The sequence below is a fragment of the Lissotriton vulgaris genome, chromosome 9 (genome assembly GCF_964263255.1).
Source record: "Lissotriton vulgaris chromosome 9, aLisVul1.2, whole genome shotgun sequence".
NCBI lineage: Eukaryota > Metazoa > Chordata > Amphibia > Caudata > Salamandridae > Lissotriton > Lissotriton vulgaris.
In genome coordinates, this window is record NC_141697.1 from 589769618 (window position 1) to 589913796 (window position 144179).

The 144179-nt window shown below is 44.1% G+C and overlaps 2 protein-coding genes across 2 annotated transcripts; both read right to left on the reverse strand.

Moving 5' to 3' along the window:
* Positions 1–11483: 11483 nt before the first annotated feature.
* Positions 11484–104852, reverse strand: LOC147691898 (5'-3' exonuclease PLD3-like). The gene is made up of 14 exons (XM_086938171.1): positions 104675–104852; positions 85810–86052; positions 84574–84693; positions 83985–84086; positions 80727–80825; positions 79696–79871; positions 72237–72420; positions 65713–65824; positions 54495–54622; positions 53998–54198; positions 52071–52210; positions 50913–51078; positions 41299–41398; positions 11484–12241 (listed from the first exon to the last, which is right to left on the reverse strand). The coding sequence occupies exons 1-14, from the start codon at positions 104711–104713 to the stop codon at positions 12051–12053; spliced, it is 2001 nt and encodes a 666-aa protein (XP_086794297.1). The 5' UTR covers positions 104714–104852; the 3' UTR covers positions 11484–12050.
* Positions 104853–106560: 1708 nt separating this feature from the next.
* LOC147691899 (metastasis-associated protein MTA3-like) lies at positions 106561–108257 on the reverse strand. The gene has a single exon (XM_086938173.1). It carries the CDS (start codon positions 108162–108164, stop codon positions 106620–106622), a length of 1545 nt encoding a protein of 514 aa, XP_086794299.1. The 5' UTR covers positions 108165–108257; the 3' UTR covers positions 106561–106619.
* Positions 108258–144179: the final 35922 nt, after the last annotated feature.

The window sequence follows — 144179 nt, forward strand, 5'->3', positions numbered from 1 at the left end:
TTTTGTCGGTTTGATAGGCTTAGGTATCTTTTGTCTTTTTCGGGTCGAGGTTTGTTTTTGGATCGACCAGACTTAGGTCGGACCGGTTTTTTCTGAGGTTCGACCTTTTTTGGTTGTTTGTCCTTTGTCGAATCGATTGGTTTCTTCGGTTCGACTGGGTTTTTGGAGCAGTTGTGCTCGAGTCGATTGGCTTTGGCGCAACCTTCTTCGGTTGGACTGCTTTCGGTTTCGGTTCGACCGCCTTTTTCGGTGAGACGTTAGAGTCGACACCCCTTTTCGGCTCGATGGCCTTTGGTTGTATAGGCTTACGTGGTACGTCGAGCTTCAGCTCGGCAGCCTTTGGGTCTGCGACTTTCGGTACGATGACCTTCGGTCCGACAGTCTTCGGATCTACAACCTTTGGTTTTTTGAGAACGTGACTTGGGCCTGGTGTGTCAAAAGGCTTTTTCTTGGTATTCGTAGCGGAGCTTGAATGCGGGGCTATTGAATCAGTGTCTTGATCTTGGCTAAGGCCTGTTGGCACTGCCTCGACTGGAGCCTTTGTTCTCGGTAGAGTGGGTTTCAGGGGCAGTGTACTCACGGTTCGCCCCTGCGGGATCTGTTCGTCTTCCGAATCGTCCTAGACAGCCACGATCTCTAGATCCGAGTCTTCTACGTCGACGAGGTCTTGGTCATCGTCGAAAATGTTTTCCGGTTCTGGTGCTGGTCTCTGCATCTCTTGCCTAGCGGCCCGTCTATTCCGGATCGTCTTTTTGGAACGGAATTGGGCACAGACCAGGCAATCTTCTTCTTTATGGTCCGGTGACAAGCACTTGTTGCATACTGGATGTCTGTCAGTATGCGGGTAATTGACGATAGGCCCACGTGGCGTCGAAAGGCCCAACGGTCCGTGTCGACGACCGGAGAGAAGTAGGAAGTTTAACTGAGGTAATAGGCACCGAGCGAAAACAATACAGTCGAGTCCGAAGGCTTTTTGGCCTCTAAAAAAGTTTTGTTTCGATTCCGAACTTGGAGTGTAGGAAAAACATCCGAACACAATGGCGGAAAAAAACAATCTGAAGATGGAGAGGATGCCCATGCGCACTGTAGTCCAAGGGAGGAGCCACCTATCTTGTGATACTTCGAAGACTCTTCCAGGACAACAAGGTGCATCCGGACCCAACACTAGGCGGCGATCTATGCACAAATATGAATGTCAGCAGCCCATATGCCTCGAAAAGGAAGGTTCAGGGAGCCCCTAAATACTAAATTTGGGGGCGTTACAGGTAGGGCAAGGGCATGGACCAATGGGTTCCGGTCCTGGGGTGAGGACACCCCCTAGCCTGCTCCTCTCCTGTGGGAGGGGGGGGGAGGAGCCTAGCTGGGATTAGGCAGGGCTCCCTATCTACAAGGTGGCCGGAGCCCGGGGTCGTGCTTCACCTCGCCTCCTCCACCTGAGGGCTGGAGTTGGCATAGGTTGGCACACCCTCCTTCCTGACATAGTTTTTCCCGCCAGTCTTCCCGCCAGAGTGGGGGTAGAACGGGTGGGGGGCCAGTTGCTGGGTACAACAATTGGTCTGGAGAAGCTCTCAGAGGCGGTATGCCTTTGAAGCTTCCCCCTGTCCATGCTGGGGGAGGAGACATAGCACCTCGCCCAAGATGTGCATTGTTGCAGGCCCAGGAGAGCGGGGGACTCTCCACCCAGGGGTCCAGCAACATGTCTGCTGTGTGGCAGCTTCGCCAGCCACTCAGCCCAGACGTGGATTGTAGGTTCGGGTTTTGGAGGGCATCTCTAAGATGCCCTCTCGTGCATCTTACATTAAATCCCACACTGGCATCAGTGCGGGTTTAATGTGCTGAGAAGTTTGGTATCAAACTTGTCAGGCTTCAGTGTAGCCATTATGGTGCTGTGGAGTTCGTAATGACAACCTCCCAGCACCATATACTCTTAAATGGCATCACTGCACTTACAGTGCCCAGGAATGGCCCTGGGTACTGTAGGGACACAGGGCGCCTGCACCTGTGCCCTCAGCTCTGGCATAGGGCACCCAGCTAGAGGGGTGACTGAAGTATGTCAGGGCAGTGTGGTCTGTGGGCATGGCACACAGGGATGTGGGCCATGCCGACTCTTGTTTTAGTTCTGCACTTAGGCACTCAGCCTGCAAAGGCAGTGTGTGGGTGCCAGGGTACAGGGCCCCTGAGGATAGCACAATAAGTGCTGCAGCCCTCTGGGGTCTTCTCTGGTCACCATGCCCTGGGTACCTAGGGTACCATTTATTAGGGGCTGACAGGTGACCAAAGATGCCAATTGGGTATTTTGTTTCAGCATAGCTTTTCTTTTTAGGGAAGAAACACAGGCCTTGGGTACCTGATTGGCAGGGACCCAGGGCACACTCAGTCAAAGCACATCAGCAGTTCAGAAAAAAAGAGGGGGCATACCAAGGCAAGAAAGATGGCACTTTCCCAAAGTATATAAACGCATCTCCCTAAAAAAAATTCAGGGACATGTGTCATTAAAAAAATTGTGACTAACTCCAAAAAAGGTATATACAACAGGGGTCCAACTGACCAATGTGTTTCCCAAAAGGAAAAAAAACCTAGTAAGTCACCCACACGTAATAAGTTACACAATAACAAGGTTTTATTTGTCTTGAAGAATTTTATGGATGTATCCATGATTCACAATAGCAATGGTTGCTCCAATGTATGAAAATGAGTAACGTGTTCAAGGTAGTGCTCGTGAAGGAATGGGAATGTGTTATCCTGCACAAACTGACGGAGTGGCTGGAAGGCAGAGGGGTCTTGTCAAATGTCCAATATGGTTTTAGAGCAAAGAGGAGTACCCTTGCCAGTGTCTTAATTTACAACTTTTAATTAGTTAATACACCAAAACCGAAGAGGGGTCGTTGTATATGGGGTTCATGGACCTCTCCTCAGCTTTTGACCTGGTGAACAGGTCAAAGCTGTGGCAAATCTGATTAGACCTGGGCATTGACCCGTCCCTAGTCAATTTTTTAGCTGACATTCATTGTGGTCTTTTACCCTCAGTTAGGGTTACCCAGGAAGGGCGTTGCACAAGTCACTTTAGGTCAGAGAGGGGGGGTCAGGCAGGGGTGCATTATGGCCCCTCTTCTTTTCACACTATATATCAATGCATTAGAGCCAGCTCTAAGGGAGGCGTCCCCGGATGCACAGCGTATGGGAGAAGTGGTTATTCCAGTCCTCCTCTATGCCGTTCTTCTAGCTTGCTCGGGATTAGGTCTACAAAGGCTGCTGGATACCTTTGGCAGTTTTATGTAGACTCTGGATCTGAAAATAAACATTCAAAAATCCCAAGTCATGATTGTAGGGGAATGTAGCAGAAAGAAAAAAGTGAAAACGTTTTTTGTGTTGGAGAAGAAGTTAGAAGGGTGCCTACTTTTACTTACCTAGGGGTCCTCTTTGACGAAAGAGGGAACTGGGGACCGCAACTAAGTAACAGGAGTAATGTGTTTGCCAGATCTACCTCAGCACTCTTGGGATTTACAAAAAAGCTGGGGGCTAGACCAATGGAGGCAATATTGAAGGTTTATAAACCTAATGCTTGGCGATTACCACATATGGTTCCTCGATCTGGGGCTATACCCTCCCCCCCCCCCCCCAAGATAGCTTTCAGGTGACTGAAAATAAATTTCTAAGGTCGGTTTTAACAGTGCCACAGTCTACAGCCACTTATACTATTCACACAGAGCTAGGGGTAGGGTATGTAACAGATCTAATAAAAATTGCCCCCCTGACCTGCTGGTTGAAGACCTGGCTTAACCAGGAAATTTCTTTGAATCATATGATCCTCAAAGATTGCCTCTCATTGGATAAAGCCAGTAGGATCCCTTGGCTGGCGTACATTAAATCAAGCTTTTTTAAAATAGGGAGACCTGAGCTTTTTTCCTCTCCTGAGACTATAACAAGAGGATGTTACAGACAAAAAATGCCTTGCTGAATTTGTTGTCACTAGAGAGGGAAGAATAGGAAATGAGGAAACCCACTGTTAGAGCGAACTATGCTTTAGTCAGCTCCCCTAGACTTGAGCCCTATCTTATTATGGCACCTGTTAACCAGATTTCGATTTAATTTGATTCATCTGACATTAGGCTGTTTTTCTACCTGGGGCACTCCAGAAAATTCTTGCCCCTGCAAATGTGATAATTTCTCCGCACAAGACACTTTGCATTTTATTATGTTTTGCGAATTCTACTCGGACATCAGGAAGAAGTTTTTGCTGCCTATTCTGAGCGAGGCTGGTTTTTACAAGTCAGGCCAGCCCTCCTCTATTTACAATTGCTAAGTAGTCCCCTCACTATATTTTATGTTGCAAGTTTTTTAGTGGCTGGTGTGCGGATTAAGAACAAGAGTATATGTGCCCCATCTATTTCAGCCTGACTCAGATTGAACCCTTTTTAGATCAATGGTATTAACGTATTATCAAATTGAAACTGATATTTTGTTTTTATTATTTTTGATGAATTTTTAACAAAATGCTTAGGTTATTTTTAACATGTATAACTATTGTTGTTTATGTTATATGATTATAACTGTACCTGTGTCTTTTTATGATAATTTATCGAATAAAAGTGTTTTGACTGACTGACTGACTGAATGGGAATGTGAAGGTGAACGTAAAAATAATTGCAATATTTAAAATGATGACACTGATCTGTCCAACAATATTTTGAGTGACTAACTAAACAAACCCAAGTAGCGCGACGTTATGAATACGTATTATATTCTCCACTTCTGGGCATGAATAAAAGGTACAGGTCAAAGTTCAAAGAATGTCGACGTTTCGACCTCAGAAGGTGACGGAAGGCAATTAGTTCCTTACAGCAGGGTCTTCCTCAGGCGAGTGCAGAAAGCAACCAGCACAGTGGGTAAAATTCTCATCAATAATTACCAAAAATAAATTATAAGAGTGGGTTTATAAATAAAAAACGTGGCATCATGGCTCACCTCAGTATGTAACTGCCATGTCGACAGTGAAGCACTAGGAAATTGGGCTTGGAAGCTCCTGGTACAGAAAATGACACTACAAAGGCCTTGAAAAATGCTAAAAATGTTACTAGACCTGCAGGTCTAGTGACTTAAATAATCATCTCGACCTAATTATAATGCTCTTAACCCATAAACTGGTTTAAACTTATGTGATCCTGAGATGCCATTTTCTTCTTTATCACATATGAGAGCACCTTTAGATACTGGAGTTCAGCTCGTCTGCTGTACAGAAAACTATTTTGTTTGATTTAATAAATAAGGGAGAGGTGTAGGCCTAACGGCTAGGGCGGTCGACTTCAAATCTGGGGAACCGGGTTCGAGTCTCTGCAAGGACTCGCAACATCCTATGATTTTGGTCAAATCTATTAATATCCCCGTGCCAAACAAAAATGAATGTGTCCTCACGTAATGCAACTTGTGCTCGTGTAAAGGGCTCTGAAACATGATACCTTCAGGCCAAGTTCGCGCTATATAAAACTCAGTGAAAAAATAAATAACCATTAACTCCATACAGAATACAAATTTAGCCACATAAAGGATACACATGGCCACTGACTTGCTATTAGTTCATTAACTGCATTGTCATCAGGGCGGGGGCAGGAATTTTTCTCAAATCAGGTTTAAAAACGATCATTTTAATAAATACATAACTAAAGCATTAAGTAGCAGCACACTAATTTGCATTCAGCAGATTTTAAAATGAAATGGCCACAGAATCGGTAACTGACGTGGTCTTAAAACTATATAGTGTACAATGTTTGGAAATAAAGTGTCTGCAAATATTTGTCATGTGCACATCACCAAGTAAAGTATTCTGATTTACTTTGCTCTTATTTAAATCTTTGTATCACACTTCTGAATTGTGAAAACAAAGTGATTTCATAATTCCAGTTATATTTTGAAATACTTGTACTATTCATTTACAAGAAGTTTAAATGTTGTTGGAGGAAAGAAACTGACATTTTGAATCCTTTTGTTTCACAATTCTTGTCAGCTCACTTGACAAAAACCATTGTCCAGAAATAGAAAGGCAACAATTAGTAAAAAGTCAAACTGACATTTGACCTCTGTCCTTGAGCAGTCAGCAAATGTGTCAAGATAAAAACATGATTTGAAGGAGTCTTACTTGCTTGTACACTTTATGAATGAAAAGAACACCTGTTTCTTCCACCTTAAGTTTACTTGCCAGCAAGGTCGAGTAAATGCTAGAAATAACTTGACCTGATAAAATTTCACTTGAAAGTGCAAGTGGCAGAGTGGATTTTTCAAGGCCTGTCCATCTTTAACTCCCAAAAAAGGAGCCTCTCCGGGAAGGAGGAATAACTGAAATTCCCACCCTACCCCAACCTGTGGCAAGCACACAAAGCCCACCAGCGGCCCGTGAAGTAACAGCCTGCACCTCACTCCCCCATTCTCAGGATACTGTAAACTAAAACTTTATTTTCCATAGCCCACACATTTCAAGAAGAGACTGTCTGTAAAACAAGCAGCTTTTATTAAAAATAAAAAAGTTTGCAGTACAAAAATAGATTTATAAAAAACAACACAAGCAAAAAAGATCTTAAAACATAAAATCCATCATTTGAGAGAAAAAAACACCACAGGAAAATCCATTAAGCTTTTTGCGGAAGCCTGGTGGGGCATACAGCAGGTAGGTGCCCTGAGAGCAAAATAGCTATCACTCATCTGCGACACAAGCTTGAAGCTTGGGACAAAAGCGCACTCCTAGCCAGTAATAGAGGAAGACAGGTTCTTATGTCAGGAATGCACAAGCGCTTTACGTAAATAATAATGTTCTTGTGATTGCAGGAACTTGCATCAAGGAATGCACAGTGACACTCGCATACAGATAGGAGTGCAATTGGGTACACTTAGATGACCCTTTTCAAGTATTTATTTCTGATTTCCAGTATTCATCCATTCTTCGGTCTGGTGTTAGGCAAGGCTTTTTGATTTTCCTGAATCTGTATGTGTAATATACTTATAGGGGCTTTCAGAAAGCAAACTTTATCCACAGGTTTTTTACTGTATCAATCACATTTTTGGCCCTCCCACTACAGAATACAGCAGGAGGCAATGGGTCAGCATACTTCAGCCATTGGCTAACTTCTCTGTGATTGATAGCATTCTGCCTTTTTACAAGGAGAACGTCCGCACACAAAGTAGTTCTCTAAAGTGCCAGAGACAACTATGGCAATGTGCAATTTCTAAAACCCAAAAAATATCTTTACTTCCAGCCAATTTCTTTTTTTTCAGCTTGACAAGTGTCTATCAGACTCCCCAACAACGTTCTGCAAAAACCAAGAGCAGAGGCAACAAGCACTGAAAGCAATAAAAATGGCAGCGAACGCAAGACCCACTGGCTTTGCCGAGGTATGTTTTCTTATCATACTGTATCTAATTAGGTCTGGGCAAATGAGATCTCTGAAGATTGGCTTGAGGAGGTGTCCATTTGGCTGCAGTGTTCTCAAGACATCCAGAGGGTGTACACTTTGCAGTCTTTCACCGTTCTGATTACACCATGCTTTGTATGTAATATTTGCTACTTCTTTTTATTTATTTGTTTTCAGTTTGTAAAGCACTGCACACCATAAATAAAGGCACTACAGAGTGCTAAGGTGGAAGCGTAGAATAGCACGGTGATTCAAAACGCTGTTTTTAGCGAAGTTCACTGAAGTTGTAGATGATATGATGCCTCATGAAAAGAAAACCTGGTGTAACCCTATAAAACTTGTGCTGTTGCTGGGAAGAGCCAGGAACTGGCGGATGAACAGCAAAATGATGACATAAGTGCCTTATTGCTTTTAGTGAGTTGTGGTCTAGAAAAGGACAGTTCCCAGCCCTAGTACCAGAAGGCCAACCAGGGGGATGCATCCTCTGGATTTTTTTTAGGCCCGTCAAAGCTTAAATATGCATGGGGGATTCCAGAGCATACCTGCCAACCCTTCACTCGAAAAAGTGGGTGAACTCAGGCGTTTATGACTAATCACATTAAGGTGTATACAGAATGAACAATATTTGGAGTATAATAAGTTTGTGAAAGTGGGTGACCTCTTTAAACTCTTTGGCGGCATTTTGTTTGTCAAGCGGGTGAATAGAAGTGATTAAGGTAAAACCGTCCGAATGCGGGTAAGTCGACAGGTACGCCAAAGGGACTGGAAGCACCCAACTTGAAGCAATTGTTCTCAGTGGGCCCAAACTGCACTTATTGGAACTCACTTGCCACTATCCGGGAGACCTAATCTCTGACCCTCATTTAAACATGTCCCTGACTCAATGGCTTCCTGTCTCCTGTTAACTGCCTTAGTTGCGTGATAATTGGTAAAACGAGTTTCCTTCATTAAGGCCCCTTACGTCCACTGGTAATCCTGACGCCACTATCTGCAGCCTCTGCACCCATTCATTAGTGTGGTTGCTTCTCCGCAGGAATGGAGCCGGCCACTTATCTCACTCTTGTGCAATAGGTTTGCATGTCTGCAGAGTTTTCTCTGATGAGGAGATTCTGTGGTGTTCTTCTCAGTTTGGACTGAGTGATGGCCATTGCTGATAAAATGAGAAGGATGGGCCTTAACCAGGCAGCTGAAGCCCCTCTCTGTTCTTAAGCTGAATTGGGAGATGGCATACCAGATGCAGGTGTGTGCGCAAGCTTCAACTCCAGAGACATGCAGGGAAATAGGTAAGGTACCGTCTGCCTTACAGTTACAGAGATCCATCCAGCACTGGCAACCTTCCAAGAATGTCTTTTTAGAAGCTGGCACTGGTTTATTATTTTTTTCCTTACCAAGTTAGCATTGCGGACCGGAAACCTCATCTTCTGTATCTGTGCTGGGGGCGGTCAATACATTCTGGTTAGCTGATCTGTTTTCTTGCAGGAAGGAAATAATCCTGAAAGGCCTGAGGCAGGTGTTGTGGACAATGGCCACAGGCTGCTAAAGACATTACTTCTAGTCGTGAAATAAATTCTGTAAAGTGGTTTTTGATTTGTTAAGGAATGTTTGATATGTTCATGGCACAGGAGGCAGAGCTTGTGCATGATGGTACGTTCCTTGGTTCTTTGGAGTTTCAATATATCCTTTTTGGGGAGTTCGGTGTAATAGGCATTGACGTTCTCAATGCACGAAGTAATAATGTCAAGAACAGAGCTGATTTTGTATTTAAAATGTAGCGGAGCAGGGAGAGGACTCCACAAACTTTAGATAGATGATAGCAAGCAGTCTTGATTGATGGTAGTTTTGTTGTGGAGGATATAAGAGGAAGTATACTACTTGAAAATCAAGTTTTAAATCTCATTCTACAAAAAATATCGACAACCAAAATATTGCGATGGTAAGTATACACAGGCAAGCCTAGGATTATTATACTTAACTTCATACATATGCTATCTAGATGATTTATATATATCTTCACAGCACGCAAGAATATTACATCTATACTTGCATATATACTAACTTTCATAATATTTTGGTAGTCACCATTCTAGCTATGCATAAAGTTTTTGTGCTCAGTTTTCGGAGATACTACAGATGAAAGGATCACTGTTGAAGAGCTGGCCAATGTTGTACATCTTCTGCATGGCCATTTCATAACACTATATAAATAATAGGTATTAACTTCATCTATTCCGATGGCAATCAATTTACTGACCCTGAACATTTACAGAAAACAAAGGCTAAAATATGCCTTCCTGGGGTTTGAACCTATAAATGCAAGTTGCACACACCCTTTGCAGCAGTGGCTTAGCTAGATCTACTGCCACCCGGGGCGAACCCTAAATTCTCCACCCGGTGCAGGTAAGGGTGGGCTGGTGGCCAACTTGTTTACGGAGGGAGGGTGTTAATAGACAGACATGACTTACTACCCTCTGCCACCACCAAAAACAGGATCCCGCAGCTACGCCACTGCTCTGCAGTAAGTGCTTAACCCAGTTATCCTATGGGTCACCCTGAACCCTCAGTAGCTGGATGAATATGATACGAGGGATCACTGACCTGTTGAGCATTTCTACTGTCTGCCCAAACACAGGACTGTTCCTATTGGAGCAGGACCAAGACTGATTTGCATATGGCTGGGTCTAATCGGAGTTGGTATGTTAGGCAAAAGAACAATGGGTTGCAATCCGCGCAATTGTCAATAGTTCGACTTATTGCAGCATTCCTACCACCACTTTTTCTGTGTTCAAGCACAGAAACCTGCCTTTCACACACAAGGCAGACTAAATGTGAGCTGCACTCCTACGCCCTCTCCAAACTAACCTGTGTAAGAAAGAGCTCAGCAATATAATGCTACAAAGATAGCAATCTGGCGCACTGCTGTGATGTCAGCACAAAGTCATGGGAGGTTGGATCAACAACCTTTGATATATTTCCTGATTTTTTAGGCAATTCTAGATCTGATGCAGTGGAAGGGAGGATACAGCAGTCAGGTAAGCCCTCTTCCAAATTAAGCCTATTTCCAAAGACTAGATATGGATTCCTTTGTGAGACAGAGTGCTGCAAAGCTCTGATTGGAAAACTACCCCACCACTTTTTTTTTTTAAAGGTAAATAGTTGGGGTAGATAAACATAACATAAAATGACAGTCTCTAGAATTTGCCTGACTTTTGTACCATTTCCATTATTCACTTGGAATGCAGCCCTGCAGATTTCCCAGCAATCATAGGGTGATTATGTGTACACGTTTTAAACCCTGGGCCATATGCCTTCACATATCGGAGAATACAATTTTAAAAAGTTATTTAAGCGTAAATGTGGATTTTATAAGATGGCCCTACTGACTCAATCACTGCCTTGTTTACTGTCTGTATTCAAATGTTCAGATTTTCACAAGGCAGTGTAACATGAAATGTATCCATAACTTGGAACATGGCAAGTTAGTTTAGTACTGGAGGGAGCAGAGAGCTCTCAAGATTGTAAGTTAAGATGAGTCGGAGAAGTGTGTAAAAGAAGAGTACTCTGCTTGGAAGGACCTTTGGATGTATGATTTAACCCCTTCCATGCGGCCGCGATTTCCCTGGTGTGCTGTAAACAACACGAACAGGGGCGGGCCGTGACGAACCCCAGCCGTCATCAGCACACGAGCACCGTAGTGCATGACGGCTGGGGTTCATCATCAGCATGGAAGGGGTTAAAACGTATTATTGTGAGAGGACAGCCCTCTGCTGTGACAAAGCAGTGTGTGAAAGGAAAGCACACTTAGGCCATGATTTAGAATGTGGCAGAGAGGATACCTTGTCGCAAATGTGATAGAATACCCTCTCTGCCAAAGTGAATGTTTGCACGTCTGATTTATGGACGGGCGGACCTTCAGTAAGTCAGTGACGAAGAATCCTCTGTCTCCGTTGCTGACATACTCCTCCAATGGCCCAACGCAGCAAGGGCCATCGGAGGTTTGACCATTTGGGATTTAAAGTGGGCGGTCAAATGACCAGTTTTACTTTCACATGCCACAATCAAAAAGATGGCAGTAAGAAAAAAAACTTGAAATGACCATACCCCCTACCAGCATGGGAAAAAGGTCCCATGGTGAGGGCCATTAGTTAATTTTTGAAAAGAAAGTAATAAAATGTAAGAAAAACGTAATGGCACCATCACATTGACAAAGCTGTAAGGCATATTTTCAATACACTGATTGGAACTGGCTTGACAGCAGTTCCTGCCAATGCAAGAGATGTCTGCTAGGGTAGCGGACATCTCTAAATTTGGAGTATGGTTACTCTGTAAGGGTGACAAGAATATTTTACTCTGTTGCAATGACGGAGTAAAATTCGTACTCTGTAGTCTAAATCAGCCCCTTATAGCAAAGTTAGATGGGCATTGTCTTCAGTATGTGGGATAGTGCATTACTTCTCACCAGGAGCCTTTTCCAGTTTGAGAGTGCCATGTCATTCCCCAGTCCCCAACACCCTCTTGTATGGGTGAGATAAGGTATGCAACCATTCCCTACATCCTTGGAGTCCTGCCTTGTATGTCATAGTGCCCATTTATTCGCCAGGAGCTACCTCGCAAGTGTAGGGGATAGAGCATCCCGACAGTCCACCGACACCCTCATTCTCTGAATGAGCATTGCATTCCATGGCTCAAAGGTTGTGTGTGTTCGGAGTGCCAGTCCCGTTGGAAAACTGCCTTCAGCTGGCCCTGAGCTGTGATGGACCCAGCCACACCGGCCCCAGTCTGGTTTATGATCAGGCCAACCCCAGCAGTGTTGGAGAAGTAATCCTCAGACCAGTTGGATGTTCCTATGAATAAAAGAAGGTCAGAATTAACATTTCATTTACCTCTATCTCTTTTATACAGCTTCTGATCATCAACGTGCAATTGACAAAGAAAATGTTACTTAACTTTAGTAGCAATATTTCTGCTGGATACACAATCGTCCAGAATATTCCTAGCCTTATGAATCATCATTCCAGGCTTCATACTGATCCGAAATTTGTTTTCGCCAGCAATGACTCTCCAGCACCCCCAGGAGGGGCCACCCATCTCCAGTCATAATGCCACCGGAGTATATTACAACTGGTGTGCAGATATCAGTTCCTGAATTTTGTATTTGCTCATCAGTGAGGCATGCGGAGACAAACAGAGAGCCATGACTATGACAAATACTTTGCACATCATATTTGCATATCGTGGGATCTTATTAGTCATGGCTCTAGGTCACCTGAAAGGAGGGTGGGTGGGCAGGGATGAATCTGCAGGAAGATTATGTGTCAAGCAGAAATATTGCTACCAAAGGTAAGGAAAATGTTACTTACCCTTTAAGCGTCTGTTTGTGGCATGTAGTGCTATAGAATTACAAGCTGTGCATAACTCTGCCATTTAGTGTTGGGATTCGACATATGCAAGTTGGTTTTCTTCAAAGAAGTCTTTAGAGTCACAAGTTATAGTGACTCCACCCATTACTGGTAAGCTCATGGGCATTGGTTCTATTGTTCGATTGATTTTTCCGCTCGAAGGGTGAGGATGTAGATGGAGCATAGAGATTCAGGACAGAGGACCAAGCGAAAGAATAGTAAATGTAAAAGATAACAAGCATTTACAATGCAACGGTTTCGCCTTTGGAAACGTTAGAGCTATTGGCATTGTAAATGACAAAATTTGTATTTATGTGTTGGTTTTGAAAACAGATAAATAAATGGCATTGTCATTTACATTGCCAATAGCTTAATCTCTCGCAAATGTGAGTCCTATTGTACCCTACGGACGAGCTCAGCAGACCGCAATTACTACCACACACACACACCCAGATCCAGCCACACACACCCAGAGCCAGCCACACACACCCAGAGCCAGCCACACCCAGAGCCAGCCACACATAACCAGAGCCACACACACACCCCCCCAGAGCCCCCCCCCACACACACACACACACACACCCAGAGCAGTCACACACACACCCCCACTGGAGCAGTCACACACACACACACACACCCACTGGAGCAGTCACACACACACACACCCACTGGAGCAGTCACACACACACACACCCACTGGAGCAGTCACATACACACACACACTGGAGCAGTCACACACACACACACACACACACACACACACACACACACACACACACACACACACTGGAGCAGTCACATACACACACACACACTCTGGAGCAGTCACATACACACACACACACTCTGGAGCAGTCACATACACACACACCCTGGAGCAGTCACACACACACACACACACTCTGGAGCAGTCACATGCACACACACACTGGAGCAGTCATACACGCACACACTCTGGAGCAGTCACACACGCACACACTGGAGCAGTCGCACACACACTCGGGATCGGTCACATACACACACACACACACACACTGGAGCAGTCACACACGCACACATTCGTGGAGTAGTCACATACACACACACACACACATTGGGGCAGTCACACACACATACACACACACTGGAGCAGTCACACACACACACACACTCTGAGCAGTCACATACACACACTCACACATTGGGGCAGTCACACACACACTTTGGAGCAGTCACACACACACACTTGAGCAGTCACACACAAACACATACACTGGAACAGTCATGGTTTTCAGGTGTTTTAGTCTAATTAGTTCAATGGAAGCAAGACTACAATACCCATAATGCATTAGGTGATGACAAAGGATGAGGACTGGATACGATGCCCCTAATGACGGAAAGAAGGCAGTCCTACTATAGAGGTGTGGCACCAGCCTCTCTGTGGGGTTGTCCCGGGCCGACTGCATCGTTCACCCCCCCCCACACCCGAAAAGAAAACAATGAGTAATCCTGTTATCAGAGCAGTGCCCGGGTTCACTGGAAACAAAGCCGGACCCTGCCTCGCTCCTCCACACACTCAGGGGTGCATTAGGGGGGAAGCAAGGACCCCGCCCACTGCTTAACACACGCAAAGACTTAACCAATAAACATGCCGTCGGATGCGTTCCATTGACGGAAAACAGAGACAACAGCAACAAGAGACGGAAAGACGTAAAACAAACATGGAGATGGAGAGGACATGAGACGGGGTTAAAAAAAAATTACAAGCCGTAAAACAAACATGGACAAAACATAAGACGGGGTTAAAAGAAAATTACAAGGCGGGGCTAAAAGAAAATTTGCTTACCTGATCGCAAATACAAAGTACTTCCTGGCAACTTAAATTTCGCAGCCCACTCCAACAAAAGACACTTCGAAAAAGACAAAAACATGACCAGAAAAAAAAAAAAAACGCCTACCGCCGCATGACGTACAAAAAGGGGTGGGATGAGTAAAAATTGTGGGAACGCCAACGAATCTGCTCCGACAATGACGGACAGATCTGTCTTTCAATGGCTAGCCTCCATTTATGGAGCAAGCCAATGGAAGACAGAGGTGGGAGAAAGCTCCATACTTGTAAACAAAAGTTTTCGCCTGCGCAGTAAACGCCAGGCGAAAACCTAAAAAGCTATCTGCAATGTCTAATGGCCTCCGGGAAGGGTGCTGCAATCATGTGAATCTACAACACTACATGCCATGAATTGAAGCTTACCAAGTAATGAGCATTTTCTGTTAGTGCCATGTGTAGCTGTAGACACATGCTGTGCAGAGACCGCAAAGCAATCATTCTTTAACCCCTATGACGCTCATGACCAGCTCAGCTCGTCATGAGCCTCGGTTCTCGTGTGCTCATGACAAGCTGAGCTCGTCATGACCGTTAGAACGCTCAGGTGCGGGGCTAATTCACCTGCTGTGCTGGGTGTTCTAACGAACGGGCGTGGTCATGATGAGCTCAGCTCGTCATGAGCACACGAGAAACGTGGCTCATGACGAGCTGAGCTCGTCATGAGCACCGGGGCTCTGTGTGCGCCTCCCCCTCCCCCGAGCACAGCGGGGGAATCTGTCCCACATCCAAGGGGTAAAGCGATGGCTAGGTCAAGGATGTAGTAGAGTACTGGGACAGTGCAAGTCCTACAGCCTGGTCAACTCTAGCTTGTTGGCAGGCTAAAACATCCACACAGTAATATTTACTAAAAGTGTGGGGAGTAGAACAGTAGTTGCTTTACAGATGTCGGTTAAAGGAATATTACCCAGGAAAGCCATACAAGCTCCTTTATTGTTTACGGGTTGAGTGGGGTCTACTAAAAGAAACAGTCAAAGATCTTTTGGCTTTGTCATAAGTCTGTAGGCATTTAACCAACCAGTGTGCTATACCTACTTTGGAAAGAGCATAGCCTGCGAGTGGTTTAGGGAAGAAAAAAGCGCTTTTGTGTCCTTTGGAAGGGCTTAGTCCAGTCAATGTAAAACATAAGCGCTCTATTGACATCTAAGGTATAACAAGCTTGTTCTGCTACTGACTGGATATGGGAAGAATATTTTGAAAGGCTTGGTATGGTTTGCATGGGGAACTGTTTGCTGACAACACTTAAAACTGTTGAGCAGATTAAGGAGGGTTATCCTGTCTTGTCAGTGCATGAGGAGTTTGTATGAAAGCTGCATTTTCTGCGTGGGTATACCGGATTTTTCACATTGCTGGACCCTATATTGTTCCTGATTGTAAAACTGTGCACTTTAACCCTGCTAATCGGAGGTAAAGTGCCAGTGCTTCTCCTTTCAATATGATTAAATTGTTATACTCCTAATTGGTATATTTACCTTACCTATAAGTCCATAGTATATGCAGCGCCATTGGAATTATGCAGCAGGGGAGGGTCAAATTACGCGGCATGGTGGATTAAATTATGCAGCAAGGCAAGGCAAATTATACTGCATAATGCGTCACATTTTGTGATGGTATTACTTCACTATTTGGTCATTTCTAAACTTGTTAACACTGTCTGAGCATTGGTTGCACCTCATTAGTACCAGTTCCACACCCAAATATAGAAATAAGCATCAGAAAGTTGACCAGTCATCCTTACAAAGGGCCTTCTGCTGTAAGGCAACATGTGTTGCTGCGTTTTTGGTAACTTTTGACCGCTAGGAACAATTTGTTTTGTTAAAATCAGCAGATTAAGCGGCAGATGATGGGTTATATGGCAAATGCAGCAAATCTATAACTATGCGACAAAAGCAGTGGACGCACAATCACATACATCCAGTGGCCCTGGGTACAATATGTGCCCAGGGCTTTCAAGTTTAATGTCAGTCATGGAATGCAGCACCCATAGTGCCATCTACCACAGTGACAGTTAAGCACGACTGCAGGCCTATCATTTGTAGCCTGGCTGTGCAGTCAAACTGCAAATTCGACCTCTCAAAATAACCCCTTTAGATAGAACAAAACCTTAATTTTAAATATTTATAATTAAGTGACTTTCAGGGTTCACCATGAGAAAGGTTGTGATTTTTCCTTGAAGTGGGTAGTCTCCCTCTTCAAATAATCCAATTTGTTACAAAGTCGCTCTATTTTAGAACTCAGTGGAAGATGAGAAACACCTTGGTAGGATTCCTTAATGAGCCTAAGTACTTTACTCCACTCAAACTTGATTCAAACACAAGATCCAAGGCACATTATTTCTAGATTGTATAGTTAACTTGGTGGCCTATCCCTTTGTATGATAGCTGGACACGTCTGCAGTGGGAGAAGGATTTAGAATGCACCATCACTGATGAACGGTGGCTAAACTGCTGCTGCTTAATTGAAAGTGTCTCTCTCGCCCTCCTAGAGCCTGGATAACCTCGCAGGTTATTAGCAGTGCCCTACAAATCAGAGATTGATTGTTTGATTGAATAGAAGTATTAGGTTCTATAGTTCAAGTTCAAATAATGCTATTACTATACACTGGCAAGATTGCAGCAGTACATGCTGGTTACTAATTCTAGATGTTAAAGATATAGTTGGGAGGGAGTGGACCTCATGCACCTGGCCTAGGGGTGCCCAGATATACAAACTTATTGGCAGAATATTTTCACTGAATTAGGCAGAGTAACGCTTTAGACTACAGAAGTCACCTTTACACCCATTGTTGGAAAATGTTAAGGATGAGCTTGTTGCAACTAGAAAATATGCTACTCTTTCACTGCTATTAGCTAAGCATCATCTTGTGATGAGGTGGGGTAGAGGTCTGTTCGCCCTTATTCACAAATGGATTAAAGATCTTATCTACTGTTAAAATGCAGTAGACACACTTAGTATATTGCTACCAACTAAATCTAGATCCAAAGACAAATGGTCACCCTTTCATCAATATCTGGTACTGCAGGATAATAAACTTGATTCAGACCTTAATGATGATTAGTTGAGTACCAAACTCACGGTCCTTTTTACTGACTGTATTGGTATGGCAGGACTGTGCTGTGTCCCAGTTACTGAACTATGGCTACTGTGAAAGTATTCTACACATAAGTCAGCTTATAAGTAAACCAACTACTGTTTATACATTGACATAAGGTAATGTACACTGTGTTGCAACTCGTTATTTTATGTTTAATTTTGAAATACAAAATAGACAAAATAAAAATATATATTTTTTAAAGCTAAGGAAAACAGCAACTCAGCTCGTGAAAGTACCCATCACTGCATGCCTGAGATATGAGGCAGTAGTGCTTTCAAAGAGTATGCAAGGACAACCACATAACTAACCGACTGATGACAAGAACTGGAAAGTCTCTATAAAGAGCTGTCTAAGCAGCTATTTCCCTGCTGGAATGCACAAGAATGCCCTCTAAAGAGTCTTTCTGGGGCAAGGCATAGCAGATCTTGATATAAAGGATGACTCAATGTGAAATGGTACATTTGTCTGTCTTGCCTTTCCTGGCTCCAGTGCATCCCACAAAGAATTGAATGCCCACTCTGTCCTGTAGAGTGCAGTTCGTGTAGTGCGATTTCACACGCCTGGGTTCCAGTCAATGCAGCCATTCATGCTCCTTGGTCGCATGGCAGCAGGAAAGTATGTTGGAAGAGTGATAGACCTTGCCATATGAAAGGCCAAAGCCACCTTGGATGAGAAGGACGGGCAGATGCGAAGAACCCTCTGGCTGGGTAGAAAACTGTGAACAGCAAGCAAACAAAGAGGGACAGTGGTTCTCAAACCCGAGAGTTAAAGTAAGCAAAAGAACTGTTCTTAGAGTAAGAACCAGAACTGCGCACCTGTGCATAGGCTAAAAGGGAGATGCCATCAAGTAGGTCAAAATAGGGTTTGAATCCCATTGAGACAAACAGAAAGGAACAGGTAAAGCACCTTTCGGTAAATGTGCCATTTGTGACAACTTACACAAGGAGGCTTGACCTGGAGGACAGACATTGAAAGACCCTCTAGGTAGCCTTAGGCAATCGACAGGCCCCCTTTGCAAGGGACAACGCAAACCACAAGACATCGGACAGACAAGATTTAAAAGAAAATATGCCTTCGGAATCATAGTGCTGAACAACCTTGGTTTAGCAGCCTGAATAGATGGATTTGGTAGCAGCTTTTCCTAGCTGCTAAGGAGGTCTACAACCTCCTCAGGAAAAAAAGAAGAACTCTAGCTGACACCTCTCAATCGTGTAGCAGCAGTGTCTGCGGATTAGCAGGGGTCGTCTGATGATTCTGCAATGAGAGTGGGAAAGAGGTGGTTGAATGCGTATTGACAACTGATAGGTATACCAAATCCTTCTCACCCAGTCCCAAGCGAGAATTAGGAGCACCCAATCCTCCTGCACTTCGATCAGTACGTTGTAAATGAGCGGGATTGGTGGGGACGTTGACAGCCTGCCACAAGCCCAGCTGAGCCAGAAGGCATCTCCCAGGGAACCATCTTGTAGGGTGTGTACAGCAAGAAATTGAGGACACTGCCTGTTCTGGGTAAAGGCTAAGAAACCAAAACAAAAACCCAAGTCTGAAGTATACTTTTATCAGCTTGCTCTGCAGCTCCCATTCTTGGTCCTCCTGCAAGAAGCAACTGAGAGCATTCCCCCTCACAGTGGGGGAGCCTGCCAGGTGAGCTGTTACTGGAAAGACTCCATGGGCAAGTTACCTCCCTATATAGGGTTCATGATCACATCCAACTCGGTCTGCTGATCTAATGAATAGTGGTGGTGTTCTCGAACAAGTTACTTACCATTGGTAACACCTTTTCTGCTAGAGACTATATTGAAACACAGATTCCTTAGAATATTCCCTACGTGTCAGCCCGGATCCACTATATATTGAGCAGTGCCTCTGCTTGTTAGCAGGTGGCTTTTCGGGGGTGGGAAGCCTCAGCATCGATTTGGTCTGCGGTGCCTATATAGGCGTCACCCAGGCTTGCTGACATCCGTTTCTTTAGTGACTATTTCTGCACTAATAACCCAGAGTCATGGCTGAGAAATGTGTAACCAGTGTGCAGAATCTATCAAGGGCTTTTAGTGAAAAGTCCATTTTGCAGAACAGGGAGGACAGTTTCTACCAGAAAAAGCGTTACCGATGATAAGTAACTTGTTCTTCTGATACAGACTTCTAACCGTAGATTCCTCAACTTAGAATAGATACCCAAGAAATACCACCCCAGAGTTGGGTTTGTGAACGGGCTCAATCCAGGAAGTCCTGAAGGACTGAACTGGCAAAATGCGCATCTCAACGGATCTAACTGTCCAAGCAGCATTGCTTCATAAACGAGTGGATTGACGCCTATGTTGCAGAATGGTAGATGTTCAGGACATGTACCCCACGTGCTAACACAATAGTAGCAGCCTTGATCCTGGTAAAATGGGCCCGCAAGCCCTCAGGAGGCTGCTTCTTAGCTGGTGCATAGCAGATGTTAATGCAGAGTACAATCCATGGAGAGATGTTGGATTTTTGCAGCGCTTTGTCTTTTTTCACACCAGCGAGCTCAATAAAAAGCAAATCATTCATCCAGTGTTCTTTGGTATGGTTGATGTAAAAAGAGAGGGTTCTTTTTGGGTCCAAACAATGGAGTCTCTCCTCTTCCGAAGGAGGATGAAGAAAGATGAAAAATGTAGGTAGTGTGATGCTTTGCCTAACACTTTCGGTGGAAAGGAGGCCAGAGTCCAACAGACCAGTTTGCCAAGGTAGAAGCCTGGAGGTGTAACTGAAAGAGCTTTAAGCTCACTGACCGTCCTGGTCGATGTAATGACTATCAATAATACTTTCTTAGAGGTCAGAGAGCAGCGATGCAGGGGCTCAAACAGTTCATATAACTTCAGAACTAGGCTGAGGTCCCATTGGAGCATGACAAAAGGGTTAAGAGGAAAAAGTTTTGGAGGCCCTTAAAGAAATGTGTAACAGGTGACAAACAGTAAGGCCTGATACGGTAGCATCAAGAAAGTCGTGATGGGGGGAAATTAACGTTTAATGGCGCATGAGCAAGGGTCTTTCTGAGCTAACAGCAGCACCATCAACAGCACCTCTGTAGGGAGGCATAAGGTGGATCAACCTTACCTGAGGAACACAAAGCCACAAATGTATCCCAAAGGCAACTGTATAAAGTTTTTGTTGAGGGATGCCTGGCTGCCAGAAAGACATCACAGATCTCGGGAGGAAGATCAAAAGCATTCAGCTGTTCCTGCTCAATCTTCACGCATGAAGGTAGAGCATGCGCAGGTTCGGATGTAGAACCCTGCCCGGTTGCTGCGACTGGAGGTCCCCACGAAAAGGTAGCCTGGTCGGAGGACAGATGCTCATGCTCAGGAATTTGGGATACCAAACCCTCCATGCCCAGTCCAGAGCCACTAGGATCTCTTGGTTCCAGACGGCCCTGATCTTCTGGAGAACCTAGGACAGGAATGGTATCACCTGAAAGGCGTATAGGAGTCCCGGGCTCCAGTCCAAATGGAACTAGTCTCCAAGCGAGACCGCTTTGGGAACTCCAACGTGCAGAAGAGCTCACATTGTGCGTTCTCAGTGGTGGTAAATAGATCATTCACAAGATCAAGTAGGGAAGGATCACTTGTCCTGCATAACCTGGGTATGCAGGTCGCGTACCGATATGTCCCAAATAAAAAACCCTCATGCACGTGTCTGATTTGCATTAAAGCGGTATATCTTGATTCTCCGCTAGTTAGTCACGTGTTCGCATAATCATAGGGTTAGTGGTTGTGCATCCTCCAGCCGGAGGTTTTCCCCTTGTTAAAACAGTAGTGATCAGTGATGTATAGGATATATCAATTAAAAGTACTCGTACAGCCAGAAGTTTGTCTTTATTGGGTCTGGATTAGAGTTGGAATTAAAAAATTCTAACGTGTGTTGGAGAGTGATTAGGGCTCTCACACACTGCTGTCAGTGATTAAAAGAGGTAGACCTGTTTCAGCTCTGGGTTGCCTGGTGAGGTCAAGTGGGCTTACTTCAGGACTAAGTGAAAGGTGTAATGAGACCGAGGGCGTCTCAGTGAGAGCCATCTCCTATAAACAGGATTGTCTATTCATTTGGAGAAGTGGGGAGACGGATCAATTAATCCTTCTCCTGGTTAGGTCTCAAGGTACCTGTAATACAAAATTGACAGACATACAAGGGGCGGGGGTAATGAAGGTTTTTTTAGGACTCTTATCCAGAAGTTTCTGTGTTATGATTAAAATTCATTTGGTACAGCAACTGGAAAATGGCAATACTTCAGTAGGACACACACAACCATGGCAAAGAATCACTCACTCATTCCATGTTTGATTCACCCGTTGTACCTGGTGTTTACACGTCTATTCAATAAATCTGTGGCAAAAGTTCTCTATTCATTCTGTAGGCAATAAGCATACGTTCACTCTTAATTTTATCAAACGCAGTTTGATTATGTATCTCGTTCAAGTAGTTCTAGTGGCGGGGTATTGTGTGTCTATTCGCCGCTTAATCTCCATTTGTGCCGATTAATCTAATCTGTGTCGCCATCTCTCAAGTTTTAACTATCTCATTCAATGATGCCCCGGTGTTTCAGTATAGGCTTACGCTAGAGCAATGATCTAGTTAAGAAGGGTAAAGAATTTAGCAACATCGCGCTCATAGGCTTGCATGGCTATGCGAACGACAAAATTCCGCACATACCTTCAGTGGTTTTATTCTTGTGCCTCAACGGGGTCCCAGTGAGTCGAGGAGGCCTACTGAAATAATTACAGATATTCAGAACAAGGGAATTTTTCGATAATACATTACGGTTTTCGGCGGTTTAGACGTGCCCATCTGCTACCTGCGGTATCTCTCCGAACATGACTTGTGCTGACTCCACCACTCTGGGCCCGGGAGATGAGTATCTCTTCCGGGTGCAATTATATCGCTTTCGAAAGTTTTACAGCAAACGAAGAAAGACTAGTGATTTTGTGCGGAAGTCTGTTTTTCGATTATGTTTTAATGTTGTGCTTCTAATTGTGTGGAAATCAATTAATTCAGGTTTTGGCTACTAGTTAGTTATTCCTGAACTCAAATTCATAGCGTAAGGAGACGAATGGTCTCGGGGCAATAGTCTCATCACGAGGTTTCAGAAAATATTGCCTTTGTTTAAAAGAGGAGATTGATGCGTCAGGTGTGATTTCTATTTTACTGGTGGCACTGATCTTGCAGTCAATGTAATGGGAGCAGAAACACAGTATTTGGAGGTTTGAGATGGATTGGTAAATGTTTTCACACTGATAGGTAGGTTGCAGAAAATTAATTCTGTTGCAGCATAGAACTGTGGCACAGAAGATCTTTTGTCGATGTCTACTTATTTAGGCTCAGCCAAGGGATGTTATCATTCAGTCCCTGAGAATCCATTTTAAGTCTATGCACCCACCTTTGTTCTTACTCAAAGAGGATTTTCTCAGCATTGTGATTTTTGTTGTTACGGGTTTCTAGTACAATCCAATTTAAATCTTCAGTCGTGTGGCCTGCCTCAATGTAGTGAGTAGACATTTTGGTGGTGCTTTTTTTGCATTTCACATTACTGCGGTGTTCGAAAATGCGCTGTTTTGCCTTTCTGCATGTCATGCCAATGTAGCGCTGGTGAATAGATCATGCCATAGTTCTCCCCATTTGAGGAAGGGACCTTGTGCAACTTCCAAATGTAGATGCCATTTATATTCCAAAACACATTGATGGCTGAGTAAGACAGCACCTGGCGTTCAGAGAACCTGCCAGGCGCTGCACTTCCAGCATGTCCTGGAGCTCCAGCCAAGTCTAGAGGCACATAACCTCCTGATAAAGGGCCTACGAGCTCACTCCGTCCTGCTGCTTGCAGTACAACACAGCAGTGGTGTTGTCCGTGAACACCTGAACCAGCCTTCCCTTGATGGAAGGGAAGAAGGCCTTTAGCGCCAAGCAAATCGCTTGCAGCGAGCATCTTCTCCACCAAAGACCAGAGTTCTCGGATTTCCACCTCCCCAATGTAGCCACCCGACCCCAGTAGTGACGCATCGTCAGCACTGTCAGTTCTGAGTGGGGAAGGAAGAAGGGTTAATCCAATCTCAGTTCAGCAACCACAACTCGCAGTCTCCTCCAAAATCTGGGCCAGATTGGAAAAATTTCCCTGATGCTGTGCCCACTGGGACTTCAGATCCCACTACAGAGCCCAGATATGCCATCTGGCGTGCTTCACCAGCAGGATGTAGAAGGCCATTAATCCCAGGAGTCTGTCAGTCTCACTGAAATCCAGGACAGAGGCTGAAACATCAGGATTATAATTAGAATGCTCTGGACTCTACGCTCTAGAGCAGAGGTCTTTAAACTTTTTGATGCCGAGACCCCCTGTCAAAATATTGTAGGTGTAAGGACCCCCGCTTGACAAAATTTCTAGTGCCTGGTACTCCTCATCCTCAACAACTACAAACGTCCCTAATTCCAATGGAAAATCTATAATCATGCGAAAATTGCTGCAGTTGCACAATCTCATAATCCTAGTGGCCCTGGGTATAATGGCTGTAATGCATGGGCATTCGAGAAGAACCATAATGAATTTCATGGGATGCTGATGGCTTGGCTTTTACAGCTGCATGGACTGGAAGTTGCAACATTCTTCATAGTTAAAAACATACCATTTACAGTCTTTAATGATGAACTCTAAGATCTAAGTAGGATGCTTTCTTTAATTCCACGGTAGGAAGTGGTCTCTTAATCTTCTTTCCCACAGTTGTTCTAAAAAGGTTTTATTTTTAACATTATGAAAACAGACGCTTCTATTTTAGTTAAAACGGACTGGTTATATTAGTTTGCTGCTGTTGTTGACTTCAGTCATTTTTGGGGGGGCGGCTGGAGGTCTTTGAGAGTATGAGCGCTTGGGCGGGTCAAAGGTGTGGCTAAAAACTAAATATTCTGTACGTTTAGGTCCTTCGCTGTCAGGTAGGTACATATAAAATAAGGGTCAGCTTCAATTAAAAATGAATTTTAAAAAGTGCTACTCAGTGGGCAATGCAATATAGTACATTATTAAACCTCCAGTAGTTAATCCACTTTAAATGATCTGTGTGTAACTATAAAGCCACAGAATTAAATATTGGTGGGTACGGTGGAGAATAGCAATTATTGTATTTTTAGTACTACAAGGTCACGGCCTGTTACAGAAAGCACTTTGCATATGTAAGTCATTATTATACTTGCATTACACACAGTATAAGTTAAACTGCTATAAAATGCGCAAAACATTTTATGATAAAATGGTGCTTCTGAAATATAGATTTTAGTAATACCCAGACAATACGCAATGCAATTTCTGTACAGAACTGTCCCTTCAACGCCTCCTCAGGGATTGTAAGCGGTGTGCAAATATAATTGCAATTAAAAGCATTCACTTCAGACCTCAGTAGCCCATTCAGAAACACCTTTTCTAGTAAGGTCTTTCAGAACATTGATACTTTTTCAGAAAATGTATTTGAATACGAAACTGAAGTACCCCAACATTTTAACTTCTTGTCAGCTCCCATACAATGCATAAGGGCTACTGATCTACTAATAAGAAGTCAGGTACAGGAAAGGCAGAACAGAAATTTGCAATGTGCCTGTCAGGTAAGTGACAGTTTACAGCAGCAAGATGAAATGCAGATTACCAGGTGTTTGGGCACTTCTTTGGGTATAAAACACTCCCATTCTTCCAACACATTTCACCACAATTTCTTTTCTAGCGTGCCCGCCCTACCCCAGCTTTCCCTTTTTTCTTGCTCTTTACTGGCCTTCAACACCTCTTATGGGAGAGTATGCGCTATGTAAATTAATTACAATGAGAAGCACACACTTCAGCTCATCAAATCACTGGAAGCTTTATGATCAATGAAAGCCAGTACCGGTTACCAAGCACCCTTTACAGTTGCAAATTACTATTTACATTTTCAAAATAACTCATAGAGCCTATTTCCATTCCTTTCAGGCAAGCAGGCATCCTGGAAGGAAACCTTGTTTAGCCGTCTGATCAGCTCCGGTTTCATAGCACAAGAGAAATCTCCCTTAATGACACAGCTACTTGAAGTATTTTAACTTTTCACAATGAACCGTCCGGGGGCGGTTTTCTTTTTCCGAGATTCCAGGTAGAAGTGAGGCCGGGGAATGTGCGACCCCCTTCCTGTGACCCAAGGCCCCTTTGTGGGTCAAGCCCCACAGTTTGAAGACCTCTGCTCTAGAGGATAGGCGTGAAACCGCACCATGGCCAGAATAGCTCCAATGAAAGGGAGAGTCTGTGAAGGAGTGGGGCGTGACGTCAACATGTTGATCGTGAACCCCAGCGAATGCAAGAGGTCCACTGAATTCTGGAGGTTGGTGATGACTGCCTCTGGTGAACCTGCCTTCAGTAGCCAGTTGGCGAAGCAGGGGAAGGCTGGCACGCCGGCCCCTACAGATGGGCTGCAACCTCCACCATCACATTTGTGAACACCCAAGGGGCACTGGGAGGCCAAGAGGGAGCACAGTGAACTGAAAATGCTCCTGACCCCCTGTGAACCGTAGTTAACGCCTGTGGGTCTGCAGGACGGGAATATGAAGCACATATCTGAGAGTCCAATGCTACCATCCAATCTCGGGGGTCCAAGGTAGGGAGGACCTGAGCCAAAGAGAAAATCTTGAATTACTCATTTTGTAGAAAGGCGTTGAGATGGAGGCCTCTATCTTTTTTCGGCACTAGAAAGTAGCGAGAACAACCACTGCATCCTACTTATGGTGTTAGCATCCTCTTAATAGCGCCTTTGCCCAACAGAGCCTGCACATTAAGCAAGAAGAGATCCTCAGCTGTCCCGGGGATGGTGGAAAAGGTGGTGAGGTTTCCGGGAATGAAAGAGCATAACCCCTTTGCACAATTTGGGCCACCCACTTGTTGGAGGTCATTGTTTGCCACTGGGGCAGGTAGAGTCTGATCCTTCCGCCACAGGGATGGGTGGGCTACGTTGAGGAGACCCATTAAAAAGGTTTTGATGCGGCAGCAGTCAAAAGGGCAGGGGACTGGACAGTACACTGGGTGTGATGCCGCATCCTCTGTGGGATATGCATCTCTGGCAACAAAAGGACTGGGAGGCTTGCTGGCCTGTGGGGTAAGGTAGGTATTGTGGACGCCCCTGGAAGCCCCAGCAGTGGCCACTAAAGTGGGGAAATGACTCTTGCCAGGCACCGAAGGATAGACTCTGGCAGTAATCAGGCTCTCCTGAAAGCATTCGAGCCCCATGTCAGTCTTGTCAAATAGGTGGGAGCCATCAAAGGCCACGTTTATAAGAGACAAATGAACATCCCCTGAAAAAAAAGTGGACCACAACTGGGCGTGGCAGCGGAGTGCTAAAAGAGGCCATGGCCCTGCCTAGTGAGTCAGTGGTATCCAGTCCACACCGAATGGTGAACATTGCTAAACCCCATTAAACCCCATTAACCAATGCCTCGTTCAGAATGACTCTGCCCTTTTCAGGAGGTATGGACAGTAGCTGCGCAACAGAGTCCAGGGTGTGAGAGTGTCGGCCCAAAAGACATGCAGTGTTCAACTGAGATGCTAAGGTGGTGGAAGAGAAGTTTTGCTTCCCAAAAAGTATCCAGCTTCTTGGATTCCCTATTTGGTACGGTAGTAGGGATAGGGCACTCGGCAGGGCCTACCCCAGGTCGAAGCACCTCTGTCAAGACATTGCTCTTGACAGACAGAGAATAGCTGTAGGTCAAGCACCTTCGCTGCCCTGTGCCTCACCACTGCAAAATATGCGCTTTCGTCCATAGCAGGGCCTAGAGGAGAAATAAGGTCAGCGTCTGGAGAGGTGTCCAATCCAATGGCCAGATCCTCATACTAGTTTTTCCTCCTGGTAGGAGACTTCCTCCAGGAGGCCATTACCCTCTTCATTATCCCCTCCTTCTGGAAAAGAAGTCTGTCCAAGAGTGACAAGTCCAGGTTGGGTTGATGTGGTCCGTATGGCACCGGAGTGAACACTGAACAGCATCAAAGATATGCTGTTTCTGAGTCAGAGAGGAGGATAGGTTCCTGGTCGACCAGCCCTTATGGCACCAGGGACAGCGCCAGTTAGACTGGGACTAGGAATGGTGGAGACCCTGGTGTTGGCATCAATCTGGATATGGGTGCAGATCCAGAGGGCCCAAATGGCATTGCGGGCGAACCTGCCAATTGTAATCCAGCAGAGGCACCGCCTCTGCTCCATGGAGCCTGAAGGCACACCAGAGGAAGCCGTTGGCCCAAAGATGGCATGCATGGCACCATAGAACAACTTGAGCTGGGCAGGAGTCATTCTATTCCCCTGAAAACACAGGCTCTGTCTTAGCAGGTGGAGTGTTGGAACTGGGCCTAGAAGCACAGTGCTGATGAACTCTTCGACTGCTTTTTCTTTTGACATTTGCAGTCCAGAAGGTGGAACGAGACCAGTAGGCCAGTGGCGGCTGGTGACATTTGAAAGTGGTAGGGCGTAAAAAAATTGGGGGGGTTAATATAATTTATAAAGAACATATTGAAGACGTAACCTTCATATTCATTAAAATAAATCTTTCAGATAATCTGGTAATAGTTTATTGAATTCTGCATTAAGCTTTGCTACATAAATGCTTTTCTTTCTTCCTGACTGCTTCAGTATATGGGGCTAACTCTATTCTCAGCCAGGCAGATAATTGACACATTGCGAATTCTTTTTAGGCCACAGTTATATGCAATACTATGGAGCGGCTATAACAAGAATTCAGCAACTATTCACAGCCTGACGTAGACAGGATAAGCATAGTTTTCTAAACTGAGGAGCTTCCGTCCAAACACTTGTAATAGTAAGTACAATGGCAGTGATGTATCTGGGAGATGCTTAAGAGAACAACGATCCTTATTCTAAATCGGTGTCGTCCTTTGACAAACATATAGTTATTTATTTTACCATACAAAAGCTGTTCAATGTCATTCAGAAAACACATGAATTCAGTAGCTAAACAAAAGCATTTTATTTGTTGTGAGTTAAAGCTGTTATTTTAGCTGCATGCATGTGTCAAGTAGCACTATAGGAAACCCACAACAACCGTATTACAAATTAATTTAAACCATCTATACAGGCAGGCATAGTAGCTCCGTAAGTTAAATATTGGCTGCTAACATGTGAGTTTAATTAGCTGGTAACCTTTACGAATCCATGCAGGACAAACTCATTCTTCCGATATCATTAGTTTGAGTACGAATAGGAACGAAGGAATTGTAACTGTCACCTAGGCCATGCACGATTCCTGATAGTATTCCCTCAACACCTGTGTGTTTTGGTGCCCCCGAGGAAACACGAGTGGCAAAAATAGAGCAATCAGTGTACAATCAACCCTGGCGCCGCTGTGGGCGCTCCAGCGGACATGGAATGTGGTCTCTGCAGCTTGCATTGCATAGTCTTTTGTGCTGCTATCAAGCCGAAAATACAAACCGGGGTATTAAAAGGGACATTTCAGGCCCTGCTTGTTCACGGGGATTCGGCAGGTAAATAAGTGATCAGAACCCCCCCCCCCCCCGTTAAATTATTTGTAACTGAAACTTCCATTCCAAGTTATACAGTTTAAACATTATAGGCACTTCTTGTACATCTCGAGCCCCACACCTCCATCACCGGGAAGAAGTAAAGGCAATGTCACACAAAACGCAGGATTGTTTCTTCTTTTTATTTGCGCACTCCAAGACACAGTTGTTCTGTACAATCTACAAACAAACATCACATACAAAATCATGACTTTGTCAAACGGCCTGCATCGTGATAGTGGTCTGCCCGGAGGGACGGTAAAACGGAAACACACCTTTAATAACGCCCTCTGTAATTAACGAAACAAAATCTATAATTCAATTGTGCACAAAACACTTTACAAATTCTCTTGTACATATAAATCAAACAGGCCGAAACAGTACTGATTGCTACGGGACAGCCAATGCCAGCCTTTTCCACCGCGCGCCGCTCGACGTGCAGAGAAGCCTGAGTGAGGTTCCCAGGCCTGGCCTAAGTGTGATTAGCGCAGAGTGAGTCTAGACTTGTTAAATTAACCCTGCCTGGTCCTGGGCCATTTGTGCACCAACGTCGTGTTACTCTCTACACACTCCATGGGCTGAAACCTTTTTGTTGGCTATTTCGACGAAATAGCCAACAGAAAGGTTTCAGCCCATGGAGTGTGTAGAGAGTAACACGACGTTGGTGCACAAATGTAATTTTTCGACACCTCCTGAAGCAAGCAGTTGCGGCCGGCCAGCAAGACGGGCGGGTGAGAGCTGAGGGGGGACAGGAGTGTTGCGCAGGGGCAGGCAAGGGTAATAAAGAAAACTTACCTTCCTCGGGGCCTTCTCCACACCCCGGACCGAATCACGCGCCATACCGCCGCCTCAGATACTCGAGTGCAGTTGTTTGAAATGCACCAGGCTGAGCGGTGGAATCTCAGCCAATCCTGGCACTGCATTAGCTGCACCACTGCGCCAGGATTGGCTGAGAGCAGGGTTAGTGCCTGCCCATATGAGACCCCGGGGGTCCGGGTCCCTCGCAGTATGAGTCGCTGTTGGGAAGGGAGGGGAAGTGACTGTACCATGAACGCATGCGCGGGCAAGTCCAAAAAATGAGTCTCCATACATTGTCATGCGCAGCCTGCAGCTACGCTGTTTCTGCAGACTGCTACTCTGTGCTCTCATTGTCAATTACTGCCACAGCCCCGCCCCACACCTTCCGCGATGTCAGCCTTGTCCCGGTAATTGAGCTAGGGTTGCCTCAGAGAATTTAGTGAATGCATGCTCACGCAGTCACGCTCAGATTTAATTATAATGTGAATATGTACATTTTTAATACTGCCTCACCGTGACGGTCGTCCATGGCTTGTGGGGCAACGCCCCAACGCCCCTAATGGACGCACCTGATGATACTTGCTGGTTTGCTGGACACGAGTAGCTACTAGGTAAATGTAAGATTGGGAGAAAAGGGTGGAGTATTCCTATTGTATATTGAGCTGGTTCATGATCGGTACATTTCTTCAACTTTTATTTTTGTCAATGACCATAGATTGGGTGTGGATAATGGGAAACATCCTTTACAACGCAACTTTTACCACGCAGTACCTTTACAACGCAGGTTTTTCAAGGCAAGTCATTACAACGACTTGCGCTGGGGGCGCTCTAGGATAGGTAATAGTTTAATTTACTATCCAAGACCTTCCCTACTATCCACAGGGACTGGAGTTGAAATAGTAAATTAAACTATTCACTATCCAGCACACCCCCAAAGCAAGTCGTTGTAACGACTTGCGTTGAAAAACCTGCGTTGAAAAGGCATGTGTGGTAAAAGCATGCGTTGTAACAACGGACATCCGTGGATAATGAACTGAGGTGAAGACTGATTCCCCCACAGCCCTGACAAAATGGCCAAGAGTGTATGGCAACGAAACATGTTGGCCTTTTGCAGTTAAAAGTGGCCAGTGACATGTCTGCTTTTTAAACTGAGGACGCTCACAACTACTAATAAAGGACGTGCTGTATGTGAGAGGTACCTCTATTTTAAATTGAGAATCGTTTTCTCATTGCACAGTTGGGGTTGAGAGAACACAGAGAGCTACAGAATTTCAGTGTTGTCCGTCGCACACTTGTTTATGTTGTTTGACTTTCCACCTCTAATGAATTTTCACACACACACCTCTATTGCTTTACTTATTTTTTGTTGTGGCTGGAAAGCAACCGATGATGACAACATGGGCATACTGGCGAGTACCATCCAGCAGCCCTTTGTGTTTGCTTACGTGATTAGTTTTTTAGCCTTTTCACAATTTTTTTCTAAATTCTTTCATATTTTGAGTTGTGTATAAACATTAATTTCAACCAGGGTGGATGCGTATTTAATTTGGTTATTGACTAATCTTTTTAAAGCCGAGCAGTAAAGACTAATCAGTTCATGGATTGCTAACCGGAACTGTACTGGAAAGGGTTTTTTTGAAAATATTTATACCCACCAGGAGTCTTTAAAAAGTATGCCTTAATGCTCTCTGGGATCAGACCCAATATTGTTTAGAACAGTGTAGCCTCACAGGCTGTCATTATAAGGTTAAAATTAGGAACTGTGTCTTTAAGAACCATGAAACCACTAGTAACCCATCATGCTCAGCAGGTGGCAGTTGCTTTAGTTTTTTTTAAGGAGATGTATTAGAATAGAAGATTCCACGGATACCTCTGTCCATTCCACGGGGGAGGGAGGGTTGCTTAGGACTAAAAATTCCCATGCGAGAGAACAAGAGTAGCAGGTAAAAAACAATTCCTTCTTTTGTAGTGGATTTCCATTTATAGTCCTAAGCACTGAATTAATTAGAAAGCCCATCGCCACTAACAGCGGTGGAGAAGACAGTGGATCAACTAAGGTAGCCTTTCAGCAAATCAATTTCTGAGGGAAGCCAGCCCTACTTGAGCATCTTCTCTAGGATCAGACGCTAGTCAATAGTGTTTGGTGAATGTGTAAACCTATCTCCACGTGGCGCTTTTGAAAATATCGCTATAGGAATATTTTCCATTAAGGCAGCAGTAGCCTCTTTACCTCTAGTGGAGTATACTTTAGGTTTAGTTAGGAGTGTTTTGGTAGCTTTTTGATAGCACAACCGGATACAGGCAACTATCCATCCAAAAATATATTGTTTGGATGTGACTAAACCTGTATGAACTGGATCATAGTTGATAAACAGTTAATTTGATCTGCGGATGTCCTGTGTTTAAACACAATAGAATCTTATAACTCTCCTCACATCCAGGGAATGAAGAGTTATTTCCGCTGGAGTAGAGGGATTCTGAAAGAATGTATGTGATAAGATGGTCTGGTTGACATGGAGGTCAGAAATCACCTTGGGGAGGAATTTCAGGTGAGTCCTTATGACCGCTTTGTAGGAGTGGAAGACTGTGTATGGTTCGTGAGAAAATATTGCTTGGATCTCGCTAACCTTGTGAGCGCATGTTATTTCTACAAGGAAAGCAGTCTTCCAAGAAAGGTGTTGCGGAAAGGCTTTGTGAATAGGCTCAAAGGGATATTGCACAAGGTGTAAAAGCACAATGTTAAGTTCCCAGGGACGTAAGGGACGCCTAATGAGAGGGAAAACCTTCTTTAACCCTTCTAAAAATCCTTTATCACAGGGGTTTTGGAAAAAGAGGTTTGTGAAAGATGTTTTCTGTAGGCAGTAAACTCTGCCAGGTGAGTATTTATAGAAGAGAATTGCAAGCCAGATTTAGTCAAGTATAGAAAGTATGGAAGAACAACAACTTCTTGGCATATAGTAGGGTCGATGTTCTTAGAGGAACACCAAATGGAAAATCTCTTCCGCTTGAAGGCATATGCGGACACATGGAAGGCCGCTTAGCCTCTTTGAGAATCTGTCTTGTGACCAGTTCAAATGTCCGTATTGCACTAGCTCAGGAGCCATGCATCCAAATTCAAGGAGGAGAGATTGGGGTGAACTATCTGGCCTCCGAATTTCATTAGTAGGTCTGGTCTGCATGGACGTTTGAGATGTGGATGCTCGGAATGGTGAAGGAGGTAAGTGAACCACCACTGACATGGCCACTCTGGAGCTATGAGGGTCATCTTGGCTCTCGAGTGAGACAGCTTAATTAGGACGGCCGGGATCAGGGGAATCAAGGTGTAAATAAGTTGCCAGATCAGTCGATACACAGGGTATTACCCAGTGTCCGCGAATGGTAGTACCTGGAGGCGAAGCCACTGCATTTTCTGTTTTCTGCGGTGACAAACAAGTTGATGATTGTTGGGGTATACCACATTTGGAAGCTATTTTGTACAACCTAATCGTGCATGACCCATTCATGGTTTTCGTTGAGAACTCTGCTGAGCGCGTCTGCCTGAACATTTTGGACACCTGGGATATGATTTGCAGTGATTTCCAGGTTTGCGGGTAAGAGCCATCTCCAAATCGCCTGGACCTCTAGTGATAAGGCTTTGGATCTAGTTCCCCTTGCTTGTCGAGGTAGTACTTGGTGGTTATATTGTCCGTCTGAACAAGCAGGGTCATGGTTGTGAATGATGGGTGAAAGGCCGGCAGCTAGATGAACTGCGCGGAGCTCTAGGAGATTGATATGGTAAGTAATCTCTCTGTCCAACCATGTGCACTGAATATGGAGGCGATACAGGTGGGCTCCCCATCCTAGTAGTGATGCATATGTCACAATGGTCTGAGAGGTGACTCGTTGGTGAAACGGTAGGCCTTGCACAAGATTGGTTGGAGAGCACTACCATTTCAGGATTGTTTTGCAATATGGACGATTTGATCTTGTCTTCACAGTTACTCGTCAGTTGGTCCCACTGGTCCTCTAGACATTCTTGGAGAGACCGCATGGGGAGGCGAGAATTTGGGATGAGGAAGATGCATGAGAAAAGATGATATTAACCTCACCATAGAATAAAATACCTTCATGAGAGTATGACATTTCCGAAGTATTGATAAGCATTGTTCCTCCGAAGGACACGGTTGGCATGAAGCCCCAACTGTTGAAAGAGATAGCAGGTCAACTTGAAGTGAAGTTGGGCTTCCTGAGATGTTGACGCCTTTATGAGCCAATCGTCTAGGTATAGATAGACGAAGATTCAGTGCTTTCTCAGATGGGCTGCCACCACTGCCATGCACTTTGAAAATGTTCTGGGTGCTGACTTTAGGCCACATAGAAGTACTAAGTACTGATAATGGTCCTGTCCTACAACAAATCTTTAAAATGTTCAATGCTTTCTGGCGATTGGAATGTGAAAGTATGCACTGTGAAGCACTGGCGTATCTAGAGGAGGGCGGTCCGCCCCAGTCGGCACTAGTTTGAGGGCGGCGGCCGCGCGACACTGGTGGCCTCAGCGGCGGCCTTTACAATTTAGGACTATGATCGCCATGATGGCGAGAACGGTGGCACGTTGGAGAGTGCGACCTATTCCTCGGAGCTGGAGTGCCTCTAGAGTCACTGGAGGAGGTGGTGGTGGAAGAGCCGAAGATGGTTGTGCCGGTAGTGCCGTTGGTGGTAGAGGATTAGACAGAGTTGGAGCAGGTGACGTAGGATGAGGAGACCAAGATCATGGCACCAGAATAGGAGAAAGTAATATGCTCTTGAATGTTGAGAGTCTGGAGAAGAATATATTCTTCTCTTCTTTCTTATCTCATGTTGTCTCCTCGATGTCGAGAAATTCTACGACGTTGACATTTCACTACGATGTTAGAAGTTGTTTCACTCCTCAGCCTCAAGCCACTTTCCGACGACTATGCACCCCTTAACGTTGACTCAGCCTGCGAGTCGATGGTGTATGGCCTTTTAACTTCGACTGGGGTTGCCAAGACAACGAAGGACGTTGCTTTCTCGGTGACGATCCAGCTCTTGACGGCTAACAAGTAGGAGCTGTAACTTGCATTCACATCGATCCTCTCGACATAGACTATGACAAATTTATTTTTTGCCAGAAAAACTCTTTTCAGACCTTCCATCTCCTCTAGAGGTTGAGGAAAGAGCCCTGGTGGGGGACTGAACTTCCCATCGCTCTGAGGTCCCACCTTCAGGCTGTGTTTGGTGACACTGTCTCTCTTCAGTCCCATTAAAGTGAATCTTCTTCCTTTCAAATAAGGTGAATCACGAAAAATTCCTGCAATGATGGTATGCGTCAGGAACATGAGATGGTAGCAGACAGATGATACAGACATCATGAGGGTCTATTTTGGCCTTCTTCCTCCCACATCTTGGGCACTTGTCAAATAATGAAGGAATTTGTTTTGACAAAACACCTCACTTTTCAGTCAGAAAACGACAGAAAAAGGCAGGGAGAGATGAAAGACATAGAATAAAGCGTTGTTACCAATTTCTGTAGAGAATTTTGAGGGAAAAAAAACACACAAAAAGGCCAAGATCAATGCTTCAGGGTCCTGTCCGCAAGAGCAGGAATAAAGAGCTTAAGCAACTGCCACCTGCTGACCATGATGGGATACTGGTGGTCTCTGGGTTCTTAAAGGCACAGGCACTATTTTTAACCATATATTGATAGCCTATGAGGATCAGTGATGGCCGGTAAGTTTTGGGGGGAGGGGGGCAGGCGGGACACGCACACACGCTCACATACACATAATACTCACAACCAGGCACACACACACACACACACACACAAACACATTCATTCACAACACTCTTTCCCAAACATTCACACATGCATGCACGAACGCACCAAACAATGTAAAAAGAACTTAAATCTCACTTACCTTCAGCCAGCTCTGCTCTGTGTGGAGGTTCCAGGAGGCTTGGGACTGCTGCCTTCCCTCATTGGCTGACGTAAGGTCAGCCAATGAGGGAAGGCGGCAGTCCTATCGTCATCACAGAGTGGGATCGGGTCAGGGAGACTACTGACGCCACTCCACTCTGTGATGAAGTGTCACTGATTGACACTCGACCCTGGGCGCTTCAGAGCTTAAAACTGAAGCGCCCAGGTGCGAGGCAATCAGTGACGCTATCCCTCATCACTGAGGGGAGGGCCACAGCAACCTTTGCTGAGCTGAGAAAGTCACACCCAACGGAGCTGTGACTTTCTCAGCCCAGCAAAGTTTAGTTAGCCAGGAGCCAGCGCTAAATGCACATGTGTGTCTCCTGGCTGCTTAAACTGAAAGTGAATAGTGTCTGTCAGGCTGACTTTTGTTCAGCCTGACCGACACGGTTCCTACTGGGGAAAAAGGGGGCGGGGCAGGGCCCTTCGGCCCAAATGGACCAGCCACGCCTTATGAGGATACACTACCTTCTCTCGATCTCAGTCACAAAAAAAGGTTTGTGAAGGAGATTTATGCGGTTTGCCAAAACATCTTGAAATTATACACAAATACTTAGGCCTGTCCCTTTTTGACTTCATGATGAAGAATTCGGCCATTGTAGTTAACGAATATAGGCTGCATAATCTGTCTTTCTTAAGTATCTTTGGAGGCCTTCACAAAGAAAGGCAAAGGTCTACACTTAAGGAGATATATATTGAAGAAGTGGTCTGGGGTCCCTGCATGTAGGCTAGACTATTCAGTGCTTATGACTATACATGGAAATCTCCTACGAGAGAACCATACCCAACTTCAAGATATTTTGTTAGTCGATATTCCAACTACAGTATTTTGCAACACAACATTTTGGTGCTCAGTTTTCTGAAATACAACTGATGGAAATATCAACAAGGTTGCATACCTTATGTATATCCATTCAACAATACTATAAATAACAAGTTTTAACGTTAACCATGGTGATGACATTCAATTCGTTAAAAATGTCTAAATTTGCTATCCTTGAATTAGCACCTATGCCTGCAGTTACACACTGACCCACTACAGGAAAAGCTAAACCACTGAGCTATCTACTGGTATTCCTGAACCCTGGCAGTTGATGAATATGAGGGATCACTGCTGCGTTTGGCATTTCTACTGTCTGCTGAGCACCAAGAGCTCCCTTCAACCATGAGACAGACAGAATTGGAGCTGCACTCAGAAGGTGCTTGGTGCTGGTGAAGAGCCCCTTGCGTGGGAAAACCAGCCTTGGGTGGTTTATGTTCCAGGTCAGGGAGGACCAGGTATGGACTGTTGCTATTGGATTTGGGTCGAGACAGAATTGCATACAACTGGGTCCAAACGGAGCTGGCATGGTAGGATAAACAATGATGGATTGGAATACTACCCAGAGTCATTCACAGTGGTTGCCTTATTGCAAGCAATCCTCCCCATCATCTTTTGTGTTTCTACTGGTGGACTCTACATCAATAGTAACCCCTCTCTCAACTACCCATTTTTTGTGGTCCTATACTTTAGGGCTGGGTAATGTAATGCTACAAAGCTTTGTAGTGCACTGGCATGCTGCCAGATTAGAACGAGAGCTACTGTGCTGTAAAGTCAGTGGCAGTCATGGGAGGTTGGGTTAATAGCGTTCTTTGATAGGTTTTCTCATTTAAGGTAATTCTACATCTGATTCAGTGGCAGAGTGACCATACTGCTCACCTAATAAATTAATCCCAAAGCAGTACCTCAGTACCTCCCTTGGAGGTAGGACTGAGTACTGCCAGTTAACCAAGGAAAGCGTAAAACAAAGCTCAGACAAAGTACCTGTCAGCATGCGTGAGATGTGAAGTAGCGCTTTACACTAGAGATGCTACAACCACAGGATATTACCCCCCACCCCCTTGGCGTCTGGCTACTTGGAGAGTAGCCAAGAGGATTGCTGGTCGTCCTGAAAAGATCCAGCATTGCTAGCTAGAAGGCCTTAACTTGCGTTTGTCCAGCTGAAGGATCAGAAAACTCCAGCCTTGACGTCTTCTGTGCCAGGAGTTTGCCAGATATCAAGAAAGGGTTGTGCGTCTCCAAACAGCATGCTGATTCTGAATGTCCCCTGGAAAGAGACATTATCCTCAAGGAAGAAGATTTCTCCTTCTAATAGTGCTTTTAGCTGGGGTTTTTTTTGTGTGTGTGTGGGGGGGGGGGGGGGGGGGAGTTCTTGGCAAAAGATATCTGGTCCTCTCGCTCTTTGATGAAAGCCTGGTAGTGCAAGAATAACATGCCAAAACATTGAGCCCCAACCCCAGACATCTTGTGGGTTGAAACCCAAGGTCTTTTGAGGAAACATTTGACCCAGTTACTGCAAAAACCAGAGAAAACCAGAAACAGACGTCACAGCACAGGTTCTGGCATAATACACTATTGTAACATCACGTCCAGTGCGGAGTTGTAGCTGGATCAGCATGGGGGCAACTGGTGATGGTGGAGGGTCATTAGCTCATTACTAGGGAAGAAGTAGTTTGAAGTCTAGATGGAGTATTGATATGGTGAGAAATCTCTAGGGAAATTATTCACCAGAAAGACATTTCATACTGGAGTTTAAATATATATATATATATATATATACACACACACACATACACACACACAAACTTATGGCCTGGAAATGGTGTACGAGAGTGGGGAGAACTAATCAACATGACAATGGATACTTAGAGACGGGAGTAGTAAGAGTCAAGAGCAGTCAAGAGGCGAGGCCAAGACTTCAGGAATGACTATCCTCTCAAGAGAAATGCTCTTTACCGGAATGGTATCGTTGGTGGCTTCATGAGAAAAATCTAAATAGCTCTGATTCATATGTGTAGCCCTTACCCAGCTAGTGCACTCCAATTGCATCTGTACCTACCTCAAAGCAAACCTGTGGGTGTGCCAATTGTGTTTCTTTGCGTAGAGGGCACAACTTAATAGTTCAGGCTGCTCCGAGTCTATGTGAATAGGATTGTTCTTGTTCTGTAACGCACAGGGGAGCCTGTGATGATGGAATGGAATGTTCTTTAACGCAATTTCAATAGTGAGAGGCATAGAACACTACATTATTGTTATTCATCACTTTTGACGTCGGAGTGAGCCTCCCTAAGAGGAAGATCGATATTCCTGGACTTGAACCCGGTTCTCAATGTGCCCCAGAACCCAAGCTGCACATCACTGATGGAGAACATGAACTGTGCAGCTTGTAAATTGAGGACATGGTCTAGTAATTTGGGCCGGTCTTTTAGGGAGATGCCGCAAGTCATTCCATATGGTTGGTGCTCGTCTGTTGGTGCACAGTAAATCAAGCTAAAAGCAACTGAACAGAACACTAGTCAAAGATTTCCAAGTAGGAAGAATGTTTCCTCATACATTTGTACCCATCAAAGCTTTGCCCTGTAATCATGGCTCTGGCCCATTGAAAAATATTTGAATCATTGTCTTAAAAACAATATTGTTTAGAGAAACAGTATATTTTCATAAATTCATACAAGCCTGCTGATATGTAGGTGAATGGTTGGCTTACTGGTGGCATGGCCAAACAACAACGGGTAATAGGACAACAATACCCTCTGTGAAAACGTGGAAAAAACTGTATACATTGTCTACGTACAACTTCTAGTCTGTTAGAAATGAACTACTAATTAAAAATTGAGAGAGATCTGCTTAAGGATCTACTAGAACAGGCAGTGAAATGTTCCGAATGCCACAAAAAGAATCACCTTGCTCAAAAGAGAACAGTCTGGTGACAAAGACCTGCTTTCTAAAACTTTGATTTGTCCATTGTACGAATGCTTCACCAGCAAATCAGAATGACTCCCACAGTTTTTACTGCTGCTTCAGATCGCATTTTAGTATCAAACAAATTGCTTGCTGAGTGTACTAGACAACAGCAGGCAGGTTTTATTAGATTGTTTTAAATTGATCTTCCAAAGAGGTTTTTTAAATTCCTGTTGCTTCTGCTGAGCATTTTAGAACTCTATTAATGAATGTCCCAGTGGGCATTGGCATTCATAATTGCCTTTCACCCAGATTATATGCCCTTACCCTTGGCTTGTGGCCCATAGCATATTTATCTTGTGTCTATAAAAGGGTCGTTATTGTATCATATCCAAATTATTGTTCAGATTAGGATCAGAATGGAAATATGAAACAGTTGTTTTAATGCTAATGGGAACATATCTTGCTTGGCAGCAATCTCTAATTTCTCATCCTGAACACTACAGAAGCAGACGGAGAGAAGATCAAGATGGTCTTCATTTCTAAAATTTAGAGTTTGGCGGATGGGATACTCCGTCAAAACGTGACGATATCCTGGCCACATTTTACAAGTGCCCTATACACTTTTTCTGGTCACAACATCAGCAGTCCTTTGGCCTGGTCCTAGACCGACCAGGTGCGCATAACTACAGGACACACTTATCATTAGGGAAGTTAAGTTCAGTGGTACAGAGTCCAGGGGTGTGATGAACCCACTGCACTAAAATGCACTTGTAATACGGTGAAAAGGCCAACTCCCACGCTTGTGACAGTATATCCCGTCTGCCGAACTCTAAATAAGGCGCCACGGGCCAGATTTACAGTTTAGTGAGCAGCCTGCCGACCGTCAGGGTAGCAGAGGTCTTTCTCTGCCCACCCTATCACCGGACGTGGAGCGACTTTGGTGCCTTCAGAGTAACCGCCATCATGGTAGCTCCTCTGAAAGCACTGACTGAAACTTGGTGACTACTTACTAAACTGTCAGCCACTCTCAAAACTTTTTTGTTTTCCCAAAATTAAATCCCAAACATGGAGTCTTTTTTTGGTAATTTTTTTTTTTTTTAAAAAGACCCTGACTTTGAGGGTCTGGGGAGTGGGTCATGTTTCCCTGTTCGGGACTGCAGGGTTTCGCTGGCCTTCCCAAACTGAAACAAAATACATCAGATTGCTCACTCGAAATAGGGCTGATGGTATGATGTATTAACATCGAAGGCCCAAACTCCATCAGAAGCATAATAGTCCGCCTGACTCCAAACAGGATGGCAGACAGCGTACACCCCCACATTTGTGGCAGAATACCCTGCCCGCCAAACACTAGATTAGGCCCCAGGTTACCCAATCTACACAATCCACTTAGCATCTCTCTTATATGCGCTCCATCTAGGTTTAGAACCTCACTGAATCCTGGACTTCATTAATATTCTTATGGCCTCCGGTCCTCTCCCTTACAAGGCTATCTTGTCACACCCAAGCACATACCGATATACGCGATCCGGTCCGTCACCATGTACTTGTTGTGGTTGACACGGCTGAAGGGAAACGTCTTCTGCTTCTCAGTGGATGGAACGACGAACAATTTCTGAAAGACAGGTGGAAAGTCAGTCAGTTATATCTCGAGCGATCACTCAGACTTACAATGGTAGCTACTCATTTTTCTCTGGAACAAACTACCTGCAATTTGAGGGTCTGGAAACAACCAGTAAACACTAGCAAGTCTGAGAATGGAGATGTGATTCCACAGAATAACATGTTACAGGTTTACACACATCAATTTTTACATGTTTTGCTTTTACAGTGGTCTTTAGACCACGTTAACGGTCTAGTATTCAACTGCGTACAATTCTATATAAACAAATCGGATTATGGTCTCAGTAGCTGAAAATCGAGACGATAGTTAGTTGCTTTATGGTCCTCGCCCACTCTTAGACTTTCGGTTGAGATTGCCAGTAACAGTTCGCTCTATTTTGTACATTTTTCGCTGCGCTCTGCCTGTTTTCCATTTGTTCCTATTTCTGAGTTTATTAAATCTGAATCGAGTAAATCACAATTGCGCCAGGCCATTGAGTTCCTATGTTTTATTTTTCCTTTCTTTTTAGGTCGAGCATTTGAGAACTCTTGTATACTTTAGTATACTTATTTGTTGGCTAACAGGCTACCCACTGCTTTTCATTTGTTTGTTTCAGGGTTTTAAAAAAATATCCTTGCTTGCTGGTGGTCAGTCCTGCCTCCATGTTCTTCTTTTTTCCCTTGCATTTCTTCATACGGAGTAGGGCCCAAGTACGGTATCTTTAAGCTGTGGTTGTTTTTCTGTTATTTGGGGGACTACTTTTTAATTTATTTCCTGCTTGTGTTGTACTGTGGGTGTGTTCAGCTTCCACCCTTCCATCCCCTGTTGTTGCTGTCATCATTCCCTCACCTCCCGCTCAGTTTATTCCACCTCTTCCCCGGCCTCTCACCTGCCCTCTTTTCATGTCCCCCCCAGACCCCACCAACCGTTAATCAGTCGGAGTTGCCACCAGTCCAATGGCATTAATTGCATATTCTCTTGTTGCCCCCCACCCCTCCACTTTGTCCTTGTTTATAGTTACACCATGGCCTGGCCTCTCTCTCGCCCTGTTTTCATGTCCTCCCAAACTCCACAAACCGTTGTTCCATTGACACAGCCAAGAAGAAGTTAATGTTCCAGTCCTAGAAGTTTCTTTCATAAAAAATGTTCAGCTCTAAGTGCAATAGAACAAACTGAAGTGAGTCCCAATCAAATCTTCCAGAATGCAGTACGATGTTACACAAAGTCCTTGAACAGGAAGACTACGTCCATGAAAATTTAGATTACTAGCAGGAGGAGCATCGAGTAATGCACAGTCCTACGTACGTCTTGTTGCTCAACTTTACAGACTCTAATTGGGCAGATCCTTCAGACATACCTCAGATCTCACGTGATCTTTAGCTATAATAGAATGACGACATGCGCAGTTTTAATGATTAATTCCTCAGGTTCATAGATGCAAACACAAGCGCAGCTGCTTAAATCATTGAAGCCATTGAGTTATGCAGGTAGTTTGTAAAATGAAAATTATGATAGGGCAATAATGCTGGAGACATTGTCCACATTAACCTTGGTTTGTACCAAGCTATTCAACAATAGTTGTATTGAGAAGAGTCAAGCTTAAACAATCACAACCAAACATGTCAACTGCAGTGCTCAGTGATCCAGTCAATTTGATTCTTTAAACCATCTCATAGAAGAGCAACATCTAGACAAATATTTAAATGTTTATGCCCAACTGTGATTCACAGGATTGAAAAACACTACAATTTATTGATCGTCAGGAGTTATTTGCTGAAGGCCAACTGATTGATCTTTGTTGCCCAAGAGATTTAATTTTCAGTTTTGTCATGTCTTAATAGGTGCTGGTCAGACTTATTTATTGTTGGAGGGGACAAATTTCATTAGTGATTGAAGAGAGTCTGATGTACCCATGACTCAATGACCAAACCATCGACGGTTGTTCTGCTATCGACCATCAAAACAATCTACTAATCCTAGGACTTTGAATTTTGGACGAAATTGGATAAATAATTTAGATAGCAGAAAGTTCACCTACAATTTGTGATTGTATATGCATAGTATGTACCTTTGTTAATATCCATGGACGTGTGTTAGGTTCTGTCCCTTCTGCCTTTATTTATTTTTATGCAAAAAGAATAGGTGATGGACGTAATGCTGAAGAAACCAAACATTCATCCCCAGTCACAGATCTGGTCTAAATACAATGCGGTTTTGCTCGACACGCCATTCCAGTTTGGACCCAGGCATTTGCATATCAGTCTAGGTCATGCTCTCTAAGGGAACAGTCCAGCCGAACTGCAGTGCCAGGTACTCCCTGAACTGGAAACAAGCATCCTGGGACCTGTTTCAGGGTATCATCAGTCAGGCTAGCTTGAATCTGGTGAATAGAGAGTACGGGGCCCACATCTGGGCATACCCTTCCCACTTAAGGTGACAAATGCAAAAAGAGCAGATGATGGATGTAATGCTGATCAAATCAAACATTCACCCTCAATCACAGATCTGGGTTAAATCAATTGTTTTTTTGCTTGCAAGGCCACTCCAGGTTGGACTTCTCATACTGGTACATACGAGGTGCAGAACCGTTCATAGTACTAGACTAATGATCAATTAGGCCCAACATTTTTTTTACTCTATATTGCTAATGGTTTCTTTAGTCAAACCATAGCAACTGACTCAGGATACCATACTGCCACTTGATGGTATTGTACAATATTGGTATAGTTTATGACTGCAAGGGTATAAAAATTGTCCAGGTTTATTCACAGCAAAATTTATGGAAATCCTGCAAGATGATCTAGCTGTATTGTTATTCACTGATGACATACTTCATTGAGAAGACGGGCACCCGTAAGGGGGCTCTTTTGCAGAGATCTTTTGTTTCAAAGCTATAAGTGGGGTTTAGGGCCGTAAAGTGTAGATAAATGTGTTGAAAGAGAAAAAGTGCGTGGGGTAGAGTAGAAAAATAGACTAAGTTGTGCTCTCAAGTCAAATTGAGTCTGCTGGTTTGACTAAAATAAAAATGTTAACCCTTGATATAATGTTCTCTGGTTGCTCTAAGAAAAGGTCAACATGGTTCTTGCCTAATCTGTCACAAAAAGTCAAACAGCAATTCGTCAGGACTCAAAAAAATGTATATCATTTACACAGTGTTTGGAATCGTCCTAATTAGTGGGGATGTTAAACTAATCACTGGTGGAACTTAAATATGGTGTACCTTTTTAGGAAGACCGAACTGTAATAAAAATAAAATTATCACTATGCATAAGTCAAATACTCCATCTTGTCCAGCATGCAATAAATTCCTCAACCTGCTTTTAACAACAGTGTGCTTTTTGACACAGTAAAAGAATTAAGAAAGAAATGGTGACAGGCAAGTGACATATCTAAAGACATAAGCAGGCAGATTCATTTCATAGACTGTGGTGGGAGAGCTAATTTTAGCATCCTAAAAGGGACAAGGAAACATAATATATGCCCCAAACGTTAGAAAAGGATAATGTAATCTGAGGTGGTATAGGAGGGAAATGAAGATGTCAAGTACTCACTGCGTTGGTGTGACATTAGGACTGAATGACCCCGCTTGGGAGAAAGGCAGTAGTGAAAGAGTGGGTTATTTATGCATTCAAGCAGGCTCACTGCACAGGTGTTTCCAATACGGTCTCAAGCATAGATGAATTGTCAGAGAAACCAGGGCACCATATTAGACGTTCCAATCCAGGTAAAAACGTTAATCAGGTACCTGGATCAGGGGATAGTTTATGGGGCAGTTTTTTCGGGGTCCGGGACTGCAAATTAAGTAAAATTATTGTCGCCGGAAACTCATGTATCAACTAATCATGCGGTGGCCGTGTCACAATGGCATGTCGTCTGGTGCGGAAGGTGGAGATTCGGAAATGCCTGACCGGCACCATAAGCTGTTTAGTATATCAGCAATGGTCTGCGGAGGGAGAGAAACATGTCCATGAATCAGCCGAACACAGCATCGATCATGTGGCTCTCGGTAATGGTGTGTGGCCAGAAGGAATGACAAAAATACAACAAGCTCATGGGAAGTGTAGTTTCTAATGAACTGTGTTCTGCCAGGGCTGCTGGGAAATCCAACGACTGGCGGCTGGACACTGATGGGAACCAAAGTGTCATGTCCAGTAGGGACTCATGCATCTATTGAAGGTAGTGGTTGCTACTGTATGTACGCTCGAGGTAACCGAGGCAACCAAGGTACCTGGGGGTGGAGAGACAAGAAGTGTGCATGTCTAGCCAATCTACAGAACATCCTGGTGGATCAGGGGATTGGTGATAAATTGAGTCTTGAGTGCAACAGAACCACATGAAACTCATAGGAATAATGTGTATGAGCTCACAGTAGACCAAATACTAGATAATGAAGAGATATAAAGTGTAGATGAATGGCCAGCCCCTGGAAAACTCAATGGGTTGGAGGGAGCTGGAGTAGTGGAGCTATCATTCAAATTACCTACATGTTCATGGGATTGATGGGATAAGATTGATTGTCCATTCAATTCATTCCATGGAATGTCTTCATTTAGCAACCCCATTTATGTGTGGAGGGACAAATCCAATGTTGTTCTCTTCTGAAGAGAGCATTCTTATTCATGTGTGGGTGTGCCTCTAGGATCATCCTACACAAGTCTTCTGGTGAGTGTCCCTGGTTTGTGAAGTGTGTGCATATCTTGGTCTTTATTCTGTGACACCGAATATTACTACGGTGTTCCGTGATGTTTATTTTTACCGATCTGGTAGTCATAGGTTGTTGTAGTCCGACAAAGCACTTGCTGGAAGTGACGCGATACGAACGAGTCTGAGACAGAGCTTTGCCCGTCAGACAAGTAGATACAATGACCATAGCCTTTTTAAACCGTGTCCCGGCTAAATAGAGTCCAAATGCCGGGAGATGCGGGACCCGAACAGGTGATGTGAGGGTCAGGAGCTTTGAGGTAGTAAGTGACAATACGAACCCCCTACGAGCGATACGGAGCATTGAGGCTTAAGCGTTTACACAATTTGGGAACACATGTTGTTAACCTTGTTTCTGCACCTTTTTTTTACCTGACTACCATGCAGCCTATGACTACAAGGCTACTCCTTTCCCACACCCCTTGAGATACATACTATTCTCCCTAGTAGGGTAAGAACCATATGAAATAAATACCTACACAAATGAGGCTGATTAATATGGGCACCACACTCAACTTAGAGATGATAAACGAAGTGGTTGCCTGTTTGGACATCGATGTGAGAATACAGTTATGGCAGTGTAGTGGAGTGTGTTTTAATTGGTATTAACGGTTCTATGAATATAAATACAATGCGAGTATTGGCTGCATGCTGTAAGTGGCAGTTTGGTGGACAAGATTGCCCAGGAATAGCTCATTCTTTTTGTCACAGATCACTGAGTGAATGGAGTGAGAGCACACCAAGCACGATGTGAGTGTGAGTAAAATGTGATAAAATGCAAAACTGTTTTGTTTTTGTTTCTTCACACTCTGGTCTTGCAGGCGGATTTATTTAGTACAAAACTGGATGGAGAGATAAGTATACCCTCCATTCAATTCACAAGGGAGCAGCTTTCTGCTCCGTCACCATAAACATATAGGAAAATCCTTTATTTAAATCCAGGGAGGGAATCTCATTTTGCTCTGAAGACAGCCCGAGACTTAAGAGGCCTTCAATCAAGGGCTGTAACATGTTGACATGACATTAGGGTCATAGGACCATTACCTCCGGATGACCCCTTGTATATATATTTTTAATATCCACTATGTCCCCGCCAATAAAGGGATACCTGGGGAATGCAGTAGGATTTTTATATTTAGAACCCTGCCCTACCTCTCCTAAGCGCTCCCTGAAATACGGTCGAGCCTACCCTGACTTTTAGGAGTTGGGGTGAACCCTATGACGAAGCATGACACCAATAGGGTGTGTGAGGGTTAACTAACAAACATGAGTTGCTTCCTTTGCAGCACTTGAATGGGTTACGCCTCGTATGTCTAATTCTAAGCCCTTACGGGTTGGGATTCTTCTGGTTAGGAATAGTTGACTCCGGAGGGTGTATCCACTTCCCTGAATACCTCTCTTACCCCCTGGCTTTGGTAGAGGGCCCTCTTCCATAGCCTATGGTATAGAGTCATACCGATATACCTTTTGTTGCAAGGGCATATCTGCGTGTATATGCAATTGGTGGTATTACAGTTAGTAAGTCTCTTCTGTATCCAGTTCAATGTGTTTGTCAGTTTTTCCTTCCTTTGTCGTATTAGTACATGCACATACAATGGCAAGGGAAGTGCCCCATCACAGGCGTTAGGTCTCTGATCCAATCTTAGGGTAATAATGGTCTAGTATGTATGAGCAGGTCCTTCATATTCGTGGGGAGTTTGAAGGCAAACCAGGGTTGCGGTATAGACGAATAGCCTGTTTGTAAGATACTCCAGTGCTTTTTGATAATCTTACGAATTCTATTTGAGTCTGGTTGGTATGTTGTAATGCACGTCAGAGTGTCTGCCTGCTGTTTTGTATTGTGTTCCAAGAGTGCCTCTCTGTTGGTATTTTCAGCCCGTTTCTTGGCTATTCTGATGTTGTGTGCGGGTACTCTTGTTTTTCCAGATTGTCTGCTAGTTGTTGTGCCTCAGTGTTGTAGTCCTGCATGGAGCTACATGATGGTGTAGACACAAAAATTGTCCATATGCTAAATTGTCCCTCAGAGCGTTTGGGTGGTGACTCCTGTAAAGGAGTAAACTATCTTCAGAAGAAGAGAGTTTCCCAGATAAAAAAAGAGGGAGAAAAAAGTAAAAATCCCCGAAACCGACCAGGGCTGCGAAGAGATGTAAAGATAAAGCCAGAAGAGCTTAAGTCTCTCGTAGTATCAAGGCCTTCAAGTAAGTTGGTTAGGACAAGAGAAAATATTTACTCTATCGTGCAGAGGAACTAAGGGCCATCAATAATGTCCTCATTTAATCCCTTAGGTTACGGAGGTAATGCCATGACTGTAACCAGCGCACAATATAGGCATATGAAAACAGTAGAAGTGTAGAACCAAGTTTGAAGGTGATACAGATGGGTAAGGTCACAACATCAATAGTTAAGTAATAGTGACAAAACCATCTAATAACTAATTTCCTGGTCAATTAAAAATATAAATTTTACCAGACATTTCCCTATCTTTATAGGCACCGTGGTTGAGATAATCGAATTATACCCACGAAGAGAACCTTGATAGTAAAACTGTCGGGCCAGTATTCCATGAAAACAATAGATAACGAGCAATAAAAGTAAGCAAGGTTGGTCAATATCATAATCCACAAGGTTCGCAGATAGAAACATGACATGTAACAGTAGGGACCCATTTTCACAGTGAGGAAATTTTGATACAAATTGTATATATTCATTTTTTAGAAAGAAGATAACTGGTTTTAAATAAAGTTCAGTCCTGAGGAAGGCGTTTACTCAATTCAAACCCAAGCACCGAAACGAGTCGACAAAAGGACCATGTGTTTTTAATAATTTTTAATTGTAAAGATTGTTTAATTGTATTTACTGTCATGTTTCGTGCTAAATGTTTGTAATACATGCAAGCTAAGACTCATGATTCAAGTTAGCAATGTGTAGAAATGGAATATTATTGACTTGAGCAATTGATGATATATTGTTTTTGATTGTGTACATTTTAATCAAATTATTTCCTAATAATAAACCTGAGTGAAATGAGGAATCTATAGAGTTTTTGTTTTAAACATCCTTACATGTCATGCTAAAAGTGGATTGGGAATATCTGTGATGTGCCAAATGGTTAATAACTAATTGAATAGCACAGAAAGGAAACCCCCCCCCTTTTTTTGAAGGAGTAAACTATTACAGTTGGCTAGTTTTCTGTATATAGTAGGTCAACTTTCCCCATCCCCAGTCAAGGTGATCATAAGATCCAAGAAAGGGATCTTTTAAGTTGAATTGCTGCTGATAAAGCAAAGGTAAGGGTTCAATGTGTTAATCCACTAACAAAAGGCCTCAATTGTCACGCTTTTGCCTTTCCCAAAAATTAAAGTGTCCAATGTCATCGATATACCTGCGCCACAGCAGTATATTTGAGTTGAAGAGATTAGATTAAGAAAAATCATATATAAACATGCCAGGCTAGGGACAAACGTCCTTCCCATTGATGCCCAGATAAATGAACTATCTACTGATCCAGGTACCCGATTAATGTTTACCTGGATAGGAACGTCTAATATGGTGCCCCGGTTTCTTAGACAATTTGACCATGCTTGAGACAGGATTGGAAACACCTGTGCAGTGAGCGCGTTTGAATGCGTAAATAACCCACCCGTTTCACACTGCCATTCTTCTAAAATGGAAAAGAGAGGGTAGATCGTTTAGTGGTATCGACATACTGGTGCAGAGAGTATATGGTATCTTCATTTTTCCCTATACCACTTCAGATTACATTATCATTTTCTAACGTTTGGGACATATTTTATGTTTCCTGGTCTCCTTTAGGATGGCAAAATTAGCGTTCCCCCCCCCGCCATTATTGAGGAGGCCTGAGAGCCACCCTACTTGGGGACTATCCATGCTCTCCCACCACAGTGTATGAAATGCATCTGGCTACTTCCGTCTTTCGATGTGTCACTTGCCTGTCACCATTTCTTTTCCATTTTTTTCACTGCGCCAATAAGCACACTGTTAACAGCATGCAGAGGAATTTATTGCATGCTGGACAAGATGGAGTATTTAATTTATGCATACTGATAATTGTATTACCACCAGCAACAACAACAACTTTATAAATGTAGCACTTGCTTTCACATAATTATTCTAAACATTCTGTTGGAGTATCTGGCTGTGCTTCTTGCAGCTCGGTGGGAGCTGATCGACTTGCTCACCATTCATTGTTCACCCTGGGGGGCTTTGCAATTGCATGTTTGCTTGTATTGGTACATTGCAGATGCTGGCTCACCTGCCACCAAAATTTGGTATGTCTTTGGCAGCTCCATATTCAATGGTTTCCGGCTCTTCAGCACCTGTTGCTTTTGCAGCATCTCCCACATTGGAGGCATTAGCTGCTTTTGGGGTTATACAACCTGCACACATGGCAGGAATCTTGAGATATTGTGGACTGGTCCAGCCCTTCATTATTTAAGCCCCACCCATCCCCCCTCCATTCCCAGGTTAAATTCTGAAACCACCTGGAACTGAAAAAGTATGCTACTGAGGACTAAAACTTTAAATGCAGAGAAACAATCTGACAAGTCCTTCCTAGGTAGATTGGGACCAGATTCCTCTCCACCACCTCAATAAACAAAGCATTATAAAATCCTAAACGGGGTTCCTGGGCCAATAAAATGAATAGCTGATTTGCTACTAAGACATGAAAGAACAGAGGCTTACCAACCTGAGAGCAAAGATTATATGAAACCGTGTGAATCTATAAGAGATCCATAGTGGGATAACATGTGATGTTCAGACGTTTTCATTATGCATTTTCCAATTCCGAGGTCATAAAACTCACCACTTCGATGGGGCACTCCAAGGACTTACGGCTAAGCACTTGAAGTGAGTCCAAGAAAATGAACATGGCTCTTTTCGAGTGTGGCCAACAGCTGATCAGGAGCCGCACTGTAACCCCACGATCACAGGCCGCAGAGCGTATTCGATCATCAATCACCGGCCAGAATCTGGAAGACAGAAAAATGAGTCAGACAAAAACACACCAAAATAAAGCAAAGAACTACAGACCTCATGGTATGTTTAATGAACAGGTTACAATTAAATACGTAATGGTTATGGATAAAAATGGTTTTACATTTTCACTTTTACTCTTTTGAGTTTTGTTTATTTTAGTAAAGGATTTTAACATTTGGATTTGCATCTTGTATACTGTACAGGTTTTGCTGGTTTTTTTAAGCTGTATATCAAAGCATAATAAATACAATGTGTTCTAGCATAAATGCGGAGTTTGGTGAGAGAAACATGTAGGTTTTAAAAAGAGCCCAAATTCCAATGGGGTAACAAAGCGGAAGACAGCTACAAACTTTGTGTACAGTCAGCTCCCAGAGTGAGCGCTGCAAGAAGGGGAAGAGCTGGTTCACAACCTGCCTCTAATGCCAGATTGCACTCAACTTATTTGCAGTTCACAACAGACTCACAACCATCCAAAAGAAAGGGAGATCACTTACAAGCCTTTTTGCTGTACACAGCATGTTCACAAATAGTCTGAAGAACCACAGGGCACTCGCTACCTTTCTACAGAAAAATACTGTATTTGCAACCTATTTGTACAGCCACAGAGCACTGAAGCTGCTCTAACTCTAAACTGAATGTCATCAGAGCACAGTCACAGCCTATCTATTGAACAGGAGCAGAATCCCAAGTTTTCTGTAGAAAGGAGCATCTTTAGTGTTGCACACAGGGTGTCAAGCTTGCTCATTACCTATCTTTAGAGCCAAAGGTGGATGCAAGCTTTATTCAGCTGTTTGAAAGGTCAGTGTCCAGTCCCTACATCTAAATGCTAGGTTAAATCTTAAATACCATCCTGCATAGCCCTAGATCACATCCCGTGACTACGCCCACATATGTGCACTCTTTTCTCGTCACTGCCATCTTACCTCACACCATTCTCCACACATGCAACAATCCTGGTGGGCAGGAGCCTTAGTCGGTATCCTACCTCTTGGGGTTGCTGTACTCCAAACGTGGCAAGTAGTCCATCACTGCAATGTAGATAAACTCCTTGGCATCATCGATGGCGGCGAGGATGCTGTCGAGGTCAGAAGTCCGGCCCGCTGCACAGAGGGCACTGGGGGAACTCTGAAAGGTAAGCGGACAGTGCGCCTTTGAGCCCAGACATGGCTGCCCACTGCCTTTCCTAAGCTTATGGGCACCGTTTCCCTCCATGCTATCAACCACCATTATTCCTTTTCTGATACAAGTCATTGTTAGGTGCTGTCAATCTAATTGGTTCAACTGAAGCCTAGCTGTGGCGGGACCACTGGCACTAGGTATTTCGGGGAGATACATCTGTGTGGCAGTAATAGGATGACAAACGTTTAAGTCAATTCTCCTACAAGCATTGGATGGGTGAGCAAAGGAAGGTTCAAGCGTGGACAAGAGCATGAATGGGAAGGGACAGCAAGCAATTAGGCTGAGCAGGGTAGATGACACAAGCAGAGGAACTACCAGCAGAAAGATACAGGGAAAGCAAGTTGTTGAATCTTTTATGCAAGGCGAGGAAGTGTATGTAGAAAAATGGACTCATGAACAGGCTAGGGGAAATAGTAGTCAGTTCCCAACTATTCCAAGGGATTTGGCGAGGTAAGGGGGCAACAAGAAGGTGCAAAAATAAAAAATAAAAAGGAAGTGGAAGAAGGTGCAAAAAAAATAACGTTTTTAGTATAAGAAAGATGTGGAGAGGGAAAGAGAGTGATAAGCCTTCAGGATAAACAGAAAAAGAGAGGGAAGAGAAGGAAGAAAGGAAAGACAGAGCGTGGACTGCTGTGGCTGGAAGGAGGAATGGACACTAGCAGTTACGTCCTACCTTTCCCAAGTGATTCGTTGAGATGAAGTTAAAACAAAGGAAGAATGGGCAGAAAAGCAAGAGGGGAGGATAAATATAAGCGAAAGGGAAAGATGTGACAAAGTGGGAGTGGTGACATGAACTGAAAGCGATATGTTGGGATTGTCATTTGACAACTTTGTGCCTCCATCTCTACTTTGTACAGAAAATCTATGCTGGGATCTGGTAGCCAGAGTTATGGAGTCTGAACATCACAGATTTTTACTAAGTCCTTTCTTCGGTCTAGGTCCCTGAACCCCATCACAGTTAGGAGGTCTCAAAGAGCAGTTATGCACTGTAAAACCACTTGGTATATTTCACAATCTGACGATGGTACAACCTTCTGATATACTTTCCTATGTTTAAGCCAATGTATATACATTTAAAAGATATAGCTCTGACTGAACATGGAGTTTACGGTTAGCTAATAGTATGTCATAATGCATCAGGTTTTCACACTTACTACTGCCACCTCGATAAAGCCCCAACAGCTCAAATTCACTACCCTTCAACAACCCTTCAACAACCAAGTGTACAAAGGGAGTGCAACAGTACCCGAATCAATGATTCATCAGAGAAAAGGTCTAACAGAAGCTTTCATTTCTCAGTCAGACTACACCCCCTCTAAAGAAAGACAGCCACCCACTTTGCATAATCAGAACCTTGCAGAACCCTCCTGTGAAACTGTCAGATACATGATCCACCAACCAAGGTCCATAGGGAACTGAAGGCATCCTTCAACCTCCTGCTACCTTTCGTGAAGGTGAGAAGCGCTCACCTGGCCTCCATGACCCTAGACATCAGGTAACACACCTCAAAAATGGTTACTGAAGCAAACAAGTAAAATCCCAGGCAAACAAGATGCTCAGCTGTGGTACTAGATACAGAGATGTACCTGTAATCGGTGCTAACCACTGAATTCAACATTTGATGATTAGCATGCTGTACCACTTCTTGATTGCATCAAGATCCCCCGATGTAGAAAGATACTTGGCTGTAGCACAAACTAGGTAAAATTGAACGAAGATTCAGTAATACTTACTGAAATGAAGACCTGGGCGTTGCTGCCATTTAGGAGCACATGCTGCGGGTGGGAAAGGCTAGAATCAGCAGAGAAATCATTGGGCCAGCTTGAAGGAACGGCTGCTCCTTCCTCACCCAGGTAGCTGTACATCTGGAAGATTTTGCGTAGATCGTGCGCCAAGCAGCTACAGTTGTAGAGTACAGCCCCCAGCTCCTTAACCTGCAAAGGGTAAGATTGTGCAGGGAGGAGTATGGTTGGTAGCCCTCCTAATGGGGCAGGGATGTGAATGATAGTAATCAGTACTGTGGTTAACGCTAGCCAAACGGTTATCAAAGTATGTTGCAAGCCGTGCAAGTGCTGCATAAGGGACTGGACTATGGAGCATTGGTACTACCTCAGTAACTGATTATCAGGCCCCAAACTCTTGTGGCATGCCCCGTGCCTAAGTGATGGAGCGTAATTCCATGATGCTGCTCAATCCTTTGTTGCGTCACTAAGAGAGACCCAGTGGTTACCTGAGTGAGAGAGCGCCAGTCCATGTTGGCACTGCCAATGTAGATGTGCTTCTTGTCCACCACCCATAGCTTCGTATGCAATACTCCTCCTAAAAGGGTTTTGAAGTCCACTAACTTTACCTCAGCACCTGCAGGAGATAATGAAGGGGACAATGTACATTATCATCACCTAATCAAACATCCAGATACCACAAACTAGAAATCCTCACCCTGGAGCTCTGCTTTCATCACCCTGAACCCATCTCTAGTGCCCAATTTACAATATACCCATAAAACCTACCATGTATAGGAACCACTGTTACACCCCACCATTCTGAGCATTCCAAACCATCCAGAAGAAGAGAATACGATGTAGCTTAACTCAAGCATACAGGGATCAAAATGAGGGAAGCGCTTCTACTATCATTGCTTAAACTGGGTAAAGCGCCGGAACACTGACTTCCGTAGGCCGTTATCGCTTCTTAACTGTGATGCGAAAATTCTGGCCAAGTTGGTCACAACCCTACTAAGTCTACTTATGGAAAACTTTATCTTGCCCGATCAGTCAGGGTTTGTGCCTGGTAGGGCTACCTCCCATAATTTGAGAACGCTCTTTGCAATTTTAAACAATGTATCGCCTGAAATCCCGATGGCCGCCATTTTTTTTTTTTAGACGCTACCAAAGCGTTTGACTCTATAGATTGGGATTACATTTTTAGAGTGATTCTGCGTATGGGGTTTCCAGCGCTGTACTTGTGGTGGATTGAGTTTCTAAACTGCGGGCCAGTAGCGAAGGTCCTCATAAATGGTGACACGTCGCAGCATTTTGGCATCACTAGGGGGACGTGGCAGGGGTGTCCCCTCTCTCCATTGCTTTTTGCAATAGCAACAGAGCCGGTCACAGCGGCGTTACGGCAGCGCCACAATGACAGGGCACTCAGATGTAATCTGCGCCAGATACTTGTTTCACTGTACGCAGATGACCACCTTATACGTGCGCGACCCACAGCAAAATCTAAACCCAATTTTAAGAGAATTTATAGTGTTCGGGCAGATTTCAGGAGTCCAGATAAATTGGGGGAAATCATGTGTTTTCCGACTTACGGACACTACGGCGCGCTTCCCATTGGATTTTCCACAAGAGTGGTGTGGAAAGGAACTAAAGTACTTGAGCATTAGGGTCAACAGAGACAAAGAGGAGCTAATGCGAATGAATTACGGGACGGCCATGATGAAAATAGGGGACTATGTGACGCTCTGGGTAGCGTTGCCCCTTTCCATGGCGGGACGCGCGTCTTTGATTAAAATGGTGGTACTCCCCCGGCTGCTATACCTTTTTTTGAATATCCCCTTTTATCCGGGCATGCATTTTTTTAAGATGCTTAAAACAGAGATAAGACTGGTGTGGGGAGGCAAACAGCCCAGAGTGCAATGGTAGGTGATGACAAGACCCTATTCTCAGGGAGGTTTTGGCATTCTGGATTTTGAGCTCTATTTTTTGAGCGCGCAAGCCCACTATGCCTGGTTTTGGGTGAAACAACCGAAATGCATGCCCCAAATAGCAGCAGAACATTGGCTTTCGCACCCCACGCCGTTAGGAGAAGCACTCTATGCTGCGATACCAGACAGAGATAGAACACCTAACGCACTCGCGAGCACGATAATCGCGTGGCGGCGCATAGAACGTATGCTGGATGTCCCAATGCTGTACTGTTCATTGCTGCCTCTCGCCTACCACCCTGCAATGCTGCTGTTGCAGGAGGGGGTTTTTATGAGCTTCCAACAACGGATGCGTGTTCATACTTGGGGGGACTTATATCACGAAGGCCAATTCCGCACTGTTGACCTCATGTTACAAACGGAACGGGGGACGCCACTGGATGTCTTTCTCTACATCAGATTGAGGCAAGGGATAAGAGAACTTACTACGGAATTCCCAGCAGAACCGCAATCACTAGCCCCACTACAGTAGATCTTAGAGAGAGATACGGCTAAAAGACTGGTGTCAATGATATACGCGCTGGTGCACTCACATAAAGTTACCTCGCCCCCACGAGCGCGCAGGAAACGGGAAGAAGAACTAGGACATGACCTAACAGATGAGCAGTGGGGGGGAATGCTGTTCGCAGACTGAGCGCATGTCTGCGAGCAGCAGACTCAGGTTAACTCATTACAAATTTATACATAGAATGTACTACACGTCAGCTAGGATGTATAGATTTCAGCTGAGAAGAGATGATAGATGTGACAGGTGCCGTGCGACTGGAGCAGACTTCTTACATTTAGCATTGGGATGCCCCGTGATAGCGGATTATTGGGAATAAGTGTTTAGTGCATTACGTGAAATGGTAGACTCACCACTAGAAGCCACACCACAAATGGCGCTGTTGGGATGCGTTGCAACACTAAGGGCAGAGAATCGTAAATTCACAGCGCTGGTGCTTCTCATGGCCAAAAGGCGGGTGGCGTGTAGATGGGGCAGGGGACGTACTCCTAAGTTTAAGGAGTGGCTTTCTGACCTAATAATGTGCCAGGAGCGGCTATCAGACTATGCTGAATTGTTGCCCATGACTTCCAGGCCCAAGGATGTCTGGGCCCCACTGAGGTGCTATTTGCTAGCTCATCCGCGGGAAGAAAAATAACGAGAGATGTATGACTATCCGTGTGAGGGAAGGAGAGATGATCCTGACATATGAACGGGGGAAATGCAAAACAAATATACTAAGAGATGGGTAGATGGAGTAAAAAGGCGGAAGGTACAAAGCAATACTTTATATGTCATAAGACAGTGCACTCATATGTGTTCTAGATGTAAATGCATATTATAGGACGTGCAAATGTATGGATGTAAAGCTGATGTACTGGACTTCCCTGGGATACAAACAGCCCTGTCGCTAGTATTGTATTACCAACACCACCTGCATGTACCAAATTGAAACATGTGTCATATTACTGTGCAACCACTCTGAGCTTGATGCATGTAGAAGAAGCAGTTGTGAGAAGTGTATGTTTATCCCTTTGTTACTTTTGAAAAACAATAAAAATAGATAAAAAAAATAAAAAAAAGCATACAGGGATCAAACAAGATCACAAGCAACCTCAAAATAGAACGGGGAACCAGAAAAGCTCAGCATCAAACAATATCACTGTGGGAAATTGGATTATTGGTTGGGTGGGAGCCCTTCTTAAGAAACGACTACAATCCCTTTCAGCGTGAAACACGAAGTCTCTAAATTAACCTGTGATTCACAACACTGTGGTAGTTTGACACAAAACAGTCGTGCTTAACTTCGATGGCACTGTGTAAAGTATCTATGCAGCACTTCCACAGCAATAAAGTGACACACCACAAGAGAAACTCAACACCAATTTAGAAAAACAGAGAGCAAAATGGTGTATTTGACACCAAAACAAAACAAATCTAATGAGTAGATCTGGAGATATGCAATTTTAAAAATGTAGGTAAATGTAGCTCCAACTGAGTGGATCTGGTCACACTGGACAAGGACAAACTCAAGATCAAGCTAGTCATACTGGAGCGCAACCAGGAACAGGACCAAAATTGGCCCGCTGAGGATAGTACCCTTATGTCCTTAGCGTATAGCCTTGCAAAGCAACGCAAGCCAGACAGCACACAGTCTGGCATTGGTTCAGAAGAAGCTGTGCAATGAGGCTTTGCATCTCTCCCGAAGAGCTGTGCGGATTGGCTTTGCAAGGCTTTGTGTCACTCTGTGTCGGTTCTAAAGAAGCTTGCTGCTGTGTGGGCGACACTTTGCATCGCTCTACATTGGGTCAGGTAAAGCTTGCAGCTGTGCAGCAAGGCTTTGTGTACCTTCCCACCAGATTTGGTGGAACCTTCAGTTAGGCCAGGAAGAGCTCTTTCTGATGCAAGTCAAGGGAACAAGATCTGGGGAGGCACCACTTGTGTATCAGGGACTCCCTCCAGCAGAGGCAAGCAAGGCTCAAGTAGATCAGCTGGGTGGTTGCAGGGAGACATCTGGAGCAAGTTGTGTCTCTGTAGTTCAGAACAGGAGGTCAGTAGGCTGTCCCTTGGAGTCACCCGCGTGGGATGTAGGGAGCAGGTCTGGTCTTCGTTCTCAGCAAAGAGGGCAGGACTCACAGGTTCAGGAGTGTACTGAAGGGTGGGTACGATGGTCTCCTTTTTAGGTTGAAGTCTGGTTTGCTAACAACATCTTGAAAACTACCCTGGGAATGTATTCTGGCCATTGCTTACCACTGGCTTTGGGTTTTGTAACTCACATTGGCTTGCTTTCTATTTGTTGGCTTCATATGTTTTAGGAGGTCTAGTTTGAGATTGTCCCTCCTGTGTAGCATAGCCTATTTACTGTATTGATCCATGGCTCTCTCTGTGAACAGGCCTTTCAATCTTGTACTTATCTTGTCAAATTTGCTGTGAATTCACAGACAAGGGTCAAATGTCAGGCTCTCTGGTCCGGAGAGCTTGGTAATTACCTTTCTTTCTCTGACTTTAAAGTGTGAACATGTATGTGTTAATCTTGCCATTTCCAAACATTATTGTTTATGCACTGTATAGTTTTATCAGCAAAACTGTAGGTCTGTGCAAATGTAATGGTCATTTCAATTGAAAATGTGTTTTCTGTATTGGCGGTGGGCTACAAGACCATGCATATGCCACTCTAAGCAACTCCACTCCCAACCTACTCCATTCTACTCTCCACCACTACACTGACACTCTACTCCACACCCCTCCACCCTATGACACTCTACCCCATGCAACGCCACTCAATTCCATTCCGCTCCATTCCACGCCGCTCAATTCCACTCCACGCCACGCCACTCAATTCCATTCCACTCCACGCCACTCAATTCCATTCCACTCTTCTCTACAACAGGTCACTGTAAGACTCTCCATTCTATGCTACTGTACTCTACTCTACTCTACCGCCTTCCACTTTAGGCTGCTCCACACTCCACTTTTAGCCATGCCCAGCAGCCAGGCTGGTGAACATCATGGCTAGAACACATTGGCAATGCCAATAGCTCTTGCATAGGCGAGACCTATTGGCTATACCAATGCCGGTTACACCTGGTGCCCACTTTGAAGTGGGAGAAACTTGTGTAGTTCCCCCCCCCCCCTCCCCCCTACAGAGGTGTCTGGAATTTCCTTCCTTCCTCCCTGCCCTGGTCCCAGTCTGTCGCAGGCCCAATAGGCTAGTGAGAGGTCCTTTGTGTGTGAGCTGGGCTAGTGCCTTTAAAATGCAAATGTGGTAGGTGACCGCTCCTCTCCCCCAATCCTGACAGAGATAGCCCATCCTGCCAACACCCTAACCTTCTACTGTGACGCTATATGAGAGGAAAACACAAGGCTGAAAGATAACTACACCTAGTCATGTGACCGAGGAAACATGCACCAAATAATTAGGACAAGAAAGTGCAAATGTTCTAAAAGTGGCATTTTCAGTACTCTGACTTAAAATCTGACTACCATTAAAGAGGATTTTAAATTACCATTCCTCAGACACCATACATGACTTTCCTACTCCTTTCAATCACAATAACTTATTAAATGTAATAGGGTAACCCAATATTATCCTATAGGAGAGGTAAGCCTTGCAGTAGTGAAAAACTAATGTAAGAGTTTCACTACACATGTGAAACTTAAAAATACATGTTTTAAGTACACTGCAACCTGCCCTATGAATGGGTTAGGCCCTACTCTAGGGGGGTGGGGGGGGGTGACTCGTATGCATTACAAAGTAAGACTTAGGCCAGGTATAAGGTTTATTTTGCCAGGTCGATATGGCAGTTTAAAACTGCATACACAGGCTGCAGTGGCAGACCTGGGATATGTTTAAAAGGCTACTAAATTGGGTTGCACAATCAGTGCTCAAGGCCCATTACATTAGTACCACTTTAGTGGTGACTTACAAGTCAATTAAATGTGCCAATTGGATGCAAGTCAATTTCACCATGTTTAAAGGAGAGAGCACAAGCACTTTAGTACTGGTTAGCAGTGGTAAAGTGCACAGGGTGCTAAAAGCCAACAAAAACAAATTAAGCAAAAATAGGACGAGTGAAGGCAAGAAAAATTGGGGAATAACCCATCAGAGAGGGCCAAGTCCAACAATCACATATCAGTTCAATATAGGACAGGGAACCCAGCATTCCCACTAACAACCCCTATATCCTGGTAAGAAATTAACCACCATGCCATACCCAGGAAGAGAAATCTTGTACAATCCAACTTAAGCCCCTTGACCTCATCAACCTTCCACTGGAATATATATTAAGGGGCACCAAATAAAACTATAGTAAGCAATACAATAATCAAGCAAATGTCTCAGAGGTCAAAAAACAAGACTAAGGAAATCGAAAATTTCTTTGAATAATGTACAGAGTATGACCCCAAACCAGCTCCATACAGTCCACCGACTCAAACAGCCTAAAATGGCCCAAATTCCTCCACTATCCAATGGTGCACAGAATGTGACCATCGACTGATCAACCTGGTATAAACTGAGGCAATATTCAAGGCTACAAACAATCTCAAAATTGACTGGAGCACTCAACAGGACCAAGTATCAACCCATCACAGTTTAAGGAAGCACAGTAGACCATAATCAAGCACAATACAGGTTCCAACCCCAAATTGCCCAAAACAGCTCAAGAGACAAAACAAGACCAGAGACCAACTCAAAATGTACCTGGGCACCAACAAAGAAGGATATTATGGAGCACGTAATGAAACCATAAGCCACCTCAACATATTTAAGAGTACCAAATGAGATCAGTAATTACCTAAATAAGATGTGGACCATCCAATGAGACCTGGCACCAACTGAATGCATCACTCATGGAGGCCACAAGTCACCTCATCAATGTCTGGAACACCTAACAATACCAAGCACCAATCCAGCTCCTCCTGCAGCACCAAACAAGACCACACAGACACCTTAATGTAGCCTTGTCTGGCAAACTTCCACAATATATTCTTGGATACCAATCAAGGCAAGGCACTTACTCAGTGAAGTTGAGAACAGGGCAAATCGAGTATATCCTGAGGCCCAAGTCAGCGAGTTAGGGCAATATAGCTGGAGGCCCCATACAAGATCACAAAGGACCAGTCTAGCACGGAGTACCACAAATGCCCTTTCGGTACACATTTTAACTTCTGATCAAGCTGTTCCACTGGAATAACCAGGATGCTGACACTGTTGGGGACTATATTAAATATGTTAAGCCCTGAATGGGCTACAACAGTTTAAATTGAAACCCTAGTAAGACAAATTGTAATAGTCAAAGTTAGTCAAAAACCCTTTCTTAGTATTCCTCTGGCAAATACGCGTATGTGACATTCACAAATAAAATCCTCGGAGTCACTAATGAAGCTTAGCAAGGTCTGGTTGCACAGGTGATGGCAACATTGAAAAAACAGTACAGATGTGATTTGTGCCCTTTCTTTGAGACTCACAGCATATTTAGACAGCCAATCTGCAAGACAAAATAATTATTTGTACGAAATAGAACATTAAGCCTGAGTGCATGCATGCCCAAGCAGGTCCTGTCTCTCATCCATACCTGGAGGCTTCCAGATCTCCAATCCTCCACAGCAAGCTCTCACATACTTCCTCTTCTCTGTTAAAAGTGCTGAGTACTCCCGCAACGCCCTGTTCTACTTTTGCTTCATATAGCTGCTTTCAGGACTCTTGACTTTGTTGGCTGAGGGCCCCAGTGGTGTACTCCTGAGTGCCTATAGTCCTCACTTTTTTAGGGTTGCAGTCCAGGGGGTCCTTCTAACCCTTAGACTAGGGCACGTTCCTTACATCAAGATTCACCAAAGCTGCTCACCAGCTGTCGAGTTCATTCTATGCAGAAAAATGGATTAGATGGTTCTGGGTAGAGGGTGACCATGCTGGACCAGATGGGCATAAAGGAGGGAAAGCGAAGAATTACTCTCTGGCTGGAGAAAAGGTGATAACGCCACAAAGCAAGTGGCCTTATGGTACCGGTCCGAGGATGCAGATTGACAAGAATCACAATTCAGGAATGCCTTCAGCAGGTGCCCTCTAATTCGGTAAAGACATTTGATGTCATTGAGTCAGTCCTAGGCATCTTGGCAGCAAGGTCCTCATGATTCTTGGTCAGTTCACTTCCTCAAGAAGACCTACATGGAGGCTTCTCCCAGCTGAGCCTTTGTCTTGACCCCATGGTCAGTGGTCCGCTTCGGACCATAAATCTAAGACTATAGATTTGTCTTCCTCCTTGAACGGATAATGGAGTAGGGCTTCTTCTAAAGTGCTAGGCATCCTCCCAGAGTTATGTTCTAGCAACAACTTTCGAAGTCTTGTTTGAGGTCAAACAACTCATCTTATGCTGCAGAGATTCTAAAAAACCCAGACAAATAGATGGGACTTGTGTGGAGGGCGAGTTTTTATTCAGTTAAATTGGGCAGATGCAGGGTGGCATCAATCGAGAGGTGCTTCGCGTTTAAAATGTGCAACTCAGGCTATCTCCACAAAGAAGCCCTGACGGCAGGCACAGGCTGGTCAATGGGATCGGTTTGATTGTAAGACTGCTTCCAGCAAAGAAGAACAGGGAGGCCATAAATTCCAAACATACAGTGTATTAGAGGAGTGAGGAGTAGACATTACAAACAGCTGTATACGGTATTCTGGGCGATTTGAGGTAGAATGGTCAATGCAGCTCAACAGGTTTCAGGCAGTCCATTTTACTCTAAGTTTGGTTGAGAGTGTGGGTGAATTGCCTAAACCCTCCCACATAGGTAACAAGGTTCTACAAGGGAGAGTTACATGAGGAATACCATGTTCCAAAGGCGATTTATGGCAGCGAACCTCTTTTTTGCACTGCTGTCACTGTGTCTTGTTGGAGGACATCATATGAAAAGCACATGCATGCTCTATCATATTACAAGAGCCCACAAGCACCACACAATACCACACACACACACACACACACACACACACACACACACAGGGGGAATTGGAGCACCCCAGGTAGAGAGGAGTAAACTGATTTTACATAAAGAGGTGGGGACTTCTTTCACAAGGGTCCAGGTAACAAGGCTTGTGATCTTCAGTAGAATTTTAGCTACTCTCATTGGTCAGTTCTGTGACAGCCCACGTAGGGATGGGGGTATGGGGCAGTAGCCGTCACCCTGGCCTAAGGCTGGTGGAGAAGGAGGATTCTCTTGTAGCGCTCCCTGCCTAGTCCGGCCATGTGTTCTGCAGCAATATGGAGTCCTCTCCGGGAAAGGGCTGCTTATCAAACTCAGGGAGGGACAAATAACAGCGTAGGTTGCATTAAAGCGGACAAAAAAAAAAAGTTGATCACTCTCTCCAATGATGTACTTTTACCACTACAAGGCTTCTATCACTTCCAATGTTTAAACAATTGTATGCTAAGAGACACACTTTAAATGGGTGGCTCGTAATTGCTATAGGAATTGTTACCTTCAAAGTCTACTATGGAAATGCCACAAGAAAATGGCTTCCCAATGTCCCCGTCATGTAGCTTGCCAGGTGGTCGACACTTTTGAGTGTAGACCACCTCACCTTTTTGTTCATGTGTCTACGTTTGTACTGGTGTCCCCAACTAGCCAAACCTCTACTTGACCAGTAACAACCTCTTGGGGCTTCTCCAGGGAACACTCTACTTGTGCCCAATACACCGCATACCAAACATTCAATGTCTTCCCTGTCCTTCCGCCCCTCTCTTAATTGGAAAGCTAGAAAATGCCCATACATGTACCCAAAGATCTTGTAGGGTGGGAAGTTGAGATATGAACAAAACAGAACCCTTGACTGGAAACTGTGTCCCCATCAGCGACCTGAAGTTGGATAAGTACTTTTCCTCTAGGACCAGACTTGGTAACACTGCGTCTCTATTAAAAAGACAGAGAGCAAGAAAATTGTATCTACAAGGACAGGGACCCTTATGCTGTAACCTAGGGAACCCCAAGCATACATTTTCTTGGGGCTAAGATAACCCCCTTTTGACTATCATATTGGCCCCTCGAATTGAAGGAACCTGCCACCCTTGAGTACCGCAAAAAACACAGTTGATGGACAGAATGCAGAAGAATGTCTTACATTCACCCCAGTACAAAGATCTGGGCCTAAATCCATCGTTTTTTTGCACTCCACACCACCCTAGATCAGACAATGGCTATATGCAAATCAGCCTTGACCCTGTGCCTCATGGGAACAGTCCATCCCGAACTACCAAGCCATGTCTTTCCTAGACCGGAATCAAGCATCCAAGGACCGGTTTCTGGCTATCAGCCTTCTTCAGCCTGGATAGCTTGACTCCAGTGGTGTGGAGAGCCTGGGACTCAGGGAAGACATGGCTTGGCAGTTCGGGCTGGACTGTTTCCATGAGGCACAGGGTCAGACTGATTTGCATATAGCCATGTCTGAACTGGGGTGGCAGAGTGGGCTAAAGAACGGTGATGGATTAAACCCAGATCTTTTGACTGGGTGTGAGTGTTTGATTGATTCAGATGCTCCGTCCATCACCACCCCCTTTTGTACCACCCTTGAGTACCAGCATCTATTGTTTACTGGCCTTTGAGGAGCTTGAATGTTTTCCTTTTTCATCCAGGACCCAAGATGGCCCATGCAACGTATAGTCCAGCTCAAACTATCATTAGCTAAAAGTTTGATGCCACTCTGACCCCAATCATGGAAGTCTCCACTAACTTTTTTAACTGCACAACCTCCTCCCACTTAGAGCCTTCAGAAAAGAAGACTTTATTCCATTAAGCCATCATACTACTTACAAGGAAATGCCCTACACTTCCTTTAAACTACAGCTATCTTTCCCCTAAAGAGGTTAGAACGCGCTATACAAATACAGTTAACTTCGTGCTCCCACATTCTTGATGCTTTCAAAACTGCTGTATGTGCCATACATCAGCAATCACAGAGGACAGGAGCACCTAAGCCTCACCCACAGGTTGCTGAACTGACTCCTGATGAAACTCAGAGCTGAATTTAAAACTCTACGTACAGTTCACATAGCACATTGCAAAGCAGAATCTGAATTGTTCCACTTTGCAGTCTTTCTACAACACACCCTTTACTGTCTACTCCCAAGCGACACCCATCTGTCCCCTTTTCAGCCTTCAGGTTCTATTTTGTGTTGATCAACTAGAGGAAAATAGACTTCCAGTGAGGAGGTTCTTGCAGCCCCACTGCCCTTTCTCTTACTTCTGACTTAGGAGCAAAGCAAGTCTTACCTTTCTGTGTCAGCATGATGAGGTCGGTGCTATTCGCTGTACCATTCACAGCAATGTTTAACTTCACTCCACGCGAGGACAGCTCCAAGAGCTTTTGTAGCACCTTCTCCCCCTAAAATAAGCATTTGTGTTACAATATATTCTCTTAAACCCTTTATTCTAGCTGGGATTTTGATAACTGCACATACAAGATCAAGACAAATAAGTTACTTAACTTTGGTAACACTCTTCATGGTGGATACTCTAACTGGAGAGTCCTCATCTTTTCCCCAGGTGTCGGACTGAATTCAGAAGCTCTTGTAATAGCTTCTGCGTGCCAATACGAATCACCATCACAGCTTCATCTCGCCTTCGGAATGACAACATGAAGTTGCACTTAGTCACCCCCTCTGCATGCTAACGTCAGTTGTCTCCAATTTTTTCATTTTTTATGCCCAAACGTTATTATTAATGAATGTCCATTCCAGAGAATGGGAAGGTAGGCTGGCAGGTGGAGAGGAAATTGCAATTAAATAGAGTATAGCCAGAAAGAGTACAACTGAAGGTGCACACGTTATTCTTTTGATGGATACATTTCTACCTGCAGATTCTGGACCTTCTGCATCATTACAAAAGCAATGCCCCATACAAGGGGTTGGGTCTGATGAGTGAACGTACACCAGGACATCCTGCACAGCTAAGCAAGCAAATCTACACCGTCAGTGGTGCTGAGAATTTATGCCGTAATACTCATTAAAACTATAGACAGATTTCACATTGCCACCAGGCAGATAACACTCTAAACTAGGGCAATATTGGCGGCCTGAGTCCTTGTGGAATGAGCGCTAGGATTTGAGAAGGAACATTTTTGGTCGAGGCATAATACAGTTTGGTAAAAAGGACAATCCATTGTAATAAGGTTGATGTCTGGACTGCCCATCCTTTCTTCGCACCAGTGAGAGAAACAAATAGTTGATCATCAACACTGTACATCTTAGTCCTGTCAATATAGAAGCTTTGGGCACATCTTGAGTCAAATCTGTGAAATCTACCCTCAACTGTAGAGGGATGTGGTGGAGTGTGATAAATTACTCAAGGTGGAAAGCTGACACCTCTTTTAGAAGAAAAGATGCAAGGGACGTATGTTCAATCTTTTTAGGCAAAAAAAGGTTTCTACATGGAGGCTGAACTGACTAAGCCTACAGCTCACTAAATTGAGGACAATGAGAAACACAGTCTTCAAGATCAAAAGCCTCTGTGGAAGGCCTACAGAGGCAATATCTGCAAACCACCATTTATTTATTTATTTGTAACATTTATAAAGCGCACTGTTACCAGACGGTGTCCTGGCGCTGAATGAACGCTCCCCTGACTAAGCCCGAAAATAGTGAACAAAAAGCCACGTTTTCAATAGTTTCCGAAATGTCATTAACTCTGTGGTCTGTCTTAAGTCTAGTGGGAGAGCATTCCATGCCCTCGATGCCCCGACAGAGAAGCTTTTGCCCCCCCATTCGAGCTCTCCTAGTTCGTGGAATCACGATCAGCCCCTGATCAGCTGACCTGAGATGCCTACCGGGCTTGTACCATTGAAAGTACTGGGCTAAGCACGGAGGGCCCAGCCCCCTGAGAGACTTGAATACTGTGCATAGGGCCTTAAAGGCAATCCTTTTTCGCACCGGAAGCCAGTGCAGCTTCACCAGCTCTTGGGAAACAGAGGCAAACTTGGGTGTGCCCGTAATGAGACGGGCCGCTGCGTTTTACAGCACCTGAAGTTTGTTGAGCAGCCCCTGTTGGGCATTGAGCAATAAGCTCAGATAATGATTGATAGTTCAGATTCGGAATAGGCCCATGAACACACGACGAGCTGTGAAAAATATGACCTCAACTGTTGGAATAATGTATATTTGTGACTTTATTATACTTGAAACTGTTTCTGGTGGGAAGATATTGTGCAAAATTTACTGTGTATGCTCAAAAAAGTTATGCTGCATTATTAAAGAAAAATGAATACAAATATATATATATATATATATATATATATATATATATATATATATATATATATATATATATATATATATATTATATATATATATATATATATTTAAAAAGCCTCTGTGGAAAGGCTCAAAGGGAGCACATAACAGAAAAGTTCAAACTAAGTGAAGGTCCTACTGCATCCTGATAAAGGGAGCAGGGGAAACATGTCAAAGTCCTTTTAAGAAAGGCGTCACAACTGATAACTTGATAATGAGGGCCAATGAGGTAAAGAAATACAGACTAATGGCTCATAGGTAACCTTACAGTGCCCACAGCAATGCCTTGCCAGCCCAAAGACAATACATACAAGATAACTTCAGACAGTTTCACCTGCAGCGGATCAATCTGTGTCTGCTCACACCAGGTGACAAATTTAGCTCAATGGCCCAACTATTAAGACTTGATGTAAGGACAACAGGCAGCCTGCATGATATCCATCAATTGTGATGGAAGGTAGAAACTTCTCTGCTGGTTCTGCTCAATCTCCACTAATGGAGGTGTAGACTTTTGAGGCTCAAAAGTAGAACCCATCCCTGCTGCTGGGACAGCAGATTCTCCCAAAGACAGAGTAAAAGTTGAGGACAAATGCTCAGGGTCACAAGATCTGAATACCTGATCTGCTGAGTCGAATGCGAGACTGTCAGAATGTGCTCAGCTCTGTCCCGCCGGACTCTCTTCAGCACCCATTGGACTAGAGGCATATCAGAGGTGGAAACGCATACAGCAGGCCTACTGAAGATGGAACACATCTCCTAGAGGCCCCGAGGGGGAATCTCCACACTCCCACTGGACTAATCTATACTGTGCATCTTTCAGGTGCAGACGGCACTAATGATTGACTAGGTGATGCCTGCTGAGTTAATCTATTCTTAAAATGAAGAATTGTGCCAAATGACTGCCCATCAAGGAAATCTTGATGAATGCCAGCCAGCGTCAAAGCCTGAATGCCTCCATAGAAAACGTGACCACACACAGCGCAGCATGTTTCAATACCACATAGCAGTCATGTTCTCAGTCCGCACTTGGCTAAATCATGACAGAGGACAGTAAGGATTTGAGAGCCAGCCGAATGGCACAAGCTCCAGAATAATTACATCATGGTTGAGCCTCACATATGCTGGTGACCTCCCAGTATCCTTCACAACAGCCACCTCTGTGAGGTGTTAGGAGAAAGGTTTGCCACATATCGGATTGGAGTGCACCATCCGTCACTGAAAGGCCTGAGATGCCTCATCTGACTGATGCTCTCCGAAAGGCACTCTCACTGATGGTCCTAATACCGATGCAGTTTCCATTGCAGGGCCTCAATGTGCAAGTAGAAAGCACCGGCAGAACGCAAGAAGCTAGAGGCCCCAGCAGCCTCGGAACTAGAATTACAGTAGCTCTAGCCTCAAACACTGAAATCACAGCTTGAATGTGCCAAACTCGCAGGTGAGGCAGAAAGTCCGCCAAGGGGACTGTATCCAAGAAAGCCGTGATAAAGGGCACTTTCTACAAATGTTGAAGATCAGACTTGGACTCCTAGATGGAAAACCTAGGGTGGACAGCAACAACATTTCTGGAGGTGGTCTGAGACTAGCTGGGGCAAGCCCACCTTCAAGAGTCAGTCATCGAGATATAGGAATAGGCGAATCCCCAACCTGCAAAGATGGCCCATAACCACTGCCATGACTTTCGTGAAAACCTGAGGGACCAATGTAAGGCGAAAGAGAAGAGTGGTAAAGTGGAATTGATCTGATTCCACTACATAAAGATAATTCCTGTAGTACTTCAGGAAAGGCATACAAGAGTACTCACTCTGCAGGTAAAAAAACACCATCCAATGCGTGTGGTCCAAGGCCAACAGAACCTGAGCAAGGCTCATCATCTAACTTTTTCCTTCTTGAGGAATGAGTTCAGCAACCTGATGTCCATAATTGTTCTCAAGACCACATCCTTCTTTGGAACCAGGAAGCACCATAAGTAAAACCTAGCTACTTCTCTGACTCGGCAGAGCCTACATTGCTCCCTTGGCGTGGGGCCAGGTTTGGAGTTCAGGGGACAGTATCTACTCCATCAGGGAGACTGAGCAAAATACTCAGTTGACCTGACTAAGTACCCATCCTCTGAATTTAGAGTTATCTGCTGGTCCAGCGGACAGCTCTAGTCACTGACCAGAACCACTGTCACAGCGTTTCCTGGCAAGGGGGTTAAACGTTTGATGGACAGCTCCATCAAACATGAAAAACACCGGTCTTCGAAAACAAAAGCGAATGATCCTTACCAACCATGGGAGTTTCCTCCCATGGTGGGTTAGAGGATAATTTAGTTTTTTCTGTTCCGATACAACAGGTTTTTCACAGCAGTAAAGGATATTGAAAACTATCCATTTGATTGCCCACTCCAAGTCCGGCATACAGTTAAAAGGCTAAACCTCCAAAGGCCCCTACTCGGTCGGCCATCGGAGCAGTATGTCTGTGAATTAGAGTAGGGTTCGTGGCTGTCCTAATTAAAGCCCACCTGACAGTAAATCTGGCGGGCGGACCTTCATTTAGGTGTAGCAGGTGCTCCAACATCATTATGTTGGAGGATATTTTTCGCCAAACTAAATCAGAAACTTAGGAGCTCCAGGTGTCAGTCCCAGGATGCTTATTTCCGGTCCAGGGAGGACCTGGCTTGGCAGTTCGGTCTGGACTGTTCCCATGAGGCACAGGGTCAAGACTGATTTGCATATGGCTGGGTCTAAACTGGGGTGGCATGGTGAGCAAAAGAACGATGGATTTAACCCAGATCTCTTGACTGGGGGTGAATGTATGATTTATTCAGCATTCCGTCCATCATTTTTTTTGCGTAGCACATGGTCAACCAAAAGCTTGTTAAATGGTTTCAGACTCTGAAGTAGGAAGGCCAGATTGTAAACTATCTATCAGGAGATTAGCCTTAGTCTCTGCCCTCTGAAACGCAATTTACTGAACATGATGCGAGTTCTTTCATCAAGGCCCCATTGGCAAATCTAGGACGGATTCAGAGGAAGTATCCAAGCCACAGAATGTTATAAGTTAAGGTGAAAGCCAGCATCACTGTAATATGGGGAAGTAAATTATCTTCTAGCTGTGCTTCAAAATGCTGGACTGCCTGATGATCCTGTACTGCATCTAAAAAAAGCCTCCATATTCGGAAGTACATTCGCCAAGGCAGATTAACAATATGGGAGTTGTCCTCAAACATCTTCACTAGCATCCTCTTCATTACTCAAAAATATCTACCTTCGTCTTTTACACAACCATCAGATTAATTATTTCAATCATCTCTCTACCCACATCTCAACTGGAAAGACAGCTGGGCATAATGACAAGCTCATTAAGTGGAGCTAACTCTTCGACTCCTCTGAGTACTGAGCGTTAAGAGAATGTCACTAATGCTTTCACAGCACAAGTGCTATAGTAAAAATAATCTGGCCCTGCTCTGTCAGCAGGAATGGTGACACAGGAAGATCATCTTCCTTGACATCAGAATGAGAATGCCCAAGTCTTGTTCAAAGCAATAAGAAGGATATTAGAGTGTGCCAAATAGTACATCTCATACATTGTGTGTCAAAAAGTACACAAAGAAAGGAAAAAAGAGTGAACTGGATTACAGGTGGGTACTTTTTGGAGAGTCAGGTAAGTTCCCTACAGTAGAAAGGCACTTGCTTCAGTTCAAGTTATTCCTAGGCAACAAGGGGGTAATGGCAGAGCCAAAAAAATATTAGCTGGCCTCTTTGCGTTCATCTTCTTTCTGTAGAGTCTAAATTTAAAACAGTTGTTGAATACTGCACAAAATCAAGAATTTCACAGAAAACTAGGATATTGATGGTTCACAATTATTCTAGCGAGTTAACGCACTCTGTCAATTTCTAGTGGCTTGCTCCCCTACAAATATTTTTCTGAGCAAAGGCAGCAGTTGATAAATAAAATCGGTTTGTGGCGGCACCTTCTCAAAGGAAGCTGAAGGGAAGACTTTTAGGGTTGTACTTAAGGGAGTAGGATGGGCTAGCTAGCATCCTACTTCCTAATGTGAAGAGGCAGGTGTCCTCCACCTGAAATTTTCCTTTAAAACATTCTCTCTCTGCCCCAGTCCACCCTATTCAGTCTCATAATCTCCAGTTACTACTCTCTAAAATGAGTTCCTTTAGCACATGGTCAGCATTTAAGTCAGAGACCTAACATGCGGTCTTCTCTTTCAACTCGCCATTACATTAAGTTGGAATCTCTTAGTCAAAGCTGCAGCCTTTTTGGTAGAGAAATCTTGCACCTATACTTTACTCTATCCCCTTTTAAGGTAAAAGTCTTGCAGCGCTTTGATGGACTCCCTCCCCCCTTTGGTCTCCTTCCACTCACACATATGTCCATTGTAACCTCTTCAGTGAAGCGGACTGGCACCCAGCTTCTCCTCACTCAGTGATTTAGTCAAGGGGTCTAGCACCCCAATATCTCTTGCTCACGTCTTCAATCGAGGAGCCTTGTGCAGCATTTCTCCACTCTTACCTCTTCACTCGATGGATCTTGTACGCCTGTGTCAGCACCCTGCAGCGTGAAGTAGAAAGCAGCAATGTCCACACTGCTCTGGGCGCTATTCATGAGATCCATCCAGGACTGGAACACAGACATGTGGACAGGTGCTTCCGGGTCATAGGTTAAACCATCTGGGATGCTTTCCACCAGAACAAAACTGTAACCAAAATTAGGGAGGAGAGTGAGAAAGGAGAGGTTCCTGGTTGCTCAAATACTCTACACAAATCTTCCTGTCAGTTTTAAACAAACACATTAGATGACAGAGAAATATAGAGCAGGCTGCTGGGAAACAAATGTGGGCTTCAACAGGTTTAGGACACAAATGTGAGACCGACTTTTCTGCACCATAAGGAGCACACAACTCATCTGTTATTGTCCTGTTTGGAATCTAGTACTAAACCCTCTACATTCACAATTAATTGGAGCACTGACACCCAGTAAAAATCACCAGAAACAGTTTCAAAGATATTACTGATTGACACCAAATACCCACAGGTGTCTTAATAAGCTGCTACGCTAGTCCAACTTGTTATGCATTCCAAAAACCCTCCCTCGTATACTTAACAATTCCTCACCAGTAGAGCCCATCTCAACTAGACTGGAGATTCAGAGATGGAAGTTCTTTTTTACTAGCAGTATACAGAACTAGGTCAAAACGAGCCTGCTTTTAGAGCTCGTGTCCATGAAGCAGGCTCATTGTCGCACACATGTAGTATTACCTTAGAGGCTGCCCCCTTCTTGGTATCTAGGAGGACATATCTTTGAGACTTGACCAAAGCTGTATTGCCTTTCAAGAAATGCAGCTGTATTATTTAAAAAAAGCAAAGCCCATACCATTACAGTTAACTATCCCAATAATCGGAAATAACCCAACATTACACATACGGAGTAGATGCCTGGTGCCCCAGCCGCCCCAGGACCTCTCTCCTGCCAGTCACAAGGCCACCACCGACCACTAGACACACTCACCAAGCACAGCAATTCTATCACCCCCTCCCCCCCACAACTACTCATGCTTGTGCCTCAACAGCCACTCTCTCAACAAACCCCATACTAAGGTCTGGAACCTCATCCACACCCACTCACCAGACCTCACTTTCCTCACAGAAACATGGCTCAAGATCTCCAATGCCATCCCAGCAGGCTACAAAATCCTACGCCAGGACTGAACCACAAAACCTGGAGGAGGCACCGCAAATAGTCCACAAAGACCACAAAGTGCATTACTACCAAAGACCCGGATACCACCTTTTTGGAGCACCTCCACTTCATAATCCAGATAGGTGGCAAGTCCACCACAAGGGGATCCTTGCCTACCAACCACTGGGCACTCGGCAAAAACTCAGCAACTTAATCACCAACTCTAAACACTTTCTTCTACTAGGCGACCTCAACTTCCATCTTGACGACCTCACAGACCCAACATCACGGATCTACTTGACAGTCTCCACAGCATCAGCCTCGTGCACACAGCAGGTCACACCCTGAACCCTATTTTTGCTACCAGCAACACAGCCAACGTCAGCCAGACCCTCCCGCTCCCCTGGATGGACCACTTTGTCACTCACTTCACCATCTTCACCCCTCTCCCCCCCCAGCACAACATCTGTAACTCTCCCCACCTAGAGCTGCAACTGGAAAAACACCACCCAACAAGCCAGACTCAACACCCTCAGGCTACATCCGCCCACTTTTCCCGAAGACTCCGAAAGAAACGCCCTGAGCCTCAACAACTGCCTAACCACCTGTGCAAACAGTCTGGCACCCCTCAAAACCAACAAACCCAGACAACCTACCAAACCCACAAGCTGGCACACAGACACCCTCAGGAAAGCTAAGAGACACTGCAAGCAGCTGGAGAGGTAGTGCCCATCCTAAAAAGAGCCCACAGACAAGTGCACTTACAAACACTCACTCAGATCATATCACCACGGTTTGAAAGAGGACAAGAAGGCCCAGTCCCTGAGGATTAAAGCCATCAACAACAAATCCAAAGGAACTCTTAGCGATCGTCAGAGAATTCACTAATTCCACATCTTGATCCAGCCCCATCACCGTATCATAAGAACTCCATAACCAAGTGTCACATTTCTTCCATGACACGATCACCAACATCTACAAGAACTTTCAGCCTCTACCTCTCCCCACGATACAACCACCACTACCGGCACCCACTATAGGAGCCGACTTCTGAACAACAGGTCATCGACGCACACCGAAGAAACCGCAGCAACCATGGCACTTACCCTCTCGGGTGCCCCCATGGATACTTGCCCTAACGGCTTCTTCCACCTAGTCTGACCCACAATTACTGTAGCTCTACAGACCATCATTAGCCCTTTCAATTCCACAGCCCTGTTCCCGGATGCCTGGAAACACACAGATGTCACCGCTCTTCTCAAAATACCTTCCACAGACCCAGAAATTCCCAGCAACTCCAGACCCATCTCAAAGCTTTCTGTCCCTACAAAAAGTATGGAAGGGATAATCAACACTAAACTCTCCCAATACCCCAAATAGCACGAACTTATGGACCACTGTCAATTTGGCTTCCCTCATCAAAGAAACGGACGACATTTGCACCATCATAGACCAAGGACAATCGCACTTCCCTTATTCTTGTCGATCTCTCCTCTGCCTTTGACAGTCTCCCACCATACACTCATCACCAGACTGCACGACACAGGAATTCAAGGCCCAGCCTTCCAATGGCTCTCCTCCTTCCTGACAGGAAGAACCCAATGGGTCAGGGTGCCCCCCCCTCCACCTCCAAACCCCAGAAAGTCATCTTTGGTGTCCCGAAAGGTTCATTCGAGCCCCACCCTTTTCAACATCTACCATACCCCCCTGGAGAAAATCATCCATTCTCAGAGTCATTACATGTATTGAGGACAATTAGCCCATTCTGTCCCTCTCCAAAGACCACCAAAAACAACTTCAAAAGATGCATGACGGAGTTTGACGCCTGGATGCGTACCAACTGCCTGCAGCTTGACCACAAGAAAACAGAAGTCCTAATCGTCAGTTCCAACCATTCTCCCTGGGACATCACCCAGTGGCTTGCCGAGCTGGACCCACACCCATTGACTGGGGACTGGGCATAATCCTGGATACCGACCTCACCTTGAGATCCCAAATCAACGCTGTCTCCTCCGCATGCTTCAACATCCTCCCCATGCTCAAGAACATCTTCAAATGGCTTCCCGAAGGCACTAGAAAGACCGTAACCTAGGCCCTGGTCGCAAGCAGACTGGACTATGGCAACACCCTCTACTTTGGCATCTCCTCCCACTTCACACACAAGCTCCAAACCATCCATAACACCACGGCAAGACTGGCACTCAGCCTCCCTCGCCACACCCACATCTCTCCACACCTCCATGAACTTTATTGGCTTCCCATCCAGAAAAGCTGCCAGTTCAAGATACATCCCCAAGCCTACAAGTCACTGCACAATACCTCAATCACGGTCTACATTTCCACTGACCAACCCGGAAACTACGTTTGGCCCACACAACCCACATCTGCAGGAGCAGGAATGAAGGCGGATCGTTTTCCTAGCTGACAGCAAAGAACTAGAACACCCTCCTCCAGGACATCGAGAAGCCATCACAATCATAAATTGCCACAGGAGACTGGAGATCTAGCTGCTCGAATAAATCTCTATCTTCCCCTCACCTAATCAGCATCCGGATACCCTCGCAGGTGATTAGTTTACACTCTACAAGTTCCCACTACATTACACACTAATTTGTACCATACAGCCTACAAAGTTCTGCTATACAATAAAGTTGGCTATCCTCGAACTTCGAAAAATACATCCAATCAAAAATGCATAATATTTATTTCTGCCCATCCTCCTGGACCTCTAGCCCGCCTTCGACACAGTCTCCCACCACATCCTCTGCGCAAGACTCCACGGCGTCGGCATCCGCGACAATGCCCAAGGATGGATCCTCTCCTTCCTTACCGGTCAAACGCAGAGAGTCAGACTTCCACCGCTGAAATCACAACCTACAGAGATCAGTTGCAGAGTGCCTCAGGGATCCTCCCCGAGCCCCACCCTCTTCAACATATACATGGCCCCACTTGCAGACATAATCAGAAGCCACGGAATCAACATAGTCTTCTAAGTGACGACACCCAGCTGAATCTCTCCCTCACAAACAAACCCACAGCCGCCAAGAGCAACTTCTACAACCAGAAGAAGGCAGTCACCTCCTGGATGAACGACAGCTGCCTCAACCTTAACTCAGACAAGACCAAAGTTCTCCTCCCCCTCCCCCTGGGACGACTCTTGGTGGCAAACAGCAGTCGGATCCCTCCCACACTCACAGATCATGCACAAAACCTCAGTATCATCCACGCTTTCAATGTACCGACAAATCAACGCAGTCTCGTCCTCCTGCTTCCACACACACTGCCTCCTTCATAAGACCTTCAAGGGACTCCCCACCAAGCCCAGGAAAAGTCACCCATACACTTGTCAGCAGGAGACTACTACGGCAACGCATTCTACGCCTGCTCCACCCGGAAACGCCACAATTAACGGCAGACCATTTAGAACACATCTGCCAGGCTCATCCTGAACATCCACACCACAACCACATCAATGGCCACATGAGAGACCTTCACTTGCTACCTGTCAACAAGTGAATCTTCTTCAAGATTCTCACGCACGCCTACAAAGCCCTCCACAACACCGGTATTGCATTCCTCAACCACGGCCTCTCCTTCTACACTCCCACTAGACATTTCTGCTCTGCCCAACTGGTCCTGGCCACCATGCTACTGATTCGCAAGACCCCAGCTGGAGGAAGATCCTTCTACCTGGTTGCAAAGACCTGGAACTCCCTGCCTCTGCACCTCAGGCAATCACCATTGTTGCCGCAATTCAGGAAGGACCTCACGACCTGGCTCTTCGACTGAACCGCAGATCCAGCGACCCCCCGCCACCCAGCACCTTGAGACCGTCATGGAAGAGTAGTCGCACTTTATAAGACACTGATTGATTGATACATTTGCAATTTGTTCTATTCCAATAAAACATGCTAGTCACCAAAACCATACAGTTGGCAAAGCATTGCCACCTAAACAGCACGTCCCTCTCACCACACCACCGAACATATTAGAATCTGAAGAATTTAGTGTAAAGATATGAAACCCTCACAGCATTGCATCAATGTTTTGTGAGAGTGTACAGAAGACTCACTAAATAAGCCAAAGGCCAACCATTCAGTACTGAAATTATATAAAACTGTCAAATTCCTTGGCGAGCGCACACACACAAATCCGTATACAATGTACATCACAAATACAACCCACAGATTGGATTCACTTCATTTTTCCCATTATGGACCATAATTTAACTATTTATTGGACAAACCAGTCTTCACTAACCAAACTTAACCAGTCACCTAAAATCATATAGAAAGGGTGATCAGACTTGTAATGTGCTACAGAGCCTTACAAATAGTAGAAACACGCTATACAAATGTTGATAGCTTGTGTAGTGCAAAAGGTACAATTGATGGACAGATGATGATCAATGTCGAACATTCACTCCAGTACAGAGATATGGCCCTAAATTCATAATTTTTTGCGTCCCATACCATTCCAGTTTAAACCCAGTAATATTCAAACCAGTCTTGACCCTGTTCCGCATGGGAATAGTCCAGCCCGAACTGCCAGGCCAGGTTCTCCCTGGAACGGAAACAAGCATCCTAGGGCCGGTTCCAGTATTTCACCCGCATCATTCCGTCCATTATTTGTTCCTTTTGGTTTTGTTGACATCAGTGGGAAGGGTATGCCTAGACGTGGGTCCCCTGCTCACTGCGCCACTGGATTCAAGCTAGCCTGGCTGATGAGGGGTGATGCTCCCAAGCAGTACCCAGGATGCTAGTTTCTGGTCAAGGGAGGACCTCGCTTGGCAGCCCGGGCTGGACTGTTCCCATGAGGCACAGGGTCAAGACTGATTTGCATATGGCTGGGTCCAAACTGGGGTGGCGTGGTGAGCAAAAGAACAATGGATTAAACCCACATCCTTGTGACTGGGGGGAATGTTTGCATTGTTCAGAATTCTGTCCATCATTTGTTCCTTTTGCTTTTGATAGCATGTGTAAGGCAGTTCCCCTAGAGATGGGTGAGCAGAACAGCGGTCGCTAGAACCATTAGGAGCGCTTGGATAAGGATAAATATTGGAGTTGGGAGGGCGTGAAAATACAAACAGGCCCTTGGTCCAAAAACAGTGGAAGTTTGCAGGGGCAGAAGGTCATGAACATGCATGACAACCAAATAATACAAACCTGGTGAACTCACCATTTCCCCCAACAAATGGTAAGCTAATGTGGACACCCAGGAGTGATGAAGTACCTTGCCATTGAGTATCATAATTCATAATCCAGTAGAATAATAATAACAATAATAAGGGATGTGGAATGTTATCAAATGTCTTCTTGCCCTGGGCCACAACGTCTCAGTAATCCGCTTGCCCTGTCAAAATATCCACTTGTCCATATTTGGTGCCAAGCAGTGAGGTGACAAATTTTGGTAGCATTCCATCAGTGCTTTGATAGCATCCTCTCGGACTATGCAGTAGGTTAAGAGTTGGAATTCCCTGCGAGTCTGTGCAAACCCACTAACTTGCATGTTTAAAACGCAGCAGCTAGGTTGTTATTGCGAATCCCCAAATTTCAATCAGCTAATCCCACTTTACGGATGCTTCATTGGCTCCAAGGTAAAAAAAGGCATGAGTTTCAAAGTCCTCTGTATCACCTTGAGGGTCTTAAATGATTCGGGCCCGAAATTCCTCTAAGACGGGCTCAGATGGTACCAGCCAGCGAGGCAGCTTCGCTCTAGCGCTGCTAGGCACATTGCTGTCCCTAAATTTAAGCATTCTCCTGGGGTGGAAAAAGCTTTGTGGTAGGGAGCTCTACACTCTGGAACTCTTCCCCTGCATATCAAGACACTGCCGGATATATTGTCTTTTAGAAAGGCCCTTAAACCAGGCTTTTCAACAAATAGATGGGCTCGCTTTTTCTCTGCATCATCGCAGCACCTAGATGCCTCCGGGTAATTGCTGCGCTTGATAAAAACATTTAAAATAACATTTACCATAACAGGGGGCTTGACAACTGAAATGAGACTTTGGGAGAAAAAGATTTTACCCGCATCATTGCTACAGCAAATTCCCGTGCTGTGCTGCAATTTTAAAAATCCCTTGTTATGTGACAAGGTTAACTCGTCAAACGCACAGCGCAGGTAACACCCATGACGAGTTGACCTTGTCACAAGCATCGAAGGGGTTAAGAACTATCACAAAGAAGAATCAATTCATGGCATTAACTCCTTGGTGGATTGGGCAGGGATGTGGGGACGGTAGCAGGAAGGACCACTCTACCTGGGGGGGATGTATGGGTTTTCTGCATATTACCTGCAGTCAGATGTGCACGGCTCCTTCTCCTGGACTCTCCAAAGCTGTGAAAATGAGATGTGACTTGGAAACTCAGAGAGGGACACAGGACAGCCGAACTCCCACAGGTACCAGGCAGCTGGCAGCAGAAGCAAGCAAGGAAGGATGAAGTAGCAGATCCCACGCGTAAAATATTTCTGTGATGAGAGAATCAAAAAGTGATTGATTGGAAACAAAAACTCACAGGCAATGAATCTGGTAAGCCCTCTTGGGCGTCTTTTTAAGTTCTGAAAAAGTTACTATACGTCAGGAAGTCAACAACTTCCAGAGACTGCACTGTGTTTATAAAATGACTTCCTGATTTGGAGCCTCAGGAGAACTCTTAACTGGCTATCATCCAGTTTTATTTTCCTTTGATGTTTCCCCAAGTTCCTTCCTCCAGTGCATGTGTTTAGATATTGTTATGTTAGATGCATTTATATCGTGCGCGGCTACTCAGGAGTGTCCCGGATATTGTCATGTCAATCGCTCCAGCTGCTCGTCTAATTTGTTTTTTGAACTGAAAGCTCAATTGGACTGTTGCTTAGCCTACCAAGTCAGGTCCATTATTTTTGTCATTAACTTCCATAACTTAATGCATGAAACTATAGGAAATTCAAAATTCTCAGGCATGAGATTTTAGGACTTCCTGCCCTGCTCTAGGTTAGCCTGACACAAAACACTAAATGAAGCCGATGACAGACCTATAAGACACACAGAACCTTCAAACACTTACATGACTGTCAGTCACAAAATGCAAAAATACAGTGCAACGCCTACATGCAAGTCAATTGCAGAAATCTAGGGATGGCTGAATTGCATTAAATCAGATGATTAGCTCTCATGGTCCTGCTTTAGGCCTCTTTAGTCTGGTGCTGGGCTCCACTGGTAGGGGCGTGCTGGTCCTGTGAACCTTTGCTTCCCTTATTAGGTCTAGTGTTGGATTGGTTCACATGGTCCTGATGCTGTGATTCTTTCAGCTATGGGTGCCATTTTTTCACACACACATTTACCTTTTTTGGTTTGTTGGGTGTCCTACTGAAGCCCAAAGCAGCAGGACGGAGAGATCGGCTGTCCTTGGTCCACTGCTTCCGGGGGTCGAGAACCTCCACCTTGAAACATTTGAATGGAGGACAGGAAAATTAGATAATATCTTTATGGAAGGGTGCCTTTACAAGAAATGCTGGACATAACTTTCAGAGGGTACATTAGCTAAGAACGGGACACAGAAATATTAAACAAATAGTGCACGTCAAGCCAGTCCAGCAGTACGACAGCACAATACAGAAGTTTGAGAGAGTGAGTTGGATGAGGTAGGTGACTGCTTGGATGTCAACGGGGAGCCCATTCCTAAGGAAAGGGGGCGGTGTCAGATGAGTAGGGCGACCAGACTCAAGACGCAGCCTTGGGAGGTCCGGAATAGTTACGCTAATGTGGAGTGAGGAAGACTTTAATTTTTATTATAAAGTTTTGTTAAGAAAGCATTTACAGATTAGGGTTTTCTTACACTAGTGGGAATCATGTATTATGTAGTACACCATAAATACCTACTAAGTGAATAGCCATGTTTTTAGGAGATTTCCAACGGTAAAATAACTGATAGTCGTGCAAATCAAGGAGGTAGAGTGCCCCATGCCTTTGAACATAAAAAGGGAAAAGGAGATACCACCATGTCATGATCTTTGCTATTTAAGGATCTCCAACAAGCAGGAAGCAGAGGACTGCAGTCCCCAGGTAGGGCGATACAAAAAAAAGTTTCTTAATGGATTAAGGCCTGTCCCCATAAAGGGTCAAGACTGATTTGCATATGGCCATGTCTGAACTGGGGTGGCGTGGTGAGCAAAATAACGATGGATTAAACCCAGATCTGTGACTGGGGGTGAATGTTTTGCCAATGTGCAACATTCCGTCCATCATCTTGTGTGTTTTGCTGTTCGCCCTATGTGGGAAGGGTATGCCCAGACGTGGGTCCAGTACTCACTACGCCACTGGAGTCAAGCTATCCTTGCTGATGAAGGCTGATAGCCAGAAACCGGTCCTAGGATGCTTGATTCCGGTCCAGGGAAGACATGGCTTGGCAGTACGGGCTGGACTGTTTCCACAAGGCACAGGGGCAAGACTGAATTGCATATGACCATGTCTGAACTACGGTGGTGTGGTGAGCAAATTAACGATGGATTAAACCCAGATCTGTGACTGGGGGTGAATGTTTTGCCATTGTGCAACATTCCGTCCATCATCTTGTGTGTTTTGCTGTCCCCATAAAGTGTCTTTTAACGAATAGATGGATTCTTAATGTCATCACACTTAGCCACTAGAAGTCAATGAAGCTGAGCAAGATGGGAAGAGATATTTGTACGAGGAAGACCCAATAGTAATCAAGCAGCAGTGTTCCGAATGAGTTAGAGATGTAGCAATTGGAATTTAGGGAGCCCTAGATATAGGCTTTACTGAGAAGAAGCTGGGGAAGAGAATCTGCGCGTAGTAGGAGGGGGGACTGGAAGTGGATTGATTTGTATATCTAGGTATCCCATTTGTAGATTCGTCTGTGCAGCACTAACTGTCAGAAGGACTGGACTATCAAGAAATGAGTTTGAAGCTGCAAATTGAAGAGCAGGCATTACAGGGGTTCCAAGCTTCTTCAACTGTTGAGAATAAGTGTCAGTAGAAGACTACTGCAAGAAGAAAGTCTACTTGGTACACAGCCCTTGATCTGAGAGAGGAGGTGAGGATGAGCCTCCTAAAGTTCAGTAAGACTTTGTGGCCTGAAGTGGAGGCAAAGAAAAAGAAGTGGCATTTTGTGTCAATTTGGACTCTCAAATCTACAGTCACTACCTCTCAATAACAGGGCAACTGACATCCCTTCTTCTAGTGACTGAGCAAGTGGCAGCACTTTGATTCAGAGCAAGGACTATTGGCATAACTTCCTCCGATATGCTACAGCTTCATTTTAGAGACTGTGACATTACTTCCCAGATGACAGGTCAGTCATGGTGCATTCTCTCAGTGTCAGGAGAGAGTCTTACATTTTAATAACAATAACCTGGCTATGTCCTCTCATTTAGGAGCACTGAAAGCACTTGCCAGCAGAAGAACTCTTTCCCCAGAAGAGTCACCATACACTTTCCCCAGAAGAGTCAACGTACACTTTCTCCAGAAGAGTCAACGTACACTTTCTCCAGAAGAGTCAACGTACACTTTCCCCAGAAGAGTCACCGTACACTTTCCCCAGAAGAGTCACCGTACACTTTCCCCAGAAGAGTCACCGTACACTTTCCCCAGAAGAGTCACCGTACACTTTCCCCAGAAGAGTCACCGTACACTTTCCCCAGAAGAGTCACCATACACTTTCCCCAGAAGAGTCACCATACACTTTCCCCAGAAGAGAGTCACCATACACTTTCCCCAGAAGAGTCACCATACACTTTCCCCAGAAGAGTCACCATACACTTTCCCCAGAAGAATCACCATACACTTTCCCCAGAAGAGTCACCATACACTTTCCCCACTTTCCCCAGAAGAGTCACCATACACTTTCCCCAGAAGAGTCACCATACACTTTTCCCAGAAGGGTCACCATACACTTTTCCCAGAAGAGTCACCATACACTTTTCCCAGAAGAGTCACCATACACGTTCCCCATAAGTCACCATACACTTCCCCATAAGAGTCACAGTCACCATACACTTTCCCCAGAAGAGTCACCATACACTTTCCCCAGAAGAGTCACCATACACTTTCCCCATAAGTCACCATACACTTTCCCCATAAGAGTCACAGTCACCATACACTTTCCTCATGAGAGTGACAGTCACCATACACTTTCCTCATGAGAGTGACAGTCACCATACACTTTCCCCAGAAGTCACAATACACTTTCCCCAGAAGTGTCACCATACACTTTCCCCAGAAGAGACACCACACACTTTCCCCAGAAGAGACACCACACACTTTCCCCAGAAGAGACACCATACACTTTCCCCATAAGTCACCATACACTTTCCCCATAAGAGTCACAGTCACCATACACTTTCCTCATGAGAGTCACAGTCACCATACACTTTCCCCAGAAGTCACAATACACTTTCCCCAGAAGTGTCACCATACACTTTCCCCAGAAGAGACACCATACACTTTCCCCAGAAGAGACACCATACACATTCTTCAAGTGTCACTAACATAATTCCTTGCGTCAGTGAATTCATTTCTCCCAATGGAAGTAAGACAGTTTCCCACATGTCAAGGATGCCACAGTCTCCATGGGTGCTCACCTTTCGGGGTTCTGGCAGGCTCTTCTTACTTGGTATAGCAGGGATTGGTCGGACCACTGTGCTTTCTTTGGGATCTACTCGACTGGCATAAGGAGCAGGCACCTCCAAGAGCAAAGGGAAAAGTCAAGTCTTGCAGAAACTCAAAAGATTAGACAAAAAGGGTACTGAGATCCCCTACTATCAGACTCTAGGTTAGAGCACCGGCACAACTATGTTCTCAGGCCTGGCGTATGAAGGTATGCTCCTCTCTTACTTTGCAATAGGATAAAAAGGGGCATCCCTTCCCCTCAGATGAGGAACAGTGACCACAAGATCCTCTCAGAAATGGGGATCACTGATCACACTCGTTCTCAGACCGAGATTTAAGCAATCACTAGTTCGGACACAAAGGGTCACTCGCGTCACTTTCTTTCCCATACAGGCGTCCCCACCATCCCTTGCTCTTAGACAAAGGGAGAGGTGAAACTTACTTCACTTCCTCTAAGACACAGGGCTCAGTCAACACCATTTTTTTTCTTCGTTGCAAGATTCGCTGACAGAACTTCATTTAGGTAAAATATAAATCGCTGGGTGCAGCTCACGAGGTTACCTTTCTCTTTGTGCCCTCTCTGCTGGCGCGGATTTCTGGCGGGTCTGCTGCATGTGCTTCATCCACCTCTTCCTCCTTTTTGTCTGGAATCTTGACCCGAGCTCTTAAAATCCGGGGGACCTTAAGGGGAACAGGCAGGTTAAAAACTCTTTTTTAGGTTATAAACCTCAATATACCATATATTGCACAGAGGACACCGATGAGGGTTGTGATGTCGTAGGCAGGTCGCTCACCTCCGTGGTAAGTGGGAGTTGTGATAGTTTGTGAATTCCTGTTCGGTTTGTGGGTGCTTTAATTGTCAATGATCACTGCAGGGTTAAGTGTCATGGAGTTGCAAGTAATTCTGGGTATTTCTGACTAATGTGAGGAGCAGTACTGCCCAACCCATATCCACTGAGCCATTAGTTACTCTTAAAGTCAACGCAGTCACCTCGATATCCTTTGGGGTCAGTGGATACATGGACGGTGTCCTAGATATATCATAGCTGGGCGTCCGTCTGATAATTAGGGTGTTTTGTGGAAGGTTAGTGATGCCTAGAAGATATTTTGGGGTCTGGAAATTTACACAAACGGTGACTGGATCTACAGGGCTCTCGTTTTCCTGAACGAAAGTGAGAACCTGATGCAATTCAGGAAGAAGCTGAAGACTCTGCTGTTCCCGAGGGAGGAGTAATACTTAGATGTAGTGTCACCGACTTCTTGGGGTTTTACTCCGATTTCCCTCCCTCCCCTTAAGCTTGTATCTCGCTTGCCTCACTCTTGGGCGGCCAATCAACTACACCACATAACAACAAGGTACTCTCCCAGCGCCAGGATACCCAGAGGGTGACAGTGCGCTATATAAATATAGTTTACATTACAAGTTGGTGTACACTAATGGTCTGCGCTATCACCCTGGTCACATATCATTTTTATATCCCTTGCTCTGAAGAGTGTCACTGCTGCTCTCCTGCAATACTTCAGTGCCTGGAGGATTCTTTGATAGTAAACACTTTCCCTTAAATATTCAGCACCCTAAAACCATTGGGTAAAAATATCCCTTTTGGGTACAGGACCATCTGGAAAAGGGCAGAGGGAACTGGCAATTAAAACATTTCGAGATGGTTCTCATCCTCAATGCGGCATCCAACCCAGTCTCGACTGTACCCTGTTACTTAACCGGATGGACCGGTGCACTTATGAGGGACGCAAGATATAAGCACCCACCGATCCCTGGATGCCACCTGCTGCCATCACCTGTAGGGTCTCATTTTCAGAGTCGCTGTTCTCTGGGGTCTTCTGCCGGACCCCCCTTTGGCTCCTGGTTTTGGGGGCCTTCGGCTCTTCCTTTACCATGGGTTTTGGCATTTCCTCGGTTGGAGCCCTGTTTGGCCCCGTGTCCAGCGGCTGATGTCTGTGGGCTTTGATGCTGCTCCGGGGCTGAAGAAAGGACGAGTCTTCCTCGCCAACCTCAGAGTCTGAAGAACCACCTTCTGTGGTCTGAAAAGGGGAAATACAGACTGCATTATTCAAAGCTTTGGATTGGACTCCATGAAACCAAATATTGGGGGGTAATCTATTCATGCATTTGAACAGCTTCAGCCTGTTCATTCAATCTAAAGATATTTCTCAATAAATAACTGTGGATGATTGAGTAGAGTTTAAGTTATCACAAATGTGTATTGGCTTCCATGTACTACAGTACATTTTTCCCACTTTTATTATATATAATATCCACCCCAGAACCTTGGTTACACTCACTTACATATTTAAAAGGTTAAAGTGGAGTTATATGTAGGTAAGGTAGGAAGATAATAAATGACGTCAAAAGAAAAGTAGAAATTCACAGAAGAAACAAAGATTAAAGTGAAGTAATAGGTACATCGTCTAATAAAAATTAAACGTTTTAAAGCCCCACCCCCCAAAAAAAACACTGAAATTCACCAGATTATATATATATATATATATATATCTCCATCCATATATCTGGCCTAAGTAGAACTTTCACTGCCATACATTTCAGATATCATCAGTGATGTAATATGTGGTGTCTTAAGCAGTGCATCATAGCAGTGCCAATTATACCTAGGCCAGTTACAAATAACTGTCGAATTTCACCGTTTTTTTTTCATTTTAAAGCTTTTTTTCTTGTAATTAATTTCTATGTTTTTTTTAAGGCAAGTTGAAATCTTACTATGTCACTAACGTATAACTTCAGTCATTATCTGAATCTGATCCATATGGTAGCCGTGGCATGGTGTGAGCCCGACTTGTGTTGGGGGATTCAACAAACTGGAGGACATGAACTTCTGATGTACAAGGCTGACAAGATATTGGGTCCAAATCTTTTTAATTAATTCTGCGAGCATGACAGTCACAAGCAGGTCCTATGCTTAACAACTGGGCCTTAGAACTAAAAGCATTTGCAAAATATGATAAAGTGATGTTTCAAAGACGGAATCTTTCAGACAAATGCGATAGTATATGGCCAGACTTTGCTGAATTGCATATTCGGGTATTTGTGGGTTTTTCCTTTTGTTATCCCCTCTGATTTTGTTTTACAAATATCCCAACATTTGTAATTGTTACCTACTTGGGTTCTAAGTGGATCATGAGTTTCTAGGTGAAAACCAATGAAGTAACTGCTTATTAAGAGCAATAGCTTCCTAGCTTTTTACTTACCTTTAATAAAATAAACATTGGAAAAACAGGCTAAGACATCCCCTTCTCATCTCTGTGATAGCACTACCTTCCAACAAACTATCTACATGTCCCCGGCAACTTTCTGAGCCATACAAGACTATAACATACTTCTGTTGCTAGGCAAAAACACAACTTTACCCTCCAGAACTATGCCCACTCAACAGAAATACCCCGATTGCATAATAAAGCAAGCATTGGAAATGCAATAGGTTCGGATTTATTTTAGTTAAAGCAAAAATTACATTGTAAATGGCAATGTCTTTTCGCCATGTGTTATGGAGTGTATGCATGTGGTGTGTAGTGGAATTTTGTGGGTTGGAATTGTAGCAATGGTGGCATGCTGGGCTTTAGAGGACTATGGTTAAATGTAAAGTGCGCAACACTGTGATTGCTACAATACTTAATTGTAGCTGTGTTAATAATTGATGTGTGTACTGATGGCTGGTGGTGTGTGTGCCTGTAGAAATTGTGCACGGATGGCTGGTGGTGTGTGCCTGGTGAAAGCGTGCACTGACAGCTGGTGGTGTGTGTATGCCTGGTGAAAGCGTGCATTGATGGTTGCTGGTGTGTATGTGCCTGATAAAAGCGTGCAGTAACGGCTGGTGGTGTGGTGTGCCTGTTGAAAGCATGCTCGCTCTGCACACTCCCACACTGCTGGCCCTGGACACCCACAAACTGATCACCCTGGACACTCAAAGACTGCTCACCCTGCATACTCACACTCTGCACACCCTGCATACTCACACTCTGCACACCCTGCATACTCACACTCTGCACACCCTGCATACTCACACTCTGCACACCCTGCATACTCACACTCTGCACACCCTGCATACTCACACTCTGCACACCCTGCATACTCACACTCTGCACACCCTGCATACTCACACTCTGCACACCCTGCATACTCTCACTCTGCACACCCTGCATACTCACACTCTGCACACCCTGCATACTCACACTCTGCACACCCTGCATACTCACACTCTGCACACCCTGCATACTCACACTCTGCACACCCTGCATACTCACACTCTGCACACCCTGCACACTCACACTCTGCACACCCTGCACACTCACACTCTGCACACCCTGCACACTCACACTCTGCACACCCTGCATACTTACACTGGACACCCTGCATACTCACACTGGACACCCTGCACACTCACACTGGACACCCTGCACACTCACACTCTGCACACCCTGCACACACATACACACTGCTGGCCCTGGACACCCACATACTGATCACCTTGCACGCTCACACTCGGCTCGCCCGGCACGCTCACACTCGGCTCGCCCGGCGCGCTCACACTCGGCTCGCCCGGCGCGCTCACACTCGGCTCGTCCTGCACACTCACACTCGGCTCGTCCTGCACACTCACACTCGGCTCGTCCTGCACACTCACACTCGGCTCGTCCTGCACACTCACAGGTAGACAGACAGAGAGAGACAGACAGAGGGAAACAGAGGGAGAGAGAGGGGGAGACAGAGAGAGAGAGAGACAGACAGAATGAGTGAGAACCCCCCCGAACCCCTCTTTGGTGGTTCAGGCTCGCTCGCTACACTGCCTTACTGTGTCCCAGAATGATGCATCTCCAAAAAGTGTGTCACCAACATGAAGTTTGGAAAGTTGTGGCCTAACTGAAGAGGTACGAGACCTGAACTGTTGGGACAGCATGGATAATATAAAAACCTTCCACTACTCAGTCCAGTCTGGAATTGAGTTTCTGGGGGAAAAAGCCCAAGTGGAAAAATACTTAGTGCACACTGAGTTCTACCACTTAATAGAGAGATGGGCCTGAAAGATCAGCACATCTGAACACTTCAAGACCAAAGCCAGTCGGCTATTCCTATAGGTTATAGGTCATTACATTGCAGGTTGGTAGGCATTACATAGCAGCCACTATATAGAGAGTTACAACATTAGAAGTACCTTTATATTACAACTTTGTTTTATATTACAACTTTTTTTGGTACGTTTTGTGTATATGTGTGTGTGTTTATATATGTGTGTGTGTTCACTGAAAAACAAAGGTTCCAGGGATGTTATAGTTAGGAAATAGAATGAAGAAAACCTTAGAAATTCACTGAAAAAAACAAAGCTTACAGGGACGTAATAGTTAGGCTCAGATTTCACTTGTACAAAACCAGCAGTTATAGGTACCTGAACTAACTATAACTTACACCCCCACAAAGCATTGCTTTTGACCTCACATAATACATCACTCATGACATGGTCAGTGATATCACTGATGACATCTCAAATGACATCACTGATGATATCATCTACAGACCCACTGGCACGCCTACTTACCCCATACAATAGCTCATAACTCACTCACACAGCCACTGACATACTCATTCACAGACCCATCCAAACACTCATACACCTACTCACTAATCCATGGAGCCACTCACACATCCACTAACTCACTTATACAGGCAGTCATGCACCTACTCACTGACCAATATGCCCACTCACACATCCAGTCATTTACATATCCACTCATACACCCATAGTCTCTCACAGTAAACCAGTCACCCATACATCTATTCACACACATACCCACTCAGCCATAGTCCCTCACACACCCACTCAAGTCATACATATGCTAACACATCTATGTATTCACCTATGCAGTCACTGAGACAAGCACATACTCTCCCATACAACCTCATTCAGTCATTTACTCACCCATTGATCACTCATACACCCAATCGCTCACCCATACAGCCAACCACAAGCCCACTTACTCACTCATACACCCACTAACACCCATTGATGCACCTGTACAGCTATTCATACACTGTCAATCACCAAAACAGACACTTAAGTACCTGCTCAGTCAACCATTCAGCCACTCAGGTAGCCTTGCGTTCACAATTTACCAGACCAGCACACTTGCCCATGCAGTTACTCATTTACTATTACCCCCACTTACCCACCCATCGCTCACTCAAATCGATACTCACACAGCCACTAACTCCTACATCCGCTAACACACCCACTCGCTCACCCATACAAAAACTCACACCCCCACTCCCTCATGTATCAAGTCTCTCACATACCCACTCACTCTTCTATACACCACATACACACCCAGTCACTCACCAATACAGGCACTAACACAGACACTTACATTAGTAAGTATGTTTAACACTCAGTAACTATTAGAAAACACTCGCAATCACTGAATGAGGTCATTAGAGATGTCACTGACCAGGTCATGAGTGATGTAATATGTGAGGTCATAAGCAATGTATTGCGGGGGCATAAGTTATAATTAGCGCTCATACCCAACTACTAAATTTCTCCAGTTTTGTACTAAATAACGTCCCTGTAGCCTTTGTTTTTTCAACTATATATATATATATCTCAAGTCAAGTCAATAAAGCTTTTATTTCAACCATAAAAGCAGAGTACAAACACAATATAAAATCTAAAAGTTTGAACTGTTGATCCAAAGGATTTTTTAAAGCTTTACATGAGACCAGATTAAAAGTATGAGAAAAATCGAGGTACAAATATAATATATTACAAAGTATTAAAATTAAAATTCAAAAATAGGGAGGGTGGCGAGCACCAGATGACAAGATTATTTAATAGTAAGAGATACTTATCATTCCTAAGGGTTCACCTAGTTTGGGAGACTTTCTATAGCCTTAATCCTAGCTCTGCGAGTGCACCACATTGAAAACAAAAACCTTGAGGTGGGAAACGCTATCAATGGAGTGGAGTCATATTTCAATATCCTGTAAACTGCTAGATAGTTCCTGAAACCCAAATTATTACATAATTGTGTAATCCACCTTACTCTTTTTTTTTTTATAAAGGGGACAGAATAACACAACATGGAGGTCCGACTCTTCCTTTTCAGTACAGCCTGGGCAACCCTGAGGAGTAGTAGATGTACCTCTCCATTTATTTGTTAGAGCCCTTAATGGAAGTGTTCCATGCCTGAATTGTATGTAAAGTTTCTGTGCCATAGGGGGCTGGAAGTTGTCCAGAATCTGATCAAATGTATAAGTGTGTTTGACCTCCAGAAAACTATTAGTTAAGGCACCCAGTCAACTGTTCTCTATCAGACACCCCAAATTGTGTTCCTTTAGTGCCAGGGAGAGTGATTTCTTGGAAATGAGAGGACATGAATCCCCTGGAGAGTTCCAAAGATTAAATCTCCCGATTTTAATACAAAGATGTCTAATGTGCTGGAGCCATGGTAATTTCCCCGCACCCAAGATAGACAGGACGTTCTTTAGTTCCTCCCTGTAGGTAGCCAGTTCGGGGGTGCTCCAGAGTCGTCGCCAAAAGAGGAGAGGGCGATTAGCAATTATGTCCTTTATGGGATCCACTCCCAGATCTAACCTCAGGGGGATAAGTGGTGTGCCCTTCGGGAGCCCCAAAAGACATCTAAAGAAATTGTTTTCAGTCAGAACCAGTGAATTCTCAATGCTGTGGCCCCACAGTTCGACCCCATAAAGAGCTCCCCCCCTGGCTTGGGTCTTATAAATTTCCACCGGGGGGCCCACCATTTTCTAACTGCACTGGTTATGGACCTTAAGAATACCACTGGAGGATTGTATCAATTTAAGGTTTGCTTTTGTTATTTGCGGCCCCCAATCCATTTGATCATTGATACTGACCCCCAGGTATTCAAAAGTAGGCGTTCTCTCCAAATCTATTTCATTCATTTGCGGATGAGGACAATTGAGAGTCTTTGCATGAAAGACCATATATTTGGTCGTAGCGAGATTAATCTCAAGATTTCTATTTTTGCAAAATTTACAAAACTCTATCAAGGTCTTTTGCAATCCCATAGGGGACTTGGATAATAAAACTGTGTCATCAGCAAACATAAGTGCAGGGATCTTGCGGTTCGACAGCCGGGGGGAGTCCAAATCTTTTGTGGGCAGTAAATCAGCAATCAAGCCATTAAGGAAGAGAGAAAAGAGTGTTGGGGCCAGGACACAGCCCTGCCTGACCCCCTTCTCCACCTTCGACCGGAATCCTGCTTGTAATGGTGTGAGGATCTGATATTTCTCCATCCAAGACTGCAGTCTTGTCAATAAAAAACGGGCATATAGTTTCTGGGAGACATCTATTAAGCTGATCGGGTGATAATTCGCCGGGTCTAAGGGAGAGTCCTTTTTAAATATTGGCAGGATTTCTGCTCCCAGCCAGGTTGGAGGTAGCTTCATGCCCTGAAGGAGGGCATTAAAGAATACCCATAGATAAGGCGCTCAAACCTTGCGTTCGCTACGATACAAGTCACCAGGGATTTTATCCAGATCGGGGGCCTTCGCTGGCAGGAAAGAATCCAGAGCCACCCCCAGTTCTTGCATAGTACTTGGAGGGATATTATTACCTGTACTGCTGGATTCAGGAGTAGCACTGGGGATCGCAGGAGCAACAAGCGGGTCTGAAGGGGTATCTTCCATGTCTATAGAGTATAATTTCTTAAAATGGCATCTCCAAACTGCTTCACTAACATTAGGCTCAATTGCTGGTGCTCCTTCAGTATTACCAGAATTAACAAGATTCCAAAAAGTTCTTAGATCACGGTTATCGAGGGCAGATTTAATGTTCTCCCATCTGTTCATCTCCCATTCCCGCTTCGCCTCGGCAATGATTTTCTTATAATGGGCCCTAGCAGCTCTTATGCTCAAGGGAGTACCCTTTTTAAATTTCCACAAGTAGGGCACGTTTGACTAAGCCACATGATTTGTTGTGCCATTGGTTTTTACTATGGGATTGTGCCTTAGAGTCAGAGATAGTATAAAAGAAACCCGCTAGTTTTCCGCATAATTCTTGATGGATATTCTGAAAAGAGGAGAGGTAAACATGGCTAAAACGGTCATATGGTATGTTAAAAGCATTCTTTAGAAAGGGGATGGCGAGATTATATAGTGCAGCAACCTTGTCCTCGGCCTGTACAAATTTGGTCCATCTCACCCTTCGCCCTCCATTGGCAACAGTTAAGTTGGAGTAGGGGACTAACTCCTCAGAGGGATGTTTTTTATTATGTCCCAAGATAGATTTCAGTTCCAGAACCAGTGGATTACTGTCAGGCCTAGGGCTTACCCAGAAGTTTTTTATACAGCTTCAAAATTCAACACTAACCATGATTTAATCTATGGTGGAGCTGCTTCCAGGCCTGTTGTAGGTGATGTTCCCAGGAGTATCCAGAGGGTATCTACCATTGCAAGCTCTGAGTGAATGGGAGACTGTAAGCTTGTAAAGTTGCACCCCTAACGGGGTCCAACCACTAGCAGGATACATATTGCATTATGGGATGGCCCATACCGAATCTTCATCGTGGGTAATAGAGTTAATGCCAGGCAATGGTTCGTAATGAGAATTAAAATCCCCCCTATAACTTTATATACAGGAGGTGGAGAGGGAAAAGAGTAGGGTGTCAAGCAGGGCCAGAGTATGTGTAGTCTGCGTGATTGGTGTAGGGCGAGAGTACACATTGATGAGGGCTACCTTAGGACCATCCACAAAAGTTAAAAGGAGACACAGAATGTCTGGAGATTGGGTGTCAATCAGTTTCGCAGAGCAACCTAAGTGGGTACCCACCCAGATGCAAAGACCCCCAAACGGTCTCCCACTAGAGCCCTGGGAGGCGGGGTTTACAAATGAGGCGAATCCCGCTTTATAAGGGGTTGTCAAAGCCCAAGTTTCCTGGAATATACACAGGTCGAGCGTGTCTATGTATTCCCCCAATCAGGAATATCTAGGTTTGAACTGATTCCTGCGATGTTCCAGGATAGGATCCTAATATTGGGGCGCTCAACTACCGTGGTATTAGGTGCAGAAGTGAAGCTCCGAGCTAGCTCTGCTCAGGTAGGAGAATGCCCATCGGTTTCTGTATTATCTGGGGTGGTTGCAGAGCATGGAAAGAACTAGATACCTCCCTCCCATTGTAACTATCCTCATTACGAGCCACCTCTGGACAGGTGCCGTGGGAGTGTGGAAACGTCTCATTATATGTTACTAGAGGAGGTAGGAGTCAATCCACCAGTTCCAGGGAAATAAATCGGTTATTAATATACACATATATAGATATATACCTACATACACACCCTTTGGTTGACGCGTAAACGGCCCCTCAAAACAAACTATTTTTAAAATGATCAGTCTTTTTCTTTTGGGAATACCCATCCTAAACCACCCAATGCTTGTTCTACAATGGGGTAAACCTCTATTTAAAGTGAGAGTAATTGAAGACAATGAGGAAATCTGATGGTTCCTTGGAATGTTTAGAGACAGAAATGAATTTGAGAGTGAATAGTTTAATAGCTACGGATGCACTAAAAATAGTGTAAGGGGGGGTAGTTGATAATGTATACCACTGCCTTAGCATAACTGTAACGCTGCACACGATTTCTTGCTTATGCTACCAATGCCTAAATGGATGCGCCCGCCTACGAGCCTCCTTTTCACATCTTGGATCCGGAGATGAGAAGGAGCTGATTAAGTGTGCTTACCATAGAAGGTTTACATTCTTGCAGCAACTGTAGGTCGTCCCCTTTCTCTTAGCGTCACATATTTTACGCAACTATCGGCGGGGCAGAGGGTGGCGTGGACTTTCTTACTGATACTGCTATTCACATTTGTATTTTTTTGGGGGGGGAGAAAAAAATACTTTAATCGACCTGAGCGCTGAGTTTCTCTGACACTTCTGGGGAGTGTGGAAGAACGCTGCAAATTTGCGTTTCTGGGCCGACTTCGACATAGGATTCCCTAATTAAGGGCCGTTTCCTGCGAAAATTCTTTCAGGTTTGTCCTGGCGAACTGGTCCTCGGAAACGCCGGCTGTACTTCTGTATGCATCAATTATGCACACGAACTTGCCGCATCCCTCAAAATTCCAGATTCAGACAGGAACTTGTGAAAAATTTGAATGTGGTAATTCCTAAGAATTTATTATGAAAGTCCATTTTTTTCCTTCTTGAGCGGTGGGCAGTTGAGAAACTAGTAAGTGAAGATCTGTAACACCTTTGATACATTAGTAACATTTTATCTGACACTTAAAATCAATTGGCAACATCATCCGTAGTAAAGAACCTGGACACAAAATTGCTACAGACTTGGTCTCAGGCCGCTAGGATAAGATTGCCATATACTGCAATGTTATTTTGACTGTATCGCCTTACTTTGCACGCTGCAGAAAACTGTTTTTTTTTGGAGTGTATGTTGCATTGAGGGCAGTGTGATAATGTGGCGTGTAATTATGTGTCACTGAGTGGTATTTGGAGTGTGTTGCTTTGAGTGCAGTGTAATTATGTGGCGTGTAATTATGTGGCATTGCGTGGTATTTGAAGTGTATGTTGCATTGAGTGCAGTGTAATTATGTGGCGTGTAATTATGTGGCACTGAGTGGTATTGGGGGGGGGGGGGGGGGGGATCACATCTCCGTCCCAGATGGTGCTAGAGCCTTCTAATCATTTGTTCCCGCATATTTCACTTACCTACCCGAGAACAAAGTCAGACCAAATTTTAATTTTAAAATTAATATGAAAGACTGAACATTTAGTTTATAATGTCTTATTACCTGCTTTAATGTATTTGAGATTGAAATGTAAAATCGACTAGTTTGCTTTAACTGCACGACCTGAATACCATAGGCGAGAAAAGTATTTAGTGGGGCACATGACAGCAATCACCACTGGTCCTTCTCAGTTACCACCGACTATCCCATGCCCCAGAAGATGAGGGTGATCAGAAAAATTGTTTGAGCAAACTAAAATAAACACATTTTGATTAGGGTAATCAAATTGCCGCGAGTGTGTGGGGGCACTTAGGTTCACATAGCGACATTACCGATAATTACTGGCATGTGCAGTAAATCCTAAAATATGCCTGTTATGCCCAATTATGTGGAGACTACTCATAATGTGTGCTATTTATCCTCCGATAAATAAAGTTCCTCGCATTCATTTCATTTTTATGGGGTGATAAATATCGCATCCAACACCAGGCCACTCGTAATGAGGTCCCAAGTATAATTTCCATCTGCGCCTTACTTTATGTGTTAAATTTATAATCTTTTAGGGAAAGTGTTTGTATGAGAGAGCGATGGAGAAGTAAAGAGAAAATCCTCATTAACTATAGTGAGCTCTTGTGCCAAGAGTCCTATGTGAAGTGTTGTGTATTTCAGTGTAAATAAATGTGCACGTGAGGTAGTGGGTGCATGTTTGCAGAATCAAGAGGTGATGTTTTGTCTGGGTAGGTTGGTGTGTGTGTGCAAATAGTGTTTTGTCTGTATGTATGTGACTTAAATGTGCGTGTGTGCACAATGTGCTGTGAGGTGGGACATGGGCAACTGCTGTGTGTGAAAGTAGGCATTAGTTGAGAGTGAACACACGGAGATGATGGACGGAGAGGTGAAACTTTTCAGACACTCACCCCCAGTCACAGATCTGGGTTGAATCCATCATCATTCTTTAGCCCACTCTGCCACCCCAGTTCAGGCACAGCTATATGCAAATCGGTCTTGACACTGTGCCTCATGGAACAGGCCAGCCCGAACTGCCAAGCCATGTCTTCCCTGGACCGGAAACAAGCGTCCTGGACCGGTTTCAGGCTAACAGCCCTCATCAGCCAGGCTAGCTTGAATCCAGTGGCAAAATGAGCAAGGGATCCATGTCCGGGCATACCCTGCCAACTTAGGGCGAACAAAGCAAACAAAAGGAGATGATGGACGGTGTGCTGAAACTTTTCAGACACTCACCCCCACTCAATCAAATATGAACGTTGCACAAATGTGAATCTGCCCAGGGAGCACACGCCCTAGGGTTCACAGCAACATACTACCATAGAAAGTTCCTTCTACACGTTCATTTAGTGATTTCCATAAAATAGTCCAACAGGTTGATAGATCGCGATAGACGACTTACTTTTACTAGACACCTAGATGCTTAAGGTGAGAGAACAAGTTAATCAAAAGTAAGCAAGCACAAACATAGGCCACATCTCTCCATGAAAACAAGAAATTAATGAGTTCAAAATGGTTGTGCATAAATTACAAGGATGGCGTTTCATTGGACATGGTGATAGTATGAATGTTCAATTGTTGTCCTTTATTTGGGCTAACACCTTGTTGTATGGAGACAGGAACACCTATAGTATTTACTGTGTTAATTTTAGGCGATATAATGCATTATCTTGAATCATTTATGGTATGAGGCTTTCAAGAATAGAATGGATTATAGATGATTTTCCTCTTAACTAGGATTTTACGGAAATACACAGGACAGGAGAAGATATAAGTGTCTGTCCTGAAGAAGGTGGTTTCATAGTTCCTAATCCACCAAAACGCGTCAAAGCCTTGTTTGTTGTCAAATTTGTACTATACGGAACCACTTTCTAACAAAGAATTGATTTCTTGCATTAAGTTGGGTTTATGCACTTTCACAAATGAATGCACTGATGACAAATGTGATTGTCTCTTTTACGTCCTTTCTGATTTTTACATTATGTACTTTGTATGATTCATGTTTTTAGTATTTTTAACCAGGTGTATATGTGATTGAACATTTTTTATTAACTAGAACTTATAAGGTTTCGATATCCTGTTAATTTCTGCTCCTGTTGTTTTTGGGCTGACGTATGTGAGTGAATGTGGAGTGTTTGTAAATAAATGTACCCCAAAGAATTATACATTTGACAGTCAAGTCATAAATTACAAGCTCCTACAGGAATTGAGAGCCAAGTTGTTAGTGCAGAGGACTCATCACAAGAACATACAGGAAGGTCTTGTTGCCTGTGCCATCCTACGCAAACAGGGTTCCAAAAGGGGTCACATTTGAAGACAACTTGATTTGCATTTCCAACCTGATTGAAACAACACTGGCAAGAAAAGGCAGGGCCCTGTACCTTGCTTACATTGATTTTCAAACTGCCTTTGACAGTGTTTCTCGTCAGCGATTATAGATGAAACAAAAAAATTGGGGCACTGATAACAAGCTCCTAACAACACTGACTGCCCTATATTCGGAAACCTGGGTTAAGATCAGAGTTACAGCCACTTGTTCTACCACCAAAAAAATTCTTACTAATAAGGGCCCAATGCTTTTTAATCTATACCTGGCTGATTTGCCGGAATGGTTGGCTGTAGCACAAGCATTTCCCTGCAAAATAGCTTAAATCAAAATCCAATCACTCCAATATGTGGACGATACGATATTACTCGACCAAACCCAGATTGGTCTACAGCGGCCGTTAACGGTACCATCTCTATATTGTAGAGAGAACAATTTAAAACTGACTACCGCACAAACAAAGGCAATGATAATATTGCGACTATTAAAAAGGTATGGTGCATGGAACATCAAAGGGAAACCCATCGAGATTGTGACCACCTATAAGTATTTAGGTGTGTGGATCGATCACAAAGGACAGCCCTCTGCCCACATTACTGCAATGCAAGGTACAGCTCAATCTTTGGAAAGCATTTTTTGCAGGGCAAGGAAAGCCATGAGCTCCCCCGACCGTACTCCCCTAATTCGATTAATGGGGGCAAAGGCTTTACCATCAGTAGCCCATGGTGCAATAGCTTTCAAAGATAAGACGACAACATGGCTGGATAGAGCACAGTCGCCTGTTTTCGTAAAGTTTTTTTCTTGAGGACTGGCACTGCTCATGCTCAAATTTGGAAAGAATTCAACCTTTCTTCCCAAAAATGGATCCTGAAGGTGAGATTTATTGCATATTGTCTAAAGGCTAAACAAGCTCGGGAAAACACCTTGAAACAACATATCTGGACAATGATAAATACCCAAGGGTCCACATGGTGTGAATATCTAGCCCACTGTGTTAAGGTATTGAATGTAAAAACAATATGGTCAGCCTCCTAATCTACACAAGCGGCCTCAAGAAGACTTAACAAAACAGGCGAAGCTACTGTCTGCCGACTGTGATTTGCAAACATTAAAAAACTTAAATCATGGAAGCTGGGCCTTGACCCTCCACATCAGTGTGACTTTGCCATATTATCTGTCCTTTCCTTTAAAACCAACATTGAAGCGACAACTAATGAGGGTGCGGTTCGGACTGATCCCACTGTTGGCATACAAATTAGGCAAGGGTATAAAGAGTCTGTAGTTACCAAGTGCTGAGCAGCAGAAGAATCACTGATTCACAATTGCGTCCACTGAGAATATACTGGCTCCGTCCAATTTTACGTATTTTAAATGTACGAACATGTCACGCCGCCTTAGTTGAGTGAATGAAAGGTAAATCAGAGCAGCTGGCGGCCCGGTTTCTGAAATATTTGATGGCAATAAGGGCTTCTCTGGATTCCCCGATCGTAAAGAACTTTAACTTGTAAAGCTAGGCCATGTTATGTACTCCTTTTAAGGTTTTTGTTTACAGTAACCAAACGGTGTTTCCATTTTCGCAACTTTTGCATAATTGATTGAAACAACCTGTCTTTTTATCTTGTACAATAAGGGAATAAACATTATATTTATATGCGATTTCATTGCAATGGTTATAATTAATTGTGCAATAAAAATTATTTATCTATCTATGCCATCCTACCACAAGCTGTGGAAACATATTCAGTCTAGAGTATGTTAAAAGTCTTCTAAGGTTCACCGACATGTCCACTGCTAGATAAAGTTTCATTCTTTTACTACTTTTGACCATTGTATGATGTATGCAACAGCGTTTACGCTGTGAGTCTTGCAGTCTAAATTCTTGAGTATGCTCTAAAAATACCTTCTTAACTTCTGCAGTAAATTATTTAGTTATTTTCTCAGGTGAGTTAAAGACATGCAGTAAGCCCAATTATCATACACTGCTCAAACATAGTGAAAGTATGGAACTTTATCGAACACTTGACATGCCGGTGAACCTTAGAAGACTTAACATACTTTAGGCTGGATAGGTTTCCGCAACTTGTGGTATGAAGGCATAGACAACAAGACCTTCCTGTATGTTCTTGTGATGAGTCTTCTGCACTAGACATTTTACACATTGTGCTAATTTGCCCTAAACGGGCCAATATGCGTCAAAAGTATATACACACTTTATTTGTACATTTGAATTTTAAACAAGCGAGACCTGCCCTTTTATATTTACGATTTTTAGAAAATGTTGCTGGTCGGTGGCGAGATTTTAATAGCAGTGTATTATGCTTACACTCAACATTGAAATGGAGGGCATTTACTTAATGACATTATTTTCTGCTTTTACTATTTTTGTATGATTATTTTATTGTACTTTTATGATTGTCAAATACAATTGAATAAAGTAATTATTGAATTGAGAGCCAAGTTGAATAAAAGGATGGTGATGGCAGGTAGGATGGGGTGGTTGTGGTTTGGGTGGTGACTGTTAGAGTAGTGATGGTTAGGGTAGGATGGTAGTAGTAATTACTGTGATTTTGGTAGGGTTGTTTTGTTAGGGCTGTGATGGTAGGTTGGAGGGTGCAGGTGTTGTTTAGGTGTTTTTTGCGTTGTGTGCGCCTCCCTGTGTTTGAGTGAGTGCGAGAGTTTGTTTAGAAGTTTATGATCCTCCATTTCTCTAAACAAATACAATCCCAGCAGTATTTTTCCAAAAAGTCTACTATGAATATCATTTTGAACAGGCCAAAAGAATTGTTTAAGAGACGGGATAGTTCACCAATGGCCTAATTTCCTCATAAAATTTGAACGAGAAACGAAGCACTGGGAGATCCTGGTAATGGCAGATGTGCAATATAGAAAAAGAAAGAATATAAAAACGAGTTATATTGAGATAGATATGCAAAACTACTCCTCCTGCTATTAAAAATATTGAGCCACCAGAAACATGGTCCTGCTCTTTTTCCACCTCAATGATGCCAGGACGTGTGTATCCCATACCAAATTTGCTTCACTAGCCCAACCCCCAGCATACTTCAGCGGAACGCTGTATTGTGGGACTTATATTCTCGCTTCTACATTTCAAGGATCAAGTTCACATTCGCTGAGACAAAGTGCTGCTTATTAAAAAGTCAGTTCTGTCTTACGTACACATGTTATGTCCCCACTTGGCAGCTACAGGCAGGGGGACATGAATGTCTTAGGGGTTATGAAATTGTACCTATGGGCTAGTAGGTAGTGACCCAGTGGTCTGCTTTAGGGCCGTCATAGGTGCTTCGGGCACAAAGTCACCATAAATATTCCTCTTCCATCTGCCACAAACCTCACGATGGGCTTGTTTTAGGTCAAATTAGCCTTGCTAGAGTCAACTTCGTAACTTTTTCCAACATACAACAGACCCACGGAACGTGACAGGGTGGGGGCCTGCATAGACATGCACTCTTATGGGAACTGACAACAGGTGGAGAAATGCAGGTCTAAACCTTGGTGTAAATCTCCACTCAGAAATGCAGAATACCACCTATGTTTAGAAGTTTAACCACACTTGAGTGACTACACAGATTTATAATTTACCTTTTGAATTGGCTACAAGATGTTGCAAGTTAATTTTTATGCATGAAGACTGTTGTATGTGCACACAGGGTGTTGTGCATCTTTGTCAAAGGCTGGTTAATAGCGCACAGGCACATTGTGTAGGAGTTGTTTGTGCATTGCACATGGGTGTTTTGTATGAGGGCCAGGGCTTTAGGTGGATTAAAAAAAAAGTTACGGTTTCTAAAACATGCACAGCCTGTATAATTAAGGGCACAGCTTAAACACAAACTATAATTCCGTGATTCACTAAGTGTGCCACCTGACCAGTATTTTGACTCCTCTCTGAGCTTTCTTATATTACATTCAGTTAACAAACACAATTGAATAAATAATCAAATAATCAACAGATGGGCCACTACAGACCTAACTGAAATTAGCCAGGACTGTTGGCTCAATCAATGGTGCTAGTTCTTTATGATAAATGAGTAACAACGATTTTGTTATAAATAAATAATTTATAATGTTTAAATATTGGAATTGTGAGACTGAATTAAACATTACGGAGGACTGTGGAAGGGCTAATTCATGTCTTCAGTGTCTCAATCAATCACATTATGTTCACTCTACATTAAGCAGGTAAGCCGTTTTCTCACCACGTCTCATCCATCTGCATATCTTACACCTTATGCCTTTCTTCTTCAGCAGTCTTTTCCCTCTCTTGAATGCCCTTCCTCCCATCTCTTTTACATCCCCTCCCTCCAAACACACAACGCACCCACTCACCTGTAAGAACTGCATTTTCTTTTTTTGCCTTGTCAATATTTTGACAAATGTGTACCTCCTTAACAAACATTCTCACAGAATCAGAATTGCAACTGGAATACGTGACCATTGCTCTGCAGAAAGGCCAAGTATTCTGAACACCTTTTTGACCCACTTACAGGCACAGTGATAAACTCACACTTTCTTCAGCTCCAACTCCAGAGCTCTCAGTCGTGCCCCTTTCTAAGTCCTTGGAGGTGACTCAGTTGAAAATATGCACCACACAAACGTAATATGCTACACGAAAATATTTACAGAACACAACTTCATGGAAATAGCTAACACTTTAGGAGAAAGCAAGATTGATTATTACTTTAAAGCAGACCAGATCACAGTTGCCTCACTGCTACGAAGGTTCAGAATCTGGGCTCAACCCCCCCTCCATCTAAATCAATTTATAATCTCGGATTGCATGGCATTAGAGAGCCCTACACATCCCTTGGCTCAAATATATAAAGAAAGAGACAAAATGTCTTGGTTGCCCAGAATTGTTTCTAGCCCCGAAGCCTCTGGGCAAGACCGCGATCATAGATTTTAAACGGCAGTTTGTGGATAGGCGAAATGCTTTAGGGAGGAGGCAGAGTTAGGTAAGCCCTCGGTGAGAAGGTATGTCACACTGAGCCTAGGCCTGGAGCTACAACCATTTTTATCTTATGTCAACAAACCATACCATTGTTTCGTCTTTACAAGATTTTGCTTAAATATGGTTCCCTGGCTGCTGCCATTCCCGAGAGGACATTTAAAACCTGATTTATTAAAACCGTGCCCTTGTGATAACTTCTCGGAACAGAATACCTTGCACCTGTATTTCTGTGCCTCCTATGAGGCTCTGCGTAGGCAGCACATCCTCCCTTTACTCGGAGAATGTCAGTTTGTCCAAGTGAGGTCAGCTTACAAATGCTGGCATCGCCTATGGTTTGCTTTGGGGTAGCAAGCTTCTTAATTGGGCCATTAGATACAGGACCAGACTACCACAGCAATAGCAATCTTGTGGTGTTTGCTGGCTCAATTATGTTTTCCCTTTTGACCAATACGATGCATCTTTAAATGTGATATTCATTAAGGACCTGGTCTATTATTCGATCATAGTGCACTTTATATGATATTGGTTTTCTTTTAAATGCTTTTTAATATGAATATTGTGATTGTTATGCGGGACAATTATATTGTTATGTATTTGGATGGAATGTGTGTATTTTTTAATATTGTATGCTTTCATGACTCTTGGCTGTCGAATAAAGTATTTTTGACTGACTACTTTAAGGTCTTTATATTAATTGTTCAGAAATCTATCAGTGTTTTTGTTATTAAAGTTTATAACATGAATACAGGTCCTATAAGCTCCCAGTTCAATGTATGTTTTTAGGTATACAACCTTTACAACGAATCTTTTACCACGCATTACCATTACGACGCAGTCATTACAACGCAAACAATTACAACGCATTTCGCTGGGGGGCGCTCTAGGATAGGGAATAAGTTTAATTTACTATCCAACACCTTCCCTAGTGTCCACGGGGACTGGAGTTGGAATAGTAAATTAAACTATTCACTATCCAGCACCCCAAAGCGCTATGCGTTGTAATGGTATGCGTTGTAAAAACCGCGTTGTAATGGTATGCTTGGTAAAAGTATGCGTTGTAACGTCATACATCCATGTTTTTAATTACTTCCGGGTCCGAGACTCGTAGGGACCCAGCCCACTTAAGGCCCTGTTGAGGGCTTAGTGTTCTGTCTTTGAGGTGCATGTGCTTAAATCTGCTACTGTGCAAAGTGCAACGCAACGTCCGATAACAGGAACGGATAAAGCTTTGTCTGAGGTCAATAGGCCTCTCATTTCAAAGGGAGGCAGAATATGCGCACAACAATAAATCCTCACGCACAGGAAACGTAAGATATACAGGTTTCAGTACAGGTTTCAGTACTAGGACTTTGGATAAAGGACACAACGGAGATATGGTTTCAGGAAATATTTTAGTCACTCGAAAGCAGGGATCTCCCTCCAGAAGGGGCTTCTCACAGGCCCAGGGAAGCTCGGCTCACGTGCAACTTCTGAGGCTCCCAGACAATTTAGCAAATGCGTTTCTAATGTGTTCAAATGCCCTAAAAATAACTCGAGTCTATATCTGAGGCGCCCTTTCAGCGCGCGGGCCAAAGAAATGCCTCAGCGCCACCCGTCCTTTCGAGATACCCCGGAACACACCTGCCGGCGGCCGGATCGCCTTGTTGTGGTCTTCCTCATGGTTTCCTTCGGGGGTAAGACCCCAGGCTGTACAGGGATGCAGGCGCGCTCCGACGGAGATGGAAGGCGGGAGATTCTCTCTCCTCTTCTACGAAGCGTTCGTTAGACGTTTTCAAACTTTCGAGCTCCTCCTGCTGAAGTGACAGCTCCGGGAGGGGGTAGGGCTGTCAGAAGGGGCGGATACAGAGGAGGGCAGATAAAAAGGGTGGAGTGGAAGAGCGGGAGGAGTGGGCACGGCTTTGAGCAGCTGCTGTGCACCCGGAAAAGACGACTCTCACTAGCAGCGTCTGTCCGACAAGAGCGCACTTCAGCACAAGGCACACAGTTTTATTATATGTTATTATATTTATTATTTATTATATTTTTTTAATAATATTTTATATGAAGTGCTTTGCCTAGAATCACAGGTTGTTGAACGTGATCGACCGCCCTAGCCATCCAGCAACATCATCCCTTTCACCCACCCTATATTGTGCCTGAGCATCTTCCGGATGACAACTTGCCGAAAAAGCGCTTCGACTCCTCGTCAGGGGTAGTAAGCCGCTATGTAAATGCAATTGCAATACAATACAATACATCTTCCCTTCAAGCCACGAAGACCCCCCCCCCCCAGCGGCTGCCCGCATGCCACCCTGCCTGGCGGCACCCTAAGGGGCATTCCTATTCTTCGAGGCGGGCTTGCCTGAATTGAATAAATAAAGGGGCGCATGACCACTCGTGGTCTGGGCCCGTACCTGAATGCTGTGTGCATATGCATTTTGTTACAGGGACTGGGTAGTGCACCTAAGCACGTGGCACAGAGTCAACCTTAATCCAACACACCACATCAGGCACCTGCTGGATTTACCAATGCTTGTTAGCACTGAATTGTGTTAATTATCTTGGGCTTCCTTTTATTTCCTTCTGCAGTCTCTCTGATGGCCCCTGAAAGGTTGGGGGCTTACTGCAAGGAACCCCAGCCCTTCCGCAAGGGCCTGCGTTATGCCCCTGCTCCACAAATCTTTTCCTGCAGCTCTTTTATCTGCACGGCTCATCCTTCACCTCTATCACAGTATTTCCGCTCAATTCTCTGGATATACTTTCTTTTATCTCCTCCGCTTCACCATCTTATCTCATTATTTCTTACACATGTCCTCAAAAGCTGCGTAGTCTTTTCCTTTGGCCCAGTCAATATTTCGGGAGCTGTTTTCCTCCTTCATACACTTTTTTACAGAATGTTAATTACCACCACTACCCTGTGCTCTCTGCAGAGAGGCCAAAGACTGGATGAACATGTTGTCTGAACATCATTATGGCACAACTTTGGGCAGTGTGAGAAACCCACTCTGCCTTCTGCCTCAACGCCAGGACTCTGAATCGTGCCCTGCCAAGAAACACACAGCCACACACTGAACTCACACAGACACAGAGAGGTGACTCAGTTTGCAGTACATGCTTCACTAGACTCCCGTTGCATGAGAAACAAAACTACAGAAAGACCCCTGTGCTAACATGGCTGTTTCTGTAGATCCCCTCCAGATCACAGAAACAGCCATGGAATACGTAGACAGACTAAATGACAATACGGTACATTTACATTTCACTGCTGAGATGAGTACCTCCGCAGTAAATTTTTTAGACCTGGAGGTATGCATAAACAGATGGTGGTATCCATACTAAACAGTATCGCAAGCCCACAGCGGGCAATTCTATATTGCACGTGCAGAGTAGTCACCCCCCAAAATTGATAAGGAGTATTCCATTTGTAGAACTCCTACGGATTAAAAGGAACAACACAAGAGAGGTAGACTACCAGAAACACGCACAGGAATGCATGAATAGATTTAGAGCATGAGGCTATGAGACAAGGAATGTTTATTGCAAACAAAAAAAGACAGACAATGATTGGAGGCACAGCCACATAAAGCTAGAAAGGTAAAACCAGCTTACATTCTGCCCTAATGGCAGCACAATTTATGGGGACAGAAGGTCGTCGTGCTGCTTGCCGTAACCGCAGTGTATTTTTGCAGACCTGTCGTGCAAGTTTTGTTAAGTTTGTCGTATGAAGAAAGAAAGCCTGGCGGGCCTTTACTGCTGACTTTGGACTGCCAGTGTTCCGGATTGGCATCCCTTGGGTTTCCTGCCGTGACATATGGCCTCGAACGCGGGATTCCTCCGGTGGTTGGTTTGGAGAGTGTTTCTCTTCCTCAGTCGCTGTTGGCATTTTGAGACCACCATATTTCTTCCAATAAAGCCAACAAGATGCACATAGTCTACACTGCATGTTAGGTGGGCCCCAGGAATACCACTGTTGAGACTGGTTTGTGTAGCAGCTTTCGCACGCCCGACCTACAGATGGGTTTTGTGCTTGGAAGGACGGACCAATCACTCCATTCAATGCACTTGGTTTTCCATTATTGCTGGAAAGTTGATTAGGATTCGGTTTGTTGTAAGTGGGGATGTACACCTGTTTCAGTTTACTCTCTGCTTCTGCTGCTTTCAGCCTTTTCTGCTGAACATATCGGTCAGTAGTTTTCCACATATAATAATATTCAATGATGCTGGTTAGGGACTTCCAGGGAAGAAAGTCTTGACGAATGTCATTGAAGTCTTTCCCATACTTTTCAAGTGCATCCTCAAACAAACTGGCTTCTGATGCAGACCATTCTTCCATTTCATCTCTGCACAGCACTGGACCTCCTTGGGGCACTAGAATGCTTATGGCACTGCTCAAATCGTACTCTAGTCTATGTAAAGTGTCCATGGCGTGAAACAAAGTGATATCTCGTGAAGCAGCAGCTGCGCTCATGTGTAAACTTGGTTGTCTGACAGAACTACTGCAGTCCAACGCTCGAGCAAATGTTCCAACGGCACGTGCAACAACTAAAAATTGGTCAATTTGCCGATCACTAAGGGGGCTAAAGGGGTCCCATACGATTTCCTCAAGCTTAGATTGATCACGGTCATCTGGTCCTTCTAGTATCGTGTCTGGTACATCTGCTTGATATCGAGGTCCCACTCTAATTTCCCCCTTGTCAGCTAAAAGAGTTTTCAGTGAGGGATCGTACACCAATGAATAAAAAAATGTATCCTCTCTATCGAGGTATGATAAGACTGATTCCGTCTCATTCAGAAGAGCAACACTGCATTTCCCCCTTATGTGTGTGGCAGGGAGAGATTCATATTGTCGAGAGAGAAACAGTTCTCTGTGTTTTAACTGATGCTTCTGTTTTTCTGTTAAATCTTCTTCTATTGGATTTTCACATTCTTCTTCAACTTCCTTAGCATGTTTGTCAGCCAGCATAATAAGCGTGTTGGAAATATCCCGTCTTCTGTAGTAACACACAACTTTTGCTTTCACGTTGCCGTTAGCAGTCTTATTAAGTTCTTCTATTCGTCTAATAAGGTAAGGGTTGCTGGAAGAGTTTTCAAAGAAGACATAATCTCCGACGCGGTACATGTTGGCCGCCATGTCTGCCGGGCTCCAGGAGTAGGAGGGGTCGCGGGAGGGACTGTGTGTGTGGGGAGGGGGTGGAGGGTGCCGCGTCCCGGTTGCCTCGGGTACAGACAGAGAGGCTATGAAGAATGCACCTTGCAAGAAGCCTTTAACAGGGTTAACAAAACACCTAGGGAGCAACTGTTTAAAGGGAAGGGTATGAGATCTGAAAACGGGAAATTCAGGATGATCACAACCTTTTCTGAAGATGCAGGGGATCTAAAGAAAATCTTTAAGAAAAATTGGAACCTATTGAAGCTGGACCCAGTGATAGGTCTGGATATTCCCTCACAGCCATTACTGACTTTCAGGAAGGCAAGGTCACTGAGGGACACACTTACGAGCAGCTATCAGGTCAAAAAGCTCTCTGTCCAGCTAGACACGAACCTTCAAGGGTTCTTTCCCTGCGGAAAATGCAAGGCGTGCTCCAGCAGTAAAAAAAGTCTCCTCATACAGGGTCCCAGGTATGGACAAACCAAAAAAGATCAAAAAATTTCTGACATGCAGTACTCCATACACGGTATACTGCCTGGTCTGTCCCTGTGAACTCCAGTATGTTGGAAGTACCATCCATGAGACCAAGAAACGAGTCCTTGAACACTGTAGGGCCATAAAAAACTGTGAAATGACCTATCCGGTAGCCCGTCACTTCCAACAGAAACACAAGAGTGATAGGGAACTGCTGAGATTCTATATATTGGATCATGTCCCAATACACCCAAGGGGGGGTGATAGATTAATGACGTTGCGAAGACTGGAGTCTCGCTACATCATTGATCTACAAACTAAGCACCCGGAAGGCCTTAACACCCACGAAGAACTGGCGGTACATTTGGGAAAACAATAGGTCCTAAAGTACAATACGGATAATGGTTGTGTGATGGTCAATGTAAAGATAAGGAAATTAAAACTGGACAAGCGCTTAGAGACCCCGGGGTTATATAGCGCTATATAAGTCGAAATAAATAAATAAATAAAATAAATAAAACTGAAACAGTTAAGGAATGTGATTATGTAATGTTTGTATTTATATGTGGGCACATCTCTAATTTGAGATATAAATGAATTATGTAAAGACAGGGCCCATTCAGGGCAAGATTGAAGGACAAATACTGCGGAGAGGGGAAATTGGTCATAAGCCCATCCAGGGCGTTATTGCAACGTATCGTAACATTGTGATGTCACAACAAATGTTTACGAATCAGTAGGATGACTGTAATATCTTGTTCGTCTGTAATGATGCCATGGCGGATTGCCGGTTGTAATTGTGTGTATATGACCATCCCAAGATGGCGCTCATACTTTTTGCATATGTCCTCTTTCTATGTCGAACACCACGTGTGTATGTAAAATAAAAATGGCTGCCTCAGACGCGCACTTTACCATCGATAAAGGCAAAACGCCGAAACGCGTCTGGTCGCTGTGGGTTTTGAAATAAAACTGTGAACCCGCTCCTTAGAGTGCTTCCTCTTTTCTTTGAAATACGAGGCGAGTCAGAGCTTTAATTTACTGCGGGAGAGGCACCACCCGCGGAAGCACCCGTCCTTGAGTGCGCGAAGTAGGTGCAAACGAGGGAGCTCCAATTACCTACTGGCGATAGCCAGTAGGTATATATAGTTAGGATTTTTTCTCTATGGAACTTTTGAAAATTCTATGTCTAATAACTTTGGCGTTTGTGGACGGAATCGGCTGAAATTTTCTGGAAAATGGCACATTTTGTTTCTGAGCAGCCCCTGAAAATTTGGGGGGGGGGGTTCGTCAAGGTGGGGCCGAGAAAAAAGGGGGGTCCCAAAACGCGTTTTTTGCATTCATTTTTCCATAGGGCGGTTGGCCTCACTTTTAGCTCGAACGGCTGAATGGATTTACACGAAACTTGGCAAAATTGTAGGGACTGTTAGCCCGATGTGCCTTTGCTGGGTCTCAATATATGTGCTCCAGTGGATTTTGAGAAATTAACGTTTAAAAAAACAGATATATCTGTGACAGCGTCCCGGATAGCGCTCCAGATCGCGTACTTTTCGCGTAACGGAGCTTTGCGAAGCGAAGCTGATTGGCTCTCCGGTGTCTGTCAACATTCTAAACAGTCCGGTGCGGCCGCCATCTTGTCTCTCGGTAGGATCGAGAGACAAGAGGAGGAGAAAAACGAAGGGGAAATTTAATGAAAGGGGGCAAGGTAGACTCCTCTTGACCCCCTAGGAATGATGTTGGGGTTATTAAAGGGTCCCGTGGGGCAAATAAAAAAAAATTGATTTTTCGCGGTAGAAGCTCTTCTCGGTTCGCGAACCGGGTCTCAAACTGGTAGCGAAACGGGAATTCGTCATTTTGTGTTTCGTTTTAATTAAATTAAAAGATGGAGGAAAAGCAATGTGAGTATTGGGTATAAGGGGGTATGGGAGACGTATCCTGACCCCCTATGTTTTCTGAGGGTGGTTGAGGAGGCTCATATTTGTTGATACTTGTCTTCCAGCGGTTGCGCGTGAGCGTTTTTTTTTTTTTTTGCTGCGTGATTTCTGTTAACGTTCGATTCGAAGGAAATCAGGAAGTGTTGACCGCCATTTTGACACTGCGAGTAAATATATTGTTAAAAATAATTGTTATAAATTAATCTGTATTGATAAACATTGTCTGCGCCATCTTGGTTTTTTTCCAATGCCACACTTTTGTCGTGCACGGCAGCCATTTTAGATGCCTTGACCAGACCCACTCTCTGCACGCCGCCGATCCTCAGCATGGCTCCCCACCCTCGCAAGCATCTCCCCCATGCACTGGTCACCCATGCTCTCTCTCTCATGTATGGGCCATAAACCTCCTCCCATATGCGCTGCTCTTCCCTGAGAATCACACCCCGTGCTGAGGAAAATTCAGCCCAGATTACAACCGATGTCCAGGCTGTTGGCACAAGACGCCACTTAGTTCCCATCTTGAACGGTTACCAAATAAAGAGACGGGCGCTGGAAGCAGGAACACAAGAACAGAGTTTTATTTTTCATGAGGAGAGCCTGTCATTTCACTCTACATATCATACAAGTACCACTCAGCCCCCTGGCCCCCTAATCCTGAGGCAGAATTGCCACTGCAACAAAGGACTTAAACTCCTGCAAAGAACACCATGTAACATTTAATATAATTTACCACCAATGTTTTCATATATCAGTGTTGCTGAACTCACTCAGTGAAATGTCGCTCATTTCATTAAATCACTTTTAAAGCATGCCTTATAACAATACACCCAATCCTATGTGGAAGTGCTTATATTAAACATGACATTGCTTTAACCAGGATAGACAGAAAAATGACACAGTGATGTAAAAGTTTCTGAAAGAAATGCCAAGAACGTCCCATGTGAAAGTGAATTTTATCTGGCAATTTTTTTCTTTTCCTTCTCATGAAAAGAAAGTTAATGCCAGGTTTGTTACCTGCCTCATCTGCAAAAAAAAAACTCTCGAGAGGGACCGAAAAAAAATATAGCTATGGTAATCATACCATGCATCGGCACATGGAGAGGTGGCACCCTCTTAATTATTCTAAAGCACAACTTCGAGATTTGGTGGATAACCCCCGACCGGCAAAAACATCCACCAATGACTTAGCAATAAGTGAGTCAGAGGCAAGGGAAACGGTCCCAAATCTGCAAAAGAACTTTGGGCAGATGAGATTGACTTGTGTAGCATGTGGAAAATTAATTTCATGCGGAGAGATGAGTATTACTTTAATAAATAGATCATATGAAAATCATCAATGTCCAAAACGTCCTAGAAAGTATTTTTGTCATTTTTGAGGAAGAGAGATAACCTACAGTGGTACGGAGTCGTTTTCGTTCGTACTAGGGGGGCCAGGTGACATTCCTTCGGGGTGGCTTAGGGGCATTTAAAACAACTTCCCTGATACAGGTAGCATATAAAGTAGAGGCTTAATACCAGGATCTTTATCGATTGCTTTATGCTGTACAAAAATGAAAAACACATACAACAAACCTGGACCATTCATATTTTCAATGTTTCTGCGTACTATACTTTTTAACCCTTAACTAATTGAGCTGCTTCATTTCACCTGCTTTTTAAAAAAAAAAAAAAAAAAAAATCGGAAACAGTGGCCATTTCTTCGAAACTTACCAATCTACGCGTTACAACTACGTTTGCTTTTTCAAAAACCTTTAATAAAAATGTTGGTGCCCAAATACGGGCCTACAACCCCGTGGGCCGGCCACGGAGCAGGCTGGAACTGTAAATGGGGGGGGGGGGGGTATTTATTTGTGGAAAACATAACAGAGTCAGTGGTCGTTGATTTCATAGTAAAAAGTGCGACAAGTACAACAAAATCATATCGATAATTCATTGTGAGCAAGTACCATTAGTGTTGACAATTCCAACCTTCAATAATAAATACAGTAATCAATGATGCATTAGAACTTAATATCAATTCATTGTTCGAACGTGTAATCAGTCTTATCCCATATCAATTCATGTGCTAAAAACTGCATACATATCTCATGATATCAAGGCTGAGCAATCGGGGCACAACAAGGAGTTGAGAGTTTCATTTGTACCGGTGCCATTTTGGGTGAGGTCAGGAAGGTCCAAGTATAGTCAAAATGTCTCCACCAACTCGTGGTTGGACCGGGACCTCTTTCGGCAGTCCAAAAGTTTTCGTTGAAGGGTAGCAGAGGGGACTGGCGACATGAACCATCAGTGAAAGTGGGGTGGGAGGCAACAATCTCTCCTACCGGTTCATACTGGTGTCCCACCGGAACTGATCAAGTTGGTAGTCTTGCAGGATTTTGATCATTTCAAGACTGAGGCCGGTGCCGGCATGAGCGTGCCGACGTCCCTCGGCTACGTCGTGGTCGTTCCGTGGGTGATCATGGCAGTCATTCCCCATCGGGGGTCGGGGGCCCCCGTGGCTCTTATAGAATCTTCAAAGTTGAGGAGAACGTTTCTGGACGCAGGACTCATTTTCTAGCTGAACTGAAAAGCGTCGTTGTACCGCAAAAGTAACCGAGACCCCCGCTGGGTGAGCGGAGCATCATTGCCTCGCAATAGTGGACGAGACCTTTTGTTGGCTCAGATGAGCGCCGCTGCATCGTAAGAGTGGAGGAACCCTTGTCGGGTGAGTGGAGCGTTGGGGGTGCAGCTGAGGGGCCCCACCTGGGGGGGTGGGAGAGGCTCGTTCGCGCCGCCTCTCCCTCCCAGCGCACCCCACGCCGACACCTGGTGTTGATATCCGTGATGCCCGGACCAGTCGATAAGAGGGGGGGGGGGCGGAGGCAGAGGCAAGACATCCCCCCCCGTGGCCTGCAGGGCGCCGCTTCAGGACCAAACGGGGAGCTCATACCAAGCCGGGGCCAGACCAGGAGATACGAGGGGAGGGGGGGGGTCGGCGGCATGTGCAAGACATCCCCCCCCAGTGTTGTTGCAGCCATTATTGAAGAAAGAAGAAGATCCCGTCGGCCTCGGCTCCTCTCCTGGTGCACCTTACGCGACGACCCTTTTGTTGGGTGAGTGGAGCGTTGGGGGTGCAGCTGAGGGGCCCCCACCTGGGGGGGTGGGAGAGGCTCGTTCGCGCCGCCTCTCCCTCCCAGCGCACCCCACGCCGACACCTGGCGTTGATATCCGTGATGTCCGGACCAGGCGATAAGAGGGGGGGTCGAAGGCAGAGGCAAGACATCCCCCCAGTGGCCTGCAGGGCGCCAGAAGAGAAAGGGAGGACCAGCACATTCCGGGCCGACCATCCCACGAATTCTCCGGCTGATGGCGGCTAGTCGGGCCCCGCCCTGCACGTGTCGAGGCCTCGTCTTCCGGATGGGCGTAACCGTGGACCTGTTGCACTTTGGGAGTTTCCGGAATGGGGATAGGTATCTGCTGATTTGTATCTATTTCATGTTACCGTTATTGGGCGTGGCGGGCGGTGGGACAGACATGCTTGGAGCAGTGGGGGGGTGGCGGAGGTTAGCTACCTCGTGGCTGCCGTAACGTCAAGCTTGGCTTTGGAGTTCTGGACTTTTTGGTACCGTCCAGAGGTGTCAGGGACAACACCCGAAGACCCCTGAGTTCTACCTGTCTCGGTGCACAAATAAACAGAAACACGGGCTTCTCGATGGTGGCGTCAAAGACCAAAGGTTTATTACTGCAGGGACACAGAAATCACAGAAACTACACACGGGCAGAATCTAGGAGACTGTTCGAATTGTATTTAGTGGTTGCTCCTTAAATACAGTTTTTTCAGCTTGGGGCAACATTCTCCACATTCTAGTGTGCTTCTCAAACATGATGTCCGAAACAATAAATATTTGGCGTTGCACAGTAATCGTCAACAATATCTGATGTCAAAACATTACAATCAAGCGGTTCCCACTGTTCCATCATAATCCCATGTCATCTCTTCATTCAAGAGCCGGACCGCCTCATCGTAAATTTCGTTACCTCCCCCTAATAAAGGCCCAGAAGGAAAGGAGCAGAGCCAGGTGCGGAAGATAGAAAAACAGGATAAGAGATGTTTGTGGGTCGTAAATGGGCAAGGCTACCAGCTTCGGCCACCTAATCATGATCAGGCCAACGAACACGAGAACCAGTATAGCAGGACTGGCCTCGGGCAGAGGAGACAGCTTCTGCCGAGTCATGCGGCCACAGCGTTTCTGTCCTAAAGTGCACGTGTCACAAGAGAGGTGAATCGTCGGCTAAAGCCTACGTGTCCTTAATTGAAATCAAATGATCAGAGGTCACTGCGTGTTCATTGACTATGTGAGGGCAAGAAAACAAGATGGATGCCATGATCTAAAATGGATGCCATCGGTGTATCGGAAATGTGTTTATAACAGGAGTGCTCTTGCTCGTAGCGTGGCGAAAACACCAGGATATACTAAATGGATCATTTGCGGTTCATCGGTACCAAAATTATGAATTTACGACAATGTTGAAAACACGGGTTCAAATCGTCACGGAACCTCAGACTCTCCTTTTGCCCTTACGTAGGCAATTACTCAATCTATGTCAGAGTCTATCTGGATGTTCATTAGGTCAGTGACATGTTGTTGCATCATCATCCTTTCTCGCACCTTGTCTCCAAATACAGGCGGTTTTCTGAGACAGGTTGCAGCACAGAGGCTACAAAAAGCGGGACCACATTGGATAATAAGGCAGCACGAGAATAGGAATATTAAGATAATACCAACGACCATCAGAACCTTCCATCCCCACTCTGATAGTAGAGTCCAGAGCCATTCCATTAAGGACCAGTTTCCCTTGTCTACATGGATAGAGTCAGAAATCTTATGAAGCTTAGAGATCGCTTCATATACTGTCGGAGCATTATTGGGGATAAAAACACAGCAGCTCGATTGGATCATTCTACATACCCCACCTCGATCTGCAAGTATTACGTCAAGAACCATACGATTCTGCAACGTCATGAGACGATCTGCCTGGAGCTCAGCTGTTAAATTACTAAGGGCACCAGCAGTTTCTGTAATAGTAGATTCAACTACCCGTGTTAGCTGACGTATATTTCTACTATTGGCCATAGGCCCCCAGAACGGAAGGAAACCTTTGAAGAAGTCTCCGGCTTCCTGACCAGCGGTATCTTCCTTGCTGAAAACACCTCTTGCTACTCTGGTCTTGTGATAGTCTGGAGAGGCAGTGTATGTCGGAGGCAATAGTCGAGCGATATAGCATGAACCTGAAAAGTCAGCAGGTAACCATGTATACGCCCTATCCTGACAAATGAAGTAGGTACCCCTAGCAGTAAGAAAGGCAGGGGAAGAGTTAGACGGATACACATAAGTCTCAACGCACTCACTCTTCCCTAGCTGAGCTCTTGGATTTCTCCCATTTCCTTGCAAACAGACTTGACCTCGGCACTCCGAGTAGTCAATACTTGACCTCTGTTCTCCTAGCTGAGCCTAGCCGTGCCGTGCCTAACCACGCCCCCGCAGTCCAAGCACAGTGATCGCCGAGAGTTCAAAGAAGTGAGTGGAGACGTGAGGAGCAGAGCGGCGTCTCGGAGTTCGAACCTACAGAGGTTTTTAATATCACAGGCTGCTGGCGGTAAACGCGCAAACTGCTAAGACCTTTCTTCCAGCCTCCGCCACAGCCGCGGACATCAGCGGCGACCCTGGAGAAGTAAGCCCTCGCCTTGCGGCAGAGGCAGGAGCCAGCAGAGTCAAACGCCAAGCCCCCCCCCCCCCGCCTCGGATAGCTGCGGAGCACACGGAGCAGCGAGAGTCGGGGGTGCGGGTGTGAACGCGGGTGCAGCGCGTGTGGAAGGCTTGTGGGACACAGGAAAATGCAGCTGTGGCAAAAAAACAGCCGCGTTTGAGAACGCAATTGCCCCAAAGCTTATTCAGTCACCGGTAGTAAGAGGCGAAGGCATGCAGGCTAAGCAGAGTCGAATGACTGTCTAAGGCAAAACGCTGAGGACGGAAGCTGATTCCAGGGCAGCGCAACAGACACCACAGGCAGCTCAAGGAGCATAAAACCCAAATCCCACTGGGAAGTGGGCGAAAACAAAACAGATAGAGTTACAAGTGGGGCAAGGCAGCAGGCAGAAGGCAGAAGGCACCTAAGGCAGAACAGAGGTAAGTGAGATTCTTTTTAATATAAGTAAAATTAAGTTACCACCGTCAGCATAGCAACAGTTTGGCGCCAAGAAATGGCACCTAAAAGAGGCCAAAAATTACCAGACGAGATAGGAAAGAGTAATTCACTGGAGGGTTCAAAATCTCCGGACGAAAGCCAGGAAAGCCAGGCCTCATCCGTGGAAAATAGTAAAGTGAGACGTAAGAAAGGAAAAGCTAAGAGAGTAACGAAGAACCCCGTGAAGGCAAAAAGAGGATGCAATCAAATATCCGGTAAACTGAAGGAGAACACGGCAGCATCAAAGTCTGTTAAAGAATTTGTAGGTAAACACTACAAATCATTAAACCCAGCAATATCATTGGCGCTAGATGAAGACATAGTGGAATTTGGCGCAGATAGTGGTCAAATTGTAAGGCTATCCAACGAAAAGAAGAGTCGGGCTAATAAAGGTGAATGCCAGGAAGAAGCCAACCCCGATAACGAGGAGTTAGGGACGTACCGCAATTCTTTGAACCAGACATTGCAGAGCCAAAACCACCAGATCTCGGCGCCACGTCTATCATCTTCACCAAAAATGTTCTCACTACTGTCACTAGGGATCGAGGATCTCAGGGGTAATGTAGATCAAAATCAGAGCGCAATCTGGGGGGGTGCACCAGATCAATTCCATCAGCATCCTCCACTGCAAAAATCCCCAACTCAGCGAGATAGCCTAAAGGCAAGCAACCCAGCAATCCCAGCAAGAAATACGACGCAGGATTCGGAGATCTCTGAAACTCCCACAACCTTACTGATGGAGCTAATTTTGTTAATGCAGAAAGCACTCCAGGGAATCCTGGAAGTATCCCTTGCAAATAACGGAGTATTAAAAGCACAGAAACATCACTTAAAGAAAATTGAGGACGAACTTGGAGAAATAAAAAGCCATTTACCAAGTAGGGTGAAGCTAACAGATACAGCCCAACCAATGGAGGAAAACAACAGGATAGTACTGGAAGAAGAAAGTGTGTTATCTCAGGAAACCAAAGCGAACTTCGTAGTATATACTGCAAAGGACCCAGCAATCACTATGGACAACGTGTATATTTCAAGAAGACCAATGCTGATAAAAAGTTGTAGAGGGTATACCACAATCGGGCCCAGGTACAGGGCAGGAAGAACCAGGCAAAAGAAAATAGCAGGTTTAAGGAAAGTGAAAGAATCAAGGAAGGGGAGGAAGAAATCAGTACTCAAAGCAACAGCCCCAACATTTAGACCTGCCCAGACAAAGGCAAAATCACCTATGCCACCTAAAACCCCGAGAGTGCCAAGGAAAAAGAAGACGCATCGGGAGGCAACAGTGATCCCTCCCCCCAACTGTATGACAAGCCAAAGAGCAAGGCCAAGGGAGGAGCGGTCTATTAATCAAAGGATGATAAGATCACAGCTACATGGTGAACCCAATAGGAAAAACAAAGGGCGGAGAGGAGGAAGAACAAGCATCAACCAAGGGAACGAAATGAATAAGAATCTATGTGTGAGTGAAGAGAACAAATGGTTATTCCTGGATCGGATAATAGCAGGGAGGAAAAGGAAGGCGTCAAGAGTCATAAACCCCCCGAATAGAGCACAGATTCTAGCCGCATTTGCAAATTGCGGCAGCCTGAGAGGAATCGGTTCAAATGACCTTCAGCAGGTTGGCTTTGAAGAAAATAAGCAGGGAAAGGAAATAACAAAAATCACCCTATATTCCGACTTGGTAAAAAGGGCAATCCTGAATGCCTCAAATGAAATTATGCAACAGGGAATAAGGATTATCCCCGAGTGTGAGACAAAATCTGCGAAAGAATATAACTTCTTAAAACATCATGCGGGGCTCCAGAAGAGACAAGTGACAGTTTATAAAGAACCAAAAGGCGATCGAAGCGCGCTGAATATTGTAATCAATAACTCAGGCAATGACTCTTCATGGGGTAACTGGTCGTTATACAATACCCCCGAGGGGGAAAGCATTGAAAGAAATACCATGGATACAGAGGATGAAGGCGGTATGAGCGACGTCGAGTAGGATGGAGGGGGTTCGCAAGAACTAGGTCTCTTATCTTGGAATGTAAATGGGCTAGGCAATGATCAAAAATGGGAATATATAAAGGAAACTATAATTAAGGTAGACATTGCCTGCCTACAAGAGACCTGGTTATGCGACGATACCCCAACTTTGGTTGGTTATGCCCAGATTAATCACCCCGCCATAAAGAAAAACCGCGGGAGGCCGTCTGGGGGCCTGCTGACATTGGTATCAACAAAAGTATTGAGGGAAATAAAACTGTTGAAAACAAATTGTAAATGGGTCCAAGCAAGTAGGATCGAACTTATGACGGTGGATCAAAGTTACAAAATGTTGATTTTATTAAACGTATACATGCAGTGGGAAAATGGGGAGGAGTATGTAAGGGAAATGAGATTTTTTAAAAAGGATATAGATAGTATTTTAGAAAATTATCCAGCAGATACAGTAATGATTCTGGGGGACTTCAACCACAAACTGAACCCAAAAAAGGTTGACATTTGGAATAGGGAACAGTTAGAGGCATGCGGTATAAACCCAGCAAGGTTCCCATCTGGGGAATTAGCGAGACAAGACCACGACTTAATAAATAGCCTAGGAGGCAGGGGGTTCCACTGTGTAAACGGAAGAACTGAGTCTGATACACCAGCGGGAAAAACATTTATTCCAGGGCAACAGAAGTGCCCAATTGACTATATTTTTCTACAGGCTTGGAACTTCCACCAGATTAGGCATTTCAAGGTAGAACAGAAAGAGGTGAGCGACCACAAAACCCTACACTTAGTAATAGCGGGGGGCAAGAAATTACAGCGAGAAACAGTGTCCACCCAGGAGGTTGAGTATCCTAAACGAGTGACGACACGTTTAACAGAGGAATTCGTAGAAAAATTGAAGGCCATGCAAATAAAAATGGCTCCCGAAAACTATGAAAATAAAAAACTGGAATGGTTTATGGTAAAACTAGAAGAACTAGTTCAATGCCTGGAGATAAAATTAAAAGGGGTCAAGCCGATAAGGGCAAAACAATCAAATCGTGGTAAAAGGTTCTCTGTGGAGTGCCAAAATAAAAAAAGGGAGATAAGAGCCGAACAAAGGAAACAAAAAAAGAAGTTTACACAAGAGAGATATGAGTACCTAACTAAGCTGAAAAAAGAATTCAAGCAAATGGCTCTGGAAGCAAAATGGTCACACAAAGAAGAATGCTGGCAAGAACTCTTAATTGCCATAGAGAATAAAAACCTAAGGCAATTCTGGCAGCTAGTAAAGGCAGCAGCTGGATCATCAGAGGGCGAATTAAGCTGTGTGGTGAGCGAGGCAGCATGAGATGCCTATATAAGAGAATTGTACGGGGTGAGGGGTCCTAGAGAGGAGATGAAGGCCAAAACCTGGCAAGGAATCTCAGAAGATTTTCTAGTTAATTTTAATGAAGAACAAGTCGAGTACATAATAAAAGATCTTAAGTTAACCCGGGCAGCAGGCCCAGACAATTTACCTGCAATAATCCTGAAGACCGAGGTCAAATGGTGGGCAAGATTCCTCGCAAAGATGTTCCAGGTAGTGCTAAAAGAAGGAGTAATTCCCCCAACCTGGAAAGGGGCCATAATCAGGCCGATCCATAAAAAGGGGAGCAAAGATGCTCCAGGAAATTATCGGCTGATTAATCTCCTAGACATTGGAGAAAAAGTATTCGCTAAGATTGTCCTAAAACAACTGAATACGTGGGTTGAGGCGTACCAAATAATCCCCATAGAACAGGGCGGTTTTAGACCTGGCCACTCGACAATAGACCACGGGTTTGCCCTATGGGCGATGGCGAGGAAGTCGACGGAACAAAATGGCAAGTTATGCTTTTGTTTCGTCGACTTTAAAGCAGCCTTTGACTCTGTGGATCGAGTTAGCCTATGGGATACATTAAAGAGGCTAAATATCCCAAAAGACCTTCTCACTATAATTATAGAACTCCATAGGGAAAATTGGGGGCAAGTAATTAAAGACACTGGGGGCTCCCTAACTCCCAAAATACCCATCGCCAACGGGCTAAGACAGGGCTGTGTGCTGGCCCCCCAATTATTTTCGATTTTCCTGTCAGACCTTCCGGCACACCTTGAGGTGGAGGGTAGTGCCAGCCCCAAAATGGACGGAAACAAGATACCCTGCCTATTGTACGCGGATGACCTGGTGATAGTAGACCAGACCGAGAGAGGCCTCCAAAGGAAGCTAAATGCTTTCAATACCTACTGTGCCAACAAATTCTTAACCATCAATCTGGACAAAACTAAAACCCTATGCTTTGGGAAAAAGCCAAACAGATTTAGTTGGTTCATAGGGAACCTTAAACTTGAGACAGTAGATGAGTACCGATATTTGGGTATCTGGTTCGACAGGGCCTTGAACTGGTCTACACACATGGAAACGCAAAAAGCAAAGGCACTTTCCTCCATATGCGGCCTAAAAAGGTTCAATAGGGACTATGGCGAGAAATCACACCGACCATTACTCAGAGCCTTTGACGCAATGATCCCCCCGCAAGTTTTATATGGCGCAGAGATCCTTTATTTGAGCGGTAAGGGATCTGGGGACACGATGGAGGGTAACTGCATAAAAAGGCTCCTATCTCTTCCTCAATCTGCAATGATACAAGCCATCAGAACTGAATTAGGTACAAAGTCTTGGGTAACTTTAACCCAGGTGGCTGTGATCAGATTTTGGAAGAGACTAGACGACCCCGAAAGTAAAAAAGTAGCATATTGGTGTCGTAAAGAAATTCAGAAAAGCGAGTTAAAATGGGCAAAGTCCAGTAGGGAAAAATTGAAGGGAATCTGCAACGCACTAGAGATCGATTTAGATTTGAGCTCATATCAAATACTTATCACCAAAGGCGATTTGAAGCAAAGGGGGAAAGAGGTCTCGAAATTAACTGATATGGGTTACCTAACTAAGAAAAAATCTGTGGCACACATGCTAAATGCGTGGCCCCAGGAAAACTGGTTCCCATATCTCGATAGATTACCCAATCGTGGACTCAGGCAAGAGATACTGAGGCTTCGAATTGGTATCAACCCATGGGTAACAAACAGAGACCTCAATATAAGAATGCTAGATGAGGAAGGTCACTGTAGGTGCTACTTGGGAACCAAGGGGGACCTGATGCATTTCCTGCTAGACTGTGCGGTACTCTTAGAATATAGGAAAAGGTGGCTGCGCCCAGTATTCCTAAAATATGAGGTAAAAACAAGGTTTCAGGCGGCCAGACTCCTTTCTGAAATTCCATACTTGGATATTGTAATAGCCCTCGGGAAGTTCTTAAAGGAGGCCCTGGGTGCGCTGAGGGCCAAAGAATAACCTGCATTACTGTATTTTTATCTTAGCAGAAGAGACTCTTGGAGGGATAAGAAAGTGTATAGGTTTTAACATTTGTATATAAATTATGTAGTTTTAATAATGGTGTGTATGATATTTTAATGGACACGTTTTTAAAAAATAAGTGTACAATTTTATGTTGCATACTCAAATCGGCGTTACTCACTGTATTGTTTAAAGACTAAGGTCATAATAAACATATATTTTGAACTGAACAAACTAATGCGATACTCTGTAGAATTCCAACTCAGATATACTCGTAATTCATCCCTAGGATAAGATGGGGTGTTATTGACGTCTTTAATCATGTCAATGATTCCCTTGACTAAAGCTTTATTGGCAGAGTTATATTTAGTGGAACGTGGTGGACGCGGAGGATAGGTCTCAAGGGCATAGACAAAAATAGTCTGAAAGGCCTGAAATGATCCATTATAGCTAAAAGGCAAGACCAGGTAGGGAATGCCTTTATCCATAGTGTGTGGTATCAAACCACATACCCAGCAGTCTGTTGTGTTAACTACCAGTTGGTGTTGATGCAAGAGTTGTACAAAAGTGTTGTTTATGAATTCAGAGCGTCGAGCTTGTTCGTGTTCAGGAAACGGATGAAAGGAATGGTAAGAAGCAATAGTAGAAGAAGCAGGATCAAGGGGAGGTACTGTAGTTATAATCGGTGCAAAAACCAAATGGATTCCAAAGACGATTCCACCCACCAACATTATTAAAATAATTAAAAACATAATTGCACATTGTATCATAAAACATTTGTTGTGAAGAATCTTGTATAGTCTATTTCTGCGAACATAAATTACATTCTCTCGGTGCAGCTCAGGAAGCTCCATCTTCTACAAACCGCTCGCGACCACTGATGGTATGTACGTAGTTGAAAATGCCTCTACCAGCCCTGGGAGTTCCGAGAGCTGACAGAAAGACCGACCTTGTGTCTGGCCCCCGCAGATTCAACTAGGCACAAAGCCACGACCCTACGGCTACCCAGACGGCAAGGTATAAAGCACAAATAGAAATAAACAGTGAAATGAAAAATGTTCAGCAAACTTCCTGGCTGGAGGCAATGTATCAGAGCAAAATGAAAAAGGCAGTTTACTGCTTTATTTGACCTTTGATTGAGAACGTAAGTTGTATCTCAGTTTTCCTGGAGTAGTTTGATCCGGAAATAGATTGTGTTCAGCAGGAGTGACAATGTTCAGGTTCGCAGATGACAAGTGTTCGTTTGATGCAGAGGGCAAATGCTCAGTGTTCAAAGGAGCAGTTTCAGATGGGGAGTCAGAGTTCGGTAAATCAGTAATTAGTTCTGCATCGCTGAAAGGAGTGTATCTAGGAACTGGTTCTGTTTCAGAGGCACCAATTCCTTTCCTCACCCAGTTATCGTACGGGAGTGGTAAGGGCACACGCTTGGTGTGCGTCGCGTGGATCCAGTTTTTTCTACCGGCCACTCGTACAGCAGTCCTCGTCGCCAACAGCACCTGGAATGGTCCAACGAATTTTGGTTGAAGATTTCTGGTTCGTCCAAAGTTCTTGACAACGATGAAGTCTCCAGGTTTCAGCTGATGGCCTGGACTTTCCGGAGGCTTTGGCAATGCATCGAAAACCTGTTGATGAATGAGACTCAATTTAGCAGTCAAGTCAAAAAGATAATCGATTAACATTGGGTATTCCAGCTGCTTAAACTCCCTAGGTCTTGGTACTCCCCAAATATTAGCAGGGTGACCGAACACTATCTCATAGGGACTAAGCCCTACTCGGGAATGCACAGTCGCTCTTGTGGACAACAGGGCCAGAGGTAAGGCGTCTGGCCAGGCCAAGCCCGTGGAGGCTTGTATCTTAGCCAGTTTCAGTTTGAGGGTGCCATTGTACCCTTCAACTAAACCTGCTGACTGGGGGTGATTCGCACTGTGGAATTTTTGTCTTATTCCTAAACCTGCACACACACTCTGCATAACTTTCCCTACGAACTCACTTCCATTATCTGACCATACAATCCGTGGCATTCCAAACCTAGGGAAATATTCCTTGAGGAGAATTTTGGCAGTCGACAAAGCAGTATTGTCTTTAAGTGGATAAGCTTCAATCCATCTTGAAAAAGCACAGACTACCACTAGTACGTACTTAAGATTATTACATCGGTCCATGTGAATGAAGTCTAACTGAATTACTTCAAAGGGACAGGAAGGTGGAGCAAAATGACCAGCAGGTGTGGGGGTTCCCTTGCCAGGATTATGCATCAGGCATATCATGCAGTTTCTCACCACTCTTTCTGCACACTTATTAATCCCATCATTCTTCCAGACTGGAGCCAACATCTTACAAATCCCTTTAGAACTGATGTGCACTGCTCCATGCGCCATCGTTACTACCGCAAGCACATACGCATCAGGCAACATCCAACGCTGTTGTTACGTCAAATCAATCCAACATCCATTCGAGTCCAATTTACCCGTTTCTTTCCATGCAAGTTTTTCCTCCTCTGTCGCTTCTTCTTGAATCGTTCTCACACTCTCCATTGTATCTTCACACATTCCCGAATCAGTAACCCATCTTGCAGATGTTGCAACATACATTCTACTCATCGGGTTCCTAGCTGTCTGTTTTGCTGTTTCATCAGCAAAGACATTTCCTCGACCAACATCATCCGTGATTGCTCGATGAGCACTGCACTTCACAATCGCAACTTCCATTGGTAAGGTTAGAGATTCCAACAAGTCATTAACTAGCTGACCATGCTGTATCTTAGTCCCATGGGACGTAATAAAACCTCTTTCCTTCCACAAGCGTCCAAAACTATGGGCTACGCCAAATGCGTACTGACTATCTGTGAACACATTCACTCTCTTTCCCTTAGCTAAAACACACGCTCTAGTCAACGCGATCAATTCTGCAGCTTGGGCAGAATTCTGACTCACTCTTGCAGTCTCCACAATCGTACTCAAAGTCGTTACTGCATAGGCAGCTGTCACATCACCATTTTCCAATTTAAAACACGACCCATCAACATACAATGTGCCATCTGGATCTGACAACGGAGTGTCTTTTAAATCAATTCGTCCTTTTGTCTCTTCCTCGGTTCTGAAACAACAGTCATGTGGTTCGGAATCACTCGACTCTTGACTAGTCGGCAACAATGTTGCTGGATTCAATACATTGCATCTTTTGATCTGAATATGACTCGCTAACAGTGTCAGCTCATAGCCTGATAATCTAGCACTGGTAAGATGCTGCGTCTTTGTTCGATTCATGAGTGTATCCACCGCATGTGGAACCATGACCACTAGCATGTTGTTCATAACCAAACCAGCAGATTGTCGAATGGACGCTGCCGCTGCCGCTGCCGCTGTAGCTCTCAAGCAGCTAGGCAACGCTCTGGCTACCGGATCTAATGTTGATGAAAAATACGCACAAGGGCGTTGTTTATCACCAAATTGCTGTGTCAGAACACTCAACGCGCAACCTTCTCTCTCGTGGACATAGAGTGTAAATGGCTTACTGTAGTCAGGTGTTCCCAACACAGGAGCTGAACATAGTGCATTTCGTAACTCAGAAAAGCTCTGCTGACATTCGTCAGACCATGGCACTGGATTCGGAACACCTTTCCCAGTCAAAGCCACCAACGGTTTTGCCAAAAGAGAAAAATTTGGGATCCATTGCCTGCAATATGAAGTAATACCCAAAAACGCACGCACTTCTCTCTGTGTGCTAGGAACATTCATTTGCGTAATTGCTTTTATTCTCTCTGGGGTCAACCTTCTTCCCTCCTTTCACAAGAGATGACCTAGGTAGGTCACTTCTTGGCAGCAGTATTGCATTTTGGAAGGTGACACCTTGTGATTCAAATCAGACAAATGATGCAATAAGGAAATTGTAGCTGCTTTGCAAGTTTCCTTGTCATCGGCAGCCACTAGAAGATCATCGACATATTGCACTAAAGCAGAACCAGGAGGAAGTATAAAGGAATCTAACTGACTTTTTAATGCCTGACTGTAGATGGATGGACTTTCACAATAGCCTTGTGGAGCACGTTTAAACCTGAAGCTTCGTCCTCCTAGAGAGAAGCTGAAAATATCTCTGCTTTCCTCGGCTATTGGAATGCTGAAAAAGGCATTTTTCAAGTCGATCAAAGAGAACCACGTGGCTGTAGCAGCGATCAACGTTAACAATGCAGTAATGTCCGTAACCACAGGAAACTGTGGAATAACAATTTTATTAACCTCTCTAAGATCAATTACAAATCTATAGACCGGAGGTTTTGTTGGGTCAGTTCGTTTCAGAATAGGCAATACAGGACTATTACAGACATTACCTCTAGTTTCCTCTATTACGTCCTTTTTGATCAAATCTTGTACTATCAATAGGAGCGCACGCTCACCTTCACTAGAAATTTTGTATTGTGGTATTCGTGGAAATTTAACATTTGCTTTCAAAGTCACTACATATGGCGGGATTTCCAAAAGACCTACATCATTAGGACCAGTCGCCCAAAGAGTATCAGGGAGAGAACGCAGCTCCAGTGGGAGCGCATCCATTGACAAATACATCGGGGAGATGATTCTCTTACCTAATGTAAGCTGTACTCCTGAAGGAGAACAGTACAATGTCGCATATAGGCGTTTTAACAAGTCTAAACCAAGCAGATTTTCATTACAACCAGTCGTCAAAATCAAGGGTGCTTTCAATTGACGAGGCCCAACAGAAATAGACAAAGGACCAGAAACAGGGTTGTGAACAGGGGCGCCTGAAAAACCTACAGAAACATTTGTTAAGCCGGACAAAGGTGCGCCAGGGAGTTTCGCATGTGTGATAGAACTTTTTGCTGCACCAGTATCCAACAGAAACGGCTCGACTACACCTGATGTTGCTACTGCGACATAAGGCCCACTCTGATCTACTGGAACTGACACTACTCCCTCTCTTTGTCCATGGCTGTCCTAGTACTCATTTTGCTGAAATTCCTCACCAACTTCACAATAATCTTCAACATGATACTGTTGAGATCTAGCTGGCTGTGTAGACTGACCATTTCATTGATCAAAGTAATTAGAAGAGCGATCATTCGTTTGTGGAGGCATAGCACCTCGTCCTCGACCTCTAGAATTTTGCATAGAACCACCACGACCTCTCTGAGCTGCTGCAGCATTATTCTGTGCCAGTATCGGACACTCATTTTTATAGTGACCTTCCTTCTTGCAGTAAGCACATTGATTCCATTGGTATTGCGGTCTCTGTGAACCATAGTCATTCCTCTGATATGACCCTTGCTGTGTATTCGTTTGATTCGTGCGAGGCGGATATGCTTGTTGCAAAAGGACTTCAGTTTTTAAATCTTTCGTCTTTTTATCTGATTTTTCCTTCTCTTCTTTATCCCTATTTTCATAATACTGGGCAGTTGCAAGTATCTGCGCAGTCGTAGAGACAGCCCACGCACTTTCAGAATTCTTTAATTTATTACTAAGTTCTGGCGACAGATTGTGCACAAACTTATCAACAAATAATCTCTGACCTCCTTCTGTGCTCATATCCTGACCACTGTGATCTACGAAAGTCTCTTCGAACCTGGTGAAAAAGTCAGAGACACTTTCGTCTTTCTTCTGCCTGCATGCGGACAACTTGTCCCAGTTAACACGCAATGCTGGCATCAGAGTTTTCATTAGGTCAATTATTCTACCGGGCAAATTAGCAATTAAAGGTTCAGGTTTAGAACCCCCAATTTGTTGACTATCTGCCGCAATAATAGCTGCCCAGTCACCACCCAGAGCAACTGGATGATTTTCTCTACGAATTGTAGCCCAAATTGGTTGCGGAACTACATTACCAAATAACATGTCAATGTCAGCTAGATTCATTACGCAAGCCTCAACTGTCTGCGCTAACTCTTTGTAGTATCCGGCTGGATTTTTACGCGGATCTGGCAAGGCCTGTTTCACTGCTAACACTTCGGCTCGCTTCCACGGAATGTGTATCCACACTCTCTGGAATTGGGCCGGAGCGGCAGCAATACCATTCACTGCATCAGCTTCCACAGCATCGCGCCATATTGGCGGAACCTCTCTCATGGGGTATTGACGATTTTTATTTGCACTTCCACTCTTTGTTGAACGGAGAGAAGGATCAACCCTAAAATCTCTTCCATTGCTTCTTTTATCTCCTGACCAACTATCATTCCTGCAGCAAATTTTTGTTGAATATGAATTAATTCATCTGGAACAGGTTCAGAATCATTCTCATCCCATTCCTCACGCAACAGAGAACACATAACATCAAACACATAGCGTTGTGTCGGTTCGTTCCATTGCATAAATGTATCTAATACATCTCGTACACTATATCTTCCAGTTTTCGAAACCCATCTAAGAGCAGTGGAATCTAGTATTCCTCGTTCTTCGATACTAGGAAGCTGACTACGTCTCTGAACAGATTCAGAGGTAGGACTCTTAATCAAAGTTTTGTAGAAAGGAGAGAGAATATTAGTGACAGAATCGGTGATTCTCCGACGAACAGAAAGCGGAGTCAGAAGTTTGAAGAAGAGTAGTAGTAGGGACAGAAGAAACAGCAACAGTAGGGGTAGCAGGCAAAGTAGCTTGTGAAACAGCAGGTATTAACGGTACGGGTATAGACAAAGGAGTAGGAGCTGGCAACCCTGGAAGAGGAGGTGCCGGAGGAACATTGATAACCACAGGGACGATAGGAGCTTGATTCAAGGGAGCAGGAGCAGGTATACCAGGCTTTTCAGCAACCAGTAACACAACATTCGGCAGAGGTGGAGCCGTAGCACCCTGTGCATACGGTGGAGGTGACCGTAACAAGTAAGACAGCAGGGGATCCTTTTCGGGGTCCTCTACTATCTTAGCTGTACTTGATGACAACGCAGGATAGCACTTGTCTATTGCTAAATTACGTTCTCTATTGGCCACCTCTATCGCTTTCTCAGATTCATTAAGTTGCAGCTGCTTAGCAGACTGTTCTAAAGTCAACTCTTGTTCTTTCTGTTCTTTCTTCAACTTTTTAATCTCTCTCTGTTTGGATTCTTTTCGCCAAAAACGGAAAGAATCAAACATTGCCGGCCGGGCTTTCTTTTTAAACAATCTTCTTTCTAGATTATCGAGAATTTCAGGTTCGAAACTACCATGTAGTGGCCAACTAAGGACACCATCTTTCTCCGTATAGCGGATCCATACCTCGTTATAAGAGATAGGGCCCACACCAAATTTGCAATAAAGATCATAAAGAGGAGTTCCAATCGGAGGAACCGAACACAAGTCCTCCAACCGGGAATCCCTGTTGCAACCAAAACATGAAAACACAGAACTTTTCCGACTTACCATTTTATAAACCGGAACACAGAACAAACACAAATAACAGTGCGCACTCGAACTTAGGCCTACCAAAGAGAACAAAATGTGTCGATACCCAGACTAAACCAAAAGATTATCGTAACCAGAACAACCAGTGATAATCTTACAAAACCAAACCAAACCAAGGAACTAAAAAGGATTATCCGAACCCTTTACGAAGTAACCAAACAACTCGCAACCACTTAATACTTAACTGAGGTACTGAGGTACTGAAGACGTAACCAAGGAGAAACCCGTCACGTCTCGCTGTACTAAGGTCTGCACCTCGGGTCCAAGACAGGGCGACGGTCTAGGCAACGGACCACTGCAGCTGTCCGAACGGGAACCCTCATGGAAGAGAACGTCAGGCCACTTTTGCGATATGCCGGGATCGATGAAGTGGGGCGCCTCCCTCCGGAATCTTCACACGAAGCTTCTCGAACTCTTCAGGCTTTTGGACCGGAACCAAATGACGTCGCCCCATGTTGGGCGCCAATTGGAGTTCTGGACTTTTTGGTACCGTCCAGAGGTGTCAGGGACAACACCCGAAGACCCCTGAGTTCTACCTGTCTCGGTGCACAAATAAACAGAAACACGGGCTTCTCGATGGTGGCGTCAAAGACCAAAGGTTTATTACTGCAGGGACACAGAAATCACAGAAACTACACACGGGCAGAATCTAGGAGACTGTTCGAATTGTATTTAGTGGTTGCTCCTTAAATACAGTTTTTTCAGCTTGGGGCAACATTCTCCACATTCTAGTGTGCTTCTCAAACATGATGTCCGAAACAATAAATATTTGGCGTTGCACAAGAATCGTCAACAATATCTGATGTCAAAACATTACAATCAAGCGGTTCCCACTGTTCCATCATAATCCCATGTCATCTCTTCATTCAAGAGCCGGACCGCCTCATCGTAAATTTCGTTACCTCCCCCTAATAAAGGCCCAGAAGGAAAGGAGCAGAGCCAGGTGCGGAAGATAGAAAAACAGGATAAGAGATGTTTGTGGGTCGTAAATGGGCAAGGCTACCAGCTTCGGCCACCTAATCATGATCAGGCCAACGAACACGAGAACCAGTATAGCAGGACTGGCCTCGGGCAGAGGAGACAGCTTCTGCCGAGTCATGCGGCCACAGCGTTTCTGTCCTAAAGTGCACGTGTCACAAGAGAGGTGAATCGTCGGCTAAAGCCTACGTGTCCTTAATTGCAATCAAATGATCAGAGGTCACTGCGTGTTCATTGACTATTTGAGGGCAAGAAAACAAGATGGATGCCATGATCTAAAATGGATGCCATCGGTGTATCGGAAATGTGTTTATAACAGGAGTGCTCTTGCTCGTAGCGTAGCGAAAACACCAGGATATACTAAATGGATCATTTGCGGTTCATCGGTACCAAAATTATGAATTTACGACAATGTTGAAAACACGGGTTCAAATCGTCACGGAACCTCAGCTTCTCTCACCACTTCCATGTTTCTTATTTCTAGCGAAGTCAAAAACTCATCAGTGGCCTACTGATTTTGTTCGATTTCTTTCCCTTCTTTTTCAAGTGTGTTTCATTGTAAAGTTTCTGTTTAACAGGATACAGTGATTACTTCGTATTTTACATATGTCTTCTTTATTAGGGGTACTCTCCGGTTGAGCCAGATGATGTACCTCTAATAAATGGTCCGGGTGGAACTAGTTTCTCAATCAGTGGGGAGTAGATGGGCATGACAGATTACAACTGGGGACAAAGGTCCGCATTACCCACCCTTCACTACTTGCAAAGACTAGACAGAATATTTCTATTCCACGTTATTTGCAAACAGAGAATACCTCGAAAGAACTATTCCTTGAACAATAAATGTCCAGCCAATCAATCAATCAGTGGGGAGAAAAACAGGCATGACGGATTACAACGGGGGACAAAAGTCCGCATTACCTATCCTTCACTATCTGCAAAGGGAGACAGAATATTCCTATTCTTCTCTGTTTGTAGACAGGGAATATCTCAAAGAGCAATAATCAATAAAAAATTAACAACTTTAAGGTAAATACTCACAATATGACTACTCAATGAAGTTAAAAAGTAACGGATATAGGTACTTGAGAGGTTTTCGGTGACAGATAATCTACAATATACACTTGTACATATGAGTCTGATACAGGGCGGATCTCTGTATAACTATGGATAATTAGATATTAGGATGGCATACAAAGCTCCCAACCTTCTTACTTTTTCTCTTAAAGGGTTTCAAATTGGGGACAAATATTAGGCTGTGCTCTAGAGGTTGACGGTGTTGCTCCACTGGTACTCGGGCCTTCTCATGAAGCAGAAGGAGCCGCTCTCAATCTCCTTAACTCTTCCCTTGCAAAGTTGACCAGATTCTTAGTCTGCAACTGCTTCAGCATACTTGCAGTTCCACACAAGTCCTTTTTATTGGGGTCTCCTCTTGAAAGCAGTCTTGCATATGCGGCAAGTAACTTTTCTTGCATTCACCTTTTTTAAGACTTGTGAAAATTAATTTCAAAACATTCAATAAATACGGTGTTACTATGCATTGTGTCAAATGCTTTATTAAAAATATGCAGAAAATGTTCCCTTTATTTGTTGTTAAGGTCTTTACAAGAGAATTTGAAAGGAGAAAGTAGGAGATGAATAACACATGTAGGACGTTATATCTCAAACTGCAAAAATTGATAAAAAGGGTGGACCAAAGTCTGCATGTGTAATGCCAGTGGAAGCGTTTCAGGCACACTGCGAAGATTTAAAAAAATATAAATATTGTCAAGTTTTACTTTGACTTGTGATGTTTGATCTCATTTAGTCACTTCAATCTAATTTTAAACACTAATGTTCTTTTTGTTTTGCAGATTAACTACAATACTTATTTTGGACTCCATATTATATGTTGTTTATTATATTGTTTTGTTACTTATAGTTCTAGTTATTTATTGTAGTGTTATCTTTTAGTTATAGTTCCAGTTATTGTTTTAATAAAAGTTAATTAAAAAAGTACATACGTCTGTTTTTTTGTGGGGGTAGCAGTCATCAATAGAAATGATATTTATAATTTGAAGTATAATGCTGAAGCTCACTCATTAGCAACATATTATGGTGAAATTTTAACCTATGTGCTGACGTAAGTGTTCCATAAACTACTACTATGGTAACAGGCAAAATACTGTTTGGGGGTAGGGTATAATACGCAGGAATGCTGTAAAAATAAATGGGCAAGGGCTGTTTTGTTTTCCACTGTTGCAACATAAAGTGATCGATAAAAATCCAATAATCAGGCCTATCAGCGACTAAGACAGCAGGCCGAGTCTCTTTTGCTCAACGGCTCCCTCATGGGACGAAGAAACGCCCTTTTTCACGAAATAGGAATATTTTACTTGCAGGACAGTTGTTAATTTCCCGTGAAAATACATTAGCCTGGAACATTGTTAGTGATAAACTGTAAATGCATCTGGGTCCTTTGCTTAAAAAATAAAATATAAAATATATTTGTGAATTAGAATAAGAATATATGTTACAGCTATAGATATTTGCTATTAAAAAAACATTGAAATTCACTGAAAAAACCATAGGTTTTAGGCCATATATAGTTAGGGATTAGCATTTACAAAACCTTAATTTACTCGCACAAAACCATTGAAATTCGCATATATAGTTAGATGCAATAACTATATATCGCGCACCCGCAATCCACTGCTGATGATGTCACATATTACATCATTCATGACATGGTCAGTGACATCACTGATGACATCACTGATGACAACTCAAATGACATCACTGATGACAACTCAAATGACATCACTGACAACATCACTGATGACATCAATCATGTGATAATACGATCAACCTCTTCAGACTCTAATATTACCTTACAGACACTCACAGACTGTCACTCATCCATGGAGTTACTCACACACCTAGTCAGTCATGCACTGAATCAATCACACCTCCATTTCCTCCATTTCCTCAACCATACAGTTCACCCCCGTCAATAAACCACAAGAGTAGCTACCAGCGCCAGGATACCTGCCAGGTGACAGTCGCGCTTTATAAATATTTTAAATAAATAAATAAATACACACCTTACTTATTCAAACATATACTAACACATATTTACTCTCTTATACAATTCCTGATACAAGTTTTCAATGATCCATTCAGCCACTCACACATTCACTGGCTCTTATACACAGTAATTTATATATGTGAACTCTCACATGTACTGTGTTTTACATATGTACTTACTTTGACATGTAGCACTGAGATATCCATTCACTCACCAATACCCTCGTACACAGTCAACCACCCATACAGCTGTTTCCACATGCAGTTTTGAATCCATAGATCTAGTGAATAAACTGTTCACACATGTATGCACAGAGTCACACACCTCCCAGCCACCCCCACACACACACTCACTCTCCCATACAAATACTTGGGCAACCAATCAATAACCCATATAGTTACTCATATAGCTACTGATCAACACATGCAGCAGTTCATAGAACAACAGGTATAATGATGCACAAATTAAGACAGTTTAGTCACTAACCCATGCACTCAGTGAGACACATTTAATCACTCTCTCATACAGTCAGTCATGCACCTACTAACTCCTTCATCCAGACACTTATACATCCACTCATTCTTCAATATGTAAGACATATTTTAACTTTACAGAAACATACAGTCACTGGATGATGTCATCAGTGATGTCACTGACCATGTCATGAATGATGTAATATGTGACATCATCAGCAGTGGATTGCGGGTGCGCGATATATAGTTATTGCATCTAACTATATATGCGAATTTCAATGGTTTTGTGCGAGTAAATTAAGGTTTTGTAAATGCTAATCCCTAACTATATATGGCCTAAAACCTATGGTTTTTTCAGTGAATATATATATATATATTTCAAAAACCTCTCAAAGGAGAGAATGAGTCGCACACACATCGCGGTCATTTCCAGCTGAAATTTATTTCAAAGGCTCCGTTATTCCTAATGCATTTCGACCGTTGACTTCGGTCTTCTTCAGAGGAGGAGCTAGGCACACATCATGGGGCAGCGCTTGAACTAACAGGGCCATATCGGTGCTTCATTTAATTGTCCAGCCCTCCAGTGGGCGTTTACTTCAAAATCGAGCATCCTGGTACCTGTAGTTACTCCACAGCCATCAATAATTACCCTTCAAGGGGTGATGTATTTCTGCCAAGTTCTTTTTGCTCCGCGATACCCCAACACTTCTTTTGCGAGATTGCTAGGGCCAAAACCACAGTTCAGTCCATGGCAGCTGCCACTGCCCTATTGCCTTACGGCGGAAATCCTCACACAGTCTGTTTCGGGCAATTGAGGCGCTCTTTGTTTGGCGGTGCGTTGTTCCACGGCAAGACCAAGCCGTCATACTATTCCAAAACCTCTCAAAGGAGAGAATGAGTCGCACACACATCACGGTCATTTCCAGCTGAAATTTATTTCAAAGGCTTCGTTATTCCTAATGCATTTCGACTGTTGACTTTGGTCTTCTTCAGAGGAGGAGCTAGGCACACATCATGGGGCAGCGCTTGAACTAACAGGGCCATATCGGTGCTTCATTTAATTGTCCAGCCCTCCAGTGGGCGTTTACTTCAAAATCAAGCATCCTGGTACCTGTAGTTACTCCACAGCCATAAATAATTATCCTTCAAGGGTGATGTATTTCTGCCAAGTTCTTTTTGCTCCGCGATACCCCAACAATTCTTTTGCGAGATTGCTAGGGAAAAAAACCACAGTTCAGTCCATGGCGGCTGCCACTGCCCTATTGCCTTATGGCGGAAATCCTCACACGGTCTGTTTCGGGCAATTGAGGCGCTCTTTGTTTGGCGGTGCGTAGTTCCACGGCAAGACCAAGCCGTCATACTATTCCAAAAACCTCTCAAAGGAGAATACTCAAAAGATATTGATTTCCGAGTAAGATTGAGATAATGAGAAGTTTAATACCTGATTTATGTCTATGAGGTCTTCAACACAGATGAAATATAGACTGGCATAGCACTACTAAAAACGCTTCCCGATAACCATAATTGTATATACATACACAAATACTTTTAAGGTGTCACTTGTAAAACAATGTACATACACTAGATTTTTTTCTCTTTTCTTTTTCCTTTATGGGTTTTATCATAAAAAAGGTTTGCTTATCATGAGTATAAGAAAGACCATGCAATGATTTAACTTTGGAAGGTATCACAGGTTGTTTACACATAGATATATAGCACATGCGACATATAACCAAAGACAGGAGAAAGAGGAGAAAATTAAGACAATAATGAAAAACAATATACTATAACCGAAATTTATTGATTTTTTTGTTGATACACTGTGACTTTATTTCAATTATTGACTATGAATTTAATCAAAGAACGGTGCTATTTGAAAATCAAGGTGGCAATAAGAGGTTAAGCAATGTCAGGTCATCTCTAGCATTGTACATGATATGGGCTACAAAGGATGTCGTATATTAGACAAATGATTTTGATAAAATGAAATTATATCATATGTTGTAAATATATCTAGTTAGAATTCACTGACAAAATTAAAGGTGTCGCATTAAGCAGATATTGAAAATTGCCACCATAAATGTTTTTTATTACATTTTAAGGTGTATATAATGTATATAGATATTTATGAGTTATTATAAAAATGTATAGCAACAGGCACTTTGTTTATATACATTTAGACAGGTTTTTAGGCATTCATGCTGTGTAAAAGTATCATTTTTTCTCCCATTTTCCTACATGTATTTATTTCCACATTGAGTGTTTGGAAATATGTTTTGGTTACAAGATTGTATTTATACATCTTAAAAAACGTATCTATACATTTTTAGATTGTTTGTATGTCTTACAAGAAATCCCCGCATAGTATTTCTTTAATGTCTATGGATGTGGTCATGTGACTCACAGGAGGAGGGTGCATTTGAAAAAACGTTAAAAAGTAGAGCTGGCGTGGTGCTCAGTATGTGATCAAGAGCACTTGATGCTTGAAACGCGTCATCGTTGAGAGGTTGCAACAATAAATCTTTGCCTAACCTAAAGCTGTGGGGTCCGTCTCTTCATTTCGCCGTCCAAGGAGGTATTGAAGACTGCTGTGGATATATATATATATATATATATATATATATATATATATATATATTACCTACTGGCGGTCGCCAGTAGGTAGTTATAGTTAGGATTTTTTTCAATGCAAAATCTCAAAATTCTATTTGGAATAACTTTGGCGCCGGTTGACGAATCTGCCTGAAAATTTCCTAAAATTTGCTTCGCCGAGCTCCAGTCCTTCCTTGAAAGTTTGAGGGGGATCCGTCAAGCGGGGGCCGAGATAAAAGGGGGTCCCAAAACGTGTTTTTCCCATGTTAATTTCCATAGGGCGGTCAAACTCACTTTTAGCCCGAACGGCTGAATGGATTTCCACCAAACTTGGCAAAATTGTAGGGACTGGTAGCCCGATGTGCCTTTGCTATGTCTCAAGATATGTGCTCCAGTGAATTTTGAGTAATTTAGGTTAAAAAAAAATATATATCTATGGCCTCGCCCCGGTACGCGCACCGGGGAGCGCAGCGGGCGCGACACGCGAGGTGCACACGGAAAGCTGATTGGCTCTCGGGTGTCAGTAAACATTCGAAACAGTCCGGACCGGCCGCCATCTTGTGTCTCGGTAGGATAGAGACACAAGAGGTGGAAAAAAAAGAGGGGACATGACCATAAGGGGGCAGGGTAGACCTCCCCTGACCCCCTAGGTTTGATGTGGGGGCTATAAAAGGGCCCGCGGTGCAATATATATATATATATTTTTTTTTTTTTTGATTCGCGCGGGGGGAGTGCCGGTACGCGCACCGGGGAGCGGACCGGAGAGCGGCCCATGGGGAAAGAAGAATGACAGAGTTATTAAAAAATGTAGCCTTTTTTTTATAAATTGGAGGTAGTTCTAAAAAGAACTTTTTTTTTCTTCTTTTTGTTGTTTTATATTTTTTTTGTGTTTTTGGAACATTTTGTACTTTTTTTGGCTTTTATGAACTATTTTATATATTTTTGCGTATTTTTATGGGGATAAACGAAAAAACAGGGAATTGAAAATGGCTCAACTGGAGCAGAAAAAAAAATAAGAAAAAATTTGGGTTTTTTGGGGCATTTGTGGTTGTCCCCAGCAAGGACGATGAGCTTTATGCTCAGTTCACCATAGGAGATGGTCTTACCACAATGTATACATGTTATACGGAAATCCGCAAACCGTAGCTGAATGCAAGGGATCGTCTCCCTTGCCTCTGGTCCCGTTGGAGTGGGTTGATTTCTTTGGGAGGTGGAGCTTGAAGATTGGGGAAGGTTACTGGCCAGTTCCCTCATCTCTGCAGCAGAATAGTTGATTGGATGCCTGCGCTGCATGTGGCGAATCATGGTGTTGTTTCTGAAAGAGTATTTCTTATTAGGGTTTCCCCTGGAAAGTTCCACGCCATAGATTAGGCAAGTCACCTTGGCCGCATTTACTTTTTTCTTTCCATCTGGGATCGAAAAAAACTCCCATACAATGTGTGGTTTTGGCTGGTATGGGGTATTGTGTTCTTGCAGCCATCTCCTCCTCCTCCTCCTCCTCCTCCTCCTCCTCCTCCTCCTCTTGTTGACCACCAATGTAATCTTGTGGTGGTCCTCTTGGTGGTTGTGGTGGTGGTGGTGGTGGTGCAGATGCTCCAGCTGCTGCTGCTATTGAAGCCATTTGAAAGTACAAAATATATCTGAAAGATTGCCAAACAGGTCTTCCTAAGTCAAAGGACAAAGTCAGAATAAGGAAAAAAGGTGGGGTCTTTCATCATTTGGAAGAAAAAAAAAGGCCTGAACCAATGAGAAGTGTTATTTTCAGGTCATAAGACCAGGGATTTCATCATTATGAAACCAAAACTGTTCTGCACCAATAAAAAGTGTTATTTTCAGGTCACATGACCGACGCGCTTACGCGGCGCGCCCCTGGGCGCGTCGCGTGAGCGCGTCACATGTTTACGTTGCACGATCGTATTCGCTAGAGTGCTTCCGGGTGCGCTTACGCTGTGCGTATCACGTGGATGTGGCTACGCGATACGTCACGATGATGTTTTCGTTCGCGGCAATAGCGCTAACGGGACGCTCTCCGGAGCGCACCCTGGGGCCCTTAAAAAGACTACGCTTTCCGGGGTGCTCACCGGGGCGCGCCCCGCGAGCACTCCAGGGTAAAAAAAAATATATATATATATATACATTAAAAACATTGTTTTAAATACAAATAAAATATAGGATTCATTCTTTTTCAAAAATATTACATTTTATAGCTATAGACATTTGCTATTAACAAAATTTTGAAATTCAAAGAAAAAAATATAGGTTTGGGGCCTTATATATAGTTAGGAATTACCATTTAAAAAAACTATTAAATTCACTGAAAAAACCATAGGTTTCACACCAGTTATAGTTAGCTGGAAATTTTACTGACATAAAACTATTGAAATTCCACGTTATAGTTAGTTGGACTCACTATAACTTGCACTGCTGATGACGTCATATATTACATCACTCATGACATGGTCAGTGACATTGATAGAGCGCGCGGGTCACCCGGGTCACTTAGATTACCAAATTTTCCACGCACTGGGCCCTGGCGTGCATATGATGACAGTGTTTTGCAATGAACCGGGTGAAACCTCTAACACGCTCTTATGAGTAATCGAGTGGGTGACTCTTACACCACTTACTATTCATGTACCTGACTTACCACAGGCACATTACTCCTGACGGATCAGGAGCTAGCAGTGGACAGGTGATAAGGGTTTTCCTAAAAGGGAGAAAATTCTACTTTACACATTTAATACCTTTAGTATTTCTTTAATGTATAATGACCACAGACACCTTGATGGTTTTAAGGGTTTTATATAGTATAAGTTTAGAACGAAAATGCCATTACAAGTAGGCAAATGCAAAGTAATACATCAATGATTAGTATCAGAACCAGAATGTAACTATGGATAAGGGTGAGTATCATAGAGTAAAAGGGAACACTATAGGGCATGAATCATAATAAACATATTAACTAATATGGTTTAAACTAGGGCAAAACGTGAGGAGGACCTAATGTGTGACCTAATAATTTTATACTACTTCCTAAACCTTATGCTATCTTTCTAACTTCACGGCAACCATACTAAGGGAAAGGGAATAAGTGGAACAATCTGAATAAACAGTTGGGTTCAACAATGTCCTAAAGGAAGGGTAAAAGTGGAACATTTACTAATAATCAATTGCATAAAATTACATTCAAAGGAGATATGGAGAATATCACAGGCAAGATTGCTTTAATCAGAGGAGGAAAAGTTGAGGGTATAGTATAGACAGACACCTATGCCAATATTTACCTAGGTGAGAATGAGGACTAACCCTGGCCACGGGTCAGTTGGGAAAGAACGGGACAAGGACCCTCAAAGATTCAGGGAATACCAGAAGGTGAGCAGGGTCAGCTCATGGACAGTCAGGACAGGATACCCCTCAGGTCTGGGTCAGGACTGGGTTCACCAAGGCACGACCAACCCCTCACAGCTTCGGATGTAACGCCAGCGTTACCCCCTCTTCTGCACGGAATCCGCCAATAACCCCGATTGGGTTTTCGAATCTCCCAGCAAAGTGCTTCGCTTAGCACTTTAGGACTAATTTCCACCCCTTGGAGTTTGTGGAAAGTTTCAGGCAGAATGCTCCGCAGCACTCTGTATCAGGCACCTATAGAGTTCGTAGGGTCAGTGACAGGTCTGCTACTCGGACAAGTCGGACAATTTCTCTAAGCTAAGCTAGGCTATATATACTGTTTTGAGTCCCCAAGACCACCCATAAATGTTGCAAAATGACAAAGTCCCATCTTCTGATTGGTCAAGGGAGGTGGTTAGGACATAGGTACCACCTATATTCTTATTACGTATTTCACGTGACATTACCCTCCCCCTAACATCTGGGTTCCCAGGTATACGTGTGGGAAAGTACAATAGTGAAGAAAAGGTTTGCAACATTGTTGCGCATTTCAGAGTAAAAATAGCAGGTCTTCAAGGGCGAAGGTGCGCCTAGAAAGGACAGTCCCCTTTTCAATGGCCAACTGGCCAGGTTCCATTGCTGCATGTCCCAGATCTTTGATCACGTGATGAGGGATACGTCAGCTTCAAAATGGTTCCCATCCCTACTTCAAGGCCCTCATTTACGCGGTACATGAAAAGTAAGCGAAAACAAATTAATAACACAGAATAAAATGAATACACTGTACACCATGACCAACTACTCTTAATCCCTTATTTTATAATACTTATAGTATTAAGAGTTAGTGCAGAAAAGATGCATAGACAAAAGCGGCTTAAGATAGCATGAAGCATGATTAGTGACAAGCGGCCATTTTAACACCACTGCGCATGAGCGAACTTTTCCCTCCAGATTACGAGTGCGTCATATCACATGGGTATGACCGACGCATGCGCAGACTGGATTTCGGCAAAGCGGCCATTTTATTAATGTGCAAGCTTGATTACGATGAAAAACACATAGGCAAGCCTCCTAGGGACACCCGAGTGTTGGGGAAATACAAATAAATGACAAACAATCGGAGTTAGTACAGTTATGATTTAAGGCGAAGTTCATGAAAGAGAGCAAGTCGCGTTACGTGCGAATCCTTGCTCCATCAACATCACTCATGACATCACTGATGATACCATCCTTGTGACAGAGTGACAGACCTCCTTTCACTGTAACCCTTGAAACACATTCAAAAATAGAAACTAAAATTTTCAAAAAAAAGGAGATACCCATACCAGTTACAACAACCAATTCAGTAATTCCACCATTTATATACACATCCACTAATTCACCAACAGTTCTATGTAGTCACTCATACATATACTCACTCATCATATGTAGTGATACACCTATACATCCTGTAACACATCGACAGTCTTCCAAAAGTTGCTCACACACATACTCACACATGCAAATAAACTATTGAACATCCATTTCTTTGCATATACAGCTATACACACACTACCACCTTACTTCTAAGGAAACTTACACATACTTACTCTCTTAAACAATCACTTATCGAAACACATACTTATTTAAACAGGAACTCTTACAATCTCTCACTCTCACATATACTCACTTATATACATCAATACTCACATATACTAGATTAAAACATATATAGTTCCTGATAAAGACACTAGTGAGACAGTCATTCACTCACTAACACACATATATACACACTCATCCATCCATACAGTCCTGCACATAAGCTGTCTTCCAAACACATACAAACAGTGAGTCAGTCATTGATGCATCTATGTGCTAAGTAATACCCCCACCAAACCATACAGACACTCATACTGATACTAAAAAAAACATCTAATAACCCATATACACACACATGTGGCTACTCACCAACCCATGCAGCCACTTATACACAAAGTGAAACACTGATACAAACATTTAAATATTTAAACAATATTCGCTAATATATGTATTCACTAAAATACATTTAATAAGCCAGTTAACCAATCAGTTCAGTTAGTTTTTATTTCGACAATTAAAAATCATCATAAAAATACATAGTAACAATACATTCTATCAATACATTTACCCCTACAGTATCATTAAATTGCATTTCTGAACTTTACAGTAGTATTTAAAAACAATTGGATAAAATTAAGCACCAGCAGCAGGACATATAAAAGGGTAGACCGGAGTTCAAGTTCACAGTTAGATCAAGTTCTTGTGTTTCTCAGTCTAACCGATACTTTAAAAAAAACTTGAGATGGCACACAGGGTATACATATCATTTGCTTTCTGTAAGTATAGCAGGGCTGCTTTCGCATGACGTAATTTCTGTTTTCTAAGGATGTGGACCAGGAATCGGCGCCTAGGGAGTTCATAAAATGAACATAAAAGTACAAAGTGAAGGGTGTCCTGTGGAGACCTATTGTCGCAGCCACAGGCACCCTTCTGCTCAATCGTTGTGGTAAAACCAGATGGATAGGCTAGAATATTAGGTAAAAGATTGAGCCTAAAACGACACATTAAAAATCTCGCCTGTTGGTTATGCATCAGGAACAAATAAGGCTCCATGCCCAGCCCATTGGCTACTAACCTATATGCAATTACTGACGTCTTGGCTTTTGCCGCATTTGCTCTGGATGTTTCAAACTTTTCTAGAAGCAATTTCTTTATAGTAAATTTACAATTGTTCGTAATTTGCGACAGGTCGAAAAACACATGAGACTAGTCAATATTTATCAGAGTATTTTTAACATATCTTAACCAGGGGATTTGCATTACATTGTCCCTTTGCAAGCAGTCTTTGACGATTTCCCTGCTCAGTTCAGCCTCTGGGTTAGTCCATATTCTGATCCATGCCATAATTGGCCTAATCTTCACTTTATCCGAGATATATTGGATCTCCAGTTCTGAATGGGCAATATCAGCGGCGGTGGAAGGTGGGGTTTTAAGAATTCTACGAAGAAACTTGTCTTCTTCGATTTGCAGCTTTTTCACGTCCCTGAATCCCCACACCTCTGCACCATATAGTGCCTTTGGCATAGTAACTGATCTGTACAGGGTCATTATTTGTTCCGGGCACCAGCGACCCAGTCTGTGGGCAAAACTTAGAATTGCCCCATTAGAAGACACCAGTTTGGAGCAATGTTCCTCCACCAATGGTTTAAAATGCATATCGCCGTCCAGCAAGAGACCCAGATAGGGGAAGGTCTTAACTGTTTCCAACGTGTGTGTCCCTATTTTAAACACAGGCTTCTTGACTGGTTTCTTGCCGGCCACCATAACAAATGATTTTTTAAAATTTACCGACAGATCCAGGTTGCCATAAACTTCACAAAGTAATTCACCAGATGTTGTAGGCTGTTCTGTGTACGGGCCAAGAGGACCGCGTTGTCCGCATATAATAGTACTGGGATCTGACGCGACCCTACTCTCGGGCAGTCCAGGGCAAGGGAAGTGAGGTTACCTTCTAGACCATTGATATATAATGAAAAGAGAAAAGGCGCAAGGATGCATCCTTGCCTTACTCCTCCTGAACAGGGGAAAGGCTCAGTTCGCCCCCCCTCTGTGCTGAAACGCACCCTGGCCGTAGTGTTCCAGTGGAGCTCTTTTAAGATGTTTATGAGCTCCACCTCCATTCCCATATTATACATCATGACCCATAGTTTGCTTCTGTTAACATTGTCAAAAGCGGCAGCCAAGTCCATAAACCCCATAAAAACCGTGCCACTGCTAGTTTTGGTGTATTTGGCCGTTAACAAATACAGGTTCAAACACTGATCACTAGTAGATCTGCCCATTCTGAAGCCATACTGGGTATCCGCTATGGTATGATGTTCCTCCGTCCAGTCCATTAATCGATTCAAAATCACCCGCCCTAATATTTTCGCAGAGACATCGATTAGAGAAATCGGCCTATAGCATTTAGGATTTTCTCTGCTCCCTTTCTTAAAAATAGGTACAATCAGTGCGGTGGACCAAGAACGTGGTAGGCGAGACCTAATGGCTGCATTAAGGACCATTGTTAAAATTGGTGCCCAGAGATCTATATTGCTTCTATACAGATCTGGGGGTGTTCCATCAGGAC

Coding starts and splice junctions, on each gene's coding strand:
- LOC147691898 (XM_086938171.1), bottom strand. CDS start 104,713: ATGAGGAAGACCACAACAAGGCGATCCGGCCGCCGGCAG. Junction 72,421..79,695: donor CCGTGCACATCTGACTGCAG/GTAATATGCAGA, acceptor TTTTGGTTACAG/TTTTGTTCTGGTGGAAAGCA. Junction 51,079..52,070: donor GAGTACAGCAACCCCAAGAG/GTAGGATACCGA, acceptor TCTGTCTTCCAG/ATTCTGGCCGGTGATTGATG.
- LOC147691899 (XM_086938173.1), bottom strand. CDS start 108,164: ATGGCGGCCAACATGTACCGCGTCGGAGATTATGTCTTCTTTGAAAAC.